Raw genomic sequence first — 144,179 nt, 5'->3', positions numbered from 1 at the left:
CCTGTCGGTTTACGTGGGCGACTGACGTGATGTTGTCCGATTGGATCAATACCGCCTGACCCTGAAGCAGGGGTTTCGCTTGACTTAGGGCATTGTAAATGGCCCTTAGTTCCAGAATGTTTATATGAAGAGATGTTTCCATGCTTGACCACAAGCCCTGGAAATTTTTTCCCTGTGTGACTGCCCCCCAGCCTCTCAGGCTGGCGTCCGTGGTCACCAGGACCCAATCCTGAATGCCAAATCTGCGGCCCTCTAGTAGATGAGCACTCTGCAGCCACCACAGAAGAGACACCCTTGTCCTTGTCGACAGGGTTATCCGCTGATGCATCTGAAGATGCGATCCGGACCATTTGTCCAGTAGATCCCACTGAAACGTTCTTGCATGGAATCTTCCGAATGGAATTGCTTCGTAAGAAGCCACCATTTTTCCCAGGACCCTCGTGCACTGATGCACTGACACCTGGCCTGGTTTTAGGAGGTTCCTGACTAGCTCGGATAACTCCCTGGCCTTCTCCTCCGGGAGAAACACCTTTTTCTGGACTGTGTCCAGAATCATTCCTAGGAACAGTAGACGTGTCGTTGGAATCAGCTGCGATTTTGGAATATTTAGGATCCACCCGTGCTGACGTAACACTACCTGAGATAGTGCTACTCCGACTTCTAACTGTTCCCTGGACCTTGCCCTTATCAGGAGATCGTCCAAGTAAGGGATAATTAAGATGCCTTTTCTTCGAAGAAGAATCATCATTTCGGCCATTACCTTGGTAAAGACCCGAGGTGCCGTGGACAACCCAAACGGCAGCGTCTGAAACTGATAATGACAGTTTTGTACTACAAACCTGAGGTACCCTTGGTGAGACGGGTAGATTGGGACGTGGAGATAAGCATCCTTGATGTCCAGAGACACCATATAGTCCGCTTCTTCCAGGTTTGCTATCACCGCTCTGAGTGATTCCATCTTGAATTTGAACCTCTTTATGTAAGTGTTCAGGGATTTCAGATTTAAAATTGGTCTCACCGAGCCGTCCGGCTTCGGTACCACAAACAGCGTGGAATAATACCCCTTTCCCTGTTGTAGGAGGGGTACCTTGATTATCACCTGCTGGGAATACAGCTTGTGAATGGCTTCAAAAACTGCCTCCCTGTCGGAGGGAGACTTTGGTAGAGCAGACTTCAGGAACCGGCGAGGGGGAAACGCCTCGAATTCCAGTTTGTACCCCTGCGATACCACCTGTAGAATCCAGGGGTCCACTTGCGAGTGAGTCCACTGCGCGTTGAAATTCTTGAGACGGGCCCCCACCATGTCTGAGTCTGCTTGTAAAGCCCCAGCGTCATGCTGAAGACTTGGCAGAAGCAGGGGAGGGCTTCTGCTCCTGGGAAGCGGCTGCATGGTGCAGTCTTTTTCCCCTTCCTCTGCCCCGGGGCAGGAAGGAATGGCCTTTAGCTCGCTTGTACTTATGGGAACGAAAGGACTGAGTTTGAAAAGACGGTGTCTTTTTCTGCTGATGTGAAGTGACCTGGGGTAAAAAGGTGGATTTTCCAGCCGTTGCCGTGGCCACCAGGTCCGATAGACCAGCCCCAAATAACTCCTCCCCTTTATACGGCAATACTTCCATATGTCGTTTGGAATCCGCATCTCCTGACCACTGTCGCGTCCATAACGCTCTTCTGGCAGAAATGGACATAGCACTTACTCTTGATGCCAGGGTGCAAATATCCCTCTGTGCATCACGCATATATAGTAATGCATCCTTCAAATGCTCTATAGTTAACAGTATATTGTCCCTATCCAGGGATTCAATATTTTCAGTCAGGGAATCCGACCACGCGACGCCAGCACTGCACATCCAGGCTGAAGCGATTGCTGGTCGCAGTATAACACCAGTATGTGTGTATATACTTTTAAGAATATTTTCCAGCCTTCTATCTGCTGGTTCTTTGAGGGTGGCCGTATCAGGAGACGGTAACGCTACTTGTTTTGATAAACGTGTGAGCGCCTTATCTACCCTAGGGGGTGTTTCCCAACGTGTCCTAACCTCTAACGGGAAAGGATATAGTGCCAATAATTTTTTAGAAATTAGCAGTTTTTTGTCGGGGGAAACCCACGCTTTATCACACACCTCATTTAACTCATCTGACTCAGGGAAAACTATTGGTAGTTTTTTCACACCCCACATAATACCCTTCTTTGTGGTACTTGTAGTGTCAGAAATGTTCAATGCTTCCTTCATTGCCGTGATCATGTAACGTGTGGCCCTACTGGACATTACGTTTGTCTCCTCACCGTCGACACTAGACTCAGTATCTGTGTCTGGGTCTGTGTCGACCCACTGAGGTAACGGGCGTTTTAGGGCCCCTGACGGTGTCTGAGACGCCTGGACAGGCACTAACTGATTTGCCGGCTGTCTCATGTCATCAACCGTTCTTTGCAAAGTGCTGACATTATCACTTAATTCTTTAAATACGATCATCCAGTCAGGTGTCGACTCCCTAGGAGGTGACATCACTAACCCAGGCAATTGCTCCGCCTCCACATCATTTTCCTCCTCATACATGTCGACACACACGTACCGACACACAGCACACACACCGGGAATGCTCTGATAGAGGACAGGACCCCACAAGCCCTTTGGAGAGACAGAGGGAGAGTCTGCCAGCACACACCAAGCGCTATATATATATATACAGGGATAACCTTATATAAGTGTTATTCCCTTATAGCTGCTGTATAGTTTTTAGCTGCCAATAGTGCCCCCCCTTCTCTTTTTTTTATTCTAAAATATACTTTTATTCTAAGCAGCTCAGGAGAGCCACCTAGCCTGCACCCTTCTCGTTCGGGCACAAAAATCTAACTGAGGCTTGGAGGAGGGTCATAGGGGGAGGAGCCAGTGCACACCACCTGATCCTAAAGCTTTTATTCTTGTGCCCTGTCTCCTGCGGAGCCGCTATTCCCCATGGTCCTTACGGAGTCCCAGCATCCACTAGGACGTCAGAGAAAATATGTAAAAAAAAAAAGGTGCCAATTCCAAAGATATCTTTCATCTTTCAAATTGTTTGAAAATTGCTTAGTGTGTACACTCAATTTCGTTTGTCAGGGCTCTGGGAAGTTCAAGGGAAATTGCTCATCTTCCACATTGTTTATCTTTCACATTGGTCATGACTTCTAGTGTTATAGGCCCTACACATTAAGCGATGTGCCGCCGAGGTGCCCGACGGCCGACCCGGCAGCGAGGGGGCAGTGACGGGGGGTAGTGAAGTTTCTTCACCCCCCCCCCCGTCACCCGGCGCCGTAGACGTGCAGGCAAATATGGATGATCTTGTCCATATTGGCGTGCATGCACAGCCGACATGGCACCAGCGATGAACGAGCGCGGGGCCACGCATCGTTCATCGCTGGTGCCTCCACACTGCACGATATGAACGTTATCTCGTTCATTAATGAACGAGATCGTTCATGTCGTGCAGTGATGTCGGCCAGTGTGTAGGACCCATTAACTGTGGGGCAATGTATATCTGGCACTGTGGGGCAACGTGTATCTGGCACTATTGGGGTCATACGTGTATCTGCCCCTCCCCCATATGTGTATCACGCCCCCATTTTCATTGACCACGCCCCATGTGACATTTGGCCACACCCAGTACCCGTAGGACATTTTTTCTACTTGCACCACTGCTGACACTGCGGTGCTGGGAGCCGGGAGTACTGCTGTGGGCGCGGGCGGGTGGGCGGGCCGCGGACGGAGGAACGATACTGTCTGCGCGCTATGCACGCTACGCGGCGCCGGCGTCCAACGTCAGACGCCGGCGCCGCACAGCGCGCTGCATAGCGCGCACACAAGCGGCCGGGAGTGGGACACACAGATTAAAGGCTGGCTCCAGGCAGGAATATGGCGGCCGCAGCGTGCGGCGCCCTATAAGAGTGGCGCCCCGCGCGGCCGCTCTAGTCGAACATGCCTGGAACCGGCCCTGACCTGCAGTGCACGATGCTGAAGTTAGCTTCTTATTCACTTCTTATTCAAACTCCAGCTTCTTATTCAGATCATTCAGTTTTGCAAGGGTTAACCAGTCTTGGGCCACAAAATTGACCCCTGAAATCTACAGAGAGTGGTCACTTGCATGTGACCCACTTGTATTTTGCCTGGCCCAACGCTGTTTTGGGCATGAAATACACTGGCAATGTGGGCACACACACACACACACACACACACCATATTTTACCATTTTGAATAAGTAGCTGTAGTTTTGCAAGGGTTAACTAGTCTTGGGCCACAAATTTTACACCTGAAATCAGGAGCCTGCAATACAGTCTCTACGCACAAAGCTTTTCTTAAATTCTGCAAAGTAGTGTCTGCGGGCCTAGGGGGTAATTCAGACTGCATCACTGCAGCGGCAACGATCACAGTCTAAATTACTTTGTGGAGTGCGCACTCCGGGAGCCCAGTGAGATTCTATCCGCATCTCAGGGCTTCGATCGCCTCTGCCTGATTGACAGGCAGAGGCGGTCACGTGGTGGGAAGGGGCATGCCACCGGCTTTAGAACCACGGTCCGGACGACAGAATCCTATCTGGACCGTGGGGGGGCCCGAGGCAGCTTTGTGGTGTTACACACAGCCTCTGCGACCTGGGATGTGGCGAGTAGCGGACTGCCAGCGTGCAGGAGCTTCGCTGGCAGGGAGCTACTCATCAGGTACAAAATCATCGACACCGTGCAATGGTTTTGTACCTGTGCGAGGGGGGGGGGGGGGGGGGCTAGGGCCAGTCATGCGGGGTGACCTAGCCCTGTGCTGGGCATCCACCCGCATGTCAGTACATGATTGTAGATGTGCTACATTTAGCACATCTGTGATTAGATCTTGTCTGGGGACTGTTTCCTCAGACGTTCAGTGAATGATGCTGCCCTGTGGCAAATTCGCGCATGAACCTACGCAGTGGCGGAACAAGACCATAGTGGGCCCAGGTGCAACAAAATGCGTATACCCAGCCCCCCCCAAGATCCAAAACATGTGTGTCAAAAAATAGGGCATGGTCTCATTGAAAAGGGGTGTGGGCACACAATAGTACCACCAATTCAAATGATGCCACACAGTAGTGCAACCTTGTTACATTACACCGATTTACATTACATTACACTGAACAGTAGTACTCCTTATATACGTTACGCTACACAGTAGTGCTCCTGAAACACGTTATGCCACACAGTACTGCTGCTTCTACACGTTACGCCACACAGTAGTGCTCCTTATACACATTACAACACACAGTAGTGCCTCTTATACATGTTACGCCACACAGTAGTATTCTTAATAAACGTTATACCACACAGTAGTGCTCCTGCTACACGTTACTCCACCCAGTACTGCTCCTTATACATGTTACGCAACACAGTAGAGCTCCTTATACACGTTACAACACACAGTAATGGTCCTTATACACTTTACGCCACACAATAGTGCTTCTTATACACGTTACGCCACACAGTGGTGCTTCTTATAGATGTTACACCACACAGTAATACCCCTTATACAGGTTACGCCACACAGTAGAGCTCCTTATACACATTACGCCACACAGTAGAGCTCCTTTTACATGTAACGCCAATATAGTAGGCACTACGGTAAAGTTTTAGGGTTAGGCTGCTGGGGGGGGGGGGGGGTGAGGCACTGGGGTGGTGGCTAGGGTTAGGCTGTGGGGAGGGGAAAAGGTTAAGGTTAGCTACTAGGGAAAGGTTTAGGGATTAGGGATAATGGGGAAAATACTCACCAGAACACTGCTGAGATATCGCAAATGCAATGTGATCCAGAAAAAGGCACTGCTGTCACCGGTATAAAGTACGAAACTGCTAGATCACAAGGGACTGTTTGTTGACACTTCTTCATGTCGACGTAATGAATATCAATATGATAACTGTCGGCCAATTGTATCCAACTCCCACAAAAACTCAGGAGACTTCTCACTGTATAAAGATGGGACAATTCCTTTGTACAAGGATACACAAGGCCCATGGAGACAGATGTCCACACTATGCATCATGCAGCAGCACATGCACCCTGGGTGACAACACATGACCCTGTGCCTGGCTGCCTTAGTGGGGTCACTCTATGCTGTGCTGTATGTTATATGTCACTGCACAGTCACCATTACTATTTGCAGAGAGACCAGCTTACTGTAACAACCCCGCCCACCACCTCCCAATCTCCGCCCCCTCAATGTAGGCTCCGCCTCTTCGAGGTCCGCGATTCTGAGTTTGCAGGATGAAATGTACAATTAGAAAAAATAAGATTTTACTCACCGGTAAATCTATTTCTCGTAGTCCGTAGTGGATGCTGGGACTCCGTAAGGACCATGGGGATTAGCGGCTCCGCAGGAGACTGGGCACAACTAAAGAAAGCTTTAGGACTACCTGGTGTGCACTGGCTCCTCCCACTAAGACCCTCCTCCAGACCTCAGTTAGGATACTGTGCCCGGAAGAGCTGACACAATAAGGAAGGATTTTGAATCCCGGGTAAGACTCATACCAGCCACACCAATCACACCGTATAACTCGTGATACTATACCCAGTTAACAGTATGAAATATAACTGAGCCTCTCAACAGATGGATCAACAATAACCCTTTAGTTAGGCAATAACTATAAACAAGTATTGCAGACAATCCGCACTTGGCATGGGCGCCCAGCATCCACTACGGACTACGAGAAATAGATTTACCGGTGAGTAAAATCTTATTTTCTCTGACGTCCTAAGTGGATGCTGGGACTCCGTAAGGACCATGGGGATTATACCAAAGCTCCCAAACGGGCGGGAGAGTGCGGATGACTCTGCAGCACCGAATGAGCAAACTCTAGGTCCTCCTCAGTCAGGGTATCAAACTTGAAGACTCTTACAAAAATGTTTTAACTCGACCAAGTAACAGCTCGGCAAAGTTGTAAAGCCGAGACCCCTCGGGCAGCCGCCCAAGAAGAGCCCACTTTCCTCGTGGAATGGGCTTTTACAGATTTAGGGTGCGGCAGTCCAGCCGCAGAATGTGCAAGTTAAAACGTGCTACAGATCCAGCGAGCAATCGTCTGCTTAGAAGCAGGAGCACCCAGCTTGTTGGGTGCATACAGGAGAAATAGCGAGTCAGTTTTCCTGACTCCAGCTGTCCTGGAAACATATACTTTTCAGGGCCCTGACTACATCCAGTAACTTGGAATCCTCCAAGTCCCAAGTAGCCGCAGGCACCACAATAGGTTGGTTCACATGAAAAACTGATACCACCTTAGGAAGGAATTGGGAACGAGTCCTCAATTCCGCCTTATCCATATAAAATACAGATAAGGGCTTTTGTATGACAAAGCCGCCAATTCTGATACACGCCTGGCCGACGCCAAGGCCCACAGAATGACCACTTTCCACGTGAGGTATTATAGCTCCACGGCTTTAAGTGGCTCAACCCAATGCGACTTCAGGAAATCCAACACCACGTTGAGATCCCACGGTGCCACTGGAGGCACAAACGGGGGCTGACTATGCAGCACTCCCTTAACTAAAGTCTGAACTTCAGGCAGTGAAGCCAGTTCAATTTTGGAAGAAAATCGATAGAGCCGAAATCTGGACCTTAATGGAACCCAATTTTAGGCCCATAGTCACCTCTGACTGTAGGAAGTGCAGAAATCGACCTAGCTGAAATTTCTCCTTTGGGGCCCTCCTGGCCTCACAGTACGCAACATATTTCCGCCATATGCGGTGATAATGGTTTGCGTTCACTTCTTTCCTAGCTTTAAATAGCGTAGGGATAACTTCCTCCGGAATTCCCTTTTCCTTCAGGATCCAGCGTTCACCCGCCATGCCGTCAACGCAGCCGCGGTACGTCTTGGAACAGACAGGCCCCCTGCTGCAGCAGGTCCTGTCTGAGCGGCAGAGGCCATGGGTCCTCTGAGATAATTTCTTGGAGTTCTGGTTACCAAGCTCTTCTTGGCCAACCCGGAACAATGAGTATAGTTCTTACTCCTCTCCTTCTTATTATTCTCATTACCCTGGGTAAGAGAGGCAGAGAAGGGAACACATACACCGACTGGTACACCTACGGTGTTACCAGAGCGTCCACAGCTATCGCCTGAGGGTCCTTGACCTGGCGCAATATCTTTGTAACTTTTAGTTGAGGCGGGACGCCATCATGTCCACTTGTGGCCTTTCCCAACGGTGTACAATCATTTGGAAGACTTCTGGATGAAGTCCCCACTCTCCCGGGTGGAGGTCGTGTCTTCTGAGAAAGTCTGCTTCTCAGTTGTCCACTCCGGGAATGAACACTGCTGACAGTGCTAACACATGATTTTCCGCCCATCGGAGAATCCTTGTGGCTTCTGCCATCGCCATCCTGCTTCTTGTGCCGCCCTGTCGGTTTACATGAGCGACCGCCGTGATGTTGTCTGACTGGATCAGCACCGGCCGGTGTTGAAGCAGGGGTCTAGCCTGACTTAGGGCATTGTAAATGGCCTTCAGTTCCAGAATATTTATGTGTAGGGAAGTCTCCTGACTTTTCCATAGCCTTGGAAGTTCCATCCCTGTGTGACTGCCCCCCAGCCTCGAAGGCTGGCATCCGTGGTCACCAGGACCCAGTCCTGTATGCCGAATCTGCGGCCCCCTAAAAGATGAGCACTCTGCAGCCACCACAACAGCGACACCCTGACCGTTGGAGACAGGGTTATCCGCCGATGCATCTGAAGATGCGACCCGGACCACTTGTCCAACAGATCCCACTGGAAAATCCTTGCATGGGACCTGGCGAATGGAATTTCTTCGTAAGAAGCTACCATCTTTCCCAGGGCTCGCGTGCATTGATGCACCAACACCTGTATACGTATTAGGAGGTCTCTGTCTAGAGACAACAACTCCTTGGACTTCTCCTCCGGGAGAAACCCTTTTTATCCTGTTCTGTGTCCAGAACCATACCCAGGAACAGTAGACGCGTCGTAGGAACCAGCTGCGACTTTGGAATATTCAGAATCCAGCCGTGCTGTTGTAGCACTTCCCGAGATAGTGCTACTCCGACGAACAACTGCTCCCTGGACCTCGCCTTTATAAGGAGATCGTCCAAGTACGGGATAATTATTTCGGCCATTACCTTGGTAAATACCTCGGTGCCGGGGACAGACCAACGGCAACGTCTGGAATTGGTAATGACAATCCTGTACCACAATATTGAGGTACTCCTGGTGAAGAGGGTAAATAGGGACATGCAGGTAATCATCCTTGATGTCCAGTGATACCATGAAATTCTCCAGGCTTGCAATAATCGCCCTGAGCGATTCCATTTTGAACTTGAACCTTCGTATATAAGTCTTCAAGGCTTTCAATTTTAGAATGGGTCTCACCGAACTGTCTGGTTTCGGTACCACAACATTTTGGAATAGTAACCCCGGCCTTGTTGAAGGAGGGATACCTTGATTTCACCTGCTGGAAGTACAGCTTGTGAATTGCCGCCAGTACTACCTTTCTCCGAGGGCAGTAGGCAAGGCTGATGTGAGGTAACGGCGAGGGGGAGTCGCCTCGAACTCCAGCCTGTATCCCTGTGATACTATTTGCAGAACCTAGAGATCCACCTGTGGGCAAGCCCACTGGTCCCTGAAGTTCCCGAGACGCGCCCCTACCGCACCTGTCTCCACCTGTGGAGCCCCAGCGTTATGCGGTGGACTCAGAGGAAGTGGGGGAAGATTTTTGATCCTGGGAACTGGCTGCTGGTGCAGCTTTTTCCTTCTTCCCTTGTCTCTGTGCAGAAAGGAAGCGCCTTTGACCCGCTTGCTTTTCTGAAGCCGAAAGGACTGTACCTGAAAATACGGTGCTTTCTTAGGCTGTGAGGAAACCTGAGGTAAAAAAAATTCTTCCCAGCTGTTGCTGTGGATACGAGGTCCCAGAGACCATCCCCAAACAATTCCTCACCCTTATAAGGCAGAATCTCCATGTGCCTTTTACAGGCAGCATCACCTGTCCACTGCCGGGTTTCTAATACCCTCCTGGCAGAATGGACATTGCATTAATTCTGGATGCCAGCCGGCAAATATCCCTCTGTGCATCCTTTATATATAAGACAACGTCTTTAATATGCTCAATGTTAGCAAAATATTATCCCTGTCTTAGAGTATTAATATTATCTGACAGGGTATCAGACCACGCTGCAGCAGCACTATTTATGCTGAGGCAATTGCAGGTCTCAGTATATAACCTGAGTGTGTATATACAGACTTCAGGATCGCCTCCTGCTTTTTATCAGCAGGTTCCTTCAAGGTGGCCGTATCCTAAGACGGCAGTGCCACCTTTTGACAAACGTGTGAGCGCCTTATCCACCCTAAGGGATATCTCCCAACGTGACCTATCCTCTGGCGGGAAAGGGTACGCCATCAGTAACTTTTTAGAAATTACCAGTTTCTTATCGGGGGAACCCACGCTTCTTTACACACTTCATTCATTCATCTGATGGGGGAACAAAACACTGGCTGCTTTTTCTCCCCAAAAATAAAACCCCTTTTATGTAGTACTTGGGTTCATGTCAGAAAATGCGTAACACATTTTTCATTGCCGAGATCATGTAACGGATGTTCCTAGTGGATTGTGTATATGTCTCAACCTCGTCGACACTGGAGTCAGACTCCGTGTCGACATCTGTGTCTGCCATCTGAGGTAACGGGCGTTTTTTGAGCCCCTGATGGCCTTTGAGACGCCTGGGCAGGCGCGGGCTGAGAAGCCGGCTGTCCCACAGCTGTTACGTCATCCAGCCTTTTATGTAAGGAGTTGACACTGTCGGTAAATACCTTCCACCTATCCATCCATTCTGGTGTCGGCCCCACAGGGGGCGACATCCCATTTATCGGCCTCTGCTCCGCCTCCACGTAACCTTCCTCATCCAACATGTCGACACAGCCGTACCGACACACCGCACACACACAGGGAATGCTCTGACTGAGGACAGGACCCCACAAAGTCCTTTGGGGAGACAGAGAGAGAGTATGCCAGCACACACCAGAGCGCTATATAATGCAGGGATTAACACTATAACTGAGTGATTTTTCCCCAAATAGCTGCTTGTATACATATATTGCGCCTAAATTTAGTGCCCCCCCTCTCTTTTTAACCCTTTGAGCCTGAAAACTACAGGGGAGAGCCTGGGGAGCTGTCTTCCAGCTGCACTGTGAAGAGAAAATGGTGCCAGTGTGCTGAGGGAGAAGCCCCGCCCCTTTTTCGGCGGACTTTCTCCCGCTTTTTCTGGAATACTGGCAGGGGTAATTTTACATCTATATAGCCTCTAGGACTATATATGATGTAGATTTGCCAGCCAAGGTGTCATATATTGCCCTCATGGCGCCCCTCCCAGCGCCCTGCACCCATCAGTGACCGGAGTGTGAGGTGTACATGAGGAGCAATGGCGCACAACTGCAGTGCTGTGCGCTACCTTGGTGAAGACCGAAGTCTTCTGCCGCCACTTTTCCGGACTCTTCATGCTTCTGGCTCTGTAAGGGGGACGGCGGCGCGGCTCCGGGAACGAACACCAAGGTCGGGTCCTGTGGTCGATCCCTCTGGAGCTAATGGTGTCCAGTAGCCTAAGAAGCCCAAACTACCACCTGTTAGGTAGGTTCGCTTCTTCTCCCCTGATAAAGCCAAATATTTATCTTATTTAAAACCCTTTAAGAGGTCTAAGAACACTGTACGCTATTGACGTATGGAGTACCGTAAGGGTACGCACGTTGCGTAGCAATCGCTTAGCCGTAGTCGAGACGCTCAAGCGTCACGTTCGCTCACGGCCAAGAGATCACAGGCAGGCACGCTATTGGCTGCCGACTAACGTAATGGTTCGCTATAGCGTAGCAGACGCTCGGGACCACGAGGAGATCACCAGCGGCGCTGACGCTCACAATGTTAAACCTTTATATGTAAACCATGAACAATGTATTATACAGGAAAACCTTAGTGTAGTGATAGAGTGTAGATGCAACACAGTGTAACCTTATTAACTTAAAAGCTGTTTGAGCGTCACCGACGCTCTGAGAATACTTAACACTATAAGAAATACACAAATACCGGGCTTAGGGTCTAACGCCTTATATGAATGTTATACTTGAAAAAGAATAATACAATGCAAGTCATACACTACAATATAACATAGACTAACTAACCAGATAACTACACAGGAAATACAATACAATACAATTACGTTTAAGGGAAAATGAGAGAGAAAGAGGAGGAGAGAGAGAGAGAGAGAGATATGGCTCACAATAACAATAAAGACAATATGATTGCGGAGAAAACTTACGCACAAAGGAAACAATCGCATGCGCCTCTGGATATCCAGCTCCCGATTATCAGTGGTGAGAACCGTTGAAGAGAGTGAGCTGGATCAGATCGGCTTGTCTATTTATGCCCCACACACAATACAATTCAATGGTCCCTACAACCTCATTGTTCATTGGACACAGGAATTCGTCTTCGCATTATAACAAAAGGTCATAGGTTGATTCATACAGGTGGGCTGTGTCTACTTCCAACTGCTCAGGTGGGTGGGAAACTAGGTTTCCCGCCGCATGGATAAGTAAGTGCAAATAATAGTAAAAGTACATAAACTTCTTATGTCCATAACTATTCGCACGAGCGATTAATCCGCTTCAAACCAAGACCGGAATATTGCTAATTAAATACTCTTCCGATGGATACTAAACACCACTGTATGACCCATGTCTGACCCTTCGTATCAAACAAAGAGGGATATCTTTGTCCATGAACATGCTATATTAACTAAACTTTCAGAATCTATCAAGGGGGCCATGATCTACAAAATACATTATATAGTTAAAATATGTAACGATTGAGTCGCACGCTGGGCACACAGAAACTCTACCGTAAATGCGCATACCGTGCGCCTGCGGGTGCACGTAACAGCGGGTATGCGCACGCACGGGAGAGCGCACGCATGCGCAGCGCGGACCTGTATGAGGTGCAAATATGGTAGTGTGCATCGTGATATTTTTCTGACTTTGACAGTCCACCCTTTGGCAGTCAACAATAACTGCCACTTCCTAAAACATTTCAAAACGAGAAAAATATATGTCAGGTGTAAATACATTTCCATGGTTGGGTAAGGGAGGAGAGAAGAAGGTGTGAAAAGGGTATGACCTAGTGAGATAGCAGTAGCATGTGTGTATGAATCCATGTTTGGGGGGTCATGTATCATCGTGCCGTACGTGTTTTAAATCAAGCTTCGAGGTATTGCGAAGTATACATTTGAATTCCTTCTTATCCCGCGGTACGGGTCTGTGGATGGGCTGTCAAACTTTACCGAGCTCTTTTCGGATTTTGGTTGCAACAAAATGGGGGAGCACATTTTAGTTGATGATACATGAATGGGAGAATATGTGATTGCTGATATCTGTGCCTGTATTCCCTATCGACTATGTGTGTCATTACCTGAAGGTTGTAGAAATGAAGATAAAGAACAATTATGGTAAATGCAGTGGTATTCTATGTCAGGTTAATGAACATTTGTCGGTTGAAGTCTTGTTCGGTGTCTGTTGAATGCAGTCTTCTTTGGGCTTTTGCCAAAAAGTGTGGGCAAAAGCTTTGTCAATGTCCATAGACTTACAAAAGTGTTGGGCTAGCGTAAATTTAAAATTTCTAGGGAAACTGGGGGTCTATGGCATAGTTCATCAATTATCTGTGTATAAGGTTGTCAAAACTTCTTCTTTAATCCATCTGTTGTCTGTGTACAGGATCATCAAATTCCTCGTCCAAGTGGGTCTTTTTTACCTTGGAGAAAACGGAGAAACAGGTGAAAGAAACGGACCGTATAATCGCATTTTCATCACATCATTGTCTCTACCGTTGGGTCATAAATCAAATCCATTGGAATTACAATTTCCTCACTCCTTAGACTCATTACCCTGGTACTACGTTTGCACTTCATTAAAGCCTGAACGCATCTAAATATCAAGCCAATCGTTATGACGACACCCAAGATACATAGGAGAAACTTCCCTACATCCATTATGACTCCTTGAGCCCATTCTCCTAAACCAGAGAACCAATTTCGCGGGTTCAACCATGACACCCAACCAGTCAGCTCATTACCCACAGCAGCAAGGGTGAGATTGTGTCTCCTGCGAAATTCCCACTTTAATTGGAGAATGTCATCCATCTTTTGGTCTATGACCTCGACCGGATCCTCGGTACTATTCGTAATATATGTGCAGCATTTCACGCCGTACTGCGTTGCCAGTGTGACACAATATCCACCTGTCACTGCTGTGAGATAATTAAGAACCATTCTATGCTGAACCAGTTCTTTTTTATAAGCTTGAAGCTCTCTTCCAGTATACCTAAAAGTGTCATCATACATTTCTGTGATATTGTCTAGTAAATTTGCAAGCGCAGAGATATACCTATAGTTCAGCACTCCTCTAGTGCTGCGAGTGAAATCTAGCGCAAGTAGAACCTGAATCCCGGTGGATTCATGGATCATGTCAGAGGCCGAATGCTCTGTCCTTTCTGTCAGTTGCCTTTTAACTACGTGCTCGTAGTGGGTGTGAGTATAAGGAGCTTGGGCACCACGGTGTATATCTTTCATTTTGGCATGTGATACAGTCATTACTTCAGGCAGTACTTTTCCAATATAACACAATCCTTCAGAGTTTGGGGCAAGCCACTTATACGCCTTCCTCCCGCATATGAAATATGCATCATCGGGGAGAACATATGGGACGGAGTAGGACATAACCATATTACACATCTTCCATGTGAAATCTCCTAATCCTAATTCTCCCATCTGTCTAGTACACGTATCAGTTTGTACGATATGTGCACAGTATCCTGGTGATACCTCTCCAACTCTCGTAATCCTACTTCCTAGGGTATACCTATATTGGAAAGATTTTTCTCTACTGGCTATGTGGCGTATAAGCTCTGTATCTGTAGGCATTCTATCTGCTCTATATGAAAAGGTCATGGTTTGGTTACTCCATGACACTTCCCAATTTCCCGGCTTTCGGGGATTGGTAATGTTAAAACATATTAGGGATCTATCCACATGATATTGGTGGAGCTTCAAACTAGGAGGACTGGAGATATTAAACCTCCTGTCCACCGGTCTCCCACCCTTTAGCTCAAGTACCTCCCCTATCGTTAAAGGAAATGGTACTAGCCCTGATTTGCTATGGCCTTGAGGTACTTGAGAGCATACCCAACAATCTGTCTGATTTAACACTTTACCCACTAAGGAGTGATAGTCACTCAAGGGATGCCGGTCCATGTGGATATTAAAACTGGATTGGCATTTCTTGATGCACCCATCCTCAACTACATTGTCACAGAGCCTACAGATACAGTTTTCTTCAGCTAACAATCCTTCACAATTCCTTCGATTGTCAATGCTATCGGACCGTTTTCTGATACTCGCCTTTACTTGTTGGTTAAGTTGTTCTTGGAAAACTACGCCTCCATCTTTATCATCAGAACCTTTCTGGATCCTTTCTCGACCTCCATGGTACTCTCGCCGGAACAGACTGCTCTGGTCAACATCATGGTCAACAGGAAAATCCGTATCACAGTCTCTTGGGGCAAGTCCATCTTACAGGAGGAGAAAAGAAGAAATTTGTAATGGGGGTACAGAAAAACAGTTTGAGGGGGAGAGAAACTTGTTACGATAATTAGTTCTCTAGTCTTGTTGTTCTTCTTGTTCTGCTGTCATCTCAAAGGTGCTGTCTCTCAGTCTTCCAAACGAACATTCTGGTGATGCAATATTCCTTCCCAACCAGCGATCTTTCTGTAAGGAGCAAAAATCTTGCATTACCATTTGTCTAACTGATGTGTGACATACCATCTTTAAAACATGAAAACATGAGTGAGAAGAGAGAAAACAAACAAAAAAAACAAAAGAGAGAGAGAACAATTCATATATGTATATATCACATAAATCAACAGTGAACAACAACAGGGAAAAAAAACATTTTTTCCCCCAAATATTTGAAAACATTGTCAGATCATCAGGCTGTCATATCTACATGTCCAATGGTTTCCTTGCGCAGTCCCCCCCCACCAGCACCTCCATACTCCACCCTCTGTATCTGGCCAGGATACATTGATGCGGATAGGTCATGCTGGGGTTTGGTAGACTTCTGCAAAGACCAAGCAGATATGCAATGTTTGAGTCCTACCAATAATCGTCAGAGATGGGGAGAGAAAAAGAAACATTTCACAGATACATTTACAACGTTTCACCCGGTCATTCCTGTGTCTTCAGGGAATGACCTCCCAATTTATTAACCGTTACCTCAGGCTTACCATCAGTCCTAATGATCACCTTTCCTGACTATATATTATGGGTGTGGCCCAAAATTCTTCCTATATGATCCCTGATTATAATTTGGTGTGTTATAATTTTGCTAATTTCTCTGTCTAGGGGGTCTGACTTTATGTGGACTGTTACAGTTGCCGGCATAATGCCCTTCTCTTCTACAAAGATAACAAATCCTTGGCTTTCTCCATGTGCTAGGGGCCTGGGGTTTAGGTCGACTTGATGCCTCCTCTAGTGCTTGAATGCTCATTACCATCAACCGCTCTCCCTGCGCTTCCCTGGTTCTTTGGATATTGCGGTCATGCTCGATTGCGGACTCTCTTAATGCAGCCACCGAGATACCTCTCCAGTGAGGTATAGATGTTTGTACCCTGACTCTTAGTGTGTCTTTTAAGCCGTCCATTAATACGGACACAGCTACTTCTCTGTGGTGTACATTAGTTTCAATGTCATCTATACCAGTGTACCTAGCCATATCCTGCAGAGCCCGGTGAAAATACTCTGGTGTGGATTCACCTTCTTTTTGTCTTATTGTAAAGATTTTATTCCACTTTACTACTGCAGGAAAATATACTCCTAACTGTAGATTGATTCTTTTTACATTATCTTGGTTATACTTGTCTGTTAGTGGTACTTCCTCATCTAGCTTACAATCAGCAATAAATTTCAATGAATCAACATCGGGGGGTAAGCATGCCCTCAAAACTGTCCTCCAATCTTTGTTATTTGGCTCTGCAGTATTTCCTAGCTCTCTAATATACTTTTGACAAGCAACTAAGTCTTTCCTGGGATCAGGAAATTCAGACAGAATTGTTCTTAATTCTGTTCGGGAAAAGGGGCAGTACATGGCAATGTTCCTGACAGGAGTGACTCCTGAAGTGTCAGTTTTCCCATTTGGTACTGCAATTACCCTGACAGGATTAAGTCCAGTGACGTCATTCTGAATTGATTCTACGATATGAGGTACATTTGTTTGTGCGTGATGTATAACACCATACGTACCTGTGGACACGACCTCATCTGACCCTCCGTTAGGGGGTTTGATTACAGTCTTTACCGATTTGGTCGCGTCCACCTGGATGTCTTGTGTGATGGCTGCTGGAAAAGGTGCCGACATCGTGCTGGGCTCACTTTCTTGTTGGTGTTCCTGAGGAAAGTTTAACATGGGATGCGACTTGCATGGGTTAGTAGTTGTACATTTAACACTTTCATTTTTATAAACCTTATTACATTTTACACTTTCATTTTTAATACAGTTACTAAGTGCCTTTTCATCGTACAACATTGTGCCTTTCTCCGCAACCATAATCCTCTCCATTGCCATGTCTCTCCTCTCAAGATGAAAGTCAGGTATGTAAGTTAAATTTCTTTGCCTTTCACTTTCCTGTTGCCATAACTGCAAACAATCATCATGTTTAACCCGTTGTCTCCAGGATTTTATGAGACAGATCCTCCGCCTTAAATTATGCAATACCTCTGAGTCAAAACTACCTATCCCAGGAAATGGTGCTTTATCCCCCACAGTCATTCGTGTCCATTCGTCACAAAAGGTCTCAGTGTGGGGACCATATCTCCCCCACATTACTAACCGAGCAGCCCCTCGGGGTCTGCAAGCCTCTGCAGTCTGAACCCTGACTGCTGAACGTCCCTGTGTTGTGCACTTGGCTGCCATTGTGGACCTCTTTTAACACAGAAAAACTTCCTAAAATGCACCAAACACAGTCTACGGTGGGAGTTTTTCCAAGCTCTTCCACCAGCTTCTTCTGCTCCGGGTATCTCCGGTCCGCCTTCTAGCAGACACGTGTAGCCGTTGCAGGCCCTACCTCTAGAGATTTTCCTGAGAAAATTCCCTTCCTTTTTCTTTACACAAATCACGCTTGCATGTGCTTCCCACAACACGTATGAGGGCAATTTACCTCGTATCACGTTGCGTTATTGGTCACACCTACAACCGTGCGGTCCAATCGTACCACTTATAGACACTTGTTGCCCATAAATGGTAGGATCATTGGAGTCTCCCTACTGTGCTCCAAAACAGCCAGAGCGTAATACAACGAAAACTTTATCACACTCTGTCGCACGTTTTCAACCTAGACCGTGCTCATCACGTTTCACCAAGACCACCAAGATCACTCAGTTCACCAAGCGGGATTCAATACACTCATACCGTTTTCAACCCACTATCATTCTATAGTTTTCTGATCAGAAAAATCATTTCCCGTAATCTGATAGTTCTCCCCAGAGGCGTTACAGTAAAGTAAGGTATTTAAACTAAGTTTTGGAAACTGAAATCAATTTGTGCTATTATCGCGAGGCTATACTATACCGCCCCCACTAAAACAATGCTATTGTGCGATTTGAGTTTCGGTGGGCGTACCCAGACGCTCCGTTGCGTAATATACGCTGCGTGCGTCGGCCTTTGTGTTGCGTTCGCGAGTCTCAGCCTTTTGTTAGAGACACGTGTACGCTGGCCACAAAAATACAATTAGCACGTTTATCAATGTAGATGATCTTTAACTGTAATCATCTACCAAGCACCACACAGGTCTTTCCTTGTATCCTTAGGCAGAGCTGTGTGCGTGCTTTGCAATTTATCCCTTAATGTATTATTTTTACTCTTTAACTACCAATAGCAACAAATCTTTCTCAGCACGTTATCAATTGTGAAATGGCAAACAGGAGAGCGATATGAAAATACACGAATGAAAAGAAATGCAGATATATGCGTGCGTGCGTACGCAAGACAGAAATAAACAGTTTTAAAAGACACTATTGTTTTGTTCTTACCTCCGGTTCCGGATTCCCTCAGCACCCTTTACTAAGCGAAGCAGACGCTTATCCAGACAGCACTACGAGGAATATGATCTCCCGCCCTTTGCTGATGGATAATGTCTGCTGAAATTACCTAGTACAGATATGTGAAGGACGGACGAGCCGCCAATTGATAAAGCCAAATATTTATCTTATTTAAAACCCTTTAAGAGGTCTAAGAACACTGTACGCTATTGACGTATGGAGTACCGTAAGGGTACGCACGTTGCGTAGCAATCGCTTAGCCGTAGTCGAGACGCTCAAGCGTCACGTTCGCTCACGGCCAAGAGATCACAGGCAGGCACGCTATTGGCTGCCGACTAACGTAATGGTTCGCTATAGCGTAGCAGATGCTCGGGACCACGAGGAGATCACCAGCGGCGCTGACGCTCACAATGTTAAACCTTTATATGTAAACCATGAACAATGTATTATACAGGAAAACCTTAGTGTAGTGATAGAGTGTAGATGCAACACAGTGTAACCTTATTAACTTAAAAGCTGTTCGAGCGTCACCGACGCTCTGAGAATACTTAACACTATAAGAAATACACAAATACCGGGCTTAGGGTCTAACGCCTTATATGAATGTTATACTTGAAAAAGAATAATACAATACAAGTCATACACTACAATATAACATAGACTAACTAACCAGATAACTACACAGGAAATACAATACAATACAATTACGTTTAAGGGAAAATGAGAGAGAAAGAGGAGGAGAGAGAGAGAGAGAGATATGGCTCACAATAACAATAAAGACAATATGATTGCGGAGAAAACTTACGCACAAAGGAAACAATCGCATGCGCCTCTGGATATCCAGCTCCCGATTATCAGTGGTGAGAACCGTTGAAGAGAGTGAGCTGGATCAGATCGGCTTGTCTATTTATGCCCCACACACAATACAATTCAATGGTCCCTACAACCTCATTGTTCATTGGACACAGGAATTCGTCTTCGCATTATAACAAAAGGTCATAGGTTGATTCATACAGGTGGGCTGTGTCTACTTCCAACTGCTCAGGTGGGTGGGAAACTAGGTTTCCCGCCGCATGGATAAGTAAGTGCAAATAATAGTAAAAGTACATAAACTTCTTATGTCCATAACTATTCGCACGAGCGATTAATCCGCTTCAAACCAAGACCGGAATATTGCTAATTAAATACTCTTCCGATGGATACTAAACACCACTGTATGACCCATGTCTGACCCTTCGTATCAAACAAAGAGGGATCTCTTTGTCCATGAACATGCTATATTAACTAAACTTTCAGAATCTATCAAGGGGACCATGATCTACAAAATACATTATATAGTTAAAATATGTAACGATTGAGTCGCACGCTGGGCACACAGAAACTCTACCGTAAATGCGCATACCGTGCGCCTGCGGGTGCACGTAACAGCGGGTATGCGCACGCACGGGAGAGCGCACGCATGCGCAGCGCGGACCTGTATGAGGTGCAAATATGGTAGTGTGCATCGTGATATTTTTCTGACTTTGACACCCCTTAGTCCCTCGCTGCAGTGAGTCTGTTGCCGGCAGATCTCACTGTAAAATAAAAAACCTAAATATATTTTCTTTCTAGGAGCTCAGGAGAGCCCCTAGTGTGCATCCAGCTCAGCCGGGCACAAGAATCTAACTGAGGTCTGGAGGAGGGTCTTAGTGGGAGGAGCCAGTGCACACCAGGTAGTCCTAAAGCTTTCTTTAGTTGTGCCCAGTCTACTGCGGAGCCGCTAATCCCCATGGTCCTTACGGAGTCCCAGCATCCACTTAGGACGTCAGAGAAATGTACAATAAAATAAAAATAAACACACAGCTGCCTGACCGCCTTACAAGGAATGCTGCTGCACTACCTCAGATATGCTACAGTTTAGCCGCATGGTCACGTGATGCTCCGGCTCCGGTAGCAAAAAGAAACAGCTGGGCTGCCTGTGAATGAGAGGGGAAGATGGCCCCTTCTCCTTCTCCAGACTTCTCCACTGCATCCTCCTCCCCCTCTGGCCAGACTGCAGCTCTGCACACCAGCTCAGCCTCATTCTGTTTAGGGGAACCGGCGGCTTGCAGATGGCATGTAATGAGTCAGTCTGACTCATTGTAGTGCCTCCGGCTGTGGGCCCCTTCATCGTGGAGGGGCCCTGGTGCATTGCACCGGTTGCACCGCTGCAAGTTCCACCCCTGAACCTACGATAATAGCCCACCAGACATAAGAATATCCTAAATTGCGACATACATTTTAGCTTAGGCCATGTGAAGATTGCTTCCACCTTGCTGGGTTGAGGTTTAACTTACCCTTGGCATACAATATACCCCAGATACTTTGCCTCCACAGTTATGATGGCACACTTCTCCAGGTTAGCTGTGAACCCTTGTGCCTGTAGAGACTGTAACACTGCATCCACCTTTGGAAGGTACGACTGGAACAAACCCACTGTGGTAGAGAAGGCTGTTGTTGCTTTGGCGGCTTCCATCAGAGGAATTTGCCAGTACCCCTTTCAGTAAATCTAGCGTGGTAAAATACTGGCTTATTGCTAAGTTTCTACCAGTTCATCAACCCAGGGCATAGGATAGGATCAAACCGAGGAACTTTATTTAACTTTCTGAAGTCATTACAGAATCTCAAAGCTCCAAAAGGCTTGGGCTCTAAAAAAAAATAAGAATTTACTTACCGATAATTCTATTTCTCGGAGTCCGTAGTGGATGCTGGGGTTCCTGAAAGGACCATGGGGAATAGCGGCTCCGCAGGAGACAGGGCACAAAAAGTAAAGCTTTCCGATCAGGTGGTGTGCACTGGCTCCTCCCCCTATGACCCTCCTCCAGACTCCAGTTAGGTACTGTGCCCGGACGAGCGTACACAATAAGGGAGGAATTTTGAATCCCGGGTAAGACTCATACCAGCCACCCCAATCACACTGTACAACCTGTGATCTGAACCCAGTTAACAGTATGATAACAGCGGAGCCTCTGAAAAGATGGCTCACAACAACAATAACCCGATTTAGTTAGCAATAACTATGTACAAGTATTGCAGATAATCCGCACTTGGGATGGGCGCCCAGCATCCACTACGGACTCCGAGAAATAGAATTATCGGTAAGTAAATTCTTATTTTCTCTATCGTCCTTGTGGATGCTGGGGTTCCTGAAAGGACCATGGGGATTATACCAAAGCTCCCAAACGGGCGGGAGAGTGCGGATGACTCTGCAGCACCGAATGAGAGAACTCCAGGTCCTCTTTTGCCAGGGTATCAAATTTGTAGAATTTTACAAACGTGTTCTCCCCCGACCACGTAGCTGCTCGGCAAAGTTGTAATGCCGAGACCCCTCGGGCAGCCGCCCAAGATGAGCCCACCTTCCTTGTGGAATGGGCCTTAACAGATTTAGACTGTGGCAGGCCTGCCACAGAATGTGCAAGTTGAATTGTGCTACCAATCCCACGAGCAATCGACTGCTTAGAAGCAGAAGCACCCAGCATTGTTGGGTGCATACAGGATAAACAGCAAGCCAGATTTCCTGACTCCAGCCAACCTGGAAACTATATTTTCAGGGCCCTGATAACATCCAGCAACTTGGAGTCCTCCAAGTCCCTAGTAGCCGCAGGTACCACAATAAGCTGGCTCAGGTGAAACGCTGACACCACCTTAAGGAGAAACTGGGGACGAGTCCGCAGCTTTGCTCTGTCCGAATGGACAATCAGATATGGCTTTGTGAGATAAAGCCGCCAATTCTGACACTCGCCTGGCCGAGGCCAGGACCAACAGCATGGTCATTTTCCATGTGAGATATATCAAATCCACAGATTTGAGTTGTTTAAACCAATGTGATTTTTTAGGAATCCCAAAACTACGTTGAGATCGCCCAGTGCCACTGGAGACATCAAAGGGGCTGTATATGCAGTACTCCCTTAACAACTTCTGGACTTCAGGAACTGAAGCCAATTTCTTTCTGGAAGAAAAACAACAGGCCGAAATTTGAACCTTAATGGACCCAATTTGAGACCCATAGACACTCCTGTTTGCAGGAAATGTAGAAATTAACCTAGTTGAAATTCTTCCGTGGAGCCTTCCTGGACTCACACCCTGGCACATATTTTCACCTAAGTGGTGATAATGTTGTGCGGTCACCTCCTTCCTGGCTCTGACCAGGGTAGGGATGACCTCTTCCGGAATGCCTCTTTCCCTTAGGATCCGGCGTTCACCCGCCTTGGCGTCAACGCAGCTGCGGTAAGTCCCGGAACAGACACGGTTCTTGCCGAATCAAGACCCTTCTTAGTATCTCTTGAAGTTCCGGGAACCAAGTCCTTCTTGGCCAAACCGGAGCCACGAGTATAGTTCTTACTCCTCTCCTTCCTATCATTTTCAATACATTGGGTATGAAAAGCAGAGGATGGAACACATACACCGACTGGTACACCGACGGTGTTACCAGAGCGTCCCAGCTATTGCCTGAGTGTCTCTTGACCTGGCGCTTCAGGTGGGACGCCATCATAACCACCTTTGGTCTTTCCCAACGGTTTACAATCATGTGGAAACTTCCAGATTAAGTTTCCACTTTTCCGGGTGGAATTCATTTATGCTGAGGAAATCTTCCCAGTTGCCCACTCCCGGAATGAACACTGCTGACAGTGTTATCACATGATTTTCCGCCCAGCGAAGAATCCTTGCTGTCATTGCCCTCCTGCTTCTTGTGTCGCCCCGTCTGATAACGTGGGCGACCGCCATGATGATGTCCTACTGGATCAGCACCGGTTGACTTTGAAGCAGGAGTCTTCCTAGGCTCAGAGCATTGTAAATTGCCCTTAGCTCCAGTATATTCATGTGGAGAGAAGTCTCCAGACTTGACCACACTTCCTTGGAAATTTTTTCCCTGTGTGACTACTCCCCAGCCTCTCAGGCTGGTATCCGTGGTCCCCAGAACACAGTCCTGAATGCTGAGTGTGCTGCCCTCTAAAAGATGAGCACTCTGCAGCCCCCACAGAAGAGACACCCTTGTCCTTGGAGACAGGATTATCCGCTGATGCATCTGAAAATGCGATCCGGACCATTCGTCCAGCAAATCCCCTGAGATCTGCCGAATGGAATCGCTTCGTAAGAAGCCACCATTTTTCCCAGGACTCCTGTGCATTGATGCACTGATACTTGGCCTGGTTTTAGGAGGTTTCTGACTAGGTCGAATAACTCCTTGGCTTTTTCCTCCCGGAGGAACACCTTTTTCTGGACTATGCCCAGAATCATTCCTAGGAACAGCAGACGTATCGTCGGAAAACAGCTGCGATTCTTGGAATATTTAGAATCCAGTCGTGCTGTCGTAGAACTACTTTAGATAGTGCTCTTCCGACCTCCAACTGTTCTCTGGAACTTGCCCTTTTCAGGATATCGTCCAAGTAAGGGATAATTTAGATGCCTTTTTTCTTTGAAGAAACATCTTTTCGGCCATTACCTTGGTAAAAGGCCCGGGGTGCCGTGGATAATTCAAACGGCATCGTCTGAAACTGATATTGACAGTTCTGTACCACGAACCAGAGGTACCCTTGTTGAGAAGGGCAAATTTGGACATGGAGGTAATCCTTGATGTCCAGGGACACCATATAGTCCCCTTTTTTCCGGTTCGCTATCACTGCTCTGAGTGACTCCATCTCGATTTGAACCTTTTATGTAAGTGTTCAAAGATTTCAGTTTAGACTATGTCTCACCAAGCCGTCTGGCGTCAGTACCACAATATAGTGTGGAAAAATAATACCCTTTTCCTTGTTGTAGGAGGGGTACTTTGATTATCACCTGCTGGATATACAGCTTGTGAATTGTTTCCAATGCTGCCTCCCTGTCGGAGGGAGCCGTTGGTAAAGCAGACTTCAGAAACCTGCGAGGAGAAGATGTCTCGACTCTCCAATCTGTACCCCTGGGATAATACTTGTACTATCTAGGGGTCAACCTGCGAGTGATCCCACTGCGCGCTGAGACTCTTGAGACTACCCCCCCACCTTGAGTCCGCTTGCATGGCCCCAGCGTCATGCTGAGGACTTGGCAGACGTGGTGGAGGGCTTCTTTTCCTGGGAAGGGGCTGCCTGCTGCAGTCTACTTCCCTTACCTCTATGTCTGGGCAGATATGACTGGCCTTTTGCCTGCATGCCCTCATGGGAAAGGAAGGATTGAGGCTGAAAAGACGGTGTCTTTTTCAGCTGAGATGTAACTTGGGGTAAAAAGGTTGGATTTCCCAGCTGTTGCCGTGGTCCCCATGTCCGATGGACCGACCCCAACTAACTCCTTCCCTTTATACGGCAATACTTCCATGTGCCGTATGGGATCTGTATCACCTGACCACTGTCGTGTCCATGACATCTTCTGGGTGATATGGACAACGTACTTATCTTGATGCCAGAGAGCAAATATCCCTCTGTGCATCTCACGTACATATATATAGAATGCATCCTATTAAATGCTCTATATGAATAAAATATTTTCAGTCAGGGAATCCGACCAAGCCAACCCAGCACTGCATCTCCAGGCTGATGGCGATCGCTGGTCGCAGTATAACCACCGTATGTGTGTATATACTTTTTAGGATATCTTTCCAGCTTCCTATCAGCTGGCTCCTTGAGGGCGGCCGTATCTGGAGACGGTAACGCCACTTGATAAGCGTGTGAGCGCCTTATCACCCTAAGGGGTGTTTCCCAACGCGCCCTAATTTCTGGCGGGAAAGGGTATAACGCCAATATTTGCTATCGGGGTAACCCCACGCATCATCACACACTTCGTTTTATTTTATCTGATTCAGGAAAAACTACAGGTAGTTTTTTCACTCCCACATAATACCCTTTTTTGTGGTACTTGTAGTATCAGAAATATGCAACACCTCCTTCATTGCCCTTAACGTGTGGCCCTAATGAGAAATACGTTTGTTTATTCACCGTCGACACTGGATTCAGTGTCCGTGTCTGTGTCTGTGTCGACCGACTGAGGTAAATGGGCGTTTTTAACGCCCCTGACGGTGTTTCTGAGACGCCTGGACCGGTACTAATAGTTTGTCGGCCGTCTCACGTCGTCAACCGACCTTGCAGCGTGTTGACATTCTCACGTAATTCCCTAAATAAGCCATCCATTCCGGTGTCGACTCCCTAGAGAGTGACATCACCATTACAGGCAATTTCTCCGCCTCCTCACCAACATCGTCCTCATACATGTCGACACACACGTACCGACACACAGCACACACACCGGGAATGCTCTGACAGAGGACAGGACCCACACTAGCCCTTTGGGGAGACAGAGGGAGAGTTTGCCAGCACACACCAAAACGCTATAATTATATAGGGACAACCTTATATAAGTGTTTTCCCTTATAGCATCTTTATATATATCTCAATATCGCCAAAATCAGTGCCCCCCCTCTCTGTTTTAACCCTGTTTCTGTAGTGCAGTGCAGGGGAGAGCCTGGGAGCCTTCTCTCCAGGCTTTCTGTGAGAGAAAATGGCGCTGTGTGCTGAGGAGATAGGCCCCGCCCCTTTTTCGGCGGGCTCGTCTCCCGCTATTTAGTGAATCTTGGCAGGGGTTAAATATCTCCATATAGCCTCTGGGGGCTATATGTGAGGTATTTTTCGCCAAAAAAGGTTTTCATTTGCCTCCCAGGGCGCCCCCCTCCCAGCGCCCTGCACCCTCAGTGACTGCCGTGTGAAGTGTGCTGAGAGGAAAATGGCGCACAGCTGCAGTGCTGTGCGCTACCTTTAGAAGACTGCAGGAGTCTTCAGCCGCCGATTCTGGACCTCTTCTTACTTCAGCATCTGCAAGGGGGCCGGCGGCGCGGCTCCGGTGACCATCCAGGCTGTACCTGTGATCGTCCCTCTGGAGCTGATGTCCAGTAGCCAAGAAGCCAATCCATCCTGCACGCAGGTGAGTTCACTCCTTCTCCCCTAAGTCCCTCGTTGCAGTGATCCTGTTGCCAGCAGGACTCACTGTAAAATAAAAAACCTAAGCTAAACTTTCTCTAAGCAGCTCTTTAGGAGAGCCACCTAGATTGCACCCTTCTCGGCCGGGCACAAAAATCTAACTGGAGTCTGGAGGAGGGTCATAGGGGGAGGAGCCAGTGCACACCACCTGATCGGAAAGCTTTACTTTTTGTGCCCTGTCTCCTGCGGAGCCGCTATTCCCCATGGTCCTTTCAGGAACCCCAGCATCCACAAGGACGATAGAGAAAATGGGATTATTCCATTCACTGTTTGACTACTCTATGACCCCCAAGCGCCGCATCACTTCCAGTTCCCGTTTTACTGCTGCCTGTTGGGCCTCAGATATACAATATGGCCTTTGTTTTATCACCACCCCCCCCCCCCCCCGGGTGGAGTAACATTGTCATGCTGTTTGATTTGAGTTTTCCCCAGGAGGGCAGAGAACACAACCTGGTACTGTGCTACTAAGTTTACCACTTCTTGTTTCTGGCTAGGACTCAAAGTTACTTCAGTAGGCACCTGACATTCTGGGGTTTTCATGGCCACTAAAGAGGGATGACTGGCACTTTCCAAGGCTTCAACAAATTCACATGGTAGACTTTTACCTCTTTCCTTCTACCTTCCTGCCGTACCTACACACAAGTATCAGTACCTTGTTGCCCCTATTGAGAGTCCGGTTGACAGCAGTAACGCCATGACTGCGTTTTTGATCCTGTTGAGCTCTTACCATATGCTTGGTCAGAAGTGGCGCAATTTGCCTTAGACAGCCATACAATTGGGACACAAACTGAACGATGTTAGGCTCTTGGGACGGGATCAGTACTAAATCCCGCTGGACGGGATCCCGGCGGTCGAAATACCGACGCCGGAATTTCGACCACACAATCCCGACAGAAGTGGCGAGCAGAACGCAGCCCCTTGCGGGCTCGCTTCGCTCGCCACGCTGCAGGCACGGTGCCTTGCTATGCTCGGCACACTTTTATATTCTCCCTCTATGGGTGTCGTGGACACCCACGGAGGCAGAATATGTCGGGATTGTGCCGGTCGGGGTTCCGGCGTCGGTATTTCGACCGCTGGGATTCTGTCCGGCGGGATCTTGACCGCATCCCCTTGGGACAATTGCTGCTCCCACCCATCTTTTAATAGATCTAGTATCCCTCTGCGTTGTCTACCATAGAGGAGTTTGAAGGGTCTAAACCCATACAGTCTCTATATAAAGTCTCTGTATAAATAAAGGATAATAATAATAATAATAATAATAAAAAAGAGGTTTGGGGTACCTCTCAAACTGCCAACATTAGCTAAGGTAACAGTAGGTCCTAATCTCGCTTCTCCTGTGACACTGCCCTTTTCATCATCTGCATAAGGGTTCTGTTAAAGCATTCAACCAAGCCGTCTGTCTGCGGGTGGTAAACCGAAATGGTAATTCTATCCACCTTTAACAGGCGACACAGGTATTTCATTAATTTAGACACAAAAGGGGTACCTTAGATGGTCAGGACCTCTATTGGTATTAATAGACGGGTATACAGCATCAAGAACTCCCGGACAATAGTGCTAGATTTCATGTTACATAGTGGTATGGCCTCCGGGTACCCGGAGTAGTCCACCGTCACCAATATATACTGATGCCCATGATCCGATTTTTCTACTGGCCCTATCAGATCTATAAAAATTGGCTCAATAGGCATGGAAATTATAGTCAGGAAAACCAAGGTCGCCCTAAATTCTGTCTGGGGTGCATTCTTTTGGTACACTGGGCATCCCTGACAATATTTTTTTACTGCAGCATGAATGCCTGGCCAGGAGAACCATAGCTGGATACGCTGGAGAGTTTTCCTCTCCCCTAAATGGCCACCCCATAAATGCATGTGAGCCGCCCTCAATACCAGCTGCTCATGTTTTCGGGGAATCAGCAACTGGTCTACCCTTTTACCTTGCAAATAAGTTACAAGGTAAAACAAATTGTTTTTCACATAAAGTAAGGTACACCTTCAGGTGGTAAAGCAGAGTTTACCTTACCATTTACCACTACCACATTTTCAAAAGTATTGGACAAGTTGCCATCGTTATGTTGATCTCGCCTAAAGTCCTGCAAAGACACTCTTTCGCAAATGGGGGACTAATGTGTCTCAATCTCACTGGCAAGAGAGGGCTTTACAGTCATACAACCTTGGCTTCCAGTAGATCTTGGCCCCTGCGACAGCTTAACCTTTGTCTGTCTGCCAATTTCATGCCAGGTAACAAACTCCTGCAACAGTGGGAAGTCCTGGCCCAGGATTAGTGGATAAGGAGGTTTGGAAGCTACTGTGACAACCATTTTTACTGGTCTTACTTTAATCACCACCGGCAGGTGCACTCATGGGCATTCTTCTATGTCAAAGAAAAGTGTATGGTTCTTGTATAGTACAGGAGCCAAATAAGAAAAAAAGAAAGACTGTGTGTCTCTTCTGGGGCACACTTTTATTGAAAATTATGTGGTCTTGTAATACTTAAAATTAAACTTTTATTAGTAACCCTCTTAAAAAAATAGCTATGAGGCAAAGGACAAAATAATAGTAATAATGATAGCAACAATTGTCATAAAGTTTGTCTATCCAAATGGAAATTAAATTTAGTGATACAAATTAGACATGATAGCTCTTTGGGCGAAATTATGTATGTGTCTCTGATGTTAGAGAAAATAAATATATTGCCTTCTTCCGAATTTGTGACAAAATGAACTATACCTATAATGAAAATAGAAATATAGCGGAAGGAAGGGGTATTATTCAATCTGATAAACCGGGCTCCACACTGATAATTAATGATATATAAAATTCCAAAATTTGAATAGAAATATATCCAAATCCAGGACATAGGACCTGGAACCAAAGTATTATTTTCTATTTCTATTCAAATTTTGGAATTTTATATATCATTAATTATCAGTGTGGAGCCCGGTTTATCAGACTGAATAATACCCCTTCCTTCCGCTATATTTCTATTTTCATTATAGGTATAGTTCATTTTGTCACAAATTCGGAAGAAGGCAATATATTTATTTTCTCTAACATCAGAGACACATACATAATTTCGCCCAAAGAGCTATCATGTCTAATTTGTATCACTAAATTTAATTTCCATTTGGATAGACAAACTTTATGACAATTGTTGCTATCATTATTACTATTATTTTGTCCTTTGCCTCATAGCTATTTTTTTAAGAGGGTTACTAATAAAAGTTTAATTTTAAGTATTACAAGACCACATAATTTTCAATAAAAGTGTGCCCCAGAAGAGACACACAGTCTTTCTTTTTTTATTTTTTGGCTCCTGTACTATACAAGAACCATACACTTTTCTTTGACTAGTTTACTGAACTATTTCTGGGAGCAGCGCCAACCCAGTGCCAAACACTAATTATTTGTTCACTATATGGCCATATGTTGGTTTATTTTAGAGCTATAGCTTTAACTTATATCATTTAAAGTACCAAGCATTTAGACCGAGTGATCCTGTGCAGACTCCACCAACCCCCTTCTAACATTCTTCTATGTCACCAAGTATACATAGCATCTTTACCAGAAGCACAACCTGGCCAGACCCGGGAAGAACCAGGTTAGCAGAGATGATAGACAATTCATTGCCAGTATCAACCAAGGCCCAGATATCCCAGCCTTCAATCTGTACCATCAGATGAAACAGGGTAGTTTCAGCTGGGGAAATAATTCCAGACGCCATACTGAATACAGGTTGTGCTGTTATGCCTGAGCTGCAATCCACTAGCTCACCCTGCTTTAGGAAGTACCGCTGTGCATGACTGGGCTCTCTGCACTCAAAACATATGACTGGAGACGGGCTGTTTGGTTTAACAATGGGGATCTGGGTATTGGGCTTAGGTACTGGCTGTAACCCTTGCTTGGCTTTATTAAAATTTCCCAGGGTCAGGTACCTCTCAATCACCACTGCTAGCTCCTCAATTGTCTGGGGTCAGCCTGCAAAGGCCCAGTGTTTTACACCACAGTCTAATACCCGTATAGCCTGGTCTAGAGGATATCCGGACTCCAAGTCGACAACAAAAAGGTCAACACACCTTAGGTCGCCGCCAATTGGTCGACACACCTTAGGTCGACATGGACAAAAGGTCGACATGAGTTTTTCACAATTTTTTTTCTTTTTTGGAACCTTTCAATCCACGTGGACTACGATTGGAACGGTAATCTGTGCCAAGCGGAGCGGAGTGAAGGCACCATGACCGAAGCATGGCGAGCGAAGCGAGCCATGCGAGGTGATGCGGTGCACTAATTGGGGTTCCTGGTCACTCTACGAAGAAAACGACACCAAAAAAACATAAAAAACTCATGTCGACCTTGTTCTTGTCGACCTTTTGTCCATGTCGACCTAAGGTGTGTCGACCAATTGGCGTCGACCTAAGGCGTGTCGACCTTTTTCTGGTCGACCTAGAGTCCCAGATCCGTCTAGAGCCATCACTTCCACTACCCGCTGAGAAGAGTTTTTCTCTGTCTGTAACCAGGTTTTACTCAGTTTGGCCAATTATGCCAGTTTGACCACTGGAGGCTCAGATGGGTTCAGCTGCAACTCATAATATTCTTGGGCTTTGCTGGGACCCGTCACCCCAATCCTGCTGAGAATAGCTTCCTTCAAGCAAGGATAGGAGCTGACTTCAGACAACTTTAACTCAACATAGGCTCTCTATGACTCCCCTGTGCGATAAGGAGCTAATCTAACCCTTGATTTCTGGTATCAAATATGTCGCCAAAGACTAGTTAACCCTTGCAAAACTACATCTACATATTCAAAATGGTAAATTATAACATGGTGGTTGTGCCCACTTTCCCAGCGTATTTCATTCACAAATCAATGTTTGGCCAGGCAGAATACAAGTGGGTGATATGTAAGAGACCACATTCTGTTGATTGCAGGTCTCATAATTGTGTCCCAAGACTAGTTAACTCTTGCAAAACTACAGCTACTTATTCAAAATGGTTAAATATGGTGTGTGTGCCCACTTTGCCAGTGTATTTCATGCCCAAAACAGCGTTGGGCCAGGCAAAATACAAGTGGGTCATATGTAAGTGACCACCCTCTGTTGATTTCAGGTGTCAAATTTGTGGCCCAAGACTGGTTAACCCTTGCAAAACTACAGCTACTTATTCAAAATGGTAAAATATGGTGTGTGTGCCTACTTTGCCAGTGTATTTCATGCCCAAAACAGTGTTGGGCCAGGCAAAATACAAGTGGGTCACATGCAAGTGACCACCCTCTGTTGTTTTTGGGGGTCAAATTTGTGGCCCAAGACTGGTTAACCCTTGCAAAACTACAGCTACTTATTCAAAATGGTAAAATATGGTGTGTGTGCCCACTTTGCCAGTGTATTTCATGCCCAAAACAGCGTTGGGCCAGGCAAAATACAAGTGGGTCATATGTAAGTGACCACCCTCTGTTAATTTCAGGTGTCAAATGTGTGGCCCAAGACTGGTTAACCCTTGCAAAACTGCAGGTACTTATTCAAAATGGTAAAATATGGTGTGTGTGCCCACTATGCCAGTGTATTTCATGCCCAAAACAGCGTTGGGCCAGGCAAAATACAAGTGGGTCACATGCAAGTGACCACCCTCTGTTGTTTTCGGGGGTCACATTTGTGGCCCAAGACTGGTTAACCCTTGCAAAACTACAGCTACTTATTCAAAATGGTAAAATATGGTGTGTGTGCCCACTTTGCCAGTGTATTTCATGCCCAAAACAGTGTTGGGCCAAACAAAATACAAGTGGGTGATATGTAAGTGACCACCCTCTGTTGTTTTCGGGGGTCATATTTGTGGCCCAAGACTAGTTAACCCTTGCAAAACTACAGCTACTTATTCAAAATGGTAAAATATGGTGTTTGTGCCCACTTTGCCAGTGTATTTCATGCCCAAAACAGCGTTGGGCCAAGCAAAATACAAGTGGGTCACATGCAAGTGACCACCCTCTGTTGTTTTTGGGGGTCAAATTTGTGGCCCAAGACTAGTTAACCCTTGCAAAACTACAGCTACTTATTCAAAATGGTAAAAATAAGAATTTACTTACCGATAATTCTATTTCTCATAGTCCGTAGTGGATGCTGGGGACTCCGTAAGGACCATGGGGAATAGCGGCTCCGCAGGAGACTGGGCACATCTAAAGAAAGCTTTAGGACTATCTGGTGTGCACTGGCTCCTCCCCCTATGACCCTCCTCCAAGCCTCAGTTAGGATACTGTGCCCGGACGAGCGTACACAATAAGGAAGGATTTTGAATCCCGGGTAAGACTCATACCAGCCACACCAATCACACCGTATAACCTGTGATCTGAACCCAGTTAACAGCATGATAACAGAGGAGCCTCTGAAAGATGGCTCACAACAATAATAACCCGATTTTTGTAACAATAACTATGTACAAGTATTGCAGACAATCCGCACTTGGGATGGGCGCCCAGCATCCACTACGGACTATGAGAAATAGAATTATCGGTAAGTAAATTCTTATTTTCTCTAACGTCCTAAGTGGATGCTGGGGACTCCGTAAGGACCATGGGGATTATACCAAAGCTCCCAAACGGGCGGGAGAGTGCGGATGACTCTGCAGCACCAAATGAGAGAACTCCAGGTCCTCCTCAGCCAGGATATCAATTTTGTAGAATTTTACAAACGTATTTGCTCCTGACCAAGTAGCTGCTCGGCAAAGTTGTAAAGCCGAGACCCCTCGGGCAGCCGCCCAAGATGAGCCCACCTTCCTTGTGGAGTGGGCATTTACAGATTTTTGGCTGTGGCAGGCCTGCCACAGAATGTGCAAGCTGAATTGTACTACAAATCCAACGAGCAATAGTCTGCTTAGAAGCAGGAGCACCCAGCTTGTTGGGTGCACACAGGATAAACAGCGGGTCAGATTTCCTGACTCCAGCCGTCCTGGAAACATATATTTTCAGGGCACTGACAACGTCTAGCAACTTGGAGGCCTCCAAGTCCCTAGTAGCCGCAGGCACCACCAATAGGTTGGTTCAGGTGAGACGCTGAAACCACCTTGGGGAGAAACTGAGGACGAGTCCTCAATTCCGCCCTGTCCGAATGGAAAATCAGATAAGGGTTTTTTCAGGATAAAGCCGCCAATTCTGACACGCGCCTGGCCCAGGCCAGGGCCAACAGCATGACCACTTTCCATGTGAGATATTTTAACTCCACAGATTTAAGTGGTTCAAACCAATGTGACTTTTGGAACCCAAAACTACATTGAGATCCCAAAGTGCCACTGGAGGCACAAAAGGAGGCTGTATATGCAGTACCCCTTTTACAAACGTCTGAACTTCAGGGACTGAAGCTAGTTCTTTTTGGAAGAAAATTGACAGGGCCGAAATTTGAACCTTAATGGACCCCAATTTCAGGCCCATAGACACTCCTGTTTGCAGGAAATGTAGGAATCGACCCAGTTGAATTTCCTCCGTCGGGCCTTACTGGCCTCGCACCACGCAACATATTTTCGCCAATTGCGGTGATAATGTTTTTGCGGTTACATCCTTCCTGACTTTGATCAGGATAGGGATGACTTCATCCGGAATGCCTTTTTTCCTTCAGGATCCGGCGTTCAACCGCCATGCCGTCAAACGCAGCCGCGGTAAGTCTTGGAACAGACAGGGTCCTTGCTGGAGCAGGTCCCTTCTTAGAGGTAGAGGCCACGGATCCTCCGTGAGCATCTCTTGAAGTTCCGGTTACCAAGTCCTTCTTGGCCAATCCGGAACCACGAATATAGTGCTTACTCCTCTCCATCTTATCAATCTCAGTACCTTGGGTATGAGAGGCAGAGGAGGGAACACATACCCTGACTGGTACACCCACGGTGTTACCAGAGCGTCTACAGCTTATTGCCTGAGGGTCCCTGGACCTGGCGCAATACCTGTCGAGTTTTTAATCATGTGGAAGACTTCTGGGTGAAGTCCCCACTCTCCCGGGTGGAGGTCGTGCTGAGGAAGTCTGCTTCCCAGTTGTCCACTCCCGGAATGAATACTGCTGACAGTGCTATCACATGATTTTCCGCCCAGCGAAGAATCCTTGCAGCTTCTGCCATTGCCCTCCTGCTTCTTGTGCCACCCTGTCTGTTTACGTGGGTGACTGCCGTGATGTTGTCCGACTTGATCAACACCGGCTGACCTTGAAGCAGAGGTCTTGCTAAGCTTAGAGCATTGTAAATGTCCCTTAGCTTCAGGATATTTATGTGAAGTGATGTCTCCAGGCTTGACCATAAGCCCTGGATATTCCTTCCCTGTGTGACTGCTCCCCAGCCTCGCAGGCTGGCATCCGTGGTCACCAGGACCCAGTCCTGAATGCCTAATCTGCGGCCCTCTAGAAGATGAGCACTCTGCAACCACCACAGGAGGGACACCCTTGTCCTTGGTGACAGGGTTATCCGCTGATGCATCTGAAGATGCGATCCGGACCATTTGTCCAGCAGGTCCCACTGGAAAGTTCTTGCGTGGAATCTGCCGAATGGGATTGCTTCGTAGGAAGCCACCATTTTACCCAGAACCCTTGTGCATTGATGCACTGAGACTTGGCTCGGTTTTAGGAGGTTCCTGACTAGCTCGGATAACTCCCTGGCTTTCTCCTCCGGGAGAAACACCTTTTTCTGGACTGTGTCCAGGATCATCCCTAGGAACAGAAGACACGTCGTCGGAACCAGGTGCGATTTTGGAATATTGAGAATCCAATCGTGCTGCCGCAACACTACCTGAGATAGTGCTACACCGACCTCCAACTGTTCCCTGGATCTTACCCTTATCAGGGAATTGTACAAGGAAGGGATAACTAAAATTCACTTCCTTCGAAGGAATATCATCATTTCGGCCATTACCTTGGTAAAGACCCGGGGTGCCGTGTACCATCCATACGGCAGCGTCTGAACTGATAGTGACAGTTCTGTACCATAAACCTGAGGTACCCTTGGTGAGAAGGGTAAATTTTGACATGAAGGTAAGCATCCTTGATGTCCCGAGACATCATGTAGTCCCCTTCTTCCAGGTTCGCAATCACTGCTCTGAGTGACTCAATCTTGAATTTGAACCTCTGTACGTAAGTGTTCAAAGATTTTAGATTTAGAATCGGTCTCACCGAGCCGTCCGGCTTCGGTACCACAACAGTGTGGGATAATACCCCGTTCCCTGTTGCAGGAGGGGTATCTTGATTATCACCTGCTGGGAATACAGCTTGTGAATGGCTTCCAAAACTGTCTCCCTGTCAGAAGGAGACATCGGTAAAGCCGACTTTAGGAAACGGCAAGGGGGAGACGTCTCGAATTCTAATTTGTACCCCTGAGATATCACCTGAAGGATCCAGGGGTCTACTTGCGAGTGAGCCCACTGCGCGCTGAAATTCATTGAGACGGGCCCCCCACCGTGCCTGATTCTGCTTGTAAAGCCCCAGCGTATACTGAGGGCTTGGCAGAGGCGGGAGAGGGTTTCTGTTCCTGGGAACTGGCTGATTTCTGCAGCCTTTTTCCTCTCCCTCTGTCACGGGGCAGAAATGAGGAACCTTTTGCCCGCTTGTCCACGAAAAGACTGCGCCTGATAATACGGCGTCTTCTCATGTTGAGAGGCGACCTGGGGTACAAACGTGGAATTCCCAGCTGTTGCCGTGGCCACCAGGTCTGAAAGACCGACCCCAAATAACTCCTCCCTTAATAAAGCAATACTTCCAAATGCCGTTTGGAATACGCATCACCTGACCACTGACGTGTCCATAACCCTCTACTGGTAGAAATGGACAACGCGCTTAGACTTGATGCCAGTCGGCAAATATTCCGCTGTGCATCACGCATATATAAAAATGCATCTTTTAAATGCTCTATAGGCAAAAATATACTGTCCCTATCTAGGGTATCAATATTTTCAGTCAGGGAATCCGACCACGCCAACCCAGCACTGCACATCCAGGCTGAGGAGATTGCTGGTCGCAGTATAACACCAGTATGTGTGTAAATACCTTTTAGGATACCCTTCTGCTTTCTATCAGCAGGATCCTTAAGGGCGGCCATCTCAGGCGAAGGTAGAGCCCTTACAAGCGTGTGAGCGCTTTATTCCCCCTAGGGGGTGTTTCCCAACGCACCCTAACCTCTGGCGGGAAAGGATATAATGCCAATAACATTTTAGAAATTATCCGTTGTTATCGGGGGAAACCCACGCATCATCACACACCTCATTTAATTTCTCAGATTCAGGAAAACTACAGGTAGTTTTTCCTCACCGAACATAATACCCCTTTTTTTGGTGGTACTCGTATTATCAGAAATGTGTAAAACATTTTTCATTGCCTCAATCATGCAACGTGTGGCCCTACTGGAAGTCACATTCGTCTCTTCACCGTCGACACTGGAGTCAGTATCCGTGTCGGCGTCTATATCTGCCATCTGAGGTAACGGGCGCTTTAGAGCCCCTGACGGCCTATGAGACGTCTGGACAGGCACAAGCTGAGTAGCCGGCTGTCTCATGTCAACCACTGTCTTTTATACAGAGCTGACACTGTCACGTAATTCCTTCCAACAGTTCATCCACTCAGGTGTCGACCCCCTAGGGGGTGACATCACTATTACAGGCAATCTGCTCCGTCTCCACATCATTTTTCTCCTCATACATGTCGACACAAAAGTACCGACATACAGCACACACACAGGGAATGCTCTGATAGAGGACAGGACCCCACTAGCCCTTTGGGGAGACAGAGGGAGAGTTTGCCAGCACACACCAGAGCGCTATATATATACAGGGATAACCTTATATAAGTGTTTTTCCCCTTATAGCTGCTGTATAGTTAATACTGCGCCCAATTAGTGCCCCCCTCTCTTTTTTTAACCCTTTCTGTAGTGTAGTGACTGCAGGGGAGAGACAGGGAGCTTCCCTCTAACGGAGCTGTGAGGGAAAATGGCGCCAGTGTGCTGAGGAGATAGGCTCCGCCCCTTTTTCGCAGACTTTTCTCCTGCTTTTTTTATGGATTCTGGCAGGGGTTAAATGCATCCATATAGCCCAGGAGCTATATGTGATGCATTTTTTTGCCATCCAAGGTGTTTTTATTGCGTCTCAGGGCGCCCCCCCCCAGCGCCCTGCACCCTCAGTGACCGAAGTGTGAAGTGTGCTGAGAGCAATGGCGCACAGCTGCAGTGCTGTGCGCTACCTTGTTGAAGACAGGACGTCTTCTGCCGCCGATTTTCCGGACCTCTTCTGCCTTCTGGCTCTGTAAGGGGGCCGGCGGCGCGGCTCTGGGACCCATCCAAGCTGGGCCTGTGATCGTCCCTCTGGAGCTAATGTCCAGTAGCCTAAGAAGCCCAATCCACTCTGCACGCAGGTGAGTTCGCTTCTTCTCCCCTTAGTCCCTCGATGCAGTGAGCCTGTTGCCAGCAGTTCTCACTGAAAATAAAAAACCTAATCTAAAACTTTCACGAAGAAGCTCAGGAGAGCCCCTAGTGTGCACCCTTCTCGTTCGGGCACAGAGATCTAACTGAGGCTTGGAGGAGGGTCATAGGGGGAGGAGCCAGTGCACACCAGATAGTCCTAAAGCTTTCTTTAGATGTGCCCAGTCTCCTGCGGAGCCGCTATTCCCCATGGTCCTTACGGAGTCCCCAGCATCCACTTAGGACGTTAGAGAAATATGGTGTGTGTGCCTACTTTGCCAGTGTATTTCATGCCCAAAACAGCGTTGGGCCAGGCACAATACAAGTGGGTCATATGTAAGTGACCACCCTCTGTTAATTTCAGGTGTCAAATGTGTGGCCCAAGACTGGTTAACCCTTGCAAAACTGCAGGTACTTATTCAAAATGGTAAAATATGGTGTGTGTGCCCACTTTGCCAGTGTATTTCATGCCCAAAACAGCGTTGGGACAGGCAAAATACAAGTGGGTCACATGCAAGTGACCACCCTCTGTTGTTTTCGGGGGTCACATTTGTGGCCCAAGACTGGTTAACCCTTGCAAAACTACAGCTACTTATTCAAAATGGTAAAAATAAGATTTTACTTACCGATAAATCTATTTCTCGTAGTCCGTAGTGGATGCTGGGACTCCGTCAGGACCATGGGGAATAGCGGCTCCGCAGGAGACAGGGCACAAAATTTAAAAGTTTGACCACTAGGTGGTGTGTCACGGCTCCTCCCCCTATGACCCTCCTCCAAGCCTCAGTTAGGATACTGTGCCCGGACGAGCGTACACAATAAGGAAGGATTTTGAATCCCGGGTAAGACTCATACCAGCCACACCAATCACACCGTACAACTTGTGATCTGAACCCAGTTAACAGTATGACAAACGTAGGAGCCTCTGAACAGACGGCTCACAACAATAACAACCCGATTTTTTTGTAACAATAACTATGTACAAGTATTGCAGACAATCCGCACTTGGGATGGGCGCCCAGCATCCACTACGGACTACGAGAAATAGATTTATCGGTAAGTAAAATCTTATTTTCTCTGACGTCCTAGTGGATGCTGGGACTCCGTCAGGACCATGGGGATTATACCAAAGCTCCCAAACGGGCGGGAGAGTGCGGATGACTCTGCAGCACCGAATGAGAGAACTCCAGGTCCTCCTTAGCCAGGGTATCAAATTTGTAGAATTTTACAAACGTGTTCTCCCCTGACCACGTAGCTGCTCGGCAGAGTTGTAATGCCGAGACCCCTCGGGCAGCCGCCCAAGATGAGCCCACCTTCCTTGTGGAATGGGCCTTGACAGATTTAGGCTGTGGCAGGCCTGCCACAGAATGTGCAAGTTGAATTGTGCTACAAATCCAACGAGCAATCGTCTGCTTAGAAGCAGGAGCACCCAGCTTGTTGGGTGCATACAGTATAAACAGCGAGTCAGATTTTCTGACTCCAGCCGTCCTTGAAATATATATTTTCAATGCTCTGACAATGTCCAGCAACTTGGAATCCTCCAAGTCGCTAGTAGCCGCAGGCACCACAATAGGCTGGTTCAGGTGAAACGCTGAAACCACCTTAGGCAGAAAGTGAGGACGCGTCCGCAGTTCTGCCCTGTCCGAATGGAAAATCAGATATGGGCTTTTATACGATAAAGCCGCCAATTCTGACACTCTCCTGGCTGAAGCCAGGGCCAGTAGCATGGTTACTTTCCATGTAAGATATTTCAAATCCACCGATTTGAGTGGCTCAAACCAATGGGATTTGAGAAAATCCAAAACTACATTAAGATCCCACGGTGCCACTGGGGGCACAACCGGGGGCTGTATACGTAGTACTCCTTTTACAAAAGTCTGGACTTCAGGAACTGAAGCCAATTCTTTCTGGAAGAAAATCGACAGGGCCGAAATTTGAACCTTAATGGACCCTAATTTGAGGCCCATAGACAATCCTGTTTGCAGGAAATGTAGGAATCGACCCAGTTGAAATTCCTCCGTCGGGGCCTTCCTGGCCTCACACCACGCAACATATTTTCTCCAAATGCGGTGATAATGTTGTGCAGTCACCTCCTTCCTGGCTTTTACCAGGGTAGGGATGACCTCTTCCGGAATGCCTTTTTCCCTTAGGATTCGGCGTTCAACCGCCATGCCGTCAAACGCAGCCGCGGTAAGTCTTGGAATAGACACGGTCCCTGCTGAAGCAGGTCCCGTCTTAGAGGTAGAGGCCACGGATCTTCCGTGAGCATCTCCTGAAGTTCCGGGTACCAAGTTCTTCTTGGCCAATCCGGAGCCACGAGTATCGTTCTTACTCCCCTTTGCCGTTTAATTCTCAGTACTTTTGGTATGAGAGGCAGAGGAGGAAACACATACACTGACTGGTACACCCATGGTGTTACCAGAGCGTCTACAGCTATTGCCTGAGGGTCTCTTGACCTGGCGCAATACCTGTCCAGTTTTTTGTTGAGGCGGGACGCCATCATGTCCACCATTGGTCTTTCCCAATGGACCACAATCATGTGGAAGACTTCTGGATGAAGTCCCCACTCTCCCGGGTGCAGATCGTGTCTGCTGAGGAAGTCTGCTTCCCAGTTGTCCACTCCCGGGATGAACACAGCTGACAGTGCTAACACATGATTTTCTGCCCAGCGGAGAATCCTTGCAGCTTCTGCCATTGCCCTCCTGCTTCTTGTGCCGCCCTGTCTGTTTACGTGGGCGACTGCCGTGATGTTGTCCGACTGAATCAACACCGGCTGACCCTGAAGCAGAGGTTTTGCCAGGCTTAGAGCATTGTAGATTGCTCTTAGCTCCAGTATATTTATGTGAAGAGACGTCTCCAGGCTTGACCACACGCCCTGGAAGTTTCTTCCCTGTGTGACCGCTCCCCAGCCTCTCAGGCTGGCATCCGTGGTCACTAGGACCCAGTTCTGTATGCCGAATCTGCGGCCCTCTAACAGATGAGCACTCTGCAACCACCATAGCAGAGACACTCTTGTCCTTGTGGACAATTTTATCCGCTGATGCATCTGCAGATGCGATCCGGACCATTTGTCCAGCAGATCCCACTGAAAAGTTCGTGCATGGAATCTGCCGAATGGAATCGCTTCGTAAGAAGCTACCATTTTTCCCAGGACTCTTGTGCATTGATGCACAGATACTTTTCCTGGTTTTAGGAGGTTCCTGACTAGATCGGATAACTCCCTGGCTTTCTCCTCCGGAAGAAATACCTTTTTCTGAACAGTGTCCAGAATCATCCCTAGGAACAACAGACGTGTCGTCGGGATCAGTTGGGATTTTGGAAAATTCAGAATCCACCCGTGTTGTTGGAGCACTACTTGGGTTAGTGCTACTCCGACCTCCAGCTGTTCTCTGGATCTTGCCCTTATCAGGAGATCGTCCAAGTAAGGGATAATTAAGACGCCTTCTCTTCGAAGAAGGATCATCATTTCGGCCATTACCTTGGTAAAGACCCGGGGTGCCGTGGACAATCCAAACGGCAGCGTCTGAAACTGATAATGACAGTTTTGGACCACGAACCTGAGGTACCCTTGGTGTGAAGGACAAATTGGAACATGAAGGTAAGCATCCTTGATGTCCAAGGACACCATAAAATCCCCTTCTTCCAGATTCGCTATCACTGCTCTGAGTGACTCCATCTTGAACTTGAATTTTTGTATGTACAGGTTCAGAGATTTTAGATTTAGAATCGGTCTTACCGAGCCGTCCGGCTTCGGTACCACAAATAGCGTGGAGTAATACCCCTGTCCCTGTTGTAGGAGGGGTACCTTGACTATCACCTGCTGAGAATACAGCTTGTGAATGGCCTCCAATACCGTCGCCCTGTCGGAGGGAGACGTTGGCAAAGCAGACTTTAGGAAACGGCGAGGAGGGGACTTCTCGAATTCCAACCTGTAACCCTGAGATACTACCTGCAGGATCCAGGGGTCCACCTGCGAGTGAGCCCACTGTGCGCTGAAATGTTTGAGGCGACCCCCCACCGCCCCTGAGTCTGCTTGTAAGGTCCCAGCGTCATGCTGATGCCTTTGTAGAAGCCGTGTCGTTTGGAATCCGCATCACCTGACCACTGGCGCGTCCATAAACTTCTTCTGGCAGATATGGACATCGCACTTACTCTTGATGCCAGAGTGCAAATATCTCTCTGTGCATCTCGCATATAAAGAAATGCATCCTTTAACTGCTCTATAGTCAGTAAAATACTGTCCCTATCCAGGGTATCAATATTTTCAGACAGTGACTCCGACCAAGCAGGGCCGGTGCAAGGTTTCTCGGCACCCTAGGCAAAACTTCTGCCTACTGCCCCTTACCCCTACCTGCCGTTCAGATGAATGGCATAATGCTGCTCTCCCCCACCCCCAGTCTGTTGCATGGCTGCTCTCTTCTCCCCATCTTTCCAGTCTGTGTGAGTGCCTGCTGCTCACACCCTCCCCCCATCTCTGTTAGATGTCTGCTGTTCTATTCCCCCCACCATCGGTGTGCATGCCTGCTGCTCATCTCCCCCCACGCCCCACACTGCTGCTCTCCCCCACTTTCCTTATCAGATGCAGAAAGTGCACTGTGCAGCCACCTTACCTGCATGCTGCGATGCAGAGTTGGGAATGAGTAGTCTGTGAAAAAGCCTGGAATGAAGAGCAGCGCCACATGTCACCCCAGCCAGGACACCAGGAGCTGTCAAAGTTACTGCCTGTGCCGGGTGAAGGCAGAGCTGGAGGCTGCAATACGGGAGCTTGGCAGTCGCAGCTACTGTAAGATACGAGTGTCGGGGGATTGCGGCAGCTGTGAAATGTAGGACCACACTACCTTTTTCAGGTAGCTGTAGCTGGCCGCCCCCTCAGGTCCTGGTTCCCCTAGGCAGCTGCCTAAAGCTGCCTAGTGGAAGCTCCGGCCCTGCGACCAAGCCACGCCAGCACTGCACATCCAGGCTGAGGCGATTGCTGGTCTCAGTATAACACCCGTATGTGTGTATATACTTTTTAATGTATTCTCCAGCCTCCTATCAGCTGGATCCTTGAGGGCGGCCGTATCAGGAGACGGTAACGCCACTTGCTTTGATAAGCGTGTGAGCGCCTTATCCACCCTAGGAGGTGTTTCCCAGCGCGCCCTAACCTCTGGCGGGAAAGGGTATAATGCCAATAACTTCTTTGAAATTAGCAGTTTTCTATCTGGGGTAACCCACGCTTCATCACACACTTCATTCAGTTCCTCTGATTCAGGAAAAACTATCGGTAGTTTTTTCACACCCCACATAATACCCCTTTTTGTGGTACTTGCAGTATCAGAGATATGCAAAGCCTCCTTCATTGCCGTGATCATATAACGTGTGGCCCTACTGGAAAATACGTTTGTTTCTTCACCGTCGACACTGGATTCAGTGTCAGTGTCTGGGTCTGTGTCGACCGACTGAGGTAAAGGGCGTTTTACAGCCCCTGACGGTGTCTGAGACGCCTGGACAGGTACTAACTGGTTTGCCGGCTGTCTCATGTCGTCAACCGACTTTTGTAGCGTGCTGACACTATCCCGTAATTCCATAAACAAAGCCATCCATTCTGGTGTCGACTCCCTAGGGGGTGACATCACCATTACAGGCAATTGCTCCGCCTCCACGCCAACATCGTCCTCATACATGTCGACACACACGTACCGACACACAGCAGACACACAGGGAATGCTCTGATAGAAGACAGGACCCCACTAGCCCTTTGGGGAGACAGAGGGAGAGTTTGCCAGCACACACCCAAGCGCTATAAATATATATAGGGACAACCTTAATAAGTGTGTTCCCTTTATAGCAGCTCAAATATTATAAATATCGCCAATAAGTGCCCCCCCTCTCTGTTTTTACCCTGTTTCTGTAGTGCAGTGCAGGGGAGAGTCCTGGGAGCCTTCCTCGCAGCGGAGCTGGGCAGGAAAATGGCGCTGTGTGCTGAGGAGAATAGGCCCCGCCCCCTTTTCGGCTGGCTTCTTCTCCCGTTTTTTTTGGAACCTGGCAGGGGTTAAATACATCCATATAGCCCCAGGGGCTATATGTGATATATTTTAGCCAGAATAGGTATATTACATTGCTGCCCAGGGCGCCCCCCCCCAGCGCCCTGCACCCTCAGTGACCGCTGGTGTGAAGTGTGCGGAGAGCAATGGCGCACAGCTGCAGTGCTGTGCGCTACCTCATGAAGACTGAGACGTCTTCTGCCGCCGGTTTCTGGACCTCTTCTCTATTCGGCATCTGCAAGGGGGTCGGCGGCGCGGCTCCGGTGACCCATCCAGGCTGTACCTGTGATCGTCCCTCTGGAGCTAGTGTCCAGTAGCCTAAGAAGCAAATCCATCCTGCACGCAGGTGAGTTCACTTCTTCTCCCCTAAGTCCCTCGTTGCAGTGAGCCTGTTGCCAGCAGGACTCACTGAAAATAAAAAACCTAACAAACTTTTTCTAAGCAGCTCTTTAGGAGAGCCACCTAGATTGCACCCTGCTCGGACGGGCACAAAAACCTAACTGAGGCTTGGAGGAGGGTCATAGGGGGAGGAGCCAGTACACACCACCTAGTGGTCAAACTTTTAAATTTTGTGCCCTGTCTCCTGCGGAGCCGCTATTCCCCATGGTCCTGACGGAGTCCCAGCATCCACTAGGACGTCAGAGAAATATGGTGTGTGTGCCCACTATGCCAGTGTATTTCATGCCCAAAACAGCGTTGGGCCAGGCAAAATACAAGTGGGTCACATGAAAGTGACCACCCTGTTGTTTTCGGGGGTCACATTTGTGGCCCAAGACTGGTTAACCCTTGCAAAACTACAGTTACTTATTCAAAATGGTAAAATATGGTGTGTGTGCCTACTTTGCCAGTGTATTTCATGCCCAAAACAGCGTTGGGCCAGGCAAAATACAAGTGGGTCACATGCAAGTGACCACCCTCTGTTGTTTTTCGGGGGTCACATTTGTGGCCCAAGACTGGTTAACCCTTGCAAAACTACAGCTACTTATTCAAAATGGTAAAATATGGTGTGTGTGCCCACTTTGCCAGTGTATTTCATGCCCAAAACAGCGTTGGGCCAAACAAAATACAAGTGGGTGATATGTAAGTGACCACCCTCTGTTGTTTTCGGGGGTCACATTTGTGGCCCAAGACTAGTTAACCCTTGCAAAACTACAGCTACTTATTCAAAATGGTAAAATATGGTGTTTGTGCCCACTTTGCCAGTGTATTTCATGCCCAAAACAGCGTTGGGCAAAGCAAAATACAAGTGGGTCACATGCAAGTGACCACCCTCTGTTGTTTTTGGGGGTCAAATTCGTGGCCCAAGACTAGTTAACCCTTGCAAAACTACAGCTACTTATTCAAAATGGTAAAATATGGTGTGTGTGCCCACTTTGCCAGTGTATTTCATGCCCAAAACAGCGTTGGGCCAGGCAAAATACAAGTGGGTCACATGCAAGTGACCACCCTCTGTTGTTTTTGGGGGTCAAATTCGTGGCCCAAGACTGGTTAACCCTTGCAAAACTACAGCTACTTATTCAAAATGGTAAAATATGGTGTGTGTGCCCACTTTGCCAGTGTATTTCATGCCCAAAACAGCGTTGGGCCAGGCAAAATACAAGTGGGTCACATGCAAGTGACCACCCTCTGTTGTTTTTGGGGGTCAAATTTGTGGCCCAAGACTAGTTAACCCTTGCAAAACTACAGCTACTTATTCAAATTGGTAAAACATGGTGTGTGTGTGTGTGTGCCCACTTCGCCAGTGTATTTCATGCCCAAAACAGCGTTGGGCCAGGCAAAATACAAGTGGGTCATATGTAAGTGACCACACTCTGTTGTTTTTGGGGGTCAAATTTGTGGCCCAAGACTAGTCAACTCTTGCAAAACTACAGCTACTTATTCAAAATGGTAAAATATGGTGTGTGTGCCCACTTTGCCAGTGTATTTCATGCCCAAAACAGCGTTGGGCCAGGCAAAATACAAGTGGGTCATATGTAAGTGACCACCCTCTGTTGATTTCAGGTGTCAAATTTGTGGCCCAAGACTGGTTAACCCTTGCAAAACTACAGCTACTTATTCAAAATGGTAAAAATAATAAGAATTTACTTACCGATAATTCTATTTCTCATAGTCCGTAGTGGATGCTGGGGACTCCGTAAGGACCATGGGGAATAGCGGCTCCGCAGGAGACTGGGCACATCTAAAGAAAGCTTTAGGACTAACTGGTGTGCACTGGCTCCTCCCCCTATGACCCTCCTCCAAGCCTCAGTTAGGATACTGTGCCCGGACGAGCGTACACAATAAGGAAGGATTTTGAATCCCGGGTAAGACTCATACCAGCCACACCAATCACACCGTATAACTTGTGATCTGAACCCAGTTAACAGTATGATAACAGAGGAGCCTCTGAAAAGATGGCTCCCAACAATAATAACCCGATTTTTGTAACAATAACTATGTACAAGTATTGCAGACAATCCGCACTTGGGATGGGCGCCCAGCATCCACTACGGACTATGAGAAATAGAATTATCGGTAAGTAAATTCTTATTTTCTCTAACGTCCTAAGTGGATGCTGGGGACTCCGTAAGGACCATGGGGATTATACCAAAGCTCCCAAACGGGCGGGAGAGTGCGGATGACTCTGCAGCACCGAATGAGAGAACTCCAGGTCCTCCTCAGCCAGGTTATCAAATTTGTAGAATTTAGCAAACATGTTTGCCCCTGACCAAGTAGCTGCTCGGCAAAGTTGTAAAGCCGAGACCCCTCGGGCAGCCGCCCAAGATGAGCCCACTTTCCTTGTGGAACGGGCTTTTACAGATTTTAGCTGTGGCAGGCCTGCCACAGAATGTGCAAGCTGAATTGTACTACAAATCCAACGAGCAATAGTCTGCTTAGAAGCAGGAGCACCCAGCATGTTGGGTGCATACAGGATAAACAGCGAGTCAGATTTCCTGACTCCAGCCGTCCTGGAAACATATTTTCAGGGCCCTGACAACATCCAGCAACTTGGATTCCTCCAAGTCCCTAGTAGCCGCAGGCACCACAATAGGTTGGTTCAGGTGAAAACGCTGGAACCACCTTAGGGAGAAACTGAGGACGAGTACTCAATTCCCCCTGTCCGAATGGAAAATCAGATAAGGGCTTTTACAGGATAAAGCCGCCAATTCTGACACGCGCCTGGCCCAGGCCAGGGCCAACAGCATGACCACTTTCCATGTGAAATATTTTAACTCCACAGATTTAAGTGGTTCAAACCAATGTGACTTTTGGAACCCAAACTACATTGAGATCCCAAATTGCCACTGGAGGCACAAAAGGAGGCTGTATATGCAGTACCCCTTTTACAAACGTCTAAACTTCAGGGACTGAAGCTAGTTCTTTTTTGGAAGAAAATTGACAGGGCCGAAATCTGAACCTTAATGGACCCCAATTTCAGGCCCATAGACTCTCCTGTTTGCAGGAAATGTAGGAATCGACCCAGTTGAATTTCCTCCGTCGGGCCTTACTGGCCTCGCACTACGCAACATATTTTCGCCAATTGCGGTGATAATGTTTTTGCGGTTACATCCTTCCTGGCTTTTGATCAGGATAGGGATGACTTCATCCGGAATGCCTTTTTTCCTTCAGGATCCGGTGTTCAACCGCCATGCCGTCAAACGCAGCCGCGGTAAGTCTTGGAACAGACAGGGTCCTTGCTGGAGCAGGTCCCTTCTTAGAGGTAGAGGCCACGGATCCTCCGTGAGCCTCTCTTGAAGTTCCGGTTACCAAGTCCTTCTTGGCCAATCCGGAGCCACGAATATAGTGCTTTCTCCTCTCCATCTTATCAATCTCAGTACCTTGGGTATGAGAGGCAGAGGAGGGAACACATACACTGACTGGTACACCCACTGTGTTACCAGAGCGTCTACAACTATTGCCTGAGGGTCTCTTGACCTGGCGCAATACCTGTCGAGTTTTTTAATCATGTGGACGACTTCTGGGTGAAGTCCCCACTCTCCCGGGTGGAGGTCGTGCTGAGGAAGTCTGCTTCCCAGTTGTCCACTCCCGGAATGAATACTGTTGACAGTGCTATCACATGATTTTCCGCCCAGCGAAGAATCCTTGCAGCTTCTGCCATTGCCCTCCTGCTTCTTGTGCCACCCTGTCTGTTTACGTGGGTGACTGCCATGATGTTGTCCGACTGGATCAACACCGGCTGACCTTGAAGCAGAGGTCTCGCTAAGCTTAGAGCATTGTAAATGGCCCTTAGCTTCAGGATATTTATGTGAAGTGATGTATCCAGGCTTGACCCTAAGCCCTGGATATTCCTTCCCTGTGTGACTGCTCCCCAGCCTCGCAGGCTGGCATCCGTGGTCACCAGGACCCAGTCCTGAATGCCGAATCTGCGGCCCTCTAGAAGATGAGCACTCTGCAACCACTACAGGATGGATACCCTTGTCCTTGGCGACAGGGTTATCCGCTGATGCATCTGAAAATGCGACCCGGACCATTTGTCCAGTAGGTTCCACTGGAAAGTTCTTGCGTGGAATCTAACGAATGGGATTGCTTCGTAGGAAGCCACCATTTTTACCCAGAACCCTTGTGCATTGATGCACTGAGACTTGGTTCGGTTTTAGGAGGTTCCTGATTAGCTCGGATAACTCCCTGGCTTTCTCTTCCGGGAGAAACACCTTTTTTCTGGACTGTGTCCAGGATCATCCCTAGGAAACAGAAGACAAGTCGTCGGAACCAGCTGCGATTTTGGAATATTGAGAATCCAATCGTGCTGCCGCAACACTACCTGAGATAGTGCTACACCGACCTCCAACTGTTCCCTGGATCTTACCCGTATCAGGGAATCGTCCAAGTAAGGGATAACTAAAATTCCCTTCCTTCGAAGGGATATCATTTCGTCCATTACCTTGGTAAAGACCCGGGGTGCCGTGGACCATCCCTACGGCAGCGTCTGAACTGATAGTGACAGTTCTGTACCATAACCTGAGGTACCCTTGGTGAGAAGGGTAAATTTTGACATGAAGGTAAGCATCCTTGATGTCCCGAGACATCATGTAGTCCCCTTCTTCCAGGTTCGCAATCACTGCTCTGAGTGACTCAATCTTGAATTTGAACCTCTGTATGTAAGTGTTCAAAGATTTTAGATTTTAGATTTAGAATCGGTCTCACCGAGCCGTCTGGCTTCGGTACCACAATAGTGTGGAATAATACCCAGTTCCCTGTTGCAGGAGGGGTACCTCGATTATCACCTGCTGGGAATACAGCTTGTGAATGGCTTCCAAAACTGCCTCCCTGTCAGAGGGAGACGTCGGTAAAGCCGACTTTTGGAAACGGCGAGGGGGAGACGTCTCGAATTCCAATATGTACCCCCGAGATATTACCTGAAGGATCCAGGGGTCTACTTGCGAGTGAGCCCACTGCGCACTGAAATTCATTGAGAACGGGCCCCCACCGTGCCTGAGCTTGTAAAGCCCTAGCGTCATACTGAGGGCTTGGCAGAGGCGGGAAAGGGTTTCTGTTCCTGGGAACTGGCTGATCTCTACAGCCTTTTTCCTCTCCCTCTGTCACGAGCAGAAAAGAGGAACCTTTTGTCCGCTTGCCAAAAAAGGACTGCGCCTGATAATACGGCGTCTTATTTTGAGAGGCGACCTGGGGTACAAACGTGGATTTCCCAGCTGTTGCCGTGGCCACCAGGTCTAAAAGACCGACCCCAAATGTCCCCTTTCAAAGTCAATACTTCCAAATGCCGTTTGGAATCCGCATCACCTGACCATTTTACTGGTAGACTTGGACAACGCACTTATACTTGATGCCAGTCGGCAATTATTCCGCTGTGCATCATGCATATATAGAAATGCATCTTTTAAATGCTCTATAGGCAATAATATACTATCCTTATCTAGGATATCAATATTTCCAGTCAGGGAATCCGACCATGCCAACCCAGCACTGCACCTCCAGGCTGAGGCGATAGCTGGTCACAGTATAACACCAGTATGTGTGTAAATACCTTTTTGGATACCCTCCTGCTTTCTATCAGCAGGATCCTTAAGGCCGGCCATCTCATGAGAGGGTAGAGCCCTTGTTCTTACAAGCGTGTGAGCGCCTTATCCCCCCCTAGGGGGTGTTTCCCAACGCACCCTAACCTCTGGCGGGAAAGGGTATGCAGCCAATACTTTTTAAGAAATTTGTTATCGGGGGGAAACCCACGCATCATCACACACCTCATTTTATTTCTCAGATTCAGGAAAACTACAGGTAGTTTTTCCCTCACCGAACATAATACCCCTTTTTGGTGGTACTCGTATTATCGGAAATGTATAAAAACATTTTCCATTGTCTCAATCATGTAACGTGTGGCCCTACTGGAAATCACGGTTGTCTCTTCACCGTCGACACAGGAGTCAGTATCCGTGTCGGCGTCTGTATCTGCCATCTGAGGTAACGGCCGCTTTAGAGCCCCTGACGGCCTATGAGACGTCTGGACAGGCACAAGCTGAGTAGCCGGCTGTCTTATGTCAACCACTGTTTTTTTATATAGAGCTGACACTGTCACGTAATTTTCAACAGTACATCCACTCAGGTGTCGACCCCCTAGGGGGTGACATCACTGTTACAGACACTCTGCTCCGTCTCCACATCATTTTTCTCCTCATACATGTCGACACAAACGTACCGACACACAGCACACACACAGGGAATGCTCTGATAGAGGACAGGACCCCACTAGCCCTTTGGGGAGACAGAGGGAGAGTATGCCAGCACACACCAGAGCGCTATATATATACAGGGATAACCTTATATAAGTGTTTTTCCCCTTATAGCTGCTGTATGTTTTAATACTGCGCCTAATTAGTGCCCCCCTCTCTTTTTTCTGTAGTGTAGTGACTGCAGGGAAGAGCAGGGAGCTTCCCTCCAACTGAGCTGTGAGGGAAAATGGCGCCAGTGTGCTGAGGAGATAGGCTCCGCCCCCTTTACGGCGGCCTTATCTCCCGGTTTCTGTATATTCTGGCAGGGGTTAAATGCATCCATATAGCCCAGGAGCTATATGTGATGTATTTTCTGCCATGTAAGGTATTTCTGTCATGTTTTATTGCGTCTCAGGCCGCCCCCCCCAGCGCCCTGCACCCTCAGTGACCGGAGTATGAAGTGTGCTGAGAGCAATGGCGCACAGCTGCAGTGCTGTGCGCTACCTTATTGAAGACAGGAACGTCTTCTGCCGCCGATTTTTCCGGACCTCTTCGCTCTTCTGGCTCTGTAAGGGGGCCGGCGGCGCGGCTCCGGGACCCATCCAGGCTGGGCCTGTGATCGTCCCTCTGGAGCTAATGTCCAGTAGCCAAGAAGCCCAATCCACTCTGCACGCAGGTGAGTTCGCTTCTTCTCCCCTTAGTCCCTCGATGCAGTGAGCCTGTTGCCAGCAGGTCTCACTGAAAATAACAAACCTAAACTAAAACTTTCACTAAGAAGCTCAGGAGAGCCCCTAGTGTGCACCCTTCTCGTCGGGCACAGAAATCTAACTGGGGCTTGGAGGAGGGTCATAGGGGGAGGAGCCAGTGCACACCAGTTAGTCCTAAAGCTTTCTTTAGATGTGCCCAGTCTCCTGCGGAGCCGCTATTCCCCATGGTCCTTATGGAGTCCCCAGCATCCACTTAGGACGTTAGAGAAAAGAATTTACTCACCGGTAATTCTATTTCTCGTAGTCCGTAGTGGATGCTGGGGACTCCATAAGGACCATGGGGAATAGGCGGGCTCCGCAGGAGACTGGGCACTCTAAAGAAAGATTAGGTACTATCTGGTGTGCACTGGCTCCTCCCTCTATGCCCCTCCTCCAGACCTCAGTTAGGGAAACTGTGCCCGGAAGAGCTGACATTACAAGGAAAGGATTTTGGAATCCAGGGTAAGACTCATACCAGCCACACCAATCACACCGTACAACTCGTGATAACCTTACCCAGTTAACAGTATGAACAACAACTGAGCATCACTCAACGGATGGCTCATAACAATAACCCTTTATTAAGCAATAACTATATACACGTATTGCATAAAGTCCGCACTTGGGACGGGCGCCCAGCATCCACTACGGACTACGAGAAATAGAATTACCGGTGAGTAAATTCTTATTTTCTCTAACGTCCTAGTGGATGCTGGGGACTCCGTAAGGACCATGGGGATTATACCAAAGCTCCCAAACGGGCGGGAGAGTGCGGATAACTCTGCAGCACCGAATGAGCAAACACAAGGTCGTCCTCAGCCAGGGTAACAAACTTGTAGAACTTTGCAAAAGTGTTTGAACCCGACCAAGTAGCCGCTCGGCAAAGCTGTAAAGCCGAGACCCCTCGGGCAGCCGCCCAAGAAGAGCCCACCTTCCTTGTGGAATGGGCTTTCACTGATTTTGGATGCGGCAATCCAGCTGTAGAATGAGCCAGCTGAATCGTGCTACAGATCCAGCGAGCAATAGTTTGCTTTGAAGCAGGAGCACCCAGCTTATTGGGTGCATACAGAATAAACAGCGAGTCAGTCTTCCTGACTCCAGCCGTTCTGGAAACATATATTTTCAAAGCCCGGACTACGTCCAGCAACTTGGAGTCCTCCAAGTCCCGAGTAGCCGCAGGGACCACAATACGTTGGTTCAAATGAAACGATGATACCACCTTTGGGAGAAATTGGGGACGAGTCCGCAATTCTGCCCTGTCCATATGGAAGATCAAATAAGGGCTTTTACATGACAAAGCCGCCAATTCTGACACACGCCTCGCCGATGCTAAGGCCGACAGCATGACCACTTTCCACGTGAGATACTTTAGTTCCACGGTGTTAAGTGGTTCAAACCAGTGGGATTTCAGGAAATCCAACACAACGTTAAGATCCCAAGGTGCCACTGGTGGCACAAAAGGGGGCTGAATATGCAGCACTCCCTTTACAAACGTCTGAACCTCAGGCAGTGAAGCCAGTTCTTTTTGAAAGAAAATGGATAGGGCCGAAATCTGGACCTTTATGGACCCTAATTTCAGGCCCATAGTCACACCTGACTGTAGGAAGTGCAGAAATCGACCCAGCTGGAATTCCTCTGTAGGGGCCATCCTGGCCTCACACCAAGCAACATATCTTCGCCATATACAGTGATAATGCTTAGCTGTTACATCCTTCCTAGCTTTTATCAGCGTAGGAATCACTTCATCCGGGATGCCCTTTTCCGTTAGGATCCGGCGTTCAACCGCCATGCCATCAAACGCAGCCGCGGTAAGTCTTGGAACAGACAGGGCCCCTGTTGCAACAGGTCCTGTCTGAGAGGCAGAGGCCATGGGTCCTCTGTGATCATCTCTTGTAGTTTTGGGTACCAAGTCCTTCTTGGCCAATCCGGAACGATGAGTATTGTTCTCACTCCTCTTTTTCTTACTATTCTCAGTACCTTGGGTATGAGAGGAAGAGGAGGGAACACATATACCGACTGGAACACCCAGGGTGTCACTAGCGCGTCCACAGCTATCGCCTGAGGGTCCCTTGACCTGGCGCAATATCTTTTTAGCTTTTTGTTGAGGCGGGACGCCATCATGTCCACCTGTGGCAGTTCCCATCGATTTGCAATCTGTGTGAAGACTTCTTGATGAAGTCCCCACTCTCCCGGGTGGAGGTCGTGTCTGCTGAGGAAGTCTGCTTCCCAGTTGTCCACTCCCGGAATGAACACTGCTGACAGTGCTTGTACGTGAATCTCCGCCCAACGAAGAATCTTTGTGGCTTCTGCCATCGCCACCCTGCTTCTTGTGCCACCCTGGCGGTTTACATGGGCGACCGCCGTGATGTTGTCTGACTGAATCAGCACTGGTTGGTCTCGAAGCAGGGGCTCCGCTTGACTCAGGGCGTTGTATATGGCCCTTAGTTCCAGTATATTTATGTGCAGACAAGTCTCCTGACTTGACCACAGCTCTTGGAAGTTTCTTCCCTGAGTGACTGCCCCCCATCCGCGGAGGCTTGCATCCGTGGTCACCAGGACCCAGTCCTGTATGCCGTACCTGCAGCCCTCGAGAAGATGAGCACTCTGCAGCCACCACAGAAGAGACACCCTGGCCCTCGGGGACAGGGTGATCAGCCGATGCATCTGAAGATGCGATCCGGACCACTTGTCCAACAGATCCCACTGAAAGATCCTCGCATGGAACCTGCCGAAGGGAATGGCGTCGTATGAGGCCACCATCTTTCCCAGGACTCGCGTGCAGTGATGCACCGACACCTGTTTTGGTTTTAGGAGGTCCCTGACCAGAGTCACTAACTCCTGGGCCTTCTCCTCCGGGAGAAACACCTTCTTCTGTTCTGTGTCCAGAATCATACCCAGGAAGGGCAGACGCGTCGTAGGAATCAGCTGCGACTTTGGAATATTCAGAATCCAGCCGTGCTGTTGCAACACTTCCTGAGAGTGTGCTACGCTGATCAACAACTGCTCCCCGGACCTCGCCCTTATGAGGAGATCGTCCAAGTATGGGATAACCGTAACTCCTTGCTTCCGAAGGAGTACCATCATTTCGGCCATTACCTTGGTAAATACTCTCGGTGCCGTGGACAGACCAAACGGCAACGTCTGGAATTGGTAATGACAGTCCTGTACCACAAACCTGAGGTACTCCTGGTGAGGTGGATAAATGGGGACATGCAAGTAAGCATCCTTGATGTCCAGAGATACCTTAAAATCCCCCTCTTCCAGGCTTGCAATGACCGCTCTGAGCGATTCCATTTTGAACTTGAATTCTTTCATATAAATGTTCAAGGATTTTAAATTCAGAATGGGTCTTACCGAACCGTCCGGTTTCGGTACCACAGTGTGGAATAGTAACCCCTTCCCTGTTGAAGGAGGGGGGCCATTATTATCACTTGCTGGAGGTACAGCTTGTGAATTGCCGCCAGGACTACCTCCCTTTCCGTGGGGGAAGCTGGCAAGGCTGATTTTAGGTAACGGTGAGGGGGAGTCACTTCGAACTCCAGCTTGTATCCCTGAGATACAATTTGTATAGCCCAAGGATCCACCTGTGAGCGAACCCACTGGTTGCTGAATTTTCGGAGACGCGCCCCCACCGCTCCTGGCTCCGCCTGTGGAGCCCCAGCGTCATGCGGTGGACTTAGTGGAAGCAGGGGAGGACTTTTGTTCTTGGGAACTAGCTGCATGGTGCAGCTTCTATCCTCTACCCCTGCCTCTGGCAAGAAAGGATGCACCTCTGACCTTCTTGCTTCTCTGAGAACGAAAGGACTGCATTTGATAATACGGTGCTTTCTTAGGCTGTGAGGAAACCTAAGGCAAGAAAGTCGACTTTCCAGCTGTCGATGTGGACACAAGGTCCGAGAGGCCGTCCCCAAACAATTCCTCACCCTTATAAGGCAAAACCTCCATGTGTTTTTTAGAATCGGCATCCCCTGTCCATTGCCGAGTCCATAAGACCCTCCTGGCAGAAATGGACATTGCATTAATTCTAGCGCCCAGCAGGCAAATGTCCCTCTGGGCATCCCGCATATATAAGACGGCGTCTTTTATATGGCCCAGGGTTAGCAAGACAGTATCCCTGTCCAGGGCATCTATGTCCTCTGACAGAGTATCTGTCCATGCTGCTACAGCGCTACACATCCAGGCTGAAGCAATAGCTGGTCTCAGTAGAGTACCAGAGTGTGTATACACTAACTTCAAGATAGCTTCCTGCTTCCTGTCAGCAGGATCCTTTAGGGCGGCCGTATCCTGAGACGGCAGGGCCACCTTCTTAGATAAGCGTGTCAGCGCCTTGTCTACCCTAGGGGAGGATTCCCAACGTAACCTGTCCGTTGGCGGGAAAGGGTACGCCAGCAGTAATTTTTTGGAAATCACCACTTTTTTATCAGGGGAACTCCACGCTTCTTCACATAACTCATTTAATTCATGTGACGGGGGAAAAGTCACTGCCTGCTTTTTCTCCCCAAACAGATACACCCTCTTGTCAGGGACAGGGTTAACCTCTGAAATGTGCAATACATCTTTCATTGCAATAATCATGTAGCGGATGGCCTTGGTCATCTTAGGCTGTAATTGTGCCTCATCATCGTCGACACTGGAGTCGGACTCCGTGTCGGCATCTGTGTCAACCATCTGAGATAGTGGGCGTTTATGAGACCCTGACGGCCTCCGAGTCGCCTGGGCAGGCCCGGGCTGAGACCCCGGCTGTCCCAAGGCTGCAGCTTCATCAAACCTTTTATGCAAGGAGCTTACATTATCATTTAAGACCTTCCACATATCCATCCAATCAGGTGTCGGCCCCGACACCACATTTATCCGCACTTGCTCCGCCTCCACGTAACCCTCCTCATCAAACATGTCGACACAGCCGTACCGACACACAGCACACACCCAGGGAATGCTCTGAGGACAGGACCCCACAAAGGCCTTTGGGGAGACAGAGAGAGAGTATGCCAGCACACACCACAGCGCTATATAACCCAGGGATATTCACTATAATAAGTGATTACCCAATACCTGCCGATTTTATGTCTTTTGCACCTAAATTTATGTGCCCCCCCTCTCTTTTTTACCCTTCTTGTACCTGGATACTGCAGGGGAGAGCCTGGGGAGCGTCCTTCCAGCGGAGCTGTGAAGAGAAAATGGCGCTGGTGTGCTGAGGAAGAAGGCCCCGCCCCCTCAGCGGCGGGCTTCTGTCCTGCTTCTGTGTGAAAAAAATGGCGTTTTTTTTTACATATATACAGTGCCTGACTGTATATATGTATGTTATGCCAAAAAGGTACTTCAATTGCTGCCCAGGGCGCCCCCCCCCCACAGCGCCCTGCTCCCTACAGTGACCGGAGTGTGAAAGTGTGCTGGGAGCAATGGCGCACAGCTGCGGTGCTCTGCGCGACCTTAAATGAAGACAGGAGTCTTCAGCCGGCGTTTTCGCCGTCTTCCTGTTCTTCTGGCTCTGCGAGGGGGACGGCGGCGTGGCTCCGGGAACGGACGATCGAGGACAGATGCCTGTGTTCGAACCCTCTGGAGCTAATTGTGTCCAGTAGCCTAAGAAGCGCAACCTAGCTGTAGACAGGTAGGTTTGCTTCTCTCCCCTCAGTCCCTCGTAGCAGTGAGTCTGTTGCCAGCAGAAGCTCACTGAAAATAAAAAACCTAACAAATACTTTCTTTTACTAGCAGGCTCAGGAGAGCCCACTAGGAGCACCCAGCTCTGGCCGGGCACAGATTCTAACTGAGGTCTGGAGGAGGGGCATAGAGGGAGGAGCCAGTGCACACCAGATAGTACCTAATCTTTTCTTTAGAGTTCCCAGTCTCCCGTCTATTCCCCATGGTCCTTACGGAGTTCCCAGCATCCACTAGGACGTTAGAGAAATATGGTGTGTGTGCCCACTTTGCCAGTGTATTTCATGCCCAAAACAGCATTAGGGCAGGCAAAATACAAGTGGGTCATATGTAAGGGAACCTACTCTGTTGATTTCAGGTGTCAAATTTGTGACCCAAGACTCATTAACCCTTGCAAAACTGAATGATCTGAATAAGAAGCTGGAGCTTGAATAAGAAGTGAATAAGAAGCTGGCCGAATAAGACGCTAACTTCAGCCTCGTCTGCAGTGCCTGGTTTCTGTGACACGACTCTTCATAATTTATATAGGCCATCGTGTAAGCGATCACTAACAGAGCGGAAAGACGCCAGATACACAGTAACAAATAGCTATCCCTGCGTACACACTAGCGCAGCGCAGAACGTTCCCGCACGAGGATAACAGAAAACCGCCGCTCCCGTAACTCCGCCCACACTGGTCACTGCGAGCACGTTCTCTCCCCGCCTCCCTGTAGCGTCACCGATCCCTTAGCCACGCCCAGGACACAAAGCTGCCTTGGTTGCCTCGGCGACGGAGGACCTTTCTGGAAAGCTGGAGAAGACTCTGTGACAGCGAAGTAGATGGTGAGAGAAAGTTCTGGCAGAGAAGGGGCGTGGCCATCCTGACCCAATATATAGCACGAGCGAAGCGTTTGCATTAGATCAGCCACACAGTGAGAGAGGGACAGCGGCATCTGGTGGCGGGCAGGGGCACTCTCAGTACGGTGTGTTACTGGACTGTCCGAGGACTCTTTATACCGGAGTTATTCTGAGGTGCGTCCGTAGGGACTTCATACATTACTGATATAATTGGCGAGCCGGTGTCCCCACAGAGGACCTGTGCCCAGGAGGAGTGCCAGGTGAGTGAGCTGCCTATGGGTGGTACATAGGGTCTCTGATGTCCAGCACATGTATCATATATAATGCCAGCATTATAGTTCACCAGCTGTTGTGGAACTATAAAGGCCAGCATACCTTTTCAGTGTCTGGCAATCAAGGCAACTGGGGAGGGGGGGTGGCATTTCCCAACATCTGGAGAGTCACCTTTGCTGCCTACACTGGTTGCTACAAGAGACTCCTTCAAGACGGTGGCCCGACTCGGCTAATTGCCAGGTTGGTGACATCACCGTTGATGCAATGAGATGATCTCCAAGCGCCACCTCTTCTTCTTATAGTGTGAACAGGTGCCAAATTGCATCGACCCGGCTTACTCTTTCACACTGCACCACAACCCGGGTTAAACACACGTTCAACCCTGGTCGCAACCTGAGTTGAATTACCAGGTAGCTCAAGCTGGATTATTTCAACTAACCCATTTCATACTGCGTCGGGTTAATGCTGGCGGTTTGAAAGGGGCCATCAAATATCCACATGTATTAAAGCAGTTATCTTAGGGAAAATTTTCTTTTGAGCTCATTTACCAACCAATGTTTACGGCTATTTCACGGGAAAAAAAAGTTTTCCGGGGTTAGCTGCAAATATTACGTATTACCAGAATGTATGAAGGAGGGACCACAGCAGATACCTCCAATACCTGCTGTGGTCTCTCCATTCCCACAAGCAGCCGCTATGGGGGAAAGCTTAATATCCAGAATGCAAAGCATTCCCGATACTGGTTACTGCCATCTTCAGATAGCAGTAGCCCGTTGTAGCCTATGGGCCACAGATCAGGGCTGTAGTTCTGGTAAGGTTCCCCAGGAACCCTCCGCCGAATGGCTGCTGTGCATGGCGGTGACCGCACATGTGCAGCAGCCTCAGCACCACACTTGGCACATCGCAGGGACGGGATCCTTTCGGAGTCCCTGTCTCGGCCTGTGCTGGGTGATACATTGACCCGATTTGATCACATTCTGCAATGCAATCTTGGTAAATGGGCCCCTTAACCATTTTGGTGTTGCCATACTGTTTTATACCATATAAGGTCAGAAATCTGGCTGCTATTACTTAATTGGCCGAATTACTAGCTGGTATGTGTAGGGAGTCCAGCAGTATCTGGCAGGGAAGCGCTGCTGGTATGCCTGTATATATGCTGTCCTTGCCAAATAAGATAATCATGTGTTTTTGCAAGATCTGATAAATGGGCATCTGACTGGCCAAAAGGTAAGATGTTAAGGGACATGCAGGTATAGCCAGAGGGAGAAGTGTTCTCTCCCTGACTTCTTTGGCCATGATGTTAATATATCTCTGTATTAGAGTGGGTACGCACCAGAATGACAGGAAATCGGGACAGTAGTTGGCCAGAATTCCCTTCAGCCAGGACCATGCCCTATTGCCCGTACACACCAGGAAGATTTAATGAATGACGGAATGATAACTGTTCCGTTCTTTACTAATATGCTTCTGGTCGCATGCAATATCTTACAGACAATGTCGAAACCGACTCTCGGGAGCGCATAATAGTGCGTTGTTCTGATACGGCAAATCGTGTAGATATCACTCTAGTGTGTACCCAGCGTCCTGTTTTGCTGTGATTAGAGATTTAGGGGTCTATTCATGTAGCAGTAAAAAGGCCTGTTTTGCGTTTAGTACAATTCACAGAGCGGGTTACCGTGGAGAAGTCTCTGACTCTCCAGCGGCACCCTTCTCCAGCGGCACCCCCGCTCTATGCCTGAATCGCATCACCATACCTTTGTATGGTGAGTGCGATTCATGAAGATGCGGAAAGCTCTGCTTTCTGCTTCTCCATGGGTTTTAGGCTCGCCATCTCAGGATAGTGTAACCTGAACTATGGTGCGGAGACGGCAGGGAAGCTCAATGCTTCCCTGCTCTCTGCTCGGCACCCGGCGCTGGCTCCGCCCCCGACCTCCCAGCAGCCACTGCTGCCTGCCGGGAGGTCAACAAGCTGCGCATGCGCAAAGTTAACTGCCGCCGGACTCCGCGCATCGCAGGGAGGGACAGCTGGAGATGACCTCACCGCAGGAGCCCCAGACACCACAGCGCATCGTCGGAAGGGTGAGTATACATGAATTGCTACTTATTACAGCTATACATCGTATCGAAGCGATGCAATGTATAGTGATAAGTAACAATTCTGTTTTCTTAGTGAATAGACCCCTTAGTGGCATAAGTGCTGCAATGGTACATCTTCCCCATTGTTCATAATGTGCATAATACCTTTTCATTGCTATAATCATGTAGCGGATGGCTTTAGCCATTTTAGGCTGCAACTTTGCATCATCGCCATCGACACTAAAGTCAGAATCCGTGTCGATATCTGTGTCAACAATTTGGGATAGTGGGCGCTTCTGAGACCCTGACGGCCTCTGCGATGTAGGATCAGGCATGGGTTGAGACCCTGACCGTCCCAAGGCTTCAGCTTTATCCAACCTTTTATGCAAGGAATTAACATTATCATTTAAAACCTTCCACATATCCATCCAATCGGGTGTCTGCGCCGTCGGCGGCAACCCCACATTCATTTGTACCCGCTCTGTTTCCACATAGCCTTCCTCGTCAAACATACCAAGAGGTTCCCAATTGCTGCCCAGGGCGCCCCCCCTGCGCCCTGCACCCTACAGTGACCGGAGTGTGTGGGTTTAGTGTGGGAGCAATGGCGCACAGCTGCAGTGCTGTGCGCTACCTCATATGAAGACTGGAGTCTTCTGCCGCCGATTTCAAAGTCTTCTTGCTTCTCACGCCGGCTTCTGGCTCTGCGAGGGGGACGGCGGCGCGGCTCCGGGATCGGACGACCAAGGGTGCGTTCCTGTGTACGATCCCTCTGGAGCTAATGGTGTCCAGAAGCCTAAGAAGCAGGACCTATCTTCAGTGAGTAGGGCTGCTTCTCTCCCCTCAGTCCCACGTAGCAGAGAGTCTGTTGCCAGCAGATCTCTCTGAAAATAAAAAATCCTAACAAAATACTTTCTTTTTAGCAAGCTCAGGAGAGCTCACTAAGTTGCACCCAGCTCGTCCAGGCACAGATTCAAACTGAAATCTGGAGGAGGGACATAGAGGGAGGAGCCAGTGCACACCAGTATCCTAATTCTTTCTTAAAGTGCCCTGTCTCCTGCGGAGCCCGTCTATTCCCCATGGTCCTTACGGAGTCCCCAGCATCCACTAGGACGTTAGAGAAAGATGTGTTGCACATCACAGAGGAAACCCCAGTCCCTGACAAGAGGGTTTATATGTATGGGGAGAAAAGGCAAGAGGTGACCTTTCCCCCTTCACATGAGTTAAATGAGTTATGTGAAAAAGCTTGGGAATCTCCAGATAGAAAACTGCAGTTTTCAAAACGGATGCTTATGGCGTATCCTTTCCCGCCATCGGACAGGTTACGCTGGGAATCCTCCCCTAGGGTAGACAAAGCTTTAACGCGCTTATCCAAGAGGGTAGCCCTGCCGTCACAGGATACGGCCACCCTTAAAGATGCTGCGGATAGAAAGCAGGAGGGTATCCTGAAGTCCATTTAAACACATTCAGGTACCTTACTACAGCCGGCGATTGCGTCGGCCTGGATGTGTAGTGCTGCAGCAGCATGGACAGATACCTTATCTGAGGAACTTGATACCTTGGACAAGGATACTATATTACTAACCCTGGGGCATATAAAAGACGCTGTCCTATATATGAGAGATGCTCAAAGAGACATTAGCCTACTGGGCTCTAGAATAAATTCAATGTCGATTTCTCTGACGTCCTAGTGGATGCTGGGGACTCCGTCAGGACCATGGGGATTAGCGGCTCCGCAGGAGACAGGGCACAAAAGTAAAAGCTTTAGGATCAGGTGGTGTGCACTGGCTCCTCCCCCCATGACCCTCCTCCAAGCCTCAGTTAGTTAGATTTTTGTGCCCGGCCGAGAAGGGTGCAATCTAGGTGGCTCTCCTAAAGAGCTGCTTAGAGTAAAAGTTTGTTAGGTTTTTTTATTTTCAGTGAGTCCTGCTGGCAACAGGCTCACTGCTACGAGGGACTTAGGGGAGAGAAGTGAACTCACCTGCGTGCAGGATGGATTGGCTTCTTAGGCTACTGGACACCATTAGCTCCAGAGGGAGTCGGAACACAGGTCTCACCCTGGGGTTCGTCCCGGAGCCGCGCCGCCGACCCCCCTTGCAGATGCCGAAAAGTGAAGGTCCAGAAACGGCGGCAGAAGACTCTTCAGTCTTCATAAGGTAGCGCACAGCACTGCAGCTGTGCGCCATTGTTGTCAGCACACTTCATAGCAGCGGTCACTGAGGGTGCAGGGCGCTGGGGGGGGGCGCCCTGGGCAGCAATGATAGTACCTTATTCTGGCTAAAAATACATCACATATAGCCCCTGGGGGCTATATGGATGTATTTAACCCCTGCCAGGTCTCAGAAAAACGGGAGAAGAAGCCCGCCGAAAAGGGGGCGGGGCCTATTCTCCTCAGCACACAGCGCCATTTTCCCTCACAGAAATGCTGGTGGGAAGGCTCCCAGGCTCTCCCCTGCACTGCACTACAGAAACAGGGTTAAAACAGAGAGGGGGGGCACTTATTTGGCGATATGTATATATATATATATTAAAATGCTATAAGGGAAAAACACTTATATAAAGGTTGTCCCTGTATAATTATAGCGTTTTTGGTGTGTGCTGACAAACTCTCCCTCTGTCTCCCCAAAGGGCTAGTGGGGTCCTGTCCTCTATCAGAGCATTCCCTGTGTGTGTGCTGTGTGTCGGTACGTGTGTGTCGACATGTATGAGGACGATGTTGGTGAGGAGGCGGAGCAATTGCCTGAAATGGTGATGTCACTCTCTAGGGAGTCGACACCGGAATGGATGGCTTATTTAAGGAATTACGTGATAATGTCAACACGCTGCAAGGTCGGTTGACGACATGAGACGGCCGGCAAACAAATTAGTACCTGTCCAGGCGTCTCAAACACCGTCAGGGGCTGTAAAACGCTCATTTACCTCAGTCGGTCGACACAGACACAGACACGGACACTGACTCCAGTGTCGACGGTGAAGAAACAAACGTATTTTCCTTTAGGGCCACACGTTACATGTTAAGGGCAATGAAGGAGGTGTTACATATTTCTGATACTACAAGTACCACAAAAAAGGGTATTATGTGGGGTGTGAAAAAACTACCTGTAGTTTTTCCTGAATCAGATAAATTAAATGAAGTGTGTGATGATGCGTGGGTTTCCCCCGATAGAAAATTATTGGCGGTATACCCTTTCCCGCCAGAAGTTAGGGCGCGTTGGGAAACACCCTTTAGGGTGGATAAGGCGCTCACACGCTTATCAAAACAAGTGGCGGTACCGTCTCCAGATAGGGCCGCCCTCAAGGAGCCAGCTGAGAGGCTGGAAAATATCCTAAAAAGGTATATACACACATACTGGTGTTATACTGCGACCAGCGATCGCCTCAGCCTGGATGTGCAGCGCTGGGGTGGCTTGGTCGGATTCCCTGACTGAAAATATTGATACCCTTGACAGGGACAGTATTTTATTGACTATAGAGCATTTAAAGGATGCATTTCTATATATGCGAGATGCACAGAGGGATATTTGCACTCTGGCATCAAGAGTAAGTGCGATGTCCATATCTGCCAGAAGATGTTTATGGACACGACAGTGGTCAGGTGATGCAGATTCCAAACGGCACATGGAAGTATTGCCGTATAAAGGGGAGGAGTTATTTGGGGTCGGTCCATCGGACCTGGTGGCCTCGGCAACAGCTGGAAAATCCACCTTTTTTACCCCAAATCACATCTCAGCAGAAAAAGACACCGTCTTTTCAGCCTCAGTCCTTTCGTCCCCATAAGGGCAAGCGGGCAAAAGGCCAGTCATATCTGCCCAGGGATAGAGGAAAGGGAAGAAGACTGCAGCAGGCAGCCCATTCCCAGGAACAGAAGCCCTCCACAGCTTCTGCCAAGTCCTCAGCATGACGCTGGGGCCGTACAAGCGGACTCAAGTGCGGTGGGGGGTCGTCTCAAGAGTTTCAGCGCGTAGTGGGCTCACTCGCAAGTGGACCCCTGGATCCTACAAGTAGTATCCCAGGGGTACAGACTGGAGATTCGAGACGTCTCCCCCTCGCAGGCTCCTGATGTCTGCTTTACCAACGTCTTCCTCCGACAGGGAGGCAGTATTGGAAACAATTCACAAGCTGTATTCCCAGCAGGTGATAATCAAAGTACCCCTCCTACAACAAGGAAAGGGGTATTATTTCACACTATATTGTGGTACTGAAGCCAGACGGCTCGGTGAGACCTATTCTAAATGGGAAATCTTTGAACACTTACATACAAAGGTTCAAATCAAGATGGAGTCACTCAGAGCAGTGATAGCGAACCAGGAAGAAGGGGACTATATGGTGTCCCTGGACATCAAGGATGCTTACCTCCATGTCCCAAATTGCCCTTCTCACCAAGGGTACCTCAGGTTCGTGGTACGGAACTGTCACTATCAGTTTCAGACGCTGCCGTTTGGATTGTCCACGGCACCCCGGGTCTTTACCAAAGTAATGGCCGAAATGATGATTCTTCTTCAAAGAAAAGGCGTCTTAATTATCCCTTACTTGGACGATCTCCTGATAAGGGCAAGGTCCAGAGAACAGTTGGAAGTCGGAGTAGCACTATCTCAAGTAGTTCTACGACAGCACGGGTGGATTCTAAATATCCAAAATCGCAGCCGTTTCCGACGACACGTCTGCTGTTCCTAGGGATGGTTCTGGACACAGTCCAGAAAAAGGTGTTTCTCCCGGAGGAGAAAGCCAGGGAGTTATCCGAGCTAGTCAGGAACCTCCTAAAACCAGGAAAAGTGTCAGTGCATCATTGCACAAGAGTCCTGGGAAAAATGGTGGCTTATTATGAAGCGATTCCATTCGGCAGATTCCACGCAAGAACTTTTCAGTGGGATCTGCTGGACAAATGGTCCGGATCGCATTTTCAGATGCATCAGCGGATAACCCTATCTCCAAGGACAAGGGTGTCTCTCCTGTGGTGGTTACAGAGTGCTCATCTTCTAGAGGGCCGCAGATTCGGCATTCAGGATTGGATGCTGGTGACCACGGAGGCCAGCCTGAGAGGCTGGGGAGCAGTCACACAGGGAAAAAATTTCCAGGGAGTGTGATCAAGTCTGGAGATTTTTCTCCACATAAATATACTGGAGCTAAGGGCAATTTACAATGCTCTAAGCTTAGCAAGACCTCTGCTTCAAGGTCAGCAGGTATTGATCCAGTGGGACAACATCACGGCAGTCGCCCACGTAAACAGACAGGGCGGCACAAGAAGCAGGAGGGCAATGGCAGAAACTGCAAGGATTTTTCGCTGGGCGGAAAATCATGTGATAGCACTGTCAGCAGTGTTCATTCCGGGAGTGGACAACTGGGAAGCAGACTTCCTCAGCAGGCACAACCTCCACCCGGGAGAGTGGGGACTTCATCGGGAAGTCTTCCACATGATTGTGAACCGTTGGAAAAGACCAAAGGTGGACATGATGGCGTCCCGCCTGAACAAAAAACTGGACAAGTATTGCGCCAGGTCAAAAGACCCTCAGGCAATAGCTGTGGACGTTCTGGTAACACCGTGGGTGTACCAGTCGGTGTATGTCTTCCCTCCTCTGCTTCTCATACCCAAGGTTTTGAGAATTATAAGACGTAGAGGAGTAAGAACTATACTCGTGGCTCCGGATTGGCCAAGAAGGACTTGGTACCCGGAACTTCAAGAGATGCTCACAGAGGACTCATGGCCTCTGCCGCTAAGAAGGGACTTGCTTCAGCAAGTACCATGTCTGTTCCAAGACTTACCGCGGCTGCGTTTGACGGCATGGCGGTTGAACGCCGGATCCTAAGGGAAAAAGGCATTCCGGAAGAGGTCATTCCTACCCTGGTCAAAGCCAGGAAGGAGGTGACCGCACAACATTATCACCACATGTGGCGAAAATATGTTGCGTGGTGTGAGGCCAGGAAGGCCCCATGAAGAAATTTCAACTCGGTCGTTTCCTGCATTTCCTGCAAACAGGAGTGTCTATGGGCCTCAAATTGGGGTCCATTAAGGTTCAAATTTCGGCCCTGTCGATTTTCTTCCAGAAAGAATTGGCTTCAGTTCCTGAAGTCCAGAAGTTTGTCAAGGGAGTACTGCATATACAACCCCCTTTTGTGCCTCCAGTGGCACTGTGGGATCTCAACGTAGTTCTGGGATTCCTAAAATCACATTGGTTTAAACCGCTCAAATCTGTGGATTTGAAATATCTCACAGGGAAAGTGACCATGCTGTTGGCCCTGGCCTCGGCCAGGCGAGTGTCAGAATTGGCGGCGTTTGTCTCAAAAAAGCCCATATCTGATTGTCCATTCGGACAGGGCAGAGCTGCGGACTCATCCCCAGTTTCTCCCTAAGGTGGTGTCAGTGTTTCACCCGAACCAGCTTATTGTGGTACCTGCGGCTACTAGGGACTTGGAGGACTCCCAAGTTGCTAGATGTTGTCAGGGCCCTGAAAATATAGTTTCCAGGACGGCTGGAGTCAGGAAAACTGACTTGCTGTTATCCTGTATGCACCCAACAAACTGGGTGCTCTTGCTTCTAAGCAGACGATTGCTAGTTGGATGTGTAGTACAATTCAGCTTGCACATTCTGTGGCAGGCCTGCCACAGCCAAAATATGTAAATGCCCATTCCACAAGGAAGGTGGGCTCATCTTGGGCGGCTGCCCGAGGGGTCTCGGCTTTACAACTTTGCCGAGCTGATACTTGGTCAGGGGCACGCCCTGACTGAGGAGGACCTGGAGTTCTCTCATTCGGTGCTGCAGAGTCATCCGCACTCTCCCGCCCGTTTGGGAGCTTTGGTATAATCCCCATGGTCCTGACGGAGTCCCCAGCATCCACTTAGGACGTCAGAGAAAATAAGAATTTACTTACCGATAATTCTATTTCTCGTAGTCCGTAGTGGATGCTGGGCGCCCATCCCAAGTGCGGATTGTCTGCAATACTTGTACATAGTTATTGTTACAAAAATCGGGTTATTATTATTGTGAGCCATCTTTTCAGATGCTCCGCTGTTATCATGCTGTTAACTGGGTTCAGATCACAGGTTGTACAGTGTGATTGGTGTGGCTGGTATGAGTCTTACCCGGGATTCAAAATCCTTCCTTATTGTGTACGCTCGTCCGGGCACAGTATCCTAACTGAGGCTTGGAGGAGGGTCATGGGGGGAGGAGCCAGTGCACACCACCTGATCCTAAAGCTTTTACTTTTGTGCCCTGTCTCCTGCGGAGCCACTAATCCCCATGGTCCTGACGGAGTCCCCAGCATCCACTACGGACTACGAGAAATAGAATTATCGGTAAGTAAATTCTTATTTTCTGCCAGAAGGGTCCTGTGGACTCGGCAATGGACAGGCGATGCTGACTCAAAAAGGCACATGGAGGTTTTACCTTACAAGGGTGAGGAATTGTTTGGGGACGGTCTCTCGGACCTGGTCTCCACAGCTACGGCTGGAAAGTCAAATTTTTTGCCATATGTTCCCTGACAACCTAAGAAAGCACCGTATTACCAAATGCAGTCCTTTCGATCACAAAAAGGCAAGAAAGTCCGAGGTGCGTCCTTTCTTGCCAGAGGCAGGGGTAGAGGAAAGAAGCTGCACAATACAGCTAGTTCCCAGGAACAGAAGTCCTCCCCAGCTTCCACTAAATCCACCGCATGACGCTGGGGCTCCACAGGTGGAGCCAGGCCCGGTGGGGGCGCGTCTCCGAAATTTCAGCCACAAGTTGGTTCACTCACAGGTGGATCCCTGGGCTATAGAGATTGTGTCTCAGGGATACAAGCTGGAATTCGAAGTGATGCCCCCTCACCGTTACCTCAAATCGGCCCTGCCAGCTTCCCCCATAGAGAGGGAAATAGTGTTAGCTGCAATTCACAAATTGTATCTCCAGCAGGTGGTGGTAAAGGTTCCCCTCCTCCAACAGGGAAGGGGTTACTATTCGACAATGTTTGTGGTACCGAAACCGGACGGTTCGGTCAGACCCATATTGAATTTAAAATCCCTGAACATATACCTGAAAAGGTTCAAATTCAAGATGGAATCGCTCAGAGCGGTCATCGCAAGCCTGGAGGAGGGGGATTTTATGGTGTCTCTGGACATAAAGGATGCTTACCTTCATGTCCCCATTTATCCACCTCATCAGGAGTACCTCAGATTTGTGGTACAGGATTGTCATTACTAATTCCAGATGTTGCCGTTTGGTCTCTCCACGGCACCGAGAATATTTACCAAGGTAATGGCAGAAATGATGGTGCTCCTGCGAAAGCAAGGAGTCACAATTATCCCATACTTGGACGATCTCCTCATAAAGGCAAGGTCCAGAGAGCAGTTGCTGATCAGCGTAGCACGCTCTCGGGAAGTGTTACAACAGCACTGCTGGATTCTGAATATTCCAAAGTCGCAGCTGCTTCCTACGACGCCTCTGCCCTTCCTGGGCATGATTCTGGACACAGACCAGAAGAAGGTTTTTCTCCCGACGGAGAAGGCTCAGGAACTCATGACACTGGTCAGAGACCTCTTAAAACCAAAACAGGTGTCGGTGCATCACTGCACGCGAGTCCTGGGAAAGATGGTGGCGTCATACGAGGCCATTCCCTTTGGCAGGTTCCATGCGAGAACCTTTCAATGGGATCTGTTGGACAAGTGGTCCGGATCGCATCTACAGATGCATCGGCTGATCACCCTATCCCCCAGGGCCAGGGTGTCTCTTCTGTGGTGGCTGCAGAGTGCTCACCTTCTCGAGGGCCGCAGATTCGGCATTCAGGATTGGGTCCTGGTGACCACGGATGCAAGTCTCCGAGGGTGGGGGCAGTCACACAGGGAAGAAATTTCCAGGGTCTGTGGTCAAGTCAGGAGACTTGCCTTCACATCAATATCCTGGAACTAAGGGCCATATACAACGCCCTAAGTCAAACAGAGACCCTGCTTCGCAGCCAATCTGTGCTGATTCAATCAGATAACATCACCGCAGTGGCTCATGTAAACCGCCAAGGCGGCACAAGGAGCAGGGTGGCGATGGCGGAAGCCACCAGAATTCTTCGATGGGCGGAGAATCACGTACGAGCACTGTCAGCAGTGTTCATTCCGGGAGTGGACAACTGGGAAGCAGACTTCCTCAGCAGGCACGACCTCCACCCGGGAGAGTGGGGACTTCATCAAGAAGTCTTCGCGCAGATTGCAGGTCGGTGGGAACTGCCACAGGTGGACATGATGGCATCCCGCCTCAACAAAAAGCTACAGAGGTATTGCGCCAGGTCAAGAGACCCTCAGGCGATAGCTGTAGACGCACTAGTGACACCGTGGGTGTTCCAGTCGGTTTATGTGTTTCCTCCTCTTCCTCTCATACCCAAGGTGCTGAGAATCATAAGAAAAAGAGGAGTGAGAACAATACTCATTGTTCCGGATTGGCCAAGAAGGACTTGGTATCCAGAGCTGCAAGAAATGCTCACAGAGGACCCATGTCCTCTGCCTCTAAGACAGGATCTGTTGCAACAGGGGCCCTGTCTGTTCCAAGACTTACCGCGGCTGCATTTGACGGCATGGCGGTTGAACGCCGGATCCTAGCAGAAAAAGGCATTCCGGATGAGGTTATTCCTACGCTGATAAAGGCTAGGAAGGACGTGACGGCTAAACATTATTACCGTATATGGCGAAAATATGTTGCTTGGTGTGAGGCCAGGAATGCCCCTACAGAGGAATTCCAGCTGGGCCGTTTCCTTCACTTCCTACAGTCGGGAGTGACTTTGGGCCTAAAATTGGGGTCCATTAAGGTCCAGATTTCGGCCCTATCCATTTTCTTTAAAAAATAACTGGCTTCTCTTCCTGAAGTTCAGACGTTTGTAAAGGGAGTGCTGCATATTCAGCCCCCGTTTGTGCCTCCAGTGGCACCTTGGGATCTTAACGTGGTGTTGAGTTTCCTGAAATCACACTGGTTTGAGCCACTTAAAACTGTGGAGTTAAAATTTCTCACGTGGAAGGTGGTCATGCTGCTAGCCTTGGCTTCAGCTAGGCGTGTGTCAGAATTGGCGGCTTTGTCACAGAAAAACCCCTATCTGGTTTTCCATATGGACAGGGCGGAATTGCGGACCCGTCCGCAATTTCTGCCAAAAGTGGTGTCATCTTTTCATATGAACCAACCTATTGTGGTGCCTGTGGCTACTCGTGACTTGGAGGATTCCGAGTTGCTAGATGTGGTCAGGGCTTTGAAGGTTTATGTAGCCAGAACGGCGAGAGTCAGGAAAACTGAGTCACTGTTTATCCTGTATGCACCCAACAAGCTGGGTGCTCCTGCTTCAAAGCAAACTATTGCTCGCTGGATCTGTAACACGATTCAGCAGGCTCATTCTGCGGCTGGATTGCCGCTACCAAAATCAGTGAAAGCCCATTCCACAAGGAAGGTGGGCTCTTCTTGGGCGGCTGCCCGAGGGGTCTCGGCATTACAGCTTTGCCGCGCAGCAACTTGGTCGGGTTCAAACACTTTTGCAAAGTTCTACAAGTTTGATACCCTGGCTGAGGAGGACCTTGTGTTTGCTCATTCGGTGCTGCAGAGTCATCCGCACTCTCCCGCCCGTTTGGGAGCTTTGGTATAATCCCCATGGTCCTTACGGAGTCCCCAGCATCCACTAGGACGTTAGAGAAAATAAGATTTTACTTACCGGTAAATCTATTTCTCGTAGTCCGTAGTGGATGCTGGGCGCCCGTCCCAAGTGCGGACTTCTTCTGCAATACTTGTATATAGTTATTGCTTAAATAAGGGTTATGTTATGGTTGCATCAGGGTTTATCTGATGCTCTGTTGTTGTTCATACTGTTAACTGGGTAAGTTTATCACAAGTTATACGGTGTGATTGGTGTGACTGGTATGAGTCTTACCCTGGATTCCAAAATCCTTTCCTTGTACTGTCAGCTTTTCCGGGCACAGTTTCCTTAACTGAGGTCTGGAGGAGGGACATAGAGGGAGGAGACAGTGCACACCAGTATCCTAATTCTTTCTTAAAGTGCCCTGTCTCCTGCGGAGCCCGTCTATTCCCCATGGTCCTTACGGAGTCCCCAGCATCCACTACGGACTACGAGAAATAGATTTACCGGTAAGTAAAATCTTATTATTTCCTAATCCATGCAAGTGAGTGTCCTATATAATGTATATCATGACCAATAGGTCTTTATCCTGGTAGCTCAATACAACTTGTATCTTTGTATTTCTAAGGACACTGTATAGAGAAAACATAGCTAAAACGGTATGCGGTCAGCATCCCGGCGGTTGGGATGCTGTCGGTTATGTGACCGACATCAGAATCCTGACACCACTCGGAATCCCGGCGCTGGAACACCGATCGCTGACATCCCGAAGGTAAGTATCGTGGTTAGGGCCCACGGGGAGGTTAGGATTAGGCACTGGAGAGGGGTTAGACGTATCTTCCCTCCCCCCCCCAAGTCTTAATTCTAGCCGCCACCCCCACTATCTTAACTCAAGCCGCCACCCCAGGTGGGTTAGAGTAGGGGACAGGGAAAGGTTAGAAGAATTACCAATTGTAGGGGCAGATACGTTTTTTTTCAGTGTAGTTATACCCCAGGTCACTGTGGATCTAGCACACTTCACAGGGAATTCCAGGTTAGGGCGTAATTCAGTAAGGATTGCAAATTCTGCTAATTAGCAGAATTTGAAATCCTTTGGATCGCATGCTGGGGGCCGCCCATCGCAGGGCAAGGCCACCCAGCATGCTGACCGAAGCCTCCCCCTTTGAACAAGCAGAAATTAAGGAAGCCTGATGGCGCAGCTTAGCAGGAGTCCTGCCACCATCTTCCCGATAGCGGCCGTCTTTACTGCCGTTCGCGCTGCACCGCCCCTCGCAACACTCCGTTTCCTCTCTGTACCGCCGCGCCCCCCCCCCTGCAATGTTCTGCCTCCTCTCTGGAAACGGAGCGTCCTGCCACACGACCGCCTCTGCCTGATTGACAGGCAGAGGCGATCGCATTTTCTGCGCCCTCCTCAGAAAATGCAGGCGCATGTGCAGGACTGACGCTGCGCATGCGCCCACATCTTTTTCTTAATATTTGCGGATCCAACCTGAATTAGACCCTTATAGCCATCATGATTTCACCAGGCTAACTTGCATTGCACCACCTCTATGTACAGAACTTCTTTGCACCTCTTCATTCAGCACACTGAGGCTGCGCTTGTTTGCAGAGCTGTGTGAATTTACACTGTGCATGCTTCGTATTTGTGTTTCAATCACAACTGAATAGATAGAAGTGGACTTCAGCATGGTGTTCTGACATTGGGGGTCATTCAGACCTGATCGCACGATAGTTTTTTTCGCTGCGGTGCAATTAGGTCAGAACTGCGCATGCACCCCAGTGCGCAAGCGCGTTGCACGGGTACAAAGCGGATCGTTGCTGTTCGATGGGTTTTACGAAGAATCCTTTGGCACAGCCGATCGCAAGGAGATTGACAGGAAGAAGGCGTTTATGGGAGGCAACTGACCGTTTTCAGGGAGTGGTTGGAAAAACGCAGGCGTGTCCAAGCGTTTGCGCGGCGGGTGTCTGACGTCAATTCTGGGCCTGGACAGGCTGAAGTGATCGCAGTGGCTGAGTAAGTTCTGGGCAACTCAGATACTGCACAATTTTTTTTTTGTACTGCTCGGCTGCACATGCGTTCGCACACTTGCAAAGCAAAAATACACTCCCCTATGGGCGGCGACTATCTGCTCGCAGCAGTTCAAAAAAACCCTAGCAAGCGATCGGGTCTGAATTAGGCCCATTGGGGGTCATTCCGAGTTGATCGCACGTTGCAACTTTTTGCTGCTCGTTCGATCAACTAGACACCGCCTATGGGGGAGTGTATTTTAGCATAGCAGGGCTGCGATCGCTTGTGCAGCCCTGCTATGCTAAAAAAGTTTTGTGCAGATCAAGACCAGCCCTGCAGCTACTTACCCTGTGCGATGGATCCAGCGATGAAGGTCCCGGAATTGACGTCAGACAAACGCCTGGACACTCCTGCATTCGGATCTCCACGCCTGGAAAACAGTGAGTATCCGCCCTGGGACTCCTGTCAATCTTCTTGCGCTAGTGATCACTTTCTTGTGCGCTGGGCAACGACACGCGTGCGCATTACGGCTGCCATGCATGCGCATTTCCAACCAGTTTGCATCGAAATAACCCCCATTGACCTAGTTCCGTGCAGGTATAGTCACAAAATGCTGACCTAGACAGAGGAGGAAATCTCCATATTTTGAGGTATGTATTTTGCCCATAGTATGGAGCAGATGGCAAGAGTACTGATGATGATGCATACTGGCAGTAAACCTAGCACACTAATGGATGCGTTCACAGCAAGGGACACACATACAACGCTGCATATGGGCAAATGTACACCTTTTTTTCTCTGACGTCCTAGTGGATGCTGGGGACTCCGTCAGGACCATGGGGAATAGCGGCTCCGCAGGAGACAGGGGCACAAAAGTAAAAGCTTTAGGATCAGGTGGTGTGCACTGGCTCCTCCCCCTATGACCCTCCTCCAAGCCTCAGTTAGATTTTTGTGCCCGGCCGAGAAGGGTGCAATCTAGGTGGCTCTCCTAAAGAGCTGCTTAGAGTAAAAGTCTTGTTAGGTTTTTTATTTTCAGTGAGTCCTGCTGGCAACAGGCTCACTGCATCGAGGGACTTAGGGGAGAGAAGTGAACTCACCTGCGTGCAGGATGGATTGGCTTCTTAGGCTACTGGACACCATTAGCTCCAGAGGGAGTCGGAACACAGGTCTCACCCTGGGGTTCGTCCCGGAGCCGCGCCGCCGACCCCCTTGCAGATGCCGAAAAGGGAAGAGGTCCAGAAACCGGCGGCAGAAGACTTTTCAGTCTTCATAAGGTAGCGCACAGCACTGCAGCTGTGCGCCATTGTTGTCAGCACACTTCATAGCAGCGGTCACTGAGGGTGCAGGGCGCTGGGGGGGGCGCCCTGGGCAGCAATGATAGTACCTTATTCTGGCTAAAAATACATCACATATAGCCCCTGGGGGCTATATGGATGTATTTAACCCCTGCCAGGTCTCAGAAAAACGGGAGAAGAAGCCCGCCGAAAAGGGGGCGGGGCCTATTCTCCTCAGCACACAGCGCCATTTTCCCTCACAGAAATGCTGGTGGGAAGGCTCCCAGGCTCTCCCCTGCACTGCACTACAGAAACAGGGTTAAAACAGAGAGGGGGGGCACTTATTTGGCGATATGACTATATATATTAAAATGCTATAAGGGAAAAACACTTATATAAAGGTTGTCCCTGTATAATTATAGCGTTTTTGGTGTGTGCTGGCAAACTCTCCCTCTGTCTCCCCAAAGGGCTAGTGGGGTCCTGTCCTCTATCAGAGCATTCCCTGTGTGTGTGCTGTGTGTCGGTACGTGTGTGTCGACATGTATGAGGACGATGTTGGTGAGGAGGCGGAGCAATTGCCTGTAATGGTGATGTCACTCTCTAGGGAGTCGACACCGGAATGGATGGCTTATTTAAGGAATTACGTGATAATGTCAACACGCTGCAAGGTCGGTTGACTACATGAGACGGCCGGCAAACCAATTAGTACCTGTCCAGGCGTCTCAAACACCGTCAGGGGCGTTAAAACGTCCTTTTACCTCAGTCGGTCGACACAGACACGGACACTGACTCCAGTGTCGACGGTGAAGAAACAAACGTATTTTCCTTTAGGGCCACACGTTACTTGTTAAGGGCAATGAAGGAGGTGTTACATATTTCTGATACTACAAGTACCACAAAAAAGGGTATTATGTGGAGTGTGAAAAAACTACCTGTAGTTTTTCCTGAATCAGATAAATTAAATGAAGTGTGTGATGATGCGTGGGTTTCCCCCGATAGAAAATTATTGGCGGTATACCCTTTCCCGCCAGAAGTTAGGGCGCGTTGGGAAACACCCCTTAGGGTGGATAAGGCGCTCACACGCTTATCAAAACAAGTGGCGGTACCGTCTCCAGATAGGGCCGCCCTCAAGGAGCCAGCTGATAGGAGGCTGGAAAATATCCTAAAAAGTATATACACACATACTGGTGTTATACTGCGACCAGCGATCGCCTCAGCCTGGATGTGCAGCGCTGGGGTGGCTTGGTCGGATTCCCTGACTGAAAATATTGATACCCTTGACAGGGACAGTATTTTATTGACTATAGAGCATTTAAAGGATGCATTTCTATATATGCGAGATGCACAGAGGGATATTTGCACTCTGGCATCAAGAGTAAGTGCGATGTCCATATCTGCCAGAAGTTGTTTATGGACACGACAGTGGTCAGGTGATGCAGATTCCAAACGGCACATGGAAGTATTGCCGTATAAAGGAGAAAAAGACAACGTCTTTTCAGCCTCAGTCCTTTCGTCCCCATAAGGGCAAGCGGGCAAAAGGCCAGTCATATCTGCCATGGGATAGAGGAAAGGGAAGAAGACTGCAGCAGGCAGCCCATTCCCAGAAACAGAAGCCCTCCACCGCTTCTGCCAAGTCCTCAGCATGACGCTGGGGCCGTACAAGTGGTCGTCTCAAGAGTTTCAGCACGCAGTGGGCTCACTCGCAAGTGGACCCCTGGATCCTACAAGTAGTATCCCAGGGGTACAGATTGGAAATTCGAGACGTCTCCCCCTCGCAGGTTCCTGAAGTCTGCTTTACCAACGTCTCCCTCCGACAGGGAGGCAGTAGTGGAAACAATTCACAAGCTGTATTCCCAGCAGGTGATAATCAAAGTACCCCTCCTACAACAAGGAAAGGGGTATTATTCCACACTATATTGTGGTACTGAAGCCAGACGGCTCGGTGAGACCTATTCTAAATCTGAAATAGTTGAACACTTACATACAAAGGTTCAAATCAAGATGGAGTCACTCAGAGCAGTGATAGCGAACCAGGAAGAAGGGGACTATATGGTGTCCCGGGACATCAGGGATGCTTACCTCCATGTCCCAATTTGCCCTTCTCACCAAGGGTACCTCAGGTTCGTGGTACAGAACTGTCACTATCAGTTTCAGACGCTGCCGGTTGGATTGTCCACGGCACCCCGGGTCCTTACCAAGGTAATGGCCGAAATGATGATTCTTCTTCAAAGAAAATGGACGATCTCCTGATAGGGGCAAGGTCCAGAGAACAGTTGGAGGTCGGAGTAGCACTATCTCAAGTAGTTCTACGACAGCACGGGTGGATTCTAAATATTCCAAAACCGCAGCTGTTTCAGACGACACGTCTACTGTTCCTAGGGATGATTCTGGACACAGTCCAGAAAAAGGTGTTTCTCCCGGAGAAGAAAGCCAGGGAGTTATCCGAGCTAGTCAGGAACCTCCTAAAACCAGGAAAAGTGTCAGTGCATCATTGCACAAGGGTCCTGGGAAAAATGGTGGCTTCTTACGAAGCGATTCCATTCGGTAGATTTCACGCAAGAACTTTTCAGTGGGATCTGCTGGAAAAATGGTCCGGATCGCATCTTCAGATGCATCAGTGGATAACCCTGTCTCCAAGGACAAGGGTGTTTCTTCTGCGGTGGCTGCAGAGTGCTCATCTACTAAAGGGCCGCAGATTCGGCATTCAGGACTGGGTCCTGGTGACCACGGATGCCAGCCTGAGAGGCTGGGGAGCAGTCACACAGGGAAAAAATTTCCAGGGAGTGTGATCAAGTCTAGAGACTTCTCTCCACATAAATATACTGGAGCTAAGGGCAATTTACAATGTTCTAAGCTTAGCAAGACCTCTGCTTCAAGGTCAGCCGGTATTGATCCAGTGGGACAACATCACGGCAGTCGCCCACGTAAACAGACAGGGCGGCACAAGAAGCAGGAGGGCAATGGCAGAAACTGCAAGGATTCTTCGCTGGGCGAAAAATCATGTGATAGCACTGTCAGCAGTGTTCATTCCGGGAGTGGACAACTGGGAAGCAGACTTCCTCAGCAGGCACGACCTCCACCCGGGAGAGTGGGGACTTCATCGGGAAGTATTCCACATGATTGTGAACCGTTGGGAAAGACCAAAGGTGGACATGATGGCGTCCCGCCTGAACAAAAAACTGGACAGGTATTGCGCCAGGTCAAGAGACCCTCAAGCAATATCTGTGGACGTTCTGGTAACACCGTGGGTGTACCAGTCGGTGTATGTGTTCCCTCCTCTGCTTCTCATAACCAAGGTACTGAGAATTATAAGACGTAGAGGAGTAAGAACTATACTCGTGGCTCCGGATTGGCCAAGAAGGACGTGGCACCCGGAACTTCAAGAAATGCTCACAGAGGACTCATGGCCTCTGCCGCTAAGAAGGGACTTGCTTCAGCAAGTACCAGGTCTGTTCCAAGACTTACCGCGGCTGCGTTTGACGGCATGGCGGTGGAACGCCAGATCCTAAGGGAAAAAGGCATTCCGGAAGAGGTCATTCCTACCCTGGTCAAAGCCAGGAAGGAGGTGACCGCAAAACATTATCACCACATGTGGCGAAAATATGTTGCGTGGTGTGAGGCCAGGAAGGCCCCACGAAGAAATTTCAACTCGGTCGATTCCTGCATTTCCTGCAAACAGGAGTGTCTATGGGCCTCAAATTGGGGTCCATTAAGGTTCAAATTTCGGCCCTGTCAATTTTCTTCCAGAAAGAATTGGCTTCAGTTCCTGAAGTCCAGAAGTTTGTCAAGGGAGTATTGCATATACAACCCCCTTTTTGTGGCACTGTGGGATCTCAACGTAGTTCTGGGATTCCTCAAATCACTTTTTAAACCGCTCAAATCTGTGGATTTGAAATATCTCACATGAAAAGTGACCATGCTGTTGGCCCTGGCCTCGGCCAGGCGAGTGTCAGAATTGGCGGCTTTGTCTCACAAAAGCCATATCTGATTGTCCATTCGGACAGGGCAGAGCTGCGGACTCGTCCCCAGTTTCTTCCCAAGGTGGTGTCAGCGTTTCACCTTAACCAGCTTATTGTGGTACCTGCGGCTACTAGGGACTTGGAGGACTCCAAGTTGCTAGATGTTGTCAGGGCCCTGAAAATATAGGTTTCCAGGACGGCTGGAGTCAGGAAAACTGACTCGCTGTTATCCTGTATGCACCCAACAAACTGGGTGCTCTTGCTTCTAAGCAGACGATTGCTCGTTGGATTTGTAGCACATTTCAACTTGCACATTCTGTGGCAGGCCTGCCACAGCCTAAATCTGTCAAGGCCCATTCCACAAGGAAGGTGGGCTCATCCTGGGCGGCTGCCCGAGGGGTCTCGGCATTACAACTCTGCCGAGCAGCTACGTGGTCGGGGGAGAACACGTTTGTAAAATTCTACAAATTTGATACCCTGGCTAAAGAGGACCTGGAGTTCTCTCATTCGGTGCTGCAGAGTCATCCGCACTCTCCCGCCCGTTTTGGGAGCTTTGGTATAATCCCCATGGTCCTGACGGAGTCCCCAGCATCCACTAGGACGTCAGAGAAAATAAGATTTTACTTACCGATAAATCTATTTCTCGTAGTCCGTAGTGGATGCTGGGCGCCCGTCCCAAGTGCGGATTGTCTGCAATACTTGTACATAGTTATTGTTACAAAAATCGGGTTATTATTGTTGTGAGCCATCTTTTCAGAGGCTCCGCTGTTATCATGCTGTTAACTGGGTTCAGATCACAGGTTGTACAGTGTGATTGGTGTGGCTGGTATGAGTCTTACCCGGGATTCAAAATCCTTCCTTATTGTGTACGCTCGTCCGGGCACAGTATCCTAACTGAGGCTTGGAGGAGGGTCATAGGGGGAGGAGCCAGTGCACACCACCTGATCCTAAAGCTTTTACTTTTGTGCCCCTGTCTCCTGCGGAGCCGCTATTCCCCATGGTCCTGACGGAGTCCCCAGCATCCACTACGGACTACGAGAAATAGATTTATCGGTAAGTAAAATCTTATTTTTTCTAGTGCACCCTTCTTTTGAGCAGTGGCCCTCATTCCGAGTAGACCGCTAGCTGCCGTTCGCTGCGTAACGATCATTTAAAAAAACGGCAAAACTACGCATGCGTATGAGCCGCAATGCGCACGCGCGGCGTAAGGGTACAAAGAGCATCGTTGTTTTGCACTGCTTCTAGCGACTATTCCACTCGCACAGCCGGTCGCAAGGAGATTGACAGGAAGTGGGAGTTTATGGGTGTCAACTGGCCATTTTCTGGGAGTGTTTGGAAAAACGCAGGCGTGTCCAGGCGTTTGCAGGGCGGGTATCTAACGTCAATTCTGGGACCTTTGTTGCAGCAATCATCGCACAGAATAAGTAACAACAGGGCTGGTCTAGTTATGCACAAAATGTGTTTGTGTCACTCTGCTGCACAGGCGTTCGCACTCTTGCAAAGCGAAAATACACTCCCCCGTGGGCGGCGACTATGCATTTGCATGGCTGCTAAAAGTAGCTAGCGAGCTAACAACTCGGAATGAGGGCCAATGTCCACTTCCAGTCTATTTTCAAATCTGCATCTGATAATGATTCCAGTAGCAGCATCCAGATTATTCAGTTCCCGGCCCTTCAGTTATCACTTAAGCAGACGATGACAGCTGGGCCCAGTGTTGCTTGTGGGTGCTCGTGGACCATGTAAATCTACATTGTGTTTGAGATATAAAGCTTTCTTAAATGTACGGTCTGCTTGTGAACTAGTTTATATGGATGTTATGCGGGTCATTCATGGGCACAGCCAAGTCCCTGGTTCCTGCTAAGAGTGTAATATAAATAGTACAATACTCCCTCTCTTTATCCATTTTTGTATTTACACAGATTCAGTGCCTAATTTTAGATTCTTAGTCCATAGTGGAACAGGTGTCTAAGCCGATTCATAAGCCAGGGTCTCCTCTTCTCTCCAATGTCTAGCTATCATGTCTTTTTTCAATGTGAGCTTAGCTGGAGCAGTGAGCAGTTAGCTAAAGAACTACTTCTTTTATTACCATAAGTGAATGTTGAAGCATTGCTTATTGACTTTTATTTTGTCGCACTTTCCGCAGATATAATGGTAAAGGAGACTGCCTTCTATGATACCCTTGGGGTGAAACCAAATGCCACTCCTGATGAGATCAAAAAGGCATACAGGAAGTTAGCACTGAAATATCACCCTGACAAGAATCCCAATGAGGGGGAAAAGGTATGTGATTTAAATGGTTTTTTATAATTACAGATGTATATCATCTATATGTGCTACTATTTGCTTTAATCACACTATTTCTATATACAAATGAATTATTAATGTTTTACAAAGTATGATTTTTTTCTTTTCACCGGGCACCCGCTGTGATGCATGTTATGCTATCTGTGTGCCCGGCTCCTCTCCGTTCCCACATACCTGCCTGGCTCCGCCCCCTGCAGCGTTGGGATCCCAGCCTGTTACACCACTCCTCTCCCCTTCTGAGTCGCGCACACACAGCAGCTGCATTATCTTACCTCGCCTGCTGCTTGTTCTCCTCTTTGGCTACAGACACTTCCCATAGTCAGCACAGCAACCAGGGGAGCAGCTCCATGCTCAGCAGACTGACTGCAGGAAATGTGCCGGCTAAGTACATTAAGAATGTGTAGACCCCTGTCTCATTTCCCGCAACCCTAATGCAGGGGTCTGCATTAGAGGTGGTTTGGAGTTATTACAGTAAAGTCTACAGTATAAGAGGGGGTGTTTGTATATGTGTGTGGGGGGGGGGGGGGTGTATTTAAACCGTCTGAATAAGGGGTGAGGGGCAATAGACTATGGTCTGCATTAGGTTGAGAAGATGTCATTAGAAGGGTTTGCGTAAGATATTGATCTGCATTAAGAGTGGGGGCCATTATATAAGGTTATGCATTAGGGGTGGGGGTAATTAAGCTTCTGCATATGAGTTGGGGGTGGTCATTAGATAGGGGTCTGATTTGGGGTGTGGGTCCATTAGACAGGGGGTCTGTCTTAGGGGTTGGGGATAGATCAGACCCTTCATCTGTATTGTTTTGACCAGTACAAAACTGGTATTTGGTTTTTTTTCCGGTCCGTACGTCTTCTACTTGGAATGTCACTGTTGGTGCTGGCCAGCAAAGGCTTGTGCTAAGCCTGAATTCATGATTTGTTAATGTATATTGGTTGGCATGGGCAATAGATTAGCAAAGACAGTATCATGGGAACCTATCCAAAATGACTTGGCCAACCTTAGCATTAAGTATTCAGCTTGAAGTGTGTGTATACACCAGACACCACTAGAACACTATTATCGATATATTTCTCGAACGTCCTAAGTGGATGCTGGGGACTCCGTAAGGACCATGGGGGATTAGCGGCTCCGCAGGAGACTGGGCACAACTAAAGAAAGCTTTAGGACTACCTGGTGTGCACTGGCTCCTCCCACTAAGACCCTCCTCCAGACCTCAGTTAGATTCTTGTGCCCGGCCGAGCTGGATGCACACTAGGGGCTCTCCTGAGCACCTAGAAAGAAAGTATATTTAGGTTTTTTATTTTCAGTGAGATCTGCTGGCAACAGACTCACTGCAGCGAGGGACTAAGGGGAGAAGAAGCGAACCTACCTAACAGGTGGTGGTTTGGGCTTCTTAGGCTACTGGACACCATTAGCTCCAGAGGGATCAACCGCAGGACCCGACCTTGGTGTTCGTTCCCGGAGCCGCGCCGCCGTCCCCCTTACAGAGCCAGAGTCCGGAAAATCGGCGGCAGAAGACTTCGGTCTTCACCAAGGTAGCGCACAGCACTGCAGCTGTGCGCCATTGCTCCTCATGTACACCTCACACTTCGGTCACTGATGGGTGCAGGGCGCTGGGGGGGGGGCGCCCTGAGGGCAATAAATAACACCTTGGCTGGCAAAATATACATCATATATAGTCCCAGAGGCTATATAGATGTAAAATTACCCCTGCCAGTATCACAGAAAAAGCGGGAGAAAGTCCGCCGAAAAGGGGGTGGGGCTTCTCCCTCAGCACACTGGCGCCATTTTCTCTTCACAGTGCAGCTGGAAGACAGCTCCCCAGGCTCTCCCCTGTAGTTTTCAGGCTCAAAGGGTTAAAAAGAGAGGGGGGGCGCTAAATTTAGGCGCAATATATGTATACAAGCAGCTATTTGGGGAAAAATCACTCAGTTATAGTGTTAATCCCTGTATTATATAGCACTCTGGTGTGTGCTGGCATACTCTCTCTCGGTCTCCCCAAAGGACTTTGTGGGGTCCTGTCCTCAGTCAGAGCATTCCCTGGGTGTGTGCGGTGTGTCGACACGGCTGTGTCGACATGTTGGATGAGGAAGGTTACGTGGAGGCGGAGCAGAGGCCGATAAATGGGATGTCGCCCCCTGTGGGGCCGACACCAGAGTGGATGGATAGGTGGAAGGTATTAACCGACATTGTCAACTCCTTACATAAAAGGCTGGATGACGTAACAGCTGTGGGACAGCCGGCTTCTCAGCCCGCGTCTGCCCAGGCGTCTCAAAGGCTATCAGGGGCTCAAACAACGCCCGTTACCTCAGATGGCAGACACAGATGTCGACACGGAGTCTGACTCCAGTGTCGACGAGGTTGAGACATATACACAATCCACTAGGAACATCCGTTACATGATCTCGGCAATGAAAAAAATGTGTTACGCATTTTCTGACATGAACCCAAGTACCACATAAAAGGGGTTTTATTTTTGGGGAGAAAAAACAGCCAGTGTTTTGTTCCCCCATCAGATGAATGAATGAAGTGTGTAAAGAAGCGTGGTTTCCCCCGATAAGAAACTGGTAATTTCTAAAAAGTTACTGATGGCGTACCCTTTCCCGCCAGAGGATAGGTCACGTTGGGAGATATCCCTTAGGGTGGATAAGGCGCTCACACGTTTGTCAAAAGGTGGCACTGCCGTCTTAGGATACGGCCACCTTGAAGGAACCTGCTGATAAAAAGCAGGAGGCGATCCTGAAGTCTGTATTTACACACTCAGGTTATATACTGAAACCTGCAATTGCCTCAGCATAAATAGTGCTGCTGCAGCGTGGTCTGACACCCTGTCAGATAATATTAATACGCTAAGACAGGGATAATATTTTGCTAACATTGAGCATATTTAAGACGTTGTCTTATATATAAAGGATGCACAGAGGGATATTTGCCGGCTGGCATCCAGAATTAATGCAATGTCCATTCTGCCAGGAGGGTAGTAGAAACCCGGCAGTGGACAGGTGATGCTGCATTTAAAAGGCACATGGAGATTCTGCCTTATAAGGGTGAGGAATTGTTTGGGGATGGTCTCTGGGACCTCGTATCCACAGCAACAGCTGGGAAGAAATTTTTTTACCTCAGGTTTCCTCACAAAAGCCTAAAGAAAGCAACGTATTTTCAGGTACAGTCCTTTCGGCTTCAGAAAAGCAAGCGGGTCAAAGGCGCTTCCTTTCTGCACAGAGACAAGGGAAGAAGGAAAAAGCTGCACCAATCAGCCAGTTCCAGGATCCAATATCTTCCCTCGCTTCCTCTGAGTCCACCGCATGACGCTGGGGCTCCACAGGTGGAGACAGGTGCGGTGGGGGCGCGTCTCGGGAACTGCAGGGATCAGTGGGCTTGCCCACAGGTGGATCCCTAGGTTCTGCAAGTAGTATCACAGGGATACAGGCTGGAGTTCGAGACGACTCCCCCTCGCCGTTGCCTCACATCAGCCTTGCCTGCTGCCCTCGGAGAAAGGTAGTACTGGCGGCAATTCACAAGCTGTACTTCCAGCAGGTGAAATCAAGGTACCCCTCCTTCAACAAGGCCGGGGTTACTATTCCAAAATGTTGTGGTACCGAAACCAGACGGTTCGGTGAGACCCATTCTAAAATTGAAATCCTTGAACACTTATATACGAAGGTTCAAGTTCAAAATGGAATCGCTCAGGGCGATTATTGCAAGCCTGGAAAATTTCAGGGTATCACTGGACATCAAGGATACTTACCTGCATGTCCCTATTTACCCTCGTCACCAGGTGTACGGTACAGGATTGTCATTACCAATTCCAGCCGTTGCCGTTGGTCTGTCCCCGGCACCGAGGGTATTTACCAAGGTAATGGCCGAAGTACTTATCCCGTACTTGGACGATCTCCTTATAAAGGCGAGGTCCAGGGAGCAGTTGTTCGTCGGAGTAGCACTATCTCGGGAAGTGCTACAACAGCACGGCTGGATTCTGAATATTCCAAAGTCGCAGCTGGTTCCTACGACGCGTCTACTGTTCCTGGGTATGGTTCTGGACACAGAACAGGATAAAAAGGGTTTCTCCCGGAGGAGAAGTCCAAGGAGTTGGCGTCTCTAGACGGAGACCTCCTAATACAAATACAGGTATCGGTGCATCTATGCACGCGAGCCTTGGGAAAGATGGTAGCTTCTTACGAAGAATTTCTATTCGCCAAGTCCCATGCAAGGATCTTCCAGTGGGATCTGTTGGACAAGTGGTCCGGGTCGCATTCTCAGATGCATCGGCGGATAACCCTGTCTCCAAGGGCCAGGGTGTCGCTGTGGTGGTGACTGCAGAGTGCTCATCTTCTAGGGGGCCGCAGATTCGGCATACAGGACTGGGTCCTGGTGACCACGGATGCCAGCCTTCAAGGCTGGGGGGCAGTCACACAGGGAAGAAACTTCCAAGGCCTATGGAAAAGTCAGGAGACTTCCCTACACTTAAATGTTCTGGAACTATGGGCCATTTACAATGTCCTAAGTCAGGCTAGACCCCTGCTTCAACACCGGCCGGTGCTGATCCAGTCAGACAACATCACGGCGGTCGCTCATGTAAACCGACAGGGCGGCTCAAGAAGCAGGATGGCGATGGCAGAAGCCACAAGGAAAATCATGTGTTAGCACTGTCAGCAGTGTTCATTCCCGGAGTGGACAACTGAGAAGCAGACTTTCTCAGCAGACACGACCTCCACCCGAGAGAGTGGGGACTTCATCCAGAAGTCTTCCAAATGATTGTACACCGTGGGGAAAGGCCACAGGTGGACAGGATGGCGTCCCGCCTCAACAAAAAGCTACAAAGATATTGCGCCAGGTCAAGGGACCCTCAGGCGATAGCTGTGGACGCTCTGGTAACACCGTGGGTGTACCAGTCGGTGTATGTGTTCCCTTCTCTGCCTCTCATACCCAGGGTAATGAGAATAATAAGAAGGAGAGGAGTAAGAACTATACTCATTGTTCCGGGTGGCCAAGAAGAGCTTGGTACCCAGAACTTCAAGAAATGATCTCGGAGGACCCATGGCCTCTGCCGCTCAGACAGGACCTGCTGCAGCAGGGGGCCTGTCTGTTCCAAGACGTACCGCGGCTGCGTTTGACGGCATGGCGGTTGAACGCCGGATCCTGAAGGAAAAGGGCATTCCGGAGGAAGTTATCCCTACGCTATTTAAAGCTAGGAAAGAAGTGAACGCAAACCATTATCACCGCATATAGCGGAAATATGTTGCGTGCTGTGAGGCCAGTAAGGCCCCAAAGGAGGAATTTCAGCTAGGTCGCTTTCTGCACTTCCTACAAGTCAGAGGTGACTATGGGCCTAAAATTGGGTTCCATTAAGGTCCAGATTTCGGCTCTATCGATTTTCTTCCAAAATAGAACTGGCTTCACTGCCTGAAGTTCAGACTTTTGTTAAGGGAGTGCTGCATAGTCAGCCCCCGTTTGTGCCTCCAGTGGCACCGTGGGATCTCAACGTAGTGTTGGATTTCCTGAAGTCGCATTGAGTTGAGCCACTTAAATCCGTGGAGCTACAATACCTCACGTGGAAAGTGGTCATGCTGTGGGCCGTGGCGTCGGCCAGGCGTGTATCAGAATTGGCGGCTTTGTCATACAAATGCCCTTATCTGTATTTTATATGGATAAGGCGGAATTGAGGACTCGTTCCCAATTCCTTCCTAAGGTGGTATCCGTTTTTCATGTGAACCAACCTATTGTGGTGCCTGCGGCTACTTGGGACTTGGAGGATTCCAAGTTTCTGGACGTAGTCAGGGCCCTGAAAAGTATATGTTTCCAGGACGGCTGGAGTCAGGAAAACTGACTCGCTATTTATCCTGTATGCACCCAACAAGCTGGGTGCTCCTGCTTCTAAGCTCTGTAGCACGATTCAACTTGCACATTCTGCGGCTGGAATGCCGCACCCTAAATCTGTGAAAGCCCATTCCACGAGGAAAATGGGCTCTTCTTGGACGGCTGCCCGAGGGGTCTCGGCTTTACAAATTTGCCGAGCTGTTACTTGGTCGGGTTAAAACACTCTTGCAAGAGTCTACAAGTTTGATACCCTGGCTGAGGAGGACCTAGAGTTTGCTCATTCGGTGCTGCAGAGTCATCCGCACTCTCCCGCCCGTTTGGGAGCTTTGGTATAATCCCCATGGTCCTTACGGAGTCCCCAGCATCCACTTAGGACGTTAGAGAAAATAAGATTTTACTCACCGGTAAATCTATTTCTCGTAGTCCGTAGTGGATGCTGGGCGCCCATCCCTAGTGCGGATTGTCTGCAATACTTGTATATAGTTATTGCCTAACTAAAGGGTTATTGTTGATCCATCTGTTGAGAGGCTCAGTTGTTATCATACTGTTAACTGGGTATAGTATCACGAGTTATACGGTGTGATTGGTGTGGCTGGTATGAGTCTTACCCGGGATTCAAAATCCTTCCTTATTGTGTCAGCTCTTCCGGGCACAGTATCCTAACTGAGGTCTGGAGGAGGGTCTTAGTGGGAGGAGCCAGTGCACACCAGGTAGTCCTAAAGCTTTCTTTAGTTGTGCCCAGTCTCCTGCGGAGCCGCTAATCCCCCATGGTCCTTACGGAGTCCCCAGCATCCACTACGGACTACGAGAAATAGATTTACCGGTGAGTAAAATCTTAATTTCTCTAACGTCCTAAGTGGATGCTGGGGACTCCGTAAGGACCATGGGGAATAGCGGCTCCGCAGGAGACTGGGCACATCTAAAGAAAGCTTTAGGACTATCTGGTGTGCACTGGCTCCTCCCCCTATGACCCTCCTCCAAGCCTCAGTTGGATCTCTGTGCCCGAACGAGAAGGGTGCACACTAGGGGCTCTCCTGAGCTTCTTAGTGAAAGTTTTAGATTAGGTTTTTTATTTTCAGTGAGACCTGCTGGCAACAGGCTCACTGCATCGAGGGACTAAGGGGAGAAGAAGCGAACTCACCTGCGTGCAGAGTGGATTGGGCTTCTTAGGCTACTGGACATTAGCTCCAGAGGGACGGTCACAGGCCCAGCTTGGATGGGTCCCAGAGCCGCGCCGCCGGCCCCCTTACAGAGCCAGAAGGCAGAAGAGGTCCGGAAAATCGGCGGCAGAAGACGTCCTGTCTTCAACAAGGTAGCGCACAGCACTGCAGCTGTGCGCCATTGCTCTCAGCACACTTCACACTTCGGTCACTGAGGGTGCAGGGCGCTGGGGGGGGGCGCCCTGAGACGCAATAAAAACACCTTGGATGGCAAAAAAATGCATCACATATAGCTCCTGGGCTATATGGATGCATTTAACCCCTGCCAGAATCCATAAAAAAGCAGGAGAAAAGTCTGCGAAAAAGGGGCGGAGCCTATCTCCTCAGCACACTGGCGCCATTTTCCCTCACAGCTCCGTTGGAGGGAAGCTCCCTGTCTCTCCCCTGCAGTCACTACACTACAGAAAGGGTTAAAAAAAGAGAGGGGGGCACTAATTAGGCGCAGTATTAACTATACAGCAGCTATAAGGGGAAAAACACTTATATAAGGTTATCCCTGTATATATATAGCGCTCTGGTGTGTGCTGGCAAACTCTCCCTCTGTCTCCCCAAAGGGCTAGTGGGGTCCTGTCCTCTATCAGAGCATTCCCTGTGTGTGTGCTGTATGTCGGTACTTTTGTGTCGACATGTATGAGGAGAAAAATGATGTGGAGACGGAGCAGATTGCCTGTAATAGTGATGTCACCCCCTAGGGGGTCGACACCTGAGTGGATGAACTGTTGGAAGGAATTACGTGACCGTGTCAGCTCTGTATAAAAGACAGTGGTTGACATGAGACAGCCGGCTACTCAGCTTGTGCCTGTCCAGACGTCGCATAGGCCGTCAGGGGCTCTAAAGCGCCCGTTACCTCAGATGGCAGATATAGACGCCGACACGGATACTGACTCCAGTGTCGACGGTGAAGAGACAAATGTGACTTCCAGTAGGGCCACACGTTACATGATTGAGGCAATGAAAAATGTTTTACACATTTCTGATAATACGAGTACCACCAAAAAAGGGGTATTATGTTCGGTGAGGAAAAACTACCTGTAGTTTTCCTGAATCTGAGAAATTAAATGAGGTGTGTGATGATGCGTGGGTTTCCCCCGATAACAACGGATAATTTCTAAAATGTTATTGGCATTATATCCTTTCCCGCCAGAGGTTAGGGTGCGTTGGGAAACACCCCCTAGGGGGGATAAAGCGCTCACACGCTTGTAAGGGCTCTACCTTCGCCTGAGATGGCCGCCCTTAAGGATCCTGCTGATAGAAAGCAGGAGGGTATCCTAAAAGGTATTTACACACATACTGGTGTTATACTGCGACCAGCAATCGCCTCAGCCTGGATGTGCAGTGCTGGGTTGGCGTGGTCGGATTCCCTGACTGAAAATATTGATACCCTAGATAGGGACAGTATATTTTTGCCTATAGAGCATTTAAAAGATGCATTTTTATATATGCGTGATGCACAGCGGAATATTTGCCGACTGGCATCAAGTCTAAGCGCGTTGTCCATTTCTACCAGTAGAGGGTTATGGACACCTCAGTGGTCAGGTGATGCGTATTCCAAACGGCATTTGGAAGTATTGCTTTATTAAGGGAGGAGTTATTTGGGGTCGGTCTTTCAGACCTGGTGGCCACGGCAACAGCTGGGAATTCCACGTTTGTACCCCAGGTCGCCTCAACATGAGAAGACGCCGTATTATCAGGCGCAGTCTTTTCGTGGACAAGCGGGCAAAAGGTTCCTCATTTCTGCCCTGTGACAGAGGGAGAGGAAAAAGGCTGCAGAAATCAGCCAGTTCCCAGGAACAGAAACCCTCTCCCGCCTCTGCCAAGCCCTCAGTATACGCTGGGGCTTTACAAGCAGAATCAGGCACGGTGGGGGGCCCGTCTCAATGAATTTCAGCGCGCAGTGGGCTCACTCGCAAGTAGACCCCTGGATCCTTCAGGTGATATCTCAGGGGTACAAATTAGAATTCGAGACGTCTCCCCCTTGCCGTTTCCTAAAGTCGGCTTTACCGATGTCTCCTTCTGACAGGGAGACAGTTTTGGAAGCCATTCACAAGCTGTATTCCCAGCAGGTGATAATCAAGATACCCCTCCTGCAACAGGGAACGGGGTATTATTCCACACTGTTGTGGTACCGAAGCCGGACGGCTCGGTGAGACCGATTCTAAATCTAAAATCTTTGAACACTTACGTACAGAGGTTCAAATTCAAGATTGAGTCACTCAGAGCAGTGATTGCGAACCTGGAAGAAGGGGACTACATGATGTCTCGGGACATCAAGGATGCTTACCTTCATGTCAAAATTTACCCTTCTCACCAAGGGTACCTCAGGTTTATGGTACAGAACTGTCACTATCAGTTCAGACGCTGCCGTATGGATGGTACACGGCACCCCGGGTCTTTACCAAGGTAATGGCCGAAATGATGATATTCCTTCGAAGGAAGTGAATTTTAGTTATCCCTTCCTTGGACAATTCCCTGATAAGGGTAAGATCCAGGGAACAGTTGGAGGTCGGTGTAGCACTATCTCAGGTAGTGTTGCGGCAGCACGATTGGATTCTCAATATTCCAAAATCGCACCTGGTTCCGACGACGTGTCTTCTGTTCCTAGGGATGATCCTGGACACAGTCCAGAAAAAGGTGTTTCTCCCGGAGGAGAAAGCCAGGGAGTTATCCGAGCTAGTCAGGAACCTCCTAAAACCGAGCCAAGTCTCAGTGCATCAATGCACAAGGGTTCTGGGTAAAATGGTGGCTTCCTACGAAGCAATCCCATTCGGCAGATTCCACGCAAGAACTTTCCAGTGGGACCTGCTGGACAAATGGTCCGGATCGCATCTTCAGATGCATCAGCGGATAACCCTGTCACCAAGGACAAGGGTGTCCCTCCTGTGGTGGTTGCAGAGTGCTCATCTTCTAGAGGGCCGCAGATTAGGCATTCAGGACTGGGTCCTGGTGACCACGGATGCCAGCCTGCGAGGCTGGGGAGCAGTCACACAGGGAAGGAATATCCAGGGCTTATGGTCAAGCCTGGAGACATCACTTCACATAAATATCCTGAAGCTAAGGGACATTTACAATGCTCTAAGCTTAGCAAGACCTCTGCTTCAAGGTCAGCCGGTGTTGATCCAGTCGGACAACATCACGGCAGTCACCCACGTAAACAGACAGGGTGGCACAAGAAGCAGGAGGGCAATGGCAGAAGCTGCAAGGATTCTTCGCTGGGCGGAAAATCATGTGATGGCACTGTCAGCAGTATTCATTCCGGGAGTGGACAACTGGGAAGCAGACTTCCTCAGCACGACCTCCACCCGGGAGAGTGGGGACTTCACCCAGAAGTCTTCCACATGATTAAAAACTCGACAGGTATTGCGCCAGGTCCAGGGACCCTCAGGCAATAAGCTGTAGACGCTCTGGTAACACCGTGGGTGTACCAGTCAGGGTATGTGTTCCCTCCTCTGCCTCTCATACCCAAGGTACTGAGATTGATAAGATGGAGAGGAGTAAGCACTATATTCGTGGTTCCGGATTGGCCAAGAAGGACTTGGTAACCGGAACTTCAAGAGATGCTCACGGAGGATCCGTGGCCTCTACCTCTAAGAAGGGACCTGCTCCAGCAAGGACCCTGTCTGTTCCAAGACTTACCGCGGCTGCGTTTGACGGCATGGCGGTTGAACGCCGGATCCTGAAGGAAAAAAGGCATTCCGGATGAAGTCATCCCTATCCTGATCAAAGCCAGGAAGGATGTAACCGCAAAAACATTATCACCGCAATTGGCGAAAATATGTTGCGTGGTGCGAGGCCAGTAAGGCCCGACGGAGGAAATTCAACTGGGTCGATTCCTACATTTCCTGCAAACAGGAGTGTCTATGGGCCTGAAATTGGGGTCCATTAAGGTTCAAATTTCGGCCCTGTCCATTTTCTTCCAAAAAGAACTAGCTTCAGTCCCTGAAGTTCAGACGTTTGTAAAAGGGGTACTGCATATACAGCCTCCTTTTGTGCCTCCAGTGGCACTTTGGGATCTCAATGTAGTTTTGGGTTCCAAAAGTCACATTGGTTTGAACCACTTAAATCTGTGGAGTTAAAATATCTCACATGGAAAGTGGTCATGCTGTTGGCCTTGGCCTGGGCCAGGCGCGTGTCAGAATTGGCGGCTTTATCCTGAAAAAGCCCTTATCTGATTTTCCATTCGGACAGGGCGGAATTGAGGACTCGTCCTCAGTTTCTCCCCAAGGTGGTTTCAGCGTCTCACCTGAAACAACCTATTGGTGGTGCCTGCGGCTACTAGGGACTTGGAGGCCTCCAAGTTGCTAGACGTTGTCAGTGCCCTGAAAATATATGTTTCCAGGACGGCTGGAGTCAGGAAATCTGACTCGCTGTTTATCCTGTGTGCACCCAACAAGCTGGGTGCTCCTGCTTCTAAGCAGACTATTGCTCGTTGGATTTGTAGTACAATTCAGCTTGCACATTCTGTGGCAGGCCTGCCACAGCCAAAAATCTGTAAATGCCCACTCCACAAGGAAGGTGGGCTCATCTTGGGCGGCTGCCCGAGGGGTCTCGGCTTTACAACTTTGCCGAGCAGCTACTTGGTCAGGAGCAAATACGTTTGTAAAATTCTACAAAATTGATATCCTGGCTGAGGAGGACCTGGAGTTCTCTCATTTGGTGCTGCAGAGTCATCCGCACTCTCCCGCCCGTTTGGGAGCTTTGGTATAATCCCCATGGTCCTTACGGAGTCCCCAGCATCCACTTAGGACGTTAGAGAAAATAAGAATTTACTTACCGATAATTCTATTTCTCATAGTCCGTAGTGGATGCTGGGCGCCCATCCCAAGTGCGGATTGTCTGCAATACTTGTACATAGTTATTGTTACAAAAATCGGGTTATTATTGTTGTGAGCCATCTTTCAGAGGCTCCTCTGTTATCATGCTGTTAACTGGGTTCAGATCACAGGTTATACGGTGTGATTGGTGTGGCTGGTATGAGTCTTACCCGGGATTCAAAATCCTTCCTTATTGTGTACGCTCGTCCGGGCACAGTATCCTAACTGAGGCTTGGAGGAGGGTCATAGGGGGAGGAGCCAGTGCACACCAGATAGTCCTAAAGCTTTCTTTAGATGTGCCCAGTCTCCTGCGGAGCCGCTATTCCCCATGGTCCTTACGGAGTCCCCAGCATCCACTACGGACTATGAGAAATAGAATTATCGGTAAGTAAATTCTTATTTTTTCAATGTCTTTTCTTGTAAGTCCGCCTTTTGTGTTCACTACTATCTTTTAAAAATGAATCAAATGTCACATTTTAAATATGAGTACCGTGCTCAAGGAATTTCCTTCTGTTCTTGTTGGGATATATCAAGGGACATGACGTGTGGTGTCCTTTATTTCTGTAGTGGATACATTTCCATTGGTTAAAATGATGCTGCAACTGTGGCACTACTATATTGGAATGACCTGTTAGTAAGTGACCAAGTATTTAGTTTTAATCTTAAAACTGTTAAAATGTGTTATGAGATTCTAGATCCAGCTACAAGTAGCGCAGATGTCATGTAGAATACATCCAACTAATGTTTGTAGTGAAGTGCATTTATAACATCTAATATTCTTTTCCATATTTGTTCCAGTTTAAGCTCATCTCTCAGGCATATGAAGTGCTGTCTGATCCTAAAAAGAGAGACCTCTATGACCAGGGTGGGGAACAGGCGATTAAGGAAGGGGGACTTGGTGGAGGAAACTTCTCCTCTCCCATGGACATATTTGACATGTTCTTTGGTGGCGGTGGTCGCATGAACAGAGAGAAGAGAGGTAACGTTACACGGCAGCACTGTCCTAGTAATTCTCAGGCATGTAGATTATCCTGGCGTTACAAAAAAAAAAAAGATATTATTAATAACTGCTACACTAATATTATTATTATTATTTTTAATTATTAAATATAATCCCATAACGTTCTATCTTGCCTAGTGAAAACTGCTTGTTTGCCTCAAACGGAATCTCTCTTTCTTAGGAAAGAATGTGGTCCACCAGTTGTCTGTGTCATTAGAAGAGATATACAATGGGGCAAGCCGGAAGCTGGCGTTACAGAAGAATGTAATCTGTAACAAGTGTGATGGTAAGGCATACTGCCTATCTGTACTTCACTTCTCTTGCAGAAGTACAAGCCTGGTACAGGGTTCTTATTTTTGCTTGTAATTCCTGGAGCCTTATTGCTAGTCAGTAGAAGTCTCCTATAGCACTTAATGCATTCAGCTCTGAGATGATAGGCTAGCTTTCCTGTAAGATCACAGTCTGATACAGAACAGAGCTCAAGGTTGTGTGTGTGTGTGTGTGTGTGTGTGTGTGTGTGTGTGTGTGTGTGTGTGTGTGGGAGGGGATGAAGATGGGGCATTGTTGTGATATACTCATGTGTTGTCTTTTGTTTTAGGTCATGGGGGTAAGAAAGGAGCAGTGGAGAAATGTTCAACCTGCAAGGGTCGTGGTGTGCAAGTTCATATACAGCAGATTGGGCCAGGAATGGTCCAGCAAATTCAGACTATGTGCTCAGATTGCCGTGGGGAGGGGGAGCGCATTAATCCCAAAGATCGCTGCAAGCAGTGTAGTGGAAACAAGGTTATACGTGAGAAAAAAATCCTGGAGATTCACATCAAAAAGGGTAAGTTTAAAATAATAAATATAAACACACCAAGGGCAGTCAGTAGCAGCTGGTACGGGGTTTGTCAGTCCCCTGAAATAGTTAAACTGAAAAGCAATGTGTACCAGCGCTTGCTGCAAAAGGTAGAAAATGTCTAAAGATGGACGGTGTGTTAAAAAAAAAACAGCACAATTTATTAAAACAAATTCATATATAAAAATACCACAGTATTCATAAAAGAGAATTATGTGTCAAGTAGCCAATGATTAACTCCTAGAAATTTCCAATACTGGATTAGGACCTACTCCAATGTGTGTCCATTAATGTCCATTAGTAAGCAGCAGATCACCAGCAAATTTGGCAGATTTTTGAGCAGCCCCCAGCGATCTCTCAGCACTTGCCAGGCATATAGATACTGGTGCTAAGGGGATTCTTCAAACCCCCAAAGTACTGGAGCGGGAAAAATGGTCCACATTATCCATAATCAGGAGTCCCAAGTGGTATATTTGTTCAACGCGTTTCTCTGAGCTACAGCCACTCAGCCTCATCAGGAGCATATGTTATAGATAGTCCAAAGACCCCATATAAAATATCTTCCCATAGTTTAAAATCCAGTCACATGACTAGTTTAAATAATCTGGATTCCCGTGTCTGGTATCTGTATCTAACTCAAATCTTAATTGGTCAGCCTGGTCACACGGTATTGGGAAAACACGTGACCTGTAAATATCCAGATCTCTAGGCAGATAAGCATAACACAATTCTAATTGATCCAACCCAGTCACGTGGTATTGGGCAAACCGTGTGACCAGGAAATTTACGGACCACCAAACAACTAAGCACATTATATACAGTGCTGTGATCATGTGTCTCAGTGCTGTCATATGTCACGTTGTCATGGTGATTGGGACTCCTGAGGTTCCATTTTTTTCTCTGACGTCCTAAGTGGATGCTGGGACTCCGTAAGGACCATGGGGAATAGCGGCTCCGCAGGAGACTGGGCACAACTAAAGAAAGCTTTAGGACTACCTGGTGTGCACTGGCTCCTCCCACTATGACCCTCCTCCAGACCTCCGTTAGAATCTTGTGCCCGGCTGAGCTGGATGCACACTAGGGGCTCTCCTGAGCTCCTAGAAAAGAAAGTATACTTTTAGGTTTTTTATTTTCAGTGAGATCTGCTGGCAACAGACTCACTGCTACGAGGGACTAAGGGGAGAAGAAGCGAACCTACCTGCTTGCAGCTAGCTTGGGCTTCTTAGGCTACTGGACACCATTAGCTCCAGAGGGATCGAACACAGGCCCAGCCTCGGTTGTCCGGAGCCGCGCCGCCGTCCCCCTTACAGAGCCAGAAGCAAGAAGATGGTCCTGGAAATCAGCGGCAGAAAACTTCGGTCTTCAACAAGGTAGCGCACAGCACTGCAGCTGTGCGCCATTGCTCCTCATGCACACCTCACACTCCAGTCACTGATGGGTGCAGGGCGCTGGGGGGGGGGGGGCGCCCTGAGCAGCAATATTAAACACCTTGCTGGCATAAAACTCACATAATATAGTCTTAGAGGCTATATATGTGAAAAATACTCCTGCCAGATATCCATAAAAAAGCGGGAGAAGTCCGCCGAAAAAGGGACGGAGCTATCTCCCTCAGCACACTGGCGCCATTTTTCCCTCACAGCTCCGCTGGAAGGATCGCTCCCAGGCTCTCCCCTGCAGTTTCAAGACTAAAAAAGGGTAAAAAAGAGAGGGGGGGCACTAAATTTAGGCGCCGTAGTATACATATAAGCAGCTATAAGGGAAAATCACTCAGTTATAGTGTTAATCCCTGTGTTATATAGCGCTCTGGTGTGTGCTGGCATACTCTCTCCCTGTCTCCCCAAAGGGCTTTGTGGGGTCCTGTCCTCAGTCAGAGCATTCCCGGTGTGTGTGCGGTGTGTCTGTACGGCTGTGTCGACATGTTTGATGAGGAGGCTTATGTGGAGGCGGAGCAGATGCCGATAAATGTGATGTCACCCCCTGCGGGGCCGACACCTGAGTGGATGGACTTGTGGAAGGAATTACGTGAAAGTGTCAACTCCTTACATAAAAGGTTTGACGACATAGCAGATGTGGGACAGCCGGCTTCTCAGCTCGTGCCTGCCCAACTGTCTCAAAAGCCATCAGGGGCTCTAAAACGCCCGCTACCTCAGATGGCAGACACAGATGTCAACACGGATACTGAATCCAGTGTCGACGACGATGAGACTAATGTAACTTCCAATAGGGCCACACGTTACATGATTGAGGCAATGAAAAATGTGTTGCACATTTCTGATGTTACCCCAGGTACCACAAAAAAGGGTATTATGTTTGGGGAGAAAAAACTACCAGTGGTTTTTCCCCCATCTGATGAATTAAATGAGGTGTGTGAAGAAGCGTGGGCTTCCCCCGATAAGAAACTGGTAATTTCTAAAAAGTTACTAATGGCGTACCCTTTCCCGCCAGAGGATAGGTCACGTTGGGAAACATCCCCTAGGGTGGATAAAGCGCTCACACGCCTGTCCAAGAAGGTGGCACTACCGTCTCCGGATACGGCCGCCCTGAAGGAGCCTGCTGATAGGAAGCAGGAGGCTATCCTGAAGTCTGTATATACACACTCAGGTATTATTTTAAGACCGGCTATTGCTTCAGCATGGATGTGCAGTGCTGCAGCTGCGTGGTCAGATTCCCTGTCGGAAAATATTGATACCCTTGACAGGGACACTGTATTGCTATCCATAGAGCATATAAAAGACGCAGTCTTATACATGAGAGATGCACAGAGGGATATTTGCCGGCTGGCATCTAAAATAAGTGCATTGTCCATTTCTGCCAGGAGAGGGTTATGGACTCGGCAGTGGACAGGGGATGCAGATTCTAAAAGGCATATGGAAGTTTTGCCTTATAAAGGTGAGGAGTTGTTTGGGGATGGTCTCTCGGACCTCGTTTCCACAGCGACAGCTGGGAAGTCAGCTTTTCTACCCCATGTTCCCTCACAGCCAAAGAAAGCACCGTATTATCAGGTACAGTCCTTTCGGCCCCAAAAAGGCAAGCGGGTTAAAGGCGCGTCTTTTCTGCCCAGAGGCAGAGGTAGAGGGAAAAAGCTGCAGCATACAGCCAGTTCCCAGGAACAAAAGTCCTCCCCCGTTTCCTCTAAGTCCACCGCATGACGCTGGGGCTCCACAGGCGGAGCCAGGTACGGTGGGGGCCCGTCTCAAGAACTTCAGCAATCAGTGGGCTCGCTCACGGGTAGATCCCTGGATTCTTCAAGTGGTATCTCAGGGGTGCAAGCTGGAATTCGAGACGTCTCCCCCTCGCCGTTTCCTCAAATCTGCCTTGCCAACAACTCCCTCAGACAGGGAGGCTGTGCTAGAGGCAATTCACAAGCTGTATTCCCAGCAGGTGATAGTCAAGGTGCCCCTCCTTCAACAAGGACGGGGTTACTATTCCACAATGTTTGTGGTACCGAAACCGGACGGTTCGGTGAGACCCATTTTAAATTTGAAATCCTTGAACACTTATATAAAAAAATTCAAGTTCAAGATGGAATCGCTCAGGGCGGTTATTTCAAGCCTGGACGAGGGGGATTACATGGTATCACTGGACATCAAGGATGCTTACCTGCATGTCCCCATTTACCATCCTCACCAGGAGTACCTCAGATTTGTGGTACAGGATTGTCATTACCAATTCCAGACGTTGCCGTTTGGTCTGTCCACGGCAACGAGGGTATTTACCAAGGTAATGGCCGAAATGATGATACTCCTTCGAAGAAAGGGAGTTTTAATTATCCCGTACTTGGACGATCTCCTGATAAAGGCGAGGTCCAGGGAGCAGTTGTTGGTCGGGGTAGCACTATCTCTGGAGGTGCTACAACAGCACGGTTGGATTCTAAATATTCCAAAGTCACAGCTGGTCCCTACGACACGTCTACTGTTCCTGGGGATGGTTCTGGACACAGAACAGAAAAAAGTGTTTCTCCCGGAGGAGAAAGCCAAGGAGCTGTCATCTCTAGTCAGAGGCCTCCTGAAACCAAAACAGGTGTCGGTGCATCACTGCACGCGAGTCCTGGGAAAAATAGTAGCTTCCTACGAAGCAATTCCATTCGGCAGGTTCCATGCAAGGACCTTTCAGTGGGACCTGTTGGACAAGTGGTCCGGATCGCATCTTCAGATGCATCGGCTGATAACCCTGTCTCCAAGGACCAGGGTGTCTCTGCTGTGGTGGCTGCAGAGTGCTCATCTTCAAGAGGGCCGCAGATTCGGCATACAGGACTGGGTCCTGGTGACCACGGATGCCAGCCTTCGAGGCTGGGGGGCAGTCACACAGGGAAGAAACTTCCAGGGACTATGGTCAAGTCAGGAGACTTCCCTACACATAAATATTCTGGAACTGAGGGCCATTTACAATGCCCTAAGTCAGGCAAGACCCCTGCTTCAAAACCAGCCGGTACTGATTCAGTCAGACAACATCACGGCAGTCGCCCATGTAAACCGACAGGGCGGCACAAGAAGCAGGATGGCGATGGCAGAAGCCACAAGGATTCTCCGATGGGCGGAAAATCACGTGTTAGCACTGTCAGCAGTGTTCATTCCGGGAGTGGACAACTGGGAAGCAGACTTCCTCAGCAGACACGACCTCCACCCGGGAGAGTGGGGACTTCATCCAGAAGTCTTCCAGCTGATTGTAAACCGTTGGGAACGGCCACAGGTGGACATGATGGCGTCCCGCCTAAACAAAAAGCTAGAAAGATATTGCGCCAGGTCGAGAGACCCTCAGGCAATAGCTGTGGACGCTCTAGTGACATCGTGGGTGTACCAGTCGGTTTATGTGTTCCCTCCTCTGCCTCTCATACCCAAGGTACTGAGGATAATAAGAAAGAGGAGTAAGAACTATACTCATTGTTCCGGATTGGCCAAGAACTTCAAGAACTGATCTCAGAGGACCCATGGCCTCTGCCGCTCAGACAGGACCTGCTGCAGCAGGGGCCCTGTCTGTTCCAAGACTTACCGCGGCTGCGTTTGACGGCATGGCGGTTGAACGCCGGATCCTAAAGGAAAAGGGCATTCCGGAGGAAGTCATCCCTACGCTGATTAAAGCTAGGAAAGAAGTGACCGCAAACCATTATCACCGCATATGGCGAAAATATGTTGCGTGGTGTGAGGCCAGGAAGGCCCCAACGGAGGAATTTCAGCTGGGCCGTTTTCTGCACTTCCTACAGTCAGGGGTGACTATGGGCCTAAAATTGGGTTCCATTAAGGTCCAGATTTCGGCTCTGTCGATTTTCTTCCAGAAAGAACTGGCTTCACTGCCTGAAGTTCAGACATTTGTTAAGGGAGTGCTGCATATTCAGCCCCCTTTTGTGCCTCCAGTGGCACCTTGGGATCTCAACGTGGTGTTGGATTTCCTAAAGTCGCATTGGTTTGAGCCACTTAAAACCGTGGATTTGAAATATCTCACGTGGAAAGTGGTCATGCTGTTGGCCTTGGCTTCGGCCAGGCGTGTGTCAGAATTGGCGGCTTTGTCATGTAAAATTATTTAAATATCCATCTATCCTTCTATTGGACATCCACACCTCCTGATGAAACCGCCGTTTGTTTGGGGCGGAGAAACGCGTTGAGGGTTGCGGGCACTGCTTGTCCACCGAAGGAGTCTCCATTTATCCTCCAACACTCTGTTTAACCTTGAGGTCTCTCCCCTGCTGGCGCCTGATGAGACGGTACATCTATACGCTCCACCGCTGTGCTTGAGAAGCCCCGTCAGCAGACTGACTGCTGAGCACTCGCGGAGTTTCCTCCTGACATACTAAGGAGGCATACTTCTAGCCGCCTGTAGTCTATGCTGCAAATTGCCATCGACGGGAATCAGCGGAGACCAGCTACTACGGGTGAGATCAGTGCCTCGTAAAACGAGGAACCTTGCAACAAATACAAAGTACAGGTTGAGTATCCCATATCCAAATATTCCGAAATACGGAATATTCCAAAATACGGACTTTTTTGAGTGAGAGTGAGATAGTGAAACCTTTGTTTTTTGATGGCTCAATGTACACAAACTTTGTTTAATACACAAAGTTATTAATAATATTGTATTAAATGACATTCAGGCTGTGTATATAAGGTGTATATGAAACATAAATGAATTGTGTGAATGTAGACACACTTTGTTTAATGCACAAAGTTATAAAAAATATTGGCTAAAATTACTTTCAGGCTGTGTGTATAAGGTGTATATGTAACATAAATGCATTCTGTGCTTAGACTTAGGTCCCCTCACCATGATATCTCATTATGGTATCTAATTATTCCAAAATACGGAAAAATCCGATATCCAAAATACCTCTGGTCCCAAGCATTTTGGATAAGGGATACTCAACCTGTATAATTTTTATAAAAAAACTGGGACGTTTTTTCCATTCCACACATAACTATACCAAATTGGAGGACTTCCTGATTCCAATATGTTCAATCTTGGACTGCAGTACTGCTTTTAAAAAAAAGAGCTAATCAGCTGAATATATACATATTTTGCATATCTAATTACTATTGTGGTTTCATGTTACCTTGTAGTTACTAGGTAAATTGTTTATATTGTGGTAATTAATATCTAAAAAATCAATAAAAAATACTTATTTTATGAATATATTATTAGCGCTCCTTAGTGTTTCTATTGAAACTCAACCCATTTTCTTTAGTGTACAAGGCATCCAGTTGCCACGTAGGAGCTGCTCTTTAAATAAAATCAAAACAAAATAATTGGTACTTTTTATGTATATACAATACTGTATTAGCGCCCGATTAAGCAAAGTTTGTATGCATTACATGTTGTCATGTAAAAGCCCTTATCTGATTCTCCATATGGATAGGGCAGAATTGAGGACTCGTCCCCAGTTTCTCCCTAAGGTGGTGTCAGCTTTTCATTTGAACCAACCTATTGTAGTGCCTGCGGCTACTAAAGACTTGGTGGATTCCAAGTTGTTGGACGTAGTCAGGGCCCTGAAAATTTATGTTTCCAGGACAGCTAGTGTCAGGAAAACTGACTCGCTATTTCTCTATCGTCCTAAGTGGATGCTGGGGTTCCTGAAAGGACCATGGGGAATAGCGGCTCCGCAGGAGACAGGGCACAAAAAAGTAAAGCTTTACTAGGTCAGGTGGTGTGCACTGGCTCCTCCCCCTATGACCCTCCTCCAGACTCCAGTTAGATTTTGTGCCCGAACGAGAAGGGTGCAATCTAGGTGGCTCTCCTAAAGAGCTGCTTAGAGAAAGTTTAGTTTAGGTTTTTTTCTTTACAGTGAGTCCTGCTGGCAACAGGATCACTGCAACGTGGGACTTAGGGGGAAAGTAGTAAACTCACCTGCATGCAGAGTGGATTTGCTGCTTGGCTACTGGACACCATTAGCTCCAGAGGGATCGAACACAGGCCCAGCCGTGGAGTCCGGTCCCGGAGCCGCGCCGCCGACCCCCTTGCAGATGCTGAAGCGTGAAGAGGTCCGGAAACCGGCGGCTGAAGACTCCTCAGTCTTCATAAGGTAGCGCACAGCACTGCAGCTGTGCGCCATTTTCCTCTCAGCACACTTCACTGGGCAGTCACTGAGGGTGCAGAGCGCTGGGGGGGGGCGCTCTGAGAGGCAAATATAAACCTTATACAAGGCTAAAAATACCTCACATATAGCCCATAGGGGCTATATGGAGATATTTAACCCCTGCCTGACTGGAAAAATAGCGGGAGAAGAACCCGCCGAAAAAGGGGCGGGGCCTATCTCCTCAGCACACGGCGCCATTTTCTGTCACAGCTCCGCTGGTCAGAACGGCTCCCAGGTCTCTCCCCTGCACTGCACTACAGAAACAGGGTAAAACAGAGAGGGGGGGCACATTAATGGCTATATATATATATATATTAAAGCAGCTATAAGGGAGCACTTAATATAAGGATATCCCTTGTATATATAGCGCTTTGTGGTGTGTGCTGGCAGACTCTCCCTCTGTCTCCCCAAAAGGGCTAGTGGGTCCTGTCTTCATTAGAGCATTCCCTGTGCGTTTGCGGTGTGTGTCGGTACGTGGTGTCGACATGTATGAGGACGATATTGGTGTGGAGGCGGAGCAATTGCCAAATATGCAGATGTCACCCCCCAGGGGGTCGACACCAGAATGGATGCCTTTATTTGTGGAATTACGTGATGGTTTATCTTCCCTTAAACAGTCAGTTGAGGACATGAGGCGGCCGGACAATCAATTAATGCCTGTCCAGGCGCCTCAAACACCGTCAGGGGCTGTAAAACGCCCTTTGCCTCAGTCGGTCGACACAGACCCAGACACGGGCACTGATTCCAGTGACGACGGTAGAAATTCAAACGTATTTTCCAGTAGGGCCACACGTTATATGATTTTGGCAATGAAGGAGACGTTACATTTAGCTGATACTACAGATACCGTAAAACAGGGTATTATGTATGGTGTGAAAAAACTACAAACAGTTTTTCCTGAATCAGAAGAATTAAATGACGTGTGTGATGAAGCGTGGGTTGCTCCTGATAAAAAGTTGATAATTTCAAAAAAGTTATTGGCATTATACCCTTTCCCGCCAGAGGTTAGGGCGCGCTGGGAAACACCCCCTAAGGTGGACAAGGCGCTCACACGCTTATCCAAACAAGTGGCGTTACCCTCTCCTGAGACGGCCGCACTTAAGGATCCATCAGATAGAAAGATGGAAGTTATTCAAAAGAATATATACACACATGCAGGTGTTATACTACGACCAGCTATAGCAACTGCCTGGATGTGCAGTGCTGGAGTAGTTTGGTCAGAATCCCTGATTGAAAATATTGATACCCTAGATAGGGACAATGTTTTACTGTCGTTAGAACAAATAAAGGATGCATTTATCTATATGCGTGATGCACAGAGGGATATTTGCACACTGGCATCTCGGGTGAGTGCTATGTCCATTTCAGCCAGAAGAGCCTTATGGACACGACAGTGGACAGGCGATGCGGATTCAAAACGTCACATGGAGGTTTTGCCGTATAAAGGGGAGGAGTTATTTGGAGTTGGTCTATCAGACTTGGTGGCCACGGCTACTGCCGGGAAATCCACTTTTTTACCTCAAGTCACTCCCCAACAGAGAAAGGCACCGACCTTTCAACCGCAGCCTTTTCGCTCCTACAAAAATAAGAGAGCAAAGGGCTTGTCGTACCTGCCACGAGGCAGAGGAAGAGGGAAGAGACACCAACAGGCAGCTCCTTCCCAGGAACAGAAGCCCTCCCCGGCTCCTGCAAAAACCTCAGCATGACGCTGGGGCCTCTCAAGCGGATTCGGGGACAGTGGGGGGCCGTCTCAAAAATTACAGCGCGCAGTGGGCTCACTCGCAGGTAGACCCCTGGATCCTGCAGATAATATCTCAGGGGTACAGGTTGGAATTAGAGACGGATCCTCCTCATCGTTTCCTGAAGTCTGCCTTACCAACCGTCTCTTCCGAAAGGGAGAGGGTGTTGGAAGCCATTCACAAGCTGTACGCTCAGCAGGTGATAGTCAAAGTACCCCTATTACAACAAGGAAAGGGGTATTATTCCACTCTATTTGTGGTACCGAAGCCGGATGGCTCGGTAAGGCCTATTCTAAATCTGAAGTCCTTGAACCTCTACATAAAAAAGTTCAAGTTCAAGATGGAGTCACTCAGAGCAGTGATAGCGAACCTGGAAGAAGGGGACTTTATGGTATCCTTGGACATCAAGGATGCGTATCTACACGTTCCGATTTACCCCGCACACCAGGGGTACCTCAGGTTCATTGTTCAAAACTGTCACTATCAGTTTCAGACGCTGCCGTTCGGATTGTCCACGGCGCCTCGGGTCTTTACCAAGGTAATGGCCGAGATGATGATTCTTCTTCGAAGAAAAGGCGTATTAGTTATCCCATACTTGGACGATCTCCTAATAAGGGCAAGGTCCAGAGAACAGCTGGAGACAGCTTTAGCACTATCTCAAGAGGTGCTAAGACAACACGGGTGGATTCTGAATATTCCAAAATCCCATTTAATCCCGACAACTCGTCTGCTGTTCCTAGGAATGATTCTGGACACGGTTCAGAAAAAGGTTTTCCTTCCAGAGGAAAAAGCCAAGGAGTTATCCGATCTGGTCAGGAACCTCCTAAAACCAGGAAAAGTGTCAGTACATCAATGCACAAGAGTCCTGGGAAAAATGGTGGCTTCTTACGAAGCAATTCCATTCGGCAGATTCCATGCAAAATAACCCTGTCACCAAAGACAAGGGTGTCACTTCTGTGGTGGTTGCAGAAGGCTCACCTATTAGAAGGCCGCAGATTCGGCATTCAGGATTGGATCCTGGTGACCACGGACGCCAGCCTGAGAGGCTGGGGAGCAGTCACACAAGGAAGAAACTTCCAGGGAGTATGGACGAGTCTGGAAAAGTCTCTTCACATAAACATTCTGGAACTAAGAGCAATCTACAATGCTCTAAGCCAGGCGGAACTTCTCCTGCAAGGAAAGCCGGTGTTGATTCAGTCGGACAACATCACGGCGGTCGCCCATGTAAACAGGCAGGGCGGCACAAGAAGCAGGAGTGCAATGGCAGAAGCTGCCAAGATTCTTCGCTGGGCGGAGAATCACGTGATAGCACTGTCAGCAGTGTTCATCCCGGGCGTGGACAACTGGGAAGCAGACTTCCTCAGCAGACACGATCTTCATCCGGGAGAGTGGGGTCTACATCCAGAAGTCTTCAACATGTTAATAGACCGTTGGGAAAGACCAATTGTAGACATGATGGCGTCTCGCCTCAACAAGAAACTGGACAAATATTGCGCCAGGTCAAGAGATCCACAGGCAATAGCTGTGGACGCACTGGTAACTCCTTGGGTGTACCAGTCAGTGTATGTGTTTCCTCCTCTGCCGCTCATACCAAAGGTATTGAAGATCATACGGCAAAGAAGAGTAAGAACAATACTAGTGGTTCCGGATTGGCCGAGAAGGACTTGGTATCCGGAACTTCAAGAGATGCTCACGGACGAACCGTGGCCTCTACCTCTGAGAAGGGACCTGCTACAGCAGGGTCCCTGTCTTTTTCAAGACTTACCGCGGCTGCGTTTGACGGCATGGCGGTTGAACGCCAGATCCTAAAAGGGAAAGGCATTCCAGAAGAAGTCATTCCTACCTTGATTAAGGCACGGAAGGAAGTCACCGTGAAACATTATCACCGCATTTGGCGAAAATATGTAGCGTGGTGCGAGGATCGGAGGGTTCCGACGGAGGAATTCCAACTGGGTCGTTTCCTACATTTCCTGCAATCAGGATTATCTATGGGTCTCAAATTGGGATCCATTAAGGTTCAAATTTCGGCCCTGTCAATATTCTTCCAAAAAGAATTGGCCTCTGTCCCTGAGGTCCAGACTTTTGTCAAGGGAGTACTGCATATACAGCCTCCTGTGGTGCCTCCGGTGGCACCGTGGGATCTAAATGTAGTTTTAGATTTCCTCAAATCCCATTGGTTTGAACCATTGAAAAAGGTGGATTTGAAATATCTCACATTGAAAGTGACTATGTTACTAGCCCTGGCCTCTGCCAGGAGAGTATCTGAATTGGCGGCTTTATCTTATAAAAGTCCTTATCTAATCTTCCATTCGGATAGGGCAGAACTGCGGACTCGTCCGCATTTTCTCCCTAAAGTGGTATCAGCATTTCATCTGAACCAACCTATTGTGGTGCCTGCGGCCACTAGCGACTTGGAGGACTCCAAGTTGTTGGACGTTGTCAGAGCCTTAAAAATATACATTGCAAGGACGGCTGGAGTCAGAAAATCTGACTCGCTGTTTATATTGTATGCACCCAACAAGTTGGGCGCACCTGCTTCTAAGCAGTCGATTGCTCGTTGGATTTGTAACACAATTCAACTTGCACATTCTGTGGCAGGCCTGCCACAGCCTAAAACTGTAAAAGCCCACTCCACAAGGAAGGTGGGCTCATCTTGGGCGGCTGCCCGAGGGGTCTCGGCATTACAACTCTGCCGAGCAGCTACGTGGTCGGGGGAGAACACGTTTGTAAAATTTTACAAATTTGATACCCTGGCAAAGGAGGACCTGGAGTTCTCTCATTCGGTGCTGCAGAGTCATCCGCACTCTCCCGCCCGTTTGGGAGCTTTGGTATAATCCCCATGGTCCTTTCAGGAACCCCAGCATCCACTTAGGACGATAGAGAAAATAAGAATTTACTTACCGATAATTCTATTTCTCGGAGTCCGTAGTGGATGCTGGGCGCCCATCCCAAGTGCGGATTATCTGCAATACTTGTACATAGTTATTGTTAACTAATTCGGGTTATTGTTAAGGAGCCATCTTTAAGAGGCCCTTTCTGTTGTCATACTGTTAACTGGGTTTAGATCACAAGTTGTACGGTGTGATTGGTGTGGCTGGTATGAGTCTTACCCGGGATTCAAAATGCCTCCCTTATTGTGTATGCTCGTCCGGGCACAGTACCTAACTGGAGTCTGGAGGAGGGTCATAGGGGGAGGAGCCAGTGCACACCACCTGACCTAGTAAAGCTTTACTTTTTTGTGCCCTGTCTCCTGCGGAGCCGCTATTCCCCATGGTCCTTTCAGGAACCCCAGCATCCACTACGGACTCCGAGAAATAGAATTATCGGTAAGTAAATTCTTATTTTCTCTATCGTCCTAAGTGGATGCTGGGGTTCCTGAAAGGACCATGGGGAATAGCGGCTCCGCAGGAGACAGGGCACAAAAAAGTAAAGCTTTTACCAGATCAGGTGGTGTGCACTGGCTCCTCCCCCTATGACCCTCCTCCAGACTCCAGTTAGATTTTGTGCCCGAACGAGAAGGGTGCAATCTAGGTGGCTCTCCTAAAGAGCTGCTTAGAGAAAGTTTAGCTTAGGTTTTTTACTTTACAGTGAGTCCTGCTGGCAACAGGATCACTGCAACGAGGGACTTAGGGGAGAAGTAGTGAACTCACCTGCGTGCAGAGTGGATTTGCTGCTTGGCTACTGGACACTAGCTCCAGAGGGACGATCACAGGTACAGCCTGGATGGTCACCGGAGCCGCGCCGCCGGCCCCCTTGCAGACGCTGAAGAGAGAAGAGGTCCAAAATCGGCGGCTGAAGACTCCTGAGTCTTCATAAAGGTAGCGCACAGCACTGCAGCTGTGCGCCATTTTCCTCTCAGCACACTTCACACAACAGTCACTGAGGGTGCAGAGCGCTGGGGGGGGCGCTCTGAGAGGCAAATAAAAACCTTATTAGAGGCAAAAAATACCTCACATATAGCCCACAGAGGCTATATGGAGATATTTAACCCCTGCCTAACTTCAAAAATAGCGGGAGACGAGCCCGCCGTAAAAGGGGCGGGGCCTATCTCCTCAGCACACAGCGCCATTTTCTCTCACAGAAAAGCTGGAGAGAAGGCTCCCAGGCTCTCCCCTGCACTGCACTACAGAAACAGGGTTAAAACAGAGAGGGGGGGCACTGATTTTGGCGATATTGTATATATATAAAAGATGCTATAAGGGAGAAACACTTATATAAGGTTGTCCCTATATAATTATAGCGTTTTTGGTGTGTGCTGGCAGACTCTCCCTCTGTCTCCCCAAAGGGCTAGTGGGTCCTGTCCTCTGTCAGAGCATTCCCGGTGTGTGTGCTGTGTGTCGGTACGTGTGTGTCGACATGTATGAGGACGATGTTGGTGAGGAGGCGGAGAAATTGCCTGTAATGGTGATGTCACTCTCTAGGGAGTCGACACCGGAATGGATGGCTTATTTAGAGAATTACGTGAGAATGTCAACACGCTGCAAGGTCGGTTGACGACATGAGACGGCCGACAATCTATTAGGACCGGTCCAGGCGTCTCAGAAACACCGTCAGGGGTTTTAAAAACGCCCATTTACCTCAGTCGGTCGACACAGACACAGACACGGACACTGAATACAGTGTCGACGGTGAATAAACAAACGTATTTCTCATTAGGGCCACACGTTAAGGGCAATGAAGGAGGTGTTACGTGTTTCTGATACTACAAGTACCACAAGAAAGGGTATTATGTGGGAGTGGAAAAAACTACCTGTAGTTTTTCCTGAATCAGATAAAATAAAATGAAGTGTGTGATGATGCGTAGGGTTACCCCGATAGCAAATATTGGCGTTATACCCTTTCCCGCCAGAAATTAGGGTACGTTGGGAAACACCCCTTAGGGTGATAAGGCGCTCACACGCTTATCAAGTGGCGTTACCGTCTCCAGATACGGCCGCCCTCAAGGAGCCAGCTGATAGGAAGCTGAAAAAATATCCTAAAAAGTATATACACACATACGGTGGTTATACTGCGACCAGCGATCGCCATCAGCCTGGAGATGCAGTGCTGGGTTGGCTTGGTCGGATTCCCTGACTGAAAATATTTTATTCATGTAGAGCATTTAATAGGATGCATTCTATATATATGTATGTGAGATGCACAGAGGGATATTTGCTCTCTGGCATCAAGATAAGTGCGTTGTCCATATCTCCCAGAAGATGTCAGGGACACGACAGTGGTCAGGTGATACAGATCCCATACGGCAGATGGAAGTATTGCTGTATAAAGGGAAGGAGTTATTTGGGGGTCGGTCCATCGGACCTGGGGACCACAGCAACAGCTGGGAAAACCTTTTTTACCCCAAGTTACATCTCAGCTAAAAAAGACACCGTCTTTTCAGCCTCAATCTTTCCTTTCCCATGAGGGCATGCAGGCAAAAGGCCAGTCATATCTGCCCAGACATAGAGGTAAGGGAAGTAGACTGCAGCAGGCAGCCCTTTCCCAGGAAAAGAAGCCCTCCACCGCGTCTGCCAAGTCCTCAGCATGACGCTGGGGCCGTGCAAGCGGACTCAAGGTGGGGGGGTAGTCTCAAGAGTCTCAGGGCGCAGTGGGATCACTCGCAAGTTGACCCCTAGATCGTACGAGTATTATCCCAGGGGTAAAGATTGGAGAGTCGAGACATCTTCTCCTCGCAGGTTCCTGAAGTCTGCTTTACCAACGGCTCCCTCCGACAGGGAGGCAGCATTGGAAACAATTCACAAGCTGTATATCCAGCAGGTGATAATAAAAGTACCCCTCCTACGACAAGGAAAAGGGTATTATTTTTCCACACTATATTGTGGTACTGAAGCCAGACGGCTTGGTGACACATAGTCTAAATCTAAAATGTTTTGAACACTTACATAAAAGGTTCAAATCGAGATAAAGTCACTCAGAGCAGTGATAGCGAACCGGAAAAAAGGGGACTATAAGGTGTCCCTGGACATCAAGGATTACCTCCATGTCCAAATTTTGTCCTTCTCATCAAGGGTACCTCTGGTTCGTGGTACAGAACTGTCAATATCAGTTTCAGACGATGCCGTTTGAATTATCCACGGCACCCCGGGCCTTTTTACCAAGGTAATGGCCGAAAAGATGTTTCTTCAAAGAAAAAAGGCATCTAAATTATCCCTTACTTGCACGACCTAAAAAGGGCAAGTTCCAGAGAACAGTTGGAGGTCGGAAGAGCACTATCTAAAGTAGTTCTTCGACGGCACGACTGGATTCTAAATATTCCAAGAATCGCAGCTGTTTTCCGACGATACGTCTGCTGTTCCTAGGGATGATTCTGGACACGGTTCAGAAAAAGGTTTTTCTTCCCGAGGAAAAAGCCAAGGAGTTATCCGACCTGTCAGGAACCTCCTAAAACCAGGAAAGGTGTCTGTACATCAATGCACAAGAGTCCTGGGAAAAATGGTGGCTTTTTACGAAGCAATTCCATTCGGCAGATTCCATGCAAGAATTTTCCAAAGGGATCTGTTGGACAAATGGTCAGGGTCGCATCCTCAGATGCACCTGCGAATAACCCGGTCGCCAAGGACAAGGGTATATCTTCTGTGGTGGTTGCAAAAGGCTCATCTATTGGAGGGCCGCAGATTCGGCATACAGGATTTGATCCTGGTGACCACGGACGCCAGCCTGAGAGGTTGGGGAGCAGTCACACAAGGAAGAAACTTCCAGGGGGTATGGACGAACCTGGAAAAGTCTCTTCACATAAACATTCTGGTACTAAGAGCAATCTAAAATGCTCTAAGCCAGGCGGAACCACTCCTGCAAGGAAAACCGGTGTTGATTCAGTCGGACAACATCACGGCGGTCGCCCATGTAAACAGACAGGGCGGCACAAGAAGCAGGAGTGCAATGGCAGAAGCTGCCAAGATTCTTCGCTGGGCGGAGAATCACGTAATAGCACTGTCAGCAGTGTTCTTCCCGGGCGTGGACAACTGGGAAGCAGACTTCCTCAGCAGACACGATATTCACCCGGGAGAGGGGGGTCTTCATCCAGAAGTCTTCCACATGCTAATAAACTGTTGGGAAAGACCAATGGTAGACATGATGGCGTCTCGCCTCAACAAGAAACTGGACAAGTATTGCGCCAGGTCAAGAGATCCACAGGCAATAGCTGTGGACGCACTGGTAACACCTTGGGTGTACAAATCAGTATATGTGTTTCCTCCTCTGCCTCTCATACCAAAGGTATTGAAGATTATACGGTGAGGAGGAGTAAGAACAATACTAGTGGCTCCGGATGGCCAAGAAGGACTTGGTACCCGGAACTTCAAGAGTTGGTCACGGACGACCCGTGCCCTCTACTTCTGAGAAGGAACCTGCTACAACAGGGTCCCTGTCTCTTTCAAGACTTACCGCGGCTGCGTTTGACGGCATGGCGGTTGAACGCCAGATCCTAAAAGGGAAAGGCATTCCAGAAGAAGTCATTCCTACCTTGATTAAGGCAAGGAAGGAAGTCACCGCGAAACATTATCACCGCATTTGGCGAAAATATGTCGCGTGGTGCGAGGATCGGAGTGTTCCGACGGAGGAATTTCAACTGGGTCGTTTCCTACATTTCCTACAATCAGGATTGTCTATGGGTCTCAAATTGAGATCTATTAAGGTTCAAATTTCGGCCCTGTCAATATTCTTCCAAAAAGAATTGGCCTCAGTTCCTGAGGTACAGACTTTTGTTAAAGGAGTACTGCATATACAGCCTCCTGTGGTGCCTCCGGTGGCACCGTGGGATCTAAATGTAGTTTTAGATTTCCTCAAATCCCATTGGTTTGAACCATTGAAAAAGGTGGATTTTAAATATCTCACATGGAAAGTGACTATGTTACTGGCCCTGGCTTCCGCCAGGAGAGTATCTGAATTGGCGGCTTTATCTTATAAAAGCCCTTATCTAATCTTCCATTCGGATAGGGCAGAACTGAGGACTCGTCCGCATTTTCTCCCTAAGGTGGTATCAGCGTTTCACCTGAACCAACCTATTGTGGTGCCTGCGGCCACTGGCGACTTGGAGGACTCCAAGTTGTTGGACGTTGTCAGAGCCTTAAAAATATACATTTCAAGGACGGCTGAAGTCAGAAAATCTGACTCGCTGTTGATACTATATGCACCCAACAAGTTGGGTGCCCCTGCTTCTAAGCAGACGATTGCTCGTTGGATTTGTAACACAATTCAACTTGCTCATTCTGTGGCAGGCCTGCCACAGCCTAAATCTGTTAAGGCCCATTCCACAAGGAAGGTGGGCTCATCTTGGGCGGCTGCCCGAGGGGTCTCGGCATTACAATTCTGTCGAGCAGCTACGTGGTCGGGGGAAAACACGTTTGTAAAATTCTACAAATTTGATACCCTGGCAAAAGAGGACTTGGAATTCTCTCATTCGGTGCTGCAGAGTCATCCGCACTCTCCCGCCCGTTTGGGAGCTTTGGTATAATCCCCATGGTCCTTTCAGGAACCCCAGCATCCACTTAGGACGATAGAGAAAATAAGAATTTACTTACCGATAATTCTATTTCTCGGAGTCCGTAGTGGATGCTGGGCGCCCATCCCAAGTGCGGATTATCTGCAATACTGTACATAGTTATTGTTAACAAATTCGGGTTATATTGTTAAGGAGCCATCTTTAAGAGGCTTTTTCTGTTATCATACTGTTAACTGGGTTTAGATCACAAGTTGTACGGTGTGATTGGTGTGGCTGGTATGAGTCTTACCCGGGATTCAAATTGCCTCCCTTATTGTGTACGCTCGTCCGGGCACAGTACCTAACTGGAGTCTGGAGGAGGGTCATAGGGGGAGGAGCCAGTGCACACCACCTGATCTGGTAAAAGCTTTACTTTTTTGTGCCCTGTCTCCTGCGGAGCCGCTATTCCCCATGGTCCTTTCAGGAACCCCAGCATCCACTACGGACTCCGAGAAATAGAATTATCGGTAAGTAAATTCTTATTTTATCCTGTATGCACCCAACAAGCTGGGTGCTCCTGCTTCAAAGCAGACCATTGCTCGCTGGATCTGTAGTACGATTCAGCTTGCACATTCTGCGGCTGGACTGCCGCATCCTAGATCAGTGAAAGTTCATTCCACGAGGAAGGTGGGCTCTTCTTGGGCGGCTGCCCGAGGGGTCTCGGCTTTACAACTTTGCCGAGCAGCTACTTGGTCGGGGTCAAACACATTTGCAAAATTCTACAAGTTTGATACCCTGGCTGAGGAGGACCTAGAGTTTGCTCATTCGGTGCTGCAGAGTCATCCGCACTCTCCCGCCCGTTTGGGAGCTTTGGTATAATCCCCATGGTCCTTACGGAGTCCCAGCATCCACTTAGGACGTGAGAGAAAATAAGATTTTACTCACCGGTAAATCTATTTCTCTGACGTCCTAGTGGATGCTGGGGACTCCGAAAGGACCATGGGGAATAGCGGCTCCGCAGGAGACTGGGCACAAAAGTAAAAGCTTTAGGACTACCTGGTGTGCACTGGCTCCTCCCCCTATGACCCTCCTCCAAGCCTCAGTTAGATTTTTGTGCCCGAACGAGAAGGGTAAAAGTTTAAAGTAGGTTTTTTATTTTCAGTGAGACCTGCTGGCAACAGGCTCACTGCACCGAGGGACTAAGGGGAGAAGAAGCGAACTCACCTGCGTGCAGAGTGGATTGGGCTTCTTAGGCTACTGGACATTAGCTCCAGAGGGACGATCACAGGCCCAGCCATGGATGGGTCCCAGAGCCGCGCCGCCGGCCCCCTTACAGAGCCAGAAGACTGAAGAGGTCCGGAAAATCGGCGGCAGAAGACGTCCTGTCTTCAATAAGGTAGCGCACAGCACCGCAGCTGTGCGCCATTGCTCTCAGCACACTTCACACTCCGGTCACTGAGGGTGCAGGGCGCTGGGGGGGGGGCGCCCTGAGACGCAATAAAAACACCTTTTTTGGCAAAAAATAATTGGCAGGGGTTAAATGCATCCATATAGCCCAGGAGCTATATGTGATATATAGCTCCTGGGCTATATGGATGCATTTAACCCCTGCCAATTTTTCCATAAAAAAGCGGGAGAAAGGCCGCCGAGAAGGGGGCGGAGCCTATCTCCTCAGCACACTGGCGCCATTTTTTCCTCACAGCTCCGTTGGAGGAAGGCTCCCTGACTCTCCCCTGCAGTCCTGAACTACAGAAACAGGGTAAAACAAGGGAGGGGGGGCACTAATTTGGCAGATAAATATATACAGCAGCTATATCAGGGAAAAACACTTATATAAGGTTATCCCTATATATATATATATATATATATATAGCGCTCTGGTGTGTGCTGGCAAACTCTCCCTCTGTCTCCCCAAAGGGCTAGTGGGGTCCTGTCCTCTGTCAGAGCATTCCCTGTGTGTGTCGGTACGTTGTGTCGACATGTATGAGGAGGAAAGTGGTGTGGAGGCGGAGCAATTGCCTGTGTTAGTCATGTCACCCCCTAGGGAGTCGACACCTGACTGGATGGTCTTATGGAAAGAATTACGTGATAGTGTCAGCACTTTACAAAAGACTGTTGACGACATGAGACAGCCGGCAAATCAGTTAATACCTGTACAGGCGTCTCAAACACCGTCAGGGGCTCTAAAACGCCCGTTACCTCAGGTCGATACAGACACTGACACGGACACTGACTCCAGTGTCGACGGTGAGGAAACAAACGTATTTTCCAGTAGGGCCACACGTTACATGATCACGGCAATGAAGGAGGTTTTGAACATTTCTGATACTACAAGTACCACAAAAAAAGGGTATTATGTGGGGTGTGAAAAAACTACCCGTAGTTTTTCCTGAATCAGATGAATTAAATGAGGTGTGTGATGAAGCGTGGGTTTCCCCCGATAAAAAACTGCTAATTTCTAAAAAATTATTGGCATTATACCTTTTCCCGCCAGAGGTTAGGGCACGTTGGGAAACACCCCCTAGGGTAGATAAGGCGCTCACACGCTTATCAAAACAAGTGGCGTTACCGTCTCCTGATACGGCCTCCCTCAAGGAACCAGCTGTGATAGGAAGCTGGAAAATATCCTAAAAAGTATATACACACATACTGGTATTATACTGCGACCAGCAATCGCCTCAGCCTGGATGTGCAGTGCTGGGGTGGCTTGGTCGGATTCCCTGACTGAAAATATTGATACCCTGGACAGGGACAATATATTATTGACTATAGAGCATTTAAAGGATGCATTTCTATATATGCGAGATGCACAGAGGGATATTTGCACTCTGACATCAAGAGTAAGTGCGATGTCCATTTCTGCCAGAAGAGGGTTATGGACGCGACAGTGGTCAGGTGATGCGGATTCCAAACGGCATATGGAAGTATTGCCGTATAAAGGGGAGGAGTTATTTGGGGTCGGTCTATCGGACCTGGTGGCCACGGCAACGGCTGGGAAATCCACCTTTTTTACCCCAGGTCACCTCTCAGCAGAAAAAGATACCGTCTTTTCAGGCTCAGTCCTTTCGTCCCCATAAGGGCAAGCGGGCAAAAGGCCACTCATATCTGCCCCGGGGCAGAGAAAGGGGAAAAAGACTGCAGCAGACAGCCTCTTCCCACGAACAGAAGCCCTCCCCCGCTTCTGCCAAGTCCTCAGCATGACGCTGGGGCCTTACAAGCGGACTCAGGCACGGTGGGGGCCCGTCTCAAGAATTTCAGCGCGCAGTGGGCTCACTCGCAAGTGGACCCCTGGATCCTGCAGGTAGTATCTCAGGGGTACAAATTGGAATTCGAGACGTCTCCCCCTCGCCGGTTCCTGAAGTCTGCTTTACCAACGTCTCCCTCCGACAGGGAGGCGGTATTGGAAGCCATTCACAAGCTGTATTCCCAGCAGGTGATAATCAAGGTACCCCTCCTACAACAGGGAAAGGGGTATTATTCCACGCTGTTTGTGGTACCGAAGCCGGACGGCTCGGTGAGACCCATTTTAAATCTGAAATCCTTGAACACTTACATAAAAAGGTTCAAGTTCAAGATGGAGTCACTCAGAGCAGTGATAGCGAACCTGGAAGAAGGGGACTATATGGTGTCTCTGGACATCAAGGATGCTTACCTCCATGTCCCAATTTGCCCTTCTCACCAAGGGTACCTCAGGTTTGTGGTACAGAACTGTCACTATCAGTTTCAGACGCTGCCGTTTGGATTGTCCACGGCACCCCGGGTCTTTACCAAGGTAATGGCCGAAATGATGATTCTTCTTCGAAGAAAAGGCGTCTTCCCTTACTTGGACGATCTCCTGATAAGGGCAAGGTCCAGAGAACAGTTAGAGGTCGGAGTAGCACTATCTCAAGTAGTACTACGACAGCACGGATGGATTCTAAATATTCCAAAATCGCAGCTGATTCCGACGACACGTCTGCTGTTCCTAGGGATGATTCTGGACACAGTACAGAAAAAGGTGTTTCTCCCGGAGGAGAAAGCCAGGGAGTTATCCGACCTAGTCAGGAACCTCCTAAGACCAGGCCAAGTGTCAGTGCATCAATGCACAAGGGTCCTGGGAAAGATGGTGGCTTCTTACGAAGCGATTCCATTCGGCAGATTCCACGCAAGAACTTTTCAGTGGGATCTGCTGGACAAATGGTCCGGATCGCATCTTCAAATGCATTAGCGGATAACCCTGTCTCCAAGGACAAGGGTGTCTCTCCTGTGGTGGTTACAGAGTGCTCATCTCCTAGAGGGCCGCAGATTCGGCATTCAGGATTGGGTCCTGGTGACCACGGATGCCAGCCTGAGAGGCTGGGGAGCAGTCACACAGGGAAAAAATTTCCAGGGCTTGTGGTCAAGCATGGAAACGTCACTTCACATAAATATCCTGGAACTAAGGGCCATTTACAATGCCCTAAGTCAGGCAAGGCCTCTGCTTCAGGGTCAGCCGGTGTTGATCCAGTCGGACAACATCACGGCAGTCACCCACGTAAACAGACAGGGCGGCACAAGAAGCAGGAGGGCAATGACGGAAGTTGCAAGGATTCTTCGCTGGGCGGAAAATCATGTGATAGCACTGTCAGCAGTGTTCATTCCGGGAGTGGACAACTGGGAAGCAGACTTCCTCAGCAGACACGATCTTCACCCGGGGGAGTGGGGACTTCACCCAGAAGTCTTCCACATGATTGTGAACTGTTGGGAAAAACCAAAGGTGGACATGATGGCGTCCCGCCTCAACAAAAAACTGGACAGATATTGCGCCAGGTCAAGGGACCCTCAGGCAATAGCTGTGGACGCTCTGGTAACACCGTGGGTGTACCAGTCAGTATATGTGTTCCCTCCTCTGCCTCTCATACCCAAGGTACTGAGAATCATAAGAAGGAGAGGTGTAAAGACTATACTCGTGGCTCCGGATTGGCCAAGAAGGACTTGGTACCCGGAAATTCAAGAGATGCTCACGGAAGACCCGTGGCCTCTACCTCTAAGAAAGGACCTGCTCCAGCAGGGACCATGTCTGTTCCAAGACTTACCGCGGCTGCGTTTGACGGCATGGCGGTTGAGCGCCGGATCCTGAAGGAAAAGGCATTCCGGATGAAGTTATCCCTACCCTGATCAAAGCCAGGAAGGATGTAACTGTGCAACATTATCACCGTATTTGGCGTAAATATGTTGCGTGGTGCGAGGCCAGGAAGGCCCCTACGGAGGAATTTCAACTGGGTCGTTTCCTGCATTTCCTGCAAACAGGACTGTCTATGGGCCTCAAATTAGGGTCCATTAAGGTTCAAATTTCGGCCCTGTCAATATTCTTCCAAAAAGAACTAGCTTCAGTTCCTGACGTTCAGACGTTTGTCAAGGGGGTACTGCATATACAGCCTCCTTTTGTGCCTCCAGTGGCACCTTGGGATCTCAATGTAGTTTTGGGATTCCTAAAATCACATTGGTTTGAACCACTCACCACTGTGGACTTAAAATATCTCACATGGAAAGTGGTAATGCTGTTAGCCCTGGCTTCAGCCAGGCGTGTATCAGAATTGGCGGCTTTATCCTATAAAAGCCCTTACCTAATTTTTCATACGGACAGGGCAGAATTGAGGACTCGTCCTCAATTTCTCCCTAAGGTGGTTTCAGCATTTCACTTAAACCAGCCTATTGTGGTGCCTGCGGCTACTAGGGACTTGGAGGATTCCAAGTTGCTGGACGTAGTCAGGGCCCTGAAAATATATGTTTCCAGGACGGCTGGAGTCAGAAAATCTGACTCGCTGTTTATCCTGTATGCACCCAACAAGCTGGGTGCCCCTGCTTCTAAGCAGACGATTGCTCGTTGGATTTGTAGTACAATTCAGCTTGCACATTCTGTGGCAGGCCTGCCACAGCCAAAATCTGTAAAAGCCCATTCCACACGGAAAGTGGGCTCATCTTGGGCGGCTGCCCGAGGGGTCTCGGCTTTACAACTTTGCCGAGCAGCTACTTGGTCAGGGGCAAATACGTTTGCAAAATTCTACAAATTTGATACCCTGGCTGAGGAGGACCTGGAGTTCTCTCATTCGGTGCTGCAGAGTCATCCGCACTCTCCCGCCCGTTTGGGAGCTTTGGTATAATCCCCATGGTCCTTTCGGAGTCCCCAGCATCCACTAGGACGTCAGAGAAAATAAGAATTTACTTACCGATAATTCTATTTCTCATAGTCCGTAGTGGATGCTGGGCGCCCATCCCAAGTGCGGATTGTCTGCAATACTTGTACATAGTTATTGTTACAAAAATCGGGTTATTATTGTTGTGAGCCATCTTTTCAGAGGCTCCTCTGTTATCATGCTGTTAACTGGGTTCAGATCACAAGTTGTACGGTGTGATTGGTGTGGCTGGTATGAGTCTTACCCGGGATTCAAAATCCTTCCTTATTGTGTACGCTCGTCCGGGCACAGTATCCTAACTGAGGCTTGGAGGAGGGTCATAGGGGGAGGAGCCAGTGCACACCAGGTAGTCCTAAAGCTTTTACTTTTGTGCCCAGTCTCCTGCGGAGCCGCTATTCCCCATGGTCCTTTCGGAGTCCCCAGCATCCACTACGGACTATGAGAAATAGAATTATCGGTAAGTAAATTCTTATTTTCTCGTAGTCCGTAGTGGATGCTGGGCGCCCATCCCAAGTGCGGATTGTCTGCAATACTTGTATATAGTTATTGTTTAACTAAAGGGTTATTGCTGAGCCATCTGTTGAGAGGCTCAGTTATATTTCTTACTGTTAACTGGGTATAGTATCACGAGTTATACGGTGTGATTGGTGTGGCTGGTATGAGTCTTACCCGGGATTCAAAATCCTTCCTTATTGTGTCAGCTCTTCCGGGCACAGTATCCTAACTGAGGTCTGGAGGAGGGTCATAGTGGGAGGAGCCAGTGCACACCAGGTAGTCCTAAAGCTTTCTTTAGTTGTGCCCAGTCTCCTGCGGAGCCGCTATTCCCCATGGTCCTTACGGAGTCCCAGCATCCACTACGGACTACGAGAAATAGATTTACCGGTGAGTAAAATCTTATTTTTATTTATATTTTTATATATATATATATATAATTGTCCCAAATATGCAGCGGCACTCAGAGACTCATAGTAGGTAAAAAAACGTGCAAAATTTATTCCATGTTACAAATTATTCATGGCCTGGGACAATTTGGGACAATTGGATATCGATCTTTCGCAGAAGGCACCTGAGCAAAGTATTTATGAGAGGTGAGTGCCGGTCCTATATGATATTTATATATATATATATATATATATATATATATATATATATATATATATATTTGTTTTAATAAATTGTGCAGTTTTTTAACACTGTCCATCTTTAGACATTTTCTACCTTTTGCTGCAAGCACTGGTACACTTTGCTTTTAAATTTAACGCAAGCCATGCAAACGATCAGAAAGTGATTTGCTATGTGAAAACAAAATAATATTTGCATTGTAAATATAGTAGCTCTCTGTCACACAGGCACATAAAACAACTTCTATCCTCTCCAGGCATGAAAGATGGACAGAAAATTGTGTTGCATGGTGAAGGTGACCAGGAACCAGACTTAGAGCCAGGAGATGTGGTCATTGTGCTGGATCAGAGAGAACATGAAGTGTTTCAAAGGCAAGATGACAACTTGATTATGAAGATGCAGATTCCATTAGTAGAGGCTTTGGGGTACATTTACTAACATTCGTAATTTCCGAAAATAGGTCAAAGTTCAATCACGAATGACATCGACAGTGTAAAACTGCAACTTTTTGAATTTATTACGATGGATTTACTAAGCTGTCGTATTCGGGTTTTTCTTTTCTTCCGATGTCGATGTCATTCGTTTTTTTTTACCTAATTTTACGGCAGTGATTAGCAAAACACTGCCGTTTTTTTTAACAATCAATCTCGGCCGGATCTGTGTGATCCGTGCTGGGGTTCTTTTTTTTTTTTTTTTTTAATTAAACAATGTAAAATCCCAAAAAAAAATGCGTGGGGTCCCCCCTCCTAAGCATAACCAGCCTCGGGCTCTTTGAGCCGATCCTGGTTGCAGAAATATGGTAAAAAAAATGACAGGGGTTCCCCCATATTTAAGCAACCAGCATCGGGCTCTGCGCCTGGTCCTGGTCCCAAAAATACGGGGGACAAAAAGAGTAGGGGTCCCCCGTATTTTTAAAACCAGCACCGGGCTCCACTAGCTGGACAGATAATGCCACAGCCGGGGGTCACTTTTATACAGCGCCCTGCGGCCGTGGCATCAAAAATCCAACTAGTCACCCCTGGCCGGGGTACCCTGGGGGAGTGGGAACCCCTTCAATCAAGGGGTCCCCCCCCCCCAGCCACCCAAGGGCCAGGGGTGAAGCCCGAGGCTGTCCCCCCCCATCCAATGGGCTGCGGATGGGAGGGCTGATAGCCTTTGTTGTAAAATAAAAGATATTGTTTTTAGTAGCAGTACTACAAGTCCCAGCAAGCCTCCCCCGCATGCTGGTACTTGGAGAACCACAAGTACCAGCATGCGGCGGAAAAACGGGCCCGCTGGTACCTGTAGTACTACCACTAAAAAAATACCCAAAAAAACACAAGACACACACACCGTGAAAGTATAATTTTATTACATACATACACACATACATACATACATACATACTTACCTTATGTTCCCACGCAGGTCGGTCCTCTTCTCCAGTAGAATCCAAGGGGTACCTGTTGAAGAAATTCTACTCACCAGATCCAGTGGTCCAGGCTCCTCGGCAAATCCAGGGTTAATCCACGTACTTGAATAAAACAAAAAAACGGTTGCCCGACCACGAACTGAAAGGTGACCCATGTTTGCACATGGGTCACCTTCCCACGAATGCCAGAAACCCACTTTGCCTTCTGGCTAAGTGGGTTTCTTCAGCCAATCAGGGAGTGCCACGTTGTAGCACTCTCCTGATCAGCTGTGTGCTCCTGTCTTCACTGACAGGCAGCACGCGGCAGTGTTACAATGTAGCGCCTATGCGCTACATTGTAACCAATGATGGGAACTTTCTGCTCAGCGGTGACGTCACTTTAGGTCAACCGCAGGGCACAAAGTTCACATCATTGGTTACAATGTAGCGCATAGGCGCTACATTGTAACACTGCCGTGTGCCGCCTGTCAGTGAGGACAGGAGCACACAGCTGATCAGTAGAGTGCTACAACGTGGCACTCCCTGATTGGCTGAAGAAACCCACTTAGCCAGAAGGCAAAGTGGGTTTCTGGCATTCGTGGGAAGGTGACCCATGTGCAAACATGGGTCACCTTTCAGTTCGTGGTCGGGCAACCGTTTTTTTGTTTTATTCAAGTACGTGGATTAACCCTGGATTTGCCGAGGAGCCTGGACCACTGGATCTGGTGAGTAGAATTTCTTCAACAGGTACCCCTTGGATTCTACTGGAGAAGAGGACCGACCTGCGTGGGAACATAAGGTAAGTATGTATGTATGTATGTGTGTATGTATGTAATAAAATTATACTTTCACGGTGTGTGTGTCTTGTGTTTTTTTGGGTATTTTTTTAGTGGTAGTACTACAGGTACCAGCGGGCCCGTTTTTCCGCCGCATGCTGGTACTTGTGGTTCTCCAAGTACCAGCATGCGGGGGAGGCTTGCTGGGACTTGTAGTACTGCTACTAAAAACAATATCTTTTATTTTACAACAAAGGCTATCAGCCCTCCCATCCGCAGCCCATTGGATGGGGGGGGACAGCCTCGGGCTTCACCCCTGGCCCTTGGGTGGCTGGGGGGGGGGGACCCCTTGATTGAAGGGGTTCCCACTCCCCCAGGGTACCCCGGCCAGGGGTGACTAGTTGGATTTTTGATGCCACGGCCGCAGGGCGCTGTATAAAAGTGACCCCCGGCTGTGGCATTATCTGTCCAGCTAGTGGAGCCCGGTGCTGGTTTTAAAAATATGGGGGACCCCTACTCTTTTTGTCCCCCGTATTTTTGGGACCAGGACCAGGCGCAGAGCCCGATGCTGGTTGCTTAAATATGGGGGAACCCCTGTCATTTTTTTCACCATATTTCTGCAACCAGGATCGGCTCAAAGAGCCCGAGGCTGGTTATGCTTAGGAGGGGGGACCCCACGCAATTTTTTTTGAAAAAATAAGCACTTTCCCACCCCTTCCCACTGATATACATGCACGGATCTCATGGATCCGTGCATGCCTATCCAATCACGAATAAAAAAAAAAGGTCTGTTTTTTTTTAGCACTTTTTTACGAGTTGTAATTTTTCACGGCAGTGTTTGTTCTTTTTTGGCTTTGCACTTCTTAGTAAATGACCGAGATTCATACTTAAACAGCCGCGTTTTGACCGATGGTGTATTCATTCGTAATTTTTTACCTGAACTTGCAAAAAATTACGAATGCCCTCATCACTGCCGTGATTAGTGTTTAGTAAATGACCGAGATTAACCGAGATGACACTTTGAAGAAAAAACGGCATCTCGGTCAAAATCGGGAGCTTAGTAAATATACCCCTTTGTGTGGGTTCAAGAGGACCATAAATACTTTGGATGGTAGAATTCTTCTAATAACATCGCTTCCAGGTAAGTAACTATGACTCCAATGTATTAAGCCTTAAAACGTGATAAAGTGGAGTTGGATAAAGAGCGATAAATGACCAGCCAATCAGCTCCTAACTGTAATTTTTCAAACACAGCCTGTGACATAATGGGAAGCTGATTGGCTGGTCATGTATTATGAAAGGTGTTTATCTTTGCATTAAGGGTAGGCAGATAACTAGTCAAAAATGCATAGATGACTAGTGAAAAAGCATGGCATAATGTATAAAGCTACACATGAATATAGGCCTATTTACTTTTTATATGCTTCTGTCATACTGTTTTACAAAGTTTGCAATTTGCTCATTCTAGGTGAGGTGATAAAGCATGGTCATCTGAAAAGCATTCAGAATGAAGGAATGCCCTTACAAAGAGACCCCTCTGAGAAAGGTCTTCTGATCATTCAGTTTCTGGTAAGACTCCGGTTTCTGCCTTACATTTATAAATAGATCTGGTTGCCTGAGTACAGCAGGCTTTTACACTTGGCATGGTGGCCACACAAGAATATCCTCAAATTGGTCCCTCGTAATAACAATTTACCTCTGATCCTGAAGCGGTCACAAAAAACGTACTTTTAACTTGATATGTTCGGCTCCAGTTTTTTCCCAACTTCATCAGCTTCATTTATGAACAGCTTTTGGGTATTCTCTTACAGTAACTAATTTAGCCTCTCTAAATACTCTTGATCTATGATTATTGCTCATTCATGTGAATATATTAGGGTGGTTCAGTGGCATCATTACAGGGGTGCGAGCTGAATCCAGCTGTCACCCGCTGAGGGGTGATGCCAAAATGCCAGCTCCTCCTCAGTGACCTAGGCTTCACTGTAACATTACATGCAGCACTCTGCCCCTATCACAGTGTAGGAGTCTGGAGTGATGAAAGCGGGAGTCGGGCCATAAGGCCATGCCCTTCCCATGAGGCCACACCACCTTTTTTTTTTCTCCCCTATTTTTTTTTTTTTTTGTGGCACCGAAGGGACATTCATGGGGTATTTTGCCCGCAGCGGGTGTCACCAAGCAAATTGATGAACCTGGGTGGTGTGGGTTTTGTTTCCCCATCAATTTGACTGTGTTAAATTTTCTTTCAGGTTGATTTCCCTAATGACCATTGGCTTGCACCAAACCAGATGAAGCTTTTGGAGACTTTGCTTCCACCCAGAGAAGAAATAATGGTCACTGATGACATGGATATGGTAGATCTTGTTGAATTTGACCCTAGAGAGCAAAGCAGACATTACAGAGGGGAAGCATATGTTGATGATGAAGACAGGCCAAGAGGAGGGGTTCAGTGCCAAACCTCTTGACCTACTACAGAGCTTGACTGTATATATGGCTTTTGGACTTGGCCCTCCCCACTTGCTGCCCCATAGAGGTGTGGTTTTTTTTGCCTCCTACAAATATCTGTCTAGCAGCCTAAACGGCTAAAATACACTTCACTGTAACTTTGGACTCCTTGACTTGGACTTGCCTGCTATTCTTGCACATATTTGTTATTTCTCTAACGTCCTAGTGGATGCTGGGAACTCCGTAAGGACCATGGGGAATAGCGGGCTCCGAAGGAGGCTGGGCACTCTAGAAAGATCTTAGACTACCTGGTGTGCACTGGCTCCTCCCACTATGACCCTCCTCCAAGCCTCAGTTAGATTTCGTGCCCGGCCGAGGTTGGATGCACACTAGGGGCTCTCCTGAGCTCTTAGAAAGTTATAGTCTTAGAATTTGTTCTTTTCAGTGAGACCTGCTGGCAACAGGCTCACTGCAGCGAGGGACTAAGGGGAGAAGAAGCGAACTCGCCTGCTTGCAGCCGGATTGGGCTTCTTAGGCTACTGGACACCATTAGCTCCAGAGGGATCGACCGCAGGCCCAGCCTTGATGTTCGGTCCCGGAGCCGCGCCGCCGTCCCCCTTACAGAGCCAGAAGCAAGAATATGGTCCGGAAAATCGGCGGCATGAAGACTCAGTCTTCACCAAGGTAGCGCACAGCACTGCAGCTGTGCGCCATTGCTCCTCATACACACTTCACACTCCGGTCACTGAGGGTGCAGAGCGCTGGGGGGGGGCGCTCTGAGGCAGCAATAAAAACACCTTGGCTGGCAAAAATACCTCAATATATAGCCCCAGGGGCTATATATGAGGTAAATACCCCTGCCAGAAGTCCATAAAAAACGGGAGAATAGGCCGCGAAAAAGGGGCGGAGCCTATCTCCTCAGCACACTGGCGCCATTTTCCCTCACAGCTCCGTTGGAGGGAAGCTCCCTGGCTCTCCCCTGCAGTCTACAAGGGTTAAAAAAAGAGAGAGGGGGCACTAAATTTAGGCGCAGTATACATTATATATATATATAGATATAAAGCTATAGGGGACATAACTCAGTTAGTCCCTGCAGTATATAGCGCTCTGGTGTGTGCTGGCATACTCTCACTCTGTCCCCCCAAAGGGCTTTTGTGGGTCCTGTCCTCGTTTAGAGCATTCCCTGTGTGTCTGCGGTGTGTCGGTACGGCTGTGTCGACATGTTGAATGAGGAGGCTTATATGGTGACGGAACAGAGGCCGATATATGTGATGGCGCCCCCTGTGGGGCCGACACCAGAGTGGATAGAGAGGTAAAAGGTATTAACCGACAGTGTCAACTCCTTACATAAAAGGGTGGATGACGTAACAGCTGTGGGACAGCCGGCTTCGCAGCCCGCGCCTGCCCAGGCGTCTCAAAGGCCATCAGGGGCTCAAAAACGCCCGCTCTCTCAGATGGCAGACACAGATGTCGACACGGAGTCTGACTCCAGTGTCGACAAGGTGGAGACATATACACAATCCAATCCGTGACTTGATCCCGGCAATAAAAAATGTGTTATACATTTCTGACTTTAACCTCTATAAATGGGTTTTAGGTTTGGGGAGAAAAAACAGGCAGTGTTTTGTTCCCCCATCAGATGAATAAATGAAGTGTGTGAAAACCGTGGGTTCCCCCGTTAAGAAACTGGTAATTTATAAAAAGTTACTGATGGCGTACCCTTTCCCGCCAGGAGGATAAGTTACGCTGGGAGATATCCCCTAGGGTGGATAAGGCGCTCACACGTTTGTCAAAAAAGGTGGCACTGCCGTCTTAGGATACGGCCACTTTAATAGGTACCTGTTGATAAAAAACAGGAGGCTATCCTGAAGTCTGTATTTACACACTCAGGTACTAGACTGAGACCTGCAGATAGTGCTGCTGCAGCGTGGTTGGTGACCCTGTCAAACAGGGATAATAGTTGGCAAACATAAAAACATATTAAAGACGTTGTCTTATATATGGGGGATGCACAGAGGGATATTTTGCCGGCTGGCATCCAAAATAAATGTAATGTCCATTCTGTCAGGAGGGTATTAGAGACCTGTCACTGGACAGGTGATGCTGACTTAAAAAGCGCATAGAGAGCCTTATAAGGGTGAGGAATTATTTGGGGATGGTCTCTGGGACCTCGTATCCACAGCAACTGCTGGGAAGAAATAATTTTACCTCAGGTTTCCTCACAGAAAAAGGTACAGTCCTTTCGGCTTCAGAAAAGCAAGCGGGTCAAATGGCGCTTCCTTTCTGTACAGAGACAAGGGTAGAGGGAAAAAGCTGCACCAGTCAGCCTGTTCCCAGAATCAAGATTCTTCCCCCGCCTCCTGTGAGTACACACCATGACGCGGGTGCTCCACAGGTGTAGCCAGGTACGGTGGGGGGCCGCCTCAAAAATTTCAGCAATTAGTGGGCTCGCTCACAGGTGGATCCCTGTTTCTTCCAAGTAGTATTTCAGGGGTACAAGCTGGAATTAGAGATGTCTCCCCCCAGCCGTTTCCTAAAATATGCCTTGCTGACAACTCCCTCAGGCAGGGAGGCTGTGCTAGAGGCAATTAATAAGCGGTATTCCCAGCAGGTAATACTCAAGGTGCCCCTACTTCAACAAGGACGGGGTTACTATTCCACACGGGTTGGGGTACCGAAACCGCATGGTTCGGTGTGACCCATTTTATATTAAAATCCTTGAACATAGAAAAATTCAAGTTCAAGATGGAATCGCTCAGGGCGGTTATTGCAAGCCTGGACGAGGGGGATTACATGGTATCCCGGGACATCAAGGATGCTTACCTGCATGTCCCCATTTACCATCCTCGCCAGGAGTACCTCAGATTTGTGGTACAGGATTACCATTACCAAGTCCAGACACTGCCGTTTGGACTGTACATGGCACCGAGGGTGTTTTATCAAGGTAATGGCCGAAATGATGATACTCCTTAAAAAAAAAAAAAAGGGAGTTGTAATTATCCCGTATTTGGACAATCTCGTTATAAGGGCGAGGTCCAAGGAGCAGTTGGTAGTCGGGGTAGCACTATTTTGGAAAGTGCTACAACAGCATAGGTGGATTCTAAACAGTCCAAAGTCACAGCTGGTTCCTATGACACGTCTACTGTTCCTGGGGATGGTTCTGGACATAAACCAGAAATAGTGTTTCTCCCGGAGGAGAAAGCCAAGGAGTTGTCATCTCTAGTCAGAGACCTCCTGAAACCAAAATAGGTAGCGGTGCATCATTGCACGCGAGTCCTGGGAAAAATGGTAGCTTCTTACGAAGCAATCCCATTAGGCAGGTTCCATACAAGAACTTTTCAGAGGGACCTGTTGGACAAGTGGTCCGGATCGCATCTTCCGATGCATAGGCTGATAACCCTGTCTTCAAGGACCAGGGTATCTCTACTGTGGTGGCTGCAGAGTGCCCATCTTCAAGAGGGCCGCAGGTTCGGCATACAGGACTAGGTCCTAGTGACCATGGATTCCAGCCTTTGAGGCTGGGGGGCAGTCACATAGGGAAGAAACTTCCAGGGACTTTGGTCAAGTCAGGTTATTTCCCTACACATAAATATTCTGGATCTGAGGGCCATTTACAATGCCCTGAGGCCAGCAAGGCCTCTGCTTCAAAACCAGCCGGTACTGATCCAATCAGACAACATCACGGCAGTCGCCCATGTAATCAACAGGGCGGCACAAAAAGCAGGATGGCGATGGCAGAAGCCACAAGGATTCTCCGATAGGCGGAAAATCATGTGTTAGCACTGTCAGCAGTGTTCATTCCCGGAGTGGACAACTGGGAAGCAGATCTTCTCAACAGACACGACCTCCACCCGGGAGAATGGGGACTTCCTCCAGAAGTCTTCCAATAGGATTGTACACCATTGGGAAAGGCCACAGGTGGACATGATGGCGTCCCGCCTTAACAAAAAGCTATAAAAGATATTGCTCCAGGTCAAGGGACCCTCAGGCGATAGCTATGGACGCTCTGGTAACACCGTGGGTGTACCAGTCGGTTTAGGTGTTCTCCCCTCTGCCTCTCATACCAAAGGTACTGAGAATAATAAGAAGGCGAGGAGTAAGAACAATACTCGTGGATGGCCAGGAAGAGCTTGGTACCCAGAACTTCAAGAATTTATATCAGAGGACCCATGGCCTCTGCCACTCAGTCAGGACCTGCGGCAGCAGGGGCCCTGTCTGTTCCAAGACTTACCGCGGCTGCGTTTGACGGCATGGCGGTTGAACGCCGGATCCTGAAGGAAAAGGGCATTCCGGAGGAAGTAATTCCTACGCTTACTAAAGCCAGGAAAGAGGTTACAGCAACTCATTATCACCGCATATGGCGAAAATATGTTGCATGGTGTGAGGCCGAAAGGGCCCCAACAGAGGAATTTCAACTAGGTCGATTTCTGCATTTCCTGCAAGCAGGAGTGACTATGGGCCTTAAATTGGGTTCCATTAAGGTACAGATCTCGGCTCTGTCGATTTTCTTTCAAAAAAGAACTCGCTTCAGTACCTGAAGTTCAGACATTTATAAAAGGAGTGCTGCATAGTCAGCCCCCGTTTGTGCCTCCTGTGGCACCTTGGGATCTCAACGTGGTGTTGAGTTTTCTTAAAATCACATTGGTTTGAACCACTAAAAACCGTGGATCTGAAATATCTCACATGGAAGGTGGTTATGTTATTGGCCTTGGCTTCTGCCAGGCGAGTATCAGAATTGGCGGCTTTGTCTTGTAAAAGCCCTTATTTGATTTTCCATATGGATAGGGCAGAATTGAGGACTCGTCCCCAGTTTCTCCCTAAGGTGGTGTCAGCGTTTCACCTGAACCAGCCTATTTGGTGCCTGCGGCTACTAAGGATTTGGAGGACTCCAAGTTGCTAGACGTTGTCAGGGCCCTGAAAATATATGTTTCCAGGACGGCTGGAGTCAGAAAATCTGACTCGCTGTTTATCCTATATGCACCCAACAAGCTGGGTGCTCCTGCTTCTAAGCAGACTATTGCTCGTTGGATTTGTAGTACAATTCAGCTTGCACATACTGTGGCAGGCCTGCCACAGCCAAAATCTGTCAATGCCCATTCCACAAGGAAGGTGGGCTCATCTTGGGCGGCTGCCCGAGGGGTCTCGGCTTTACAACTTTGCCGAGCAGCTACTTGGTTTGCAAAATTCTACAAATTTGATACCCTGGCTGAGGAGGACCTGGAGTTCTCTCATTCGGTGCTGCAGAGTCATCCGCACTCTCCCGCCCGTTTGGGAGCTTTGGTATAATCCCCATGGTCCTTACGGAGTTCCCAGCATCCACTAGGACGTTAGAGAAAATAAGAATTTACTCACCGGTAATTCTATTTCTCGTAGTCCGTAGTGGATGCTGGGCGCCCATCCCAAGTGCGGTTTATCTGCATTACTTGTACATAGTTATTGTTAACTAAATCGGGTTATTGTTGAGCCATCTGTTGAGAGGCTCTATTGTTTCATACTGTTAACTGTGTTTCATATCACGAGTTGTACGGTGTGATTGGTGTGGCTGGTATGAGTCTTACCCGGGATTCAAAATCCTTCCTTATTGTGTACGCTCGTCCGGGCACAGTACCTAACTGAGGCTTGGAGGAGGGTCATAGTGGGAGGAGCCAGTGCACACCAGGTAGTCTAAGATCTTTCTAGAGTGCCCAGCCTCCTTCGGAGCCCGCTATTCCCCATGGTCCTTACGGAGTTCCCAGCATCCACTACGGACTACGAGAAATAGAATTACCGGTGAGTAAATTCTTATTTTATAATGTTTTGTTTTTTTAATAAATGAGAAAGTATATGTGTACATGTTTACTCAAAGATAAGCTGAACAACGTACTCAAGGGCTAATAAGCAACTAAGAATGTTTCTTTTCACAATTCATTAATTGCATCTATATCTGGTACCTCAAACAGAGAAAATATATAATTACACAAAATATTATTTTTGAAATATAATTTTGTGGAAATCAACAACACTAAGCACATACAAAAACCAGTGCTCAAAGAGGCTTGCCGCTTTTACAGGTATTTGAGCAATCGAGGAAGATTTTATATGAAATGTAGTCACTCATACAAAACCATATATATTTACTAAAAACACACTCTAGTAAAAAAAAAAAATACATTATGTATAATTAAAAAATGTCTGTTTGTCCAAAACTGAGCCATAATCATGAGTAATCTCTTCAGGGGGAGCAAATGAGATCCATACACAAAGCATGAGTTCCATTGTGCAAAGAATCATTAGCTATATGCTCATGTTGAACAAGTGCTACAAAAAGGCAGAGCAATTCTTATACTGAGAGTCTCTGCAGAATGTCCGATCTATGGCTCTCTGCTACCTTACTCCACCCTTCAGTTCTGAGATGACACTGTCCTGGGTGATGGCATTTCCTTTTCCATGTCCAAGGTGATCACCCTCCATTGGATGGAGTTGTAAGTAACCGTGCTGAATAATCCTTCTCCCTCTGGTTGTAAGCTGACTGAAAATCTGCGCTTTGGCTCTGCTACCTCATGTTTTACATTTATGTAATCATGCCTTACTGGTTATAGGAAAATATTAGTTTCTCTTTGTAATTCCATCATTGCTTACCATCATATTACTTTTTTTTTTTTTGTTATAATAAGATTTTACTTACCGGTAAATCCTTTCTCGTAGTCCGTAGAGGATGCTGGGGACTCCGTAAGGACCATGGGGATAGACGGGCTCCGCAGGAGACATGGGCACTTTAAGAAAGAATTTAGTTTCTGGTGTGCACTGGCTCCTCCCTCTATGCCTCTCCTCCAGACCTCAGTTAGAGAAACTGTGCCCAGAGGAGACTGACAGTACAAGGAAAGGATTTTGGTAATCCAGGGTAAGATTCATACCAGCCACACCAATCACACCGTATAACTTGTGATAACAACCCAGTTAACAGTATGACAATTAACATAGCATCAGCTCATGCCCGATGCAACAATAACTTAACCCTTATTGAAGCAATAACTATATACAAGTATTGCAGAAGAAGTCCGCACTTGGGACGGGCGCCCAGCATCCTCTACGGACTACGAGAAATAGATTTACTGGTAAGTAAAATCTTATTTTCTCTAACGTCCTAGAGGATGCTGGGGACTCCGTAAGGACCATGGGGATTATACCAAAACTCCCAAACGGGCGGGAAAGTGCGGATGACTCTGCAGCACCGATTGAGCAAACAGGAGGTCCTCCTCAGCCAGGGTATCAAACTTATAGAATTTTGCAAAGATGTTTGAACCCGACCAAGTAGCAGCTCGACACAGCTGTAGTGCCGAGACCCCTCGGGCAGCCGCCCAAGAAGAGCCCACTTTCCTAGTGGAATGGGCCTTGACCGATTTAGGTAACGGCAATCCTGCCGTAGAATGCGCCTACTGAATCGTGTTACAGATCCAGCGAGCAATAGTCTGCTTTGAAGCAGGGCCGCCAACCTTGTTGGCTGCATACAGAACAAACAGTGCTTCTGTTTTCCGGACTCTAGCCGTCCTGGCTACATACATTTTCAAAGCCCTGACCACTTCAAGGGACTCGGAATCCTCTAAGTCCCGTGTAGCCACAGGCACCACAATAGGTTGGTTCATATGAAAGGATGAAACCACTTTTGGCAGGAACTGAGGACGTGTCCGCAATTCCGCTCTATCCATATGGAAAACCAGATAGGGGCTTTTATGTGACAAAGCCGCTAATTCCGACACTCGCCTAGCAGAAGCCAGGGCTAATAACATGACCACCTTCCACGTGAGATATTTCAACTCCACCGTTTTAAGTGGTTCAAACCCGTGTGACTTTAGGAAACTTAACACCACATTAAGGTCCCAAGGCGCCACCGGAGGCACAAAAGGAGGCTGAATATGCAGTACTCCCTTTACAACAGTCTGAACTTCCGGGAGAGAAGCCAATTCTTTTTGAAAGAAAATGGATAGGGCCGAAATCTGGACCTTAATGGAGCCTAATTTAAGGCCCAAATCCACTCCAGTTTGTAGGAAGTGAAGGAAACGGCCCAGATGGAATTCTTCCGTAGGAGCATTCTTGGTCTTACACCAAGAAACATATCTTCGCCATATACGGTGATAATGTTTTGCTGTTACTTCCTTCCTAGCCTTTATCAGCGTAGGGATAACCTCAACCGGAATGCCTTTTTCTCTGACGTCCTAGTGGATGCTGGGAACTCCATAAGGACCATGGGGAATAGCGGGCTCCGAAGGAGACTGGGCACTCTAAGAAAGAATTAAGACTACCTGGTGTGCACTGGCTCCTTCCTCTATGCCCCTCCTCCAGACCTCAGTTAGAATCTGTGCCCGGCTCGAGCTGGTTGCACACTAGGGGCTCTCCTGAGCTTCTAGTAAAGAAAGTATTTATTAGGTTTTTTATTTTCAGTGAGATCTGCTGGCAACAGACTCACTGCAACGAGGGACTTAGGGGAGAGAAGCGAACCTACCTGCTTGCAGCTAGCTTGGGCTTCTAGGCTACTGGACACCATTAGCTCCAGAGGGATCGAACACAGGCCCAGCCTCGGTCGTCCGGTCCCGGAGCCGCGCCGCCGTCCCCCTTGCAGAGTCAGAAGCATGAAGATCTTCACGGAAATCGGCGGCTGAAGACTCCGGTCTTCATTAAGGTAGCGCACAGCACTGCAGCTGTGCGCCATTGCTCCCTGTGCACACCACATACTCCGGTCACTGATGGGTGCAGGGCGCTGGGGGGCGCCCTGGGCAGCAATTAGAGTACCTTAAAGTGGCTAATCACACATAATATAGCCTAAGAAGCTATATATGTGTAAAATACCCCTGCCACATTATTATTATAAAAGCGGGAGAAGTCCGCCGAAAAAGGGGCGGGGCTATCTCCCTCAGCACACTGGCGCCATTTCCTCTCACAGCTCCGCTGGAAGGACGCTCCCCAGGCTCTCCCCTGCAGTTTCCAGGCTCAATAGGGTAAAGAAGAGAGGGGGGGCACTAAATTTAGGCGCAAATACTATATATATAGCGGCTATAGGGTAAATCACTTGTGTAGTGTAACTCCCTGCATTATATAGCGCTGTGATGTGTGCTGGCATACTCTCTCTCTGTCTCCCCAAAGGACTTTGTGGGGTCCTGTCCTCAGTCAGAGCATTCCCTGTGTGTGTGGTGTGTCGGTACGGCTGTGTCGACATGTTTGATGAGGAGGCTTATGTGGAGGCGGAGCAGGTGCCGATAAATGTTGACCTGCGGGGTCGACACCTGAGTGGATGGATATGTGGAAGGAATTACGCGACAGTGTCAACTCTTTACATAAAAGGTTTGACGACATAGCAGATGTGGGACAGCCGGCTTCTCAGCCCGTGCCTGCCCAGGCGTCTCAAAAGCCATCAGGGGCTCAAAAACGCCCACTACCTCAGATGGCTGACACAGATGTCGACACGGATACTGACTCCAGTGTCGACGACGATGAGACTAGTGTACATTCCAACAGAGCCACCCGTTACATGATTACGGCAATGAAAAATGTGTTGTACATTTCTGACATTAACCCAGGTACCACAAAAAAGGGTATTATTTTTGGGGAGAAAAAGCAACCAGTGGTTTTTCCCCCATCTGATGATTTTAATGAAGTGTGTGAAATAGCGTGGGCTTCCCCCGATAAGAAATTAGTGATTTCTAAAAAGTTGCTAATGGCGTACCCTTTCCCGCCAGAGGACAAGATACGTTGGGAGACATCCCCTAGGGTGGATAAAGCGCTCACACGCTTGTCAAAGAAGGTGGCACTACCGTCTCAGGATACGGCCGCCTTAAAGGAGCCTGCGGATAGAAAGCAGGAGGCTATCCTGAAGTCTGTATATACACACTCAGGTATTATACTGAGACCGGCTATTGCTTCAGCATGGATGTGCAGTGCTGCTGCTGCGTGGTCAGATTCCCTGTCTGATAACATTGATACCCTCGACAGGGACACTATATTGCTAACCATAGAGCATATTAAAGACGCAGTCTTATACATGAGAGATGCACATAGGGATATTTGCCGGCTGGCATCTAGAATTAATGCAATGTCCATTTCTGCCAGGAGAGGATTGTGGACTCGGCAGTGGACAGGTGATGCAGATTCTAAAAGGCACATGGAGGTTTTGCCTTACAAAGGTGAGGAATTGTTTGGGGACGGTCTCTCGGACCTCGTTTCCACAGCAACAGCTGGGAAGTCGACATTTTTACCCCATGTTCCCTCACAGCCAAAGAAAGCACCGTATTATCAGGTACAGTCCTTTCGGCCCCAGAAAGGCAAGCGGGTTAAAGGCGCGTCCTTTCTGCCCAGAGGCAGAGGTAGAGGGAAAAAGCTGCACCATACAGCCACTTCCCAAGAACAAAAGTCCTCTCCCGCTTCCTCTAAGTCCACCGCATGACGCTGGGGCTCCACAGGCGGAGCCAGGTGCGGTGGGGGCCCGTCTCCGGAACTTCAGCGACCAGTGGGCTCGCTCACGGGTGGATCCCTAGATTCTACAAGTGGTATCTCAGGGGTACAAGCTGGAATTCAAGACGTCTCCCCCTCGCCGTTTCCTCAAATCAGCCTTGCCAACAACTCCCCCAGACAGGGAGGCAGTGCTGGACGCGATTCACAAGCTGTATTCTCAGCAGGTGATAATCAAGGTACCACTCCTTCAACAAGGACGGGGGTTACTATTCCACAATGTTTGTGGTACCAAAACCGGATGGTTCGGTGAGACCCATTTTAAATTTGAAATCCTTGAACACTTATATAAGAAGGTTCAAGTTCAAAATGGAATCGCTCAGGGCGGTTATTGCAAGCCTGGACGAAGGGGATTACATGGTATCACTGGACATCAAGGATGCTTACCTGCATGTCCCCATTTACCCTCCTCACCAGGAGTACCTCAGATTTGTGGTACAGGACTGTCATTACCAATTCCAGACGTTGCCGTTTGGTCTGTCCACGGCACCGAGGGTATTTACCAAGGTAATGGCCGAAATGATGATACTCCTTCGGAAAAAGGGAGTTTTAATTATCCCGTACTTGGACGATCTCCTTAGAAAGGCGAGGTCCAGGGAGCAGTTGTTGGTCGGCGTAGCACTATCTCGGGAAGTGCTACAACAGCACGGCTGGATTCTGAATATTCCAAAGTCACAGCTGGTTCCTACAACGCGTCTACTGTTCCTGGGGATGGTTCTGGACACAGACCAAAAAAAAGTGTTTCTCCCGGAGGAGAAAGCCAAGGAGTTGTCATCTCTAGTCAGAGACCTCCTGAAACCAAAACAGGTGTCGGTGCATCACTGCACGCGAGTCCTGGGAAAGATGGTAGCTTCCTACGAAGCAATTCCATTTGGCAGGTTCCATGCAAGGATCTTTCAGTGGGATCTGTTGGACAAGTGGTCCGGATCGCATCTTCAGATGCATCGGCTGATAACCCTGTCTCCAAGGACCAGGGTGTCTCTGCTGTGGTGGCTGCAGAGTGCTCATCTTCTAGAGGGCCGCAGATTTGGCATACAGGACTGGGTCCTGGTGACCACGGATGCCAGCCTTCGAGGCTGGGGGGCAGTCACACAGGGAAGAAACTTCCAAGGACTATGGTCAAGCCAGGAGACTTCCCTACACATAAATATTCTGGAACTAAGGGCCATTTACAATGCCCTAAGTCAGGCAAGACCCCTGCTTCAACACCAGCCGGTGCTGATCCAGTCAGACAACATCACGGCGGTAGCCCATGTAAACCGACAGGGCGGCACAAGAAGCAGGTTGGCGATGGCAGAAGCCACAAGGATTCTCCGATGGGCGGAAAATCACGTGATAGCACTGTCAGCAGTGTTCATTCCGGGAGTGGACAACTGGGAAGCAGACTTCCTCAGCAGACACGACCTCCACCCGGGAGAGTGGGGACTTCATCAAGAAGTCTTCAAAATGATTGTAAACCGTTGGGAAAGGCCACAGGTGGACATGATGGCGTCCCGCCTCAACAAAATACAAAAAAGATATTGCGCCAGGTCAAGGGACCCTCAGGCGATAGCTGTGGACGCTCTAGTGACACCGTGGGTGTACCAGTCGGTTTATGTGTTCCCTCCTCTGCCTCTCATACCCAAGGTACTGAGAATAATAAGAAGGAGAGGAGTAAGAACTATACTCGTGGTTCCGGATTGGCCAAGAAGAGCTTGGTACCCAGTGATCTCAGAGGACCCATGGCCTCTGCCGCTCAGACAGGACCTGCTGCAGCAGGGGCCCTGTCTGTTCCAAGACTTACCGCGGCTGCGTTTGACGGCATGGCGGTTGAACACCGGATCCTGAAGAAAAGGGCATTCCGGAGGAAGTCATTCCTACACTGATTAAAGCTAGGAAAGATGTGACCGCAAAACATTATCACCGCATATGGCGGAAATATGTTGCTTGGTGTGAGGCCATGAAGGCCCCAACGGAGGAATTTCAGCTAGGTCGATTTCTGCACTTCCTACAGTCAGGGGTGACTATGGGCCTAAAATTGGGTTCCATTAAGGTCCAGATTTCGGCTCTGTCGATTTTCTGAACTGGCTTCAGCTTCACTGCCTGAAGTTCAGACTTTTGTAAAGGGAGTGCTGCATATTCAGCCCCCTTTTGTGCCCCCAGTGGCACCTTGGGATCTCAACGTGGTGTTGGATTTCCTAAAGTCGCATTGGTTTGAGCCACTTAAAACCGTGGAGATAAAGTACCTCACGTGGAAGGTGGTCATGCTGTTGGCCTTGGCGTCGGCCAGGCGTGTATCAGAATTGGCGGCTTTGTCATGTAAAAGCCCTTATCTGATTTTTCATATGGATAGGGCGGAATTGAGGACTCGTTCCCAATTCCTTCCTAAGGTGGTATCAGCTTTTCATGTGAACCAACCTATTGTGGTGCCTGCGGCTACTCGGGACTTGGAGGATTCCAAGTTGCTGGACGTAGTCAGGGCCCTGAAAATATATGTTTCCAGGACGGCTAGAGTCAGAAAAACTGACTCGCTATTTATCCTGTATGCACCCAACAAGCTGGGTGCTCCTGCTTCAAAGCAGACTATTGCTCGCTGGATCTGTAGCACAATTCAACTTGCACATTCGGCGGCTGGACTGCCGCATCCTAAATCTGTAAAAGCCCATTCCACGAGGAAGGTGGGCTCTTCTTGGGCGGCTGCCCGAGGGGTCTCGGCTTTACAACTTTGCCGAGCTGCTACTTGGTCGGGTTCAAACACGTTTGCAAAATTCTACAAGTTTGATACCCTGGCTGAGGAGGACCTTGAGTTTGCTCATTCGGTGCTGCAGAGTCATCCGCACTCTCCCGCCCGTTTGGGAGCTTTGGTATAATCCCCATGGTCCTTACGGAGTTCCCAGCATCCACTAGGACGTCAGAGAAAATAAGAATTTACTCACCGGTAATTCTATTTCTCGTAGTCCGTAGTGGATGCTGGGCGCCCATCCCAAGTGCGGATTGTCTGCAATACTTGTATATAGTTATTGCCTAACTAAAGGGTTATGTTATGTGGGCATCCATTGTTGATGCTCTGTTGTGGTTCATACTGTTGACTGGGTAAGTTTATCACAAGTTATACGGTGTGATTGGTGTGGCTGGTATGAGTCTTACCCTGGATTCCAAAATCCTTTCCTTATAATGTCTGCTCTTCCGGGCACAGTTTCCTTAACTGAGGTCTGGAGGAGGGGCATAGAGGGAGGAGCTAGTGCACACCGGTAGTACTAAATCTTTCTTTAGAGTGCACAGTCTCCTGCGGAGCCCGTCTATTCCCCATGGTCCTTACGGAGTCCCCAGCATCCACTACTGACTACGAGAAATAGATTTACCGGTGAGTAAAATCTTATTTTTTGCGCCTAATTATGTGCCCCCCCCCCCCTCTCTTTTCAGCCCTCTTCTACCGTGTATCAGCAAGGGAGAGCCTGGGGAGCTTCCTCTCAGCGGTGCTGTGGAAAAAAATGGCGCTGGTGAGTGCTGAGGGAGAAGCCACACCCCCTCGGCGGCGGGCTTCTGTCCCGCTTAAATTGTAATTTCTGGCGGGGGCTCATACATATATACAGTGCCCAGCTGTATATATGTGGTCTTTTGCCAATATGTGGTCCCAAATGCTGCCCAGGGCGCCCCCCCGCCTGCGCCCTGCACCCTTACAGTGACCGGAGTATGTGAGGTGTGTGGAGCAATGGCGCACAGCTGCAGTGCTGTGCGTTACCTCTAGTGAAGATCACGAAGTCTTCTGCCGCCTGTGAAGTCTTCTTTGCTTCTCATACTCACCCGGCTTCTGTTTTCCGGCTCTGCGAGGGGGGCGGCGGCGCGGCTCTGGGACGGACGGCGAGGTTGAGATCCTGCGTACCGATCCCTCTGGAGCTAATGGTGTCCAGTAGCCTAAGAAGCAGGACCTAGCTTCAGAGAGTAGGGCTGCTTCTCTCCCCTCAGTCCCACGAAGCAGGGAGTCTGTTGCCAGCAGAGCTCCCTGAAAATAAAAAAACCTAACAAAATACTTTCTATCAGCAAACTCAGGAGAGCTCACTGAAAAGCACCCAGCTCCTCTGGGCACAGTATCAAACTGAGGTCTGGAGGAGGGGCATAGAGGGAGGAGCCAGTGCACACCAGGAACTAAATTCTTTCTTAAAGTGCCCATGTCTCCTGCGGAGCCCGTCTATCCCCATGGTCCTTACGGAGTCCCCAGCATCCTCTAGGACGTTAGAGAAAACTGAATACCCCACTACTCTGCTGAAAATGTGCCTCTTTTACACCCCATGGTGGCAGTGCCCCTGCCCTCTCTTGGTCTCCAGGTATATGTCTCACTAAATATGACAGATATAAATGTATCCCTTTCATTATGTCATTTTCTTATGCGTACTATTAGTGTTATGGTTGGTTTGGAAAGTGAGGAAAATGATAACGTGTTGCACAACTCTCACATGTTGCAAATTACTTACATTTTAAAGGGTTGGCCTTTTTTTCCTAATAACTGCATTGCTATGATCTGGATGTAGATGCTGTATTTGTATTTATTTCTTGAACTTGCTGCATGCATGAGTCTAATGGAACAGCCAAGAGGCAACTACAGAAAAGTTTATGAAATGTTAATGTTTCAGGGCCTGGTTTAGAGGTGGACACTACTGTGGCCGCTGTTGTAACCATGGAAGAGATAATGGCCCTCGTTCCGAGTTGATCGCAGCAGGAATTTTGTTAGCAATTGGGTAAAACCATGGCCCTCATTCCGAGTCGTTCGCTCGGTAATTTTCATCGCATCGCAGTGAAATTCCGCTTAGTACGCATGCGCAATAATCGCACTGCGACTGCGCCAAGTAATTTTACAATGAAGATAGTATTTTTACTCACGGCTTTTTCTTCGCTCCGGCGATCGTAGTGTGATTGACAGGAAATGGGTGTTACTGGGCGGAAACACGGCGTTTTCGGGGCGTGTGGATAAAAACGCTACCGTTTCCGGAAAAAACGCAGGAGTGGCCGGAGAAACGGGGGAGTGTCTGGGCGAACGCTGGGTGTGTTTATGACGTCAAACCAGGAACGACAAGCACTGAACTGATCGCAGATGCCGAGTAAGTCTGAAGCTACTCTGAAACTGCTAAGTAGTTTGTAATCGCAATATTGCGAATACATCGGTCGCAATTTTAAGAAGCTAAGATACACTCCCAGTAGGCGGCGGCTTAGCGTGAGCAACTCTGCTAAAATCGCCTTGCGACCGATCAACTCGGAATGAGGGCCCATGTGCAGTGCAGGGGAGGCAGATATAACATGTGCAGAGAGAGTTAGATTTGGGTTGGTTATTTTGTTTCTGGGCAGGGTAAATACTGGCTGCTTTATTTTTACACTGCAATTTAGATTGCAGATTTAACTCACCACACCCAAATCTGTCTCTCTCTGCACATGTTATATCTGCCTCCCCTGCACTGCACATGGTTTTGCCCAACTGCTAAAAAATTTCCTGCTGCGATCAACTTGGAATTACCCCCAATATGCAAACGCTAATGTCAGCCCTCCACTTGTGCACCAGCGTGTTGAGATGCCCACTGTTAAGAGCCCCATACACTACAATGATATGTCTGAGGCTGAAGTCGGAGGCGATTTCCCTTGAACTCTCCCGGGAGTGGTTCCATATGATTTGGTACATTTTGCATGCGATACGTCGTATGCGATCCCAGCCATGCCTGCGGAACGAGTGCAGCACTAACGATCTAGGTAAGCTGATCCGACCCGCACTGGAACGCGAATTGGATCGGAAACACAACCAAAATGCCCAATTTCACCCGATAAATTCGCCCGAATGCCCGACATTGGATGAAATTGGGCATTATCGTTTTAGTGTATGGGGCCCTTTAGTGTATGTGGACAGTGCAACTCTGCATCTGTGGTTCTGAAAACTCCACCATGGATACTTGTGACAGTCTATGGCCTGCTCATGGTTTCCTTCTGAAATTCCTCTAAACGTGGCCGGGTATGGGACTCCAGGTCGACACACCTTAGGTTGACATGGAAAAAGGTCGACATGGGTTTTTTATGTTTTTTTGTGTCGTTTTCTTCGTAGAGTGACTGGGAACCCCAATTAGTGCACTGCGCCCCCTCGCATGGCGAGCGAGCTTCGGGCAAGGTTACCGTTCCCAATTGTAGTCCACGTGGATCATAAAGTATGAAAAAGTTCAAAAAATTTGAAAAACTCATGTCGCCCCTCTCTATGTCGACCTATGGTGTATCAACTAATTGGTGTCGACCTGGAGTCCGGATACCACGTGGCCTCTGTGGCTATGGATCTGCGTTTTGGAATGCAGCCACATTCACTAACACTTTAGGCCACTTAACCAGTCACTGCCCAGGAATGCCCATAGTTGTACACCGCCAGCTCTATTGATTCTGTATACAAATGCAGTCAGTGTACAGTCAAGGTAACACACATACTGCAGGGCTTATCTGGAGTTTCTGCACAGGAACAAAAAATATCTCAACTGCGTAGACATCTGCATTCCGTCCATCTCTGGATTCAGCCCCTTAGTCACTACATGAAGAGCAATTCTACAGATCAGTGCATGTACATTCCAATCGCATCTTTGTTAAATGGCTTGTGTAGGGTAATTTTTATTTCTCTTACGTCCTAGAGGATGCAGGGGACTCTGTAAGGACCATGGGGAATATACGGGCTCCGCAGGAGACATGGGCACTAAAAAGAACTTTAGATATGGGTGTGCACTGGCTCCTCCCTCTATGCCCCTCCTCCAGACCTCAGTTTGATACTGTGCCCAGAGGAGACTGGGTGCATTACAGGGAGCTCTCCTGAGTTTCCTGAAAGAAATAGGGGCGCAGGGGGGGACGCCCTGGCCAGCAATTTAAACCTCTGGGACTGGCAAAAAAAAAGTTTATATATAGGCTCTGCACTGTATATTGGAGATCCCCCGCCAGTTTTTAAAAGGAATCAAGCGGGACCGAAGCCCGCTGCTGAGGGGGCGGAGCTTGATCCCTCAGCACTCACCAGCGCCATTTTCTCCACAGCACACCGCTGAGAAGCTGGCTCCCCGGACTCTCCCCTGCTGAACACAGTGACAGAGGGTTTTAAAGAAGAGGGGGGGGGGGGGGGCACATCATTTGGCGCAGTGAATATATATATATATATATATATATATATATATAATAAAAGTGCTATCTGGGTATTTTTTCCAGGGTCATTGGCGCTTGGTGTGTGCTGACATACTCTCTCTCTGTCTCTCCAAAGGGCCTGGTGGGGGACCTGTCTCCAGAATTCCCTGAGTGTGTGGGGTGTCGGTAAGCGTGTGTCGGCATGTCTGAAGCGGAAGGCTCTTCTAGGGAGGAGGTGGAGCAAATAAGTGTGGTGTCTCCGTCGGCAACGCCGACACCTGACTGGTTGGATATGTGGAATGTTTTAATTGCAAGTGTGAATTTATTGCACAAAAGGTTGGACAAAGCAGAGTCCAGGGAATGTACAGGGAGTTTAGCCCTGCCTTTCACTATGTCGCAGGGACCTTCTGGGTCTCTAAAGCGCCCACTATCCCAAGTAGTAGACACTGATACCGACACGGATTCTGACTCCAGTGTCGACTACGATGATGCAAAGTTGCAGCCAAAATTGGCTAAAAGTATTCATTATATGATTATTGCAATAAAAGATGTGTTGCATATCACAGATGACCCCTCTGTCCCTGACACGAGGGTGCGCATGTATAAGGAAAAGAACCTGAGGTAACCTTTCCCCCATCTCATGAGCTGAACGAGTTATTTGAAAAGGCTTGGGAATCTCCAGACAAAAAACTGCAGATTCCCAAAAGGATTCTTATGGCGTATCCTTTCCCGGCTAAGGACAGGATACGGTGGGAATCCTCCCCAAGGGTGGACAAAGCATTGACACGCTTATCCAAAAAGGTAGCTCTGCCATCTCAAGATACGGCAACCCTCAAGGATCCTGCTGATCGCAGGCAGGAGACTACCTTGAAGTCAATTTACACACATACTGGTACCTTACTCAGACCGGCGATAGCGTCGGCTTGGGTTTGTAGCGCTGTAGCAGCGTGGACAGATACCTTATCTGCTGATATAGATACGCTGGCTAAGGAGACCATTTCTCTGACGTCCTAGTGGATGCTGGGACTCCGTAAGGACCATGGGGATATAGCGGCTCCGCAGGAGACAGGGCACAATAATAAAAGCTTTAGGATCAGGTGGTGTGCACTGGCTCCTCCCCCTATGACCCTCCTCCAAGCCTCAGTTAGATTTTTGTGCCCGACGAGAAGGGTGCAATCTAGGTGGCTCTCCTGAGCTGCTTAGAATAAAAGTTTAAGTTAGGTTTTTTATTTTCAGTGAGTCCTGCTGGCAACAGGCTCACTGCTACGAGGGACTTAGGGGAGAGAAGTAAACTCACCTGCGTGCAGGATGGATTTGCTTCTTAGGCTACTGGACACCATTAGCTCCAGAGGGATCGAACACAGGCCCAGCCATGGAGTCCGGTCCCGGAGCCGTGCCGCCGACCCCCCTTGCAGATGCCGAAGTTGAAGAGGTCCAGAGGTCCAGAAACAGGCGGCAGAAGACTTTCAGTCTTCATAAGGTAGCGCACAGCACTGCAGCTGTGCGCCATTGTTGTCAGCACACTTCACCAACAGTCACCAACTGTCACTGAGGGTGCAGGGCGCTGGGGGGGGCGCCCTGGGCAGCAATGTATAATACCTTTTTATGGCTAAAATACATCACATATAGCCCTTGAGGCTATATGGATGTATTTAACCCCTGCCAGATCTCACAAACTCCGGGAGAAGAGCCCGCCGAAAAGGGGGCGGGGCCTATTCTCCTCAGCACACGGCGCCATTTTCCTGCTCAGCTCTGCTGTGAGGAAGGCTCCCAGGCTCTCCCCTGCACTGCACTACAGAAACAGGGTTAAAACAGAGAGGGGGGGCACTTATTTGGCGATATGATTACATATATAAAAATGCTATAAGGGAAAACACTTGTATAAGGGGTTGTCCCTGTATAATTATAGCGTTTTTGGTGTGTGCTGGCAAACTCTCCCTCTGTCTCCCCAAAGGGCTAGTGGGGTCCTGTCCTCTATCAGAGCATTCCCTGTGTGTGTGATGTGTGTCGGTACGTGTGTGTCGACATGTAGGAGAACGATGTTGGTGAGGAGGCGGAGCAAATTGCCTGTATTGGTGATGTCACTCTCTAGGGAGTCGACACTGGAATGGATGGCTTATTTAGGAATTACGTGATAATGTCAACACGCTGCAAGGTCGGTTGACGACATGAGACGGCCGGCAAACAAATTAGTACCTGTCCAGGCGTCTCAGACACCGTCAGGGGCTTGTAAAAACGCCCATTTACCTCAGTCGGTCGACACAGACACGGACACTGACTCCAGTGTCGACGGTGAAGAAACAAACGTATTTTCCTTTAGGGCCACACGTTTCATGTTAAGGGCAATGAAGGAGGTGTTACATATTTCTGATACTACAAGTACCACAAATAAGGGTATTATGTAGGGTGTGAATAAACTACTTGTAGTTTTTCCTGAATCAGATAAATTAAATGAAGTGTGT

General features: G+C 48.6%; 1 protein-coding gene across 1 annotated transcript; it reads left to right on the top strand.

Moving 5' to 3' along the window:
• The first annotated feature begins 80,511 nt into the window (after nt 1-80,511).
• LOC134890788 (dnaJ homolog subfamily A member 4-like) lies at nt 80,512-124,302 on the top strand. The gene is made up of 9 exons (XM_063913484.1): nt 80,512-80,574; nt 80,686-80,822; nt 93,494-93,674; nt 93,877-93,981; nt 94,294-94,521; nt 119,786-119,954; nt 122,757-122,836; nt 123,164-123,264; nt 123,942-124,302. Exons 1-9 carry the CDS (start codon nt 80,547-80,549, stop codon nt 124,155-124,157), a joined length of 1,245 nt encoding a protein of 414 aa, XP_063769554.1. The 5' UTR covers nt 80,512-80,546; the 3' UTR covers nt 124,158-124,302.
• Nucleotides 124,303-144,179: the final 19,877 nt, after the last annotated feature.

Source organism: Pseudophryne corroboree, chromosome 1 (genome assembly GCF_028390025.1).
Source record: "Pseudophryne corroboree isolate aPseCor3 chromosome 1, aPseCor3.hap2, whole genome shotgun sequence".
Taxonomy (NCBI): Eukaryota; Metazoa; Chordata; class Amphibia; order Anura; family Myobatrachidae; genus Pseudophryne; species Pseudophryne corroboree.
The sequence above is the reverse complement of the archived record's forward strand: the minus strand, read 5'-3'. Positions and strand labels throughout refer to the sequence as shown.

Bases quoted from the DNA above. Each gene is read 5' to 3' on its own strand.
- LOC134890788 (XM_063913484.1), top strand. From the start codon at position 80,547: ATGTCTAGCTATCATGTCTTTTTTCAAT. The intron at 80,575-80,685 runs GTGAGCTTAGCT...CACTTTCCGCAG, and splicing joins CTATCATGTCTTTTTTCAAT to ATATAATGGTAAAGGAGACT. The intron at 123,265-123,941 runs GTAAGACTCCGG...ATTTTCTTTCAG, and splicing joins TTCTGATCATTCAGTTTCTG to GTTGATTTCCCTAATGACCA.